Here is a 144,179-nt window from a genome sequence, read left to right as displayed (position 1 = left end):
TGGTGGAAGAGTGGGGTAACATCTCACAGCAAGAACTGGCAAATCTGGTGCAGTCGTTGAGGAGGAGATGCACTGCAGTACTTAATGCAGCTGGTGGCCACACCAGATACTGACTGTTACTTTTGATTTTGACCCCCCTTTGTTCAGGGACATATTATTCCATTTCTGTTAGTCACATGTCTGTGGAACTTGTTCAGTTTATGTCTCAGTTGTTGAATCTTGTTATGTTCATAGAAATATTTTCACTTAAGTTTGCTGAAAATAAATGCAGTTGACAGTGAGAGGACATTTCTTTTTTATATTAACGTGCAGTCGAATACATGATTTTTTATATATATTTCCAGACTGAGGTTGCAATAATACTCTGAAATTGTGAAAATTGTGAAAATGTCAATTTAGTGTATGAGCTCTTTGATATTCCTGCCTGTTTTGGTGGGATGAAGTTTTCGTGTCACGCCCTGACCTTAGTTATCTTTGTTTTCTTTATTATTTTGCTTAGGTCAGGGTGTGCCGAGGGTGGTTTGTTTCGTTTTTGTACTGTCTAGTGGTTTTTGTATGTCTAGCGGTTTTTGTAAGTCTAGGTGTTTATATGTCTATGGTTGCCTGGATTGGTTCTCAATCAGAGGCAGCTGTTTATCATTGTCTCTGATTGGGGACCATATTTAGGTAGCCATATTCCTTGGGTAGTTTGTGGGGATGTTATTCTATGTTAAGTTGCCTGTCTGCACGACGCAAATTAGCATCACGGTTTGTTGTTGTGATAGTTTGTTCAGTGTTCTTTCTTAAATTAAATAAGTATGTACACTTACCCAGCTGCGCTTTGGTCTCCTCTATACAATGACCGTGACATTTCGCCTGCCTAAATCACCAGGCGGGAAAATTAGTTAACAGACCATTAAGAAAGAGCTCCATACCTCTGTGCAAATAACAGCTAGTTTTCCGTTTTCCCCATTCCCAGACAGTCATAACAGTTTTAGCTTGAGTAGTATGTCCATGCTACGAAGCTATTTTTGTTAATTTTTTTACCTTTTTAATTTAAAACAATCACCGTAAGGTACTTAATTGTTACCCAGAAATAATTTGATATTGAGATTAAAATGGCGGCATTGGACCTTCAAAAGAATGTAGCCTAACTGAGGTTCCCCAGAGAGCTGTTTAAGTGGTTGATTGAACATTGGTGGCTGATGTTATTGATTTCACAGTCTTCATGTCAATGAGCTGTCTGAGAGTGCCCGTTGTGACGACTGGCACTGACCTCCTGGCTGGTACATTCAACAGTTGGGCACATTTTAGGAAGTCATACTATTAGCAGAGACTACTCAATTCTTGTCAACCCAGTGGAGACACATGCTCGTCATGTCCCAGTCCCATGCCAGGACAAGGTCTGTCTCCTCCCAGCCAATTATTCTTCCAAACCTCACCATCTTCACTACCCATCTGCAAAAGTATTTTTTGTTGCCGCAGGTCGGGGAAGCGACCACCTGTCACCTTGATAGACGTTAACAAGCTTCGGATCTCAGAGCGGTGGAAGGGAAGTTCTGTAGAAGCAGACAAACGGATGACACCCAGGGGTGTCTGGGTACGTCTGTCACATGGGTTGTAGCTGTTATCGCTAAGATGATTTTTAAAAAAAAACTGTTTTAAGTGAGAAGTAGGCATTGGTTTGAAGCCAAAAAAGAAAGGAAATTCACATGAGCACAACAATGCCAACTACACTCATGCTCTACCAAGGTTTTCCAGCACACAGTGTTGACCTATTACAGTAGCCATGTTGGTCTATTGTATTTCAAATAATGTGTAGGCAGGTTCCTTACGATTCAAACCTTCTCAAACGGCCTAATTCATAATCTTAGAGGAGGTGCTCCCACAACAATGTGATTTGTACTGCATTCAAGATAAAGTATTGGATTATCCTAAAACATTATCCTATTACACTACCCTTTCAAGCATTTTTATTATTAAATGAATGCAAGCTTTGCGTTTATACCTACAAGACCGTCAGGCTTGATTGATTGAGCAGTTTTGTCTTCTAGTAATGTTGATAAAAGTCACCTTCTCCTAGAGAGATTTACACGGTTAACAAAACATCACACCAGGGTAAGTCTACACGAAACACAGACCTTATTTTATGTGTTTCTAAAATCCCCTATGTGAAAAACTAATGGTGGAAAAATGATTGGAACCATTTCCCTGTTTGACCGCTAGGTTTGATGGGTATTATAACTCATACTGTGGTACTCAATTGGCTGTGACAGTCTTACATTGTAAAATATGACTCAATACCCATTGAAAGCAAAGTAAGAGTTTTACGTCATTGGCTTTTGAAGGTCGTATAACTCAGCCATAGAGACTAAACAAAGATATCCCCATGTGCGCTAGAGCCGGGTCTTTCTTGTGCCTTTTACAGCTTTTTTCTAGCCTAAAGCTAGTTATAAATCCTATACATTTAAATAATTCTGGTTTGGGGGGACATAAGCCCCCTCCTCTAGAACCATGCACTGGAGTTATTGAAAAATATCAAACATATGGTAAGGTTGTTCTTTGGCACTGTTGATCAGCACACACATGTATTAAAATGTAAAAAACGACAGGAGAAGGTGCATACTGGAATTTATTATGGATGTTAGAAGCTGGTGGGTTTTTCCAAGCATGCATTTGCACACTGCAGTCAGTGCACAATCAAGGCGCTATTTACATGTAACATTAGCTAGTAATTTGTTTTCTCAGCAGATTGAGTTGTGTCCTGTCCAACAGTGAAATGTGGCTAGTAATTACCGAGCGAGTATTTGGCCTATTTTGATATATTTATTTATGTTTTAATTATGGACAACCCGTGTTGAGCTAAACTGAGTGAACTCAACTGTGAATGGCCCTGGCAAACCAAAAATAAAAGCATGACGGGAAGACAGTTTGGATTTGGCTTCACTCCAATCGCATCGAGAGAGCATATGTTATTGACAGAAACTCATTGTGCTTCTTGTTGTGTTGTCCTACGGTGTCTAGCTGGCTAGCTAAAATGGGCCCTTTCCTAAATTAGCCATGGATCCGATGGACTTCTGGTTTTACTTAATTCTCAGTACTGGCCAATGATTATAAAGGTGATTCTGATCCAACCATAAATTAATACATTGTGCCCCTGGACTGAGAGGATGGAAGTTGAATATGTAGCTAAATATAGAAGGCAAATGTTAACTAACTAACATTGCCCATGAAAGGAAGTTAGGCTAACGAGCAAGCATTTTAGCCAGGTAGCCTAGGACAACAAAAATGAAAGCGTGTACTGTATGACAGAGTGATAGACTGTTGCGTCAACATGAGAGGAGGATGGCGTTGGCGTTTCTCTACAAGTAGGGTGAGTCAACATGTTTTTTACTTGCACTCACACATGTTTTTGTTATCTTTTTTTGTCACTGTAATAGACTAAGCATAGGTGAGTTGATGTTGACATTTTGAAGTTGAAATGGTGTTGGAATAGTGGAGGCAGCTCCTGTTTTCTTTGCGACTTGCATTGTTCTAAATCAATAGTTGTTTAGAGGTCCAAAAATGTCAGAAACTTTAACTTGCTTGACAATGCTGTAGGTCATTTAACTGTTTTGTTACATGCAATATGCTTTGTGGACTTCACCAGCCAGAGGTTGCTCTGTTTTTGTGATGAAACAAAGGTGTGGTTGAATTTATTCTGCCACTGTGTCTTCTTATTGTCTCAGCCTCAGGCCTATACATCACAGTCGCCAGGCATGAACAGTTTATAGAGCAAACAACGTTTTTCTCACAACACATAGATTGTAATATGGCTTTTTTTCTGGCTTGGCTTCCCCAAGGAGAGAGAGACGATTAATCAGGGCAGGCAGGTCTATATCTTGGTAATCTGTATCTCGCAATGTCTTGTCTAGCAATACCTCGTAAATTCACCAAAGTATGTTAAAATATAGATTGGGCTATGAATGAGTATGTTTAAGCTAATCTTCATAGTGGCAATGAATAGAAGTTGAATGAGACCAAATGTGGAATATAAGGTATTGTGCTTATAGCTTATTTAAATGATGTTGATGTCCTAGGTCAGGGCTCTCCGACCCTACTCCTGGAGAGCTACCTTCCTGTATGTTTTTGCTCCGATCCCAGTTGTAACTAACTTGATTCAGCATGTCAACCATCTAATTATTGAATCAGATGCGCTAGATTAGGGTTGGAGTGAAAACCTACATGATGGTAGCTTTCCGCAAACAGGTTTGGAAAGCCTTGTTCTTGGCAATAGATCTCAAAACAGGGCATCCCCACTAAACTGCACTTTCTTATCCATGAACGCATCTCAAGTGCAAATAAGAATTACAAGGGGCAGTTTGGAAAAAGCTATCCTGTGTGAATTGTCATCTGGAGTAACAAAAATGCATAGGATAATAATTCCAAGACCATTGTCTCTAGTAATAGCCTACCTGTCCGAATAGGGCTATAATATAACATGGCAAAGAACAGGCTTATCAGCGTAGAGTGCGCAGCATCATCCCATGTCGAAACAAATCAAATGTATTTATATAGCCCTTCGTACATCAGCTGATTTCTCAAAGTGCTGTACAGAAACCCAGCCTAAAACCCCAAACAGCAAGCAGTGCAGGTGTAGAAGCACGGTGGCTAGGAAAAACTCTCTAGAAAGGCCAAAACCTAGGAATAAACCTAGCGAGGAACCAGGCTGAGGGGTGGCCAGTCCTCTTATGGCTGTGGCGGGTGGAGATTATAACAGAACACGGCCAAGATGTTCAAATGTTCATAAATGACCAATATGGTCAAATAATAATAATCACAGTAGTTGTCGAGGGTGCAGCAAGTCAGCACCTCAGGAGTAAATGTCAGTTGATCATTAAGAGTATCTCTACCACTCCTGCTGTCTCTAGAGAGTTGGTCCCAGCAGGTCTGGGACAGGTAGCACGTCCGGTGAACCGTCAAGACAGCAGAAATATTATAGTTCCTACACACCACCATATTAAAAGGCTAAGTTGATGAGCAAATGGGCGGTATCATGATCATGCCAGTCTTCTAGAAGGCACATTTTTTTTATTTTTCTCTTTCACCTTTATTTAACCAGGTAGGCCAGTTGAGAACAAGTTCTCATTTACAACTGTGACCTAGCCAAGATATAGCAAAGCAGTGCGACACAAACAACAACACAGAGTTACACATGGAATAAAGAAATGTACAGTCAATACAATAGAAAGAGTCTATATACAGTGTGTGCAAATGGCGTAAGGAGGTAGGCAATAAATAGGCCATGGTAGCGAAGTAATTACAATTTAGCAAATTAACACAGGATTGATAGATGTACAGATGATGATGTGCAAGTAGACATACAGGTGTGCAAAAGAGCAACAGAGTAAATAAAAACAATATGGGGATGAGGTAGGTAGTTGGATGAGCTATTTACAGATGGGCTGTGTACAGCTGCAGTGATCGGTAAGCTGCTCAGATATCTGATGTTTAAAGTTAGGGAAGGACATATAAGTCTCCAACTTCAGCAATTTTTGCAATTCATTCCACTCATTGGCAGCAGAGAACTGGAAGGAAAGGCGGCCAAAGCAGGTGTTGGCTTTGGGGATGACCAGTGAGATATACCCTCTGGAGCGCGTGCTGCGGGTGGGTGTTGTTATCGTGACCAGTGAGCTGAGATAAGGTGGAGCTTTACCTAATAAAGACTTATATATGACCTGGAGCCAGTGGGTCTGGCAACGAATACGTAGCGAGGGCCAGCCGATGAGAGCATACAGGTCGCAGTGGTGGGTGGTATATGGGGCTTTGGTGACAAAAGCGATTGCACTGTGATAGACTGTATCCAGTTTGCTGTGTAGAGTGTTGGAGGCTATTTTGTAAATGACATTGCCGAAGTCGGGGATCGGTAGGATAGTCAGTTTTACGAGGGTATGTTTGGCAGCGTGAGTGAAGGAGGCTTTGTTGCGAAATAGGAAGCCTATTATAGATTTAATTTTGGATTGGAGTTGTTTAACATGAGTCTGGAAGGAGAGTTTACCGTCTTGCCAGACACCTAGGTATTTGTAGTTATCCACATATTCTAAGTCAGAACCGTCCAGAGTAGTGATGCTAGTGCGGGCGGGTGCGGGCAGCAATTGGTTGAAAAGCATGCATTTAGTTTTACTAATGTTTAAGAACAGTTGGAGGCCATGGAAGGAGTGTTGTATGGCATTGAAGTTCGTTTGGAGGTTTGTTAACAGTGTCCAAAGAAGGGCCAGATGTATACAGAATTGTGTCTTCTGTGAAGAGGTGGATCAAGGAATCACCCGCAGCAAGAGCGTCATCGTTGATATATACAGAGAAAAGAGTCAGCCCAAGAATTGAACCCTGTGGTACCCCCATAGAGACTGCCAGAGGTCCGGACAACAGGCTCTCTGATTTGACACACTGAACTCTATCTGAGAAGTAGTTGGTGAACCAGGCGAGGCAGTCATTTGAGGTACCAAGGCTGTTGAGTCTGCCGATAAGAATTCGGTGATTGACAGAGTCGAAAGCCTTGGCCAGGTCGATGAAGATGGCTGCACAGTACTGTCTTTTGTTGATGGCGGTTATGATATTGTTTAGTACCTTGAGATTGGCTGAGGTGCACCCGTGACCAGCTCGGAAACCGGATAGCACAGCGGAGAAGGTACGGTGGGATTCGAAATGGTCAGTGATCTGTTTGTTAACTTGGCTTTCGAAGACTTTAGAAAGGCAGGGCAGGATGGATATAGGTCTGTAACAGTTTGGGTCTAGATTGTCACCTCCTTTGAAGAGGGGGATGACCACGGCAACTTTACAATCTTTAGGAATCTCGGACGATAAGAAAGAGAGGTTGAACAGACTGGTAATAGGGGTTGAAACAAGGGCGGCGGATCATTTTATGAAGAGAGGGTCCAGATTGTCTCGCCCAGCTGATTTGTACATGTCCAGGTTTTGCAGCTCTTTCGAAACATCAGCTATATGGATTTGGGTGAAGGAGAAGCTGGGGAGGCTTGGGCAAGTAGCTGCGGGGGGTGCGGAGCTGTTGGCCGGGGTTGGGGTTGCCAAGAGGAAAGCATGGCCAGCCATAGAGAAATGCTTATTGAAATTTTCGATTATCATGGATTTATCGGTGGTGACAGTGTTTCCTATTCTCAGTGCTGTGGGCAGCTGGGAGGAGGTGCTCTTATTCTCCATGGACTTTACAGTGTCCCAAAACGTTTTGGAGTTAGAGCTACAGGATGCAAATTTATGTTTGAAAAAGCTAGCCTTTGCTTTCCTGACTGACTGCTTGTATTTTTTCCTGACTTCCCTGAAAAGTTGCATATCGCGGGGACTATTCAATGCTAGTGCAGTCCGCCACAGGATGTTTTTGTGCTGGTCGAGGGCAGTCAGATCTGGAGTGAACCAAGGGCTATATCTGTTCTTAGTTCTACATTTCTTGAAAGGGGCATGCTTATTTAAGATGGTGAGGAAATTACTTTAAAGAACGACCAGGCATCCTCTACTGATGGGATGAGTTCAATATCCTTCCAGGGTACCCGGGCCAGGTCGACTAGAAAGGCATGCTCGCAGAAGTGTTTTAGGGAGCGTTTGACAGTGATGAGGGGTAGTCGTTTGACTGCGGACCCAGAGCGGATGCAGGCAATGGGGCAGTGATCGCTGAGATCCTGATTGAAAAAAGCAGAGATATATTTGGAGGGCAAGCTGGTGAGGATAATATCTATGAGGGTGACCATGTTTACGGATTTAAGGTTGTACCTGGTGGGTTCATTTATAATTTGTGTGAGATCGAGGGCATCTAGCTTAGATTGTAGGACTGCCGAGGTTTTAAGCATATCCCAGCTTAGGTCACCTAACAGAACGAACTCTGAAGATAGATGGGGGTCAATCAATTCACATATGGTGTCCAGGGCACAGCTGGGAGCTGAGGGGGTCTATAACAGGCGGCAACAGTGAGAAACTTATTTCTGGAGAGATTCATTTTTTAAATTAGAATCTCGAACTGTTTGGGCATAGACCTGGAAAGTATGACATAACTTTGCAGGCTATCTCTGCAGTGGATTGTAACTCCTCCCCCTTCAGCAGTTCTATCTTGACAGAAAATGTTGTAGTTGGGGATGGAAATCTCAGAATTTTTGGTGGCCTTCCTAAGCCAGGATTCAGATATGGCAAGGACATCAGGGTTGGCGGAATGTGCTAAAGCAGTGAGTAAAACAAACTTAGGAAGGAGGCTTCTGATGTAAACATGCATGAAACCAAGGCTTTTACAGTTACAGACGTCAACAAATGAGAGCGCCTGGGGACACACAGGGCCTGGGTTAACCTCTACATCACCCGAGGAACAGAGGGGGAGTACGATGAGGGTACGGCTAAAGCCAACCAAAACTGGTCATCTAGTGCGTTGGGGACAGAGAATAAAAGGAGTAGATGGTAGGATTCAGGGCATAATGTACAGACAGAGGTATGGTAGGGTGTGGGTACAGTGGAGGAAACCTTGGCATTGAGTGACAGTAAGAGCGGTTGCATCTCTGGATGCACTAGTTATGCTGGGTGTGGAGACCGCACGTGTGCGAGGTGGGACAAAAGAGGTATCAGAGGCATGTTGAGTGGGACTCAGGGCTCTGCATTAAATTAAAACAATGATAACTATCTTAAACAACAGTATACAAGGCATATTGACATTAGAGAGAGATAAAAGCAAGGAGCAGCTAGCTAGCAGCGATGATCCGATGCAAAGGTCCAGAGCTTACGGCAAGATTCTGGTGGTGTAGTGGATTCTAGTCTTCTTTGTGAAGAGTCTGGGAAGCATCAGCTGTGTAGCCGAGTGAACATAGGGTCCACTGAGCAGGCCGGGAGATGGTCTGGCTCCAAGGCTAGCTTCGGGGCTGGGCCACTCGGTAGCAGCTAGCTAGCTGCGATGATCAGGAGTAATGGTCCAGGGCTTACGTCAGGAATCCGGTGTTGTAGTGGAGAAAAACAGTCCGGTATTATAGTATTATCAATGCTAAAAGCGGCTGAGGTCTGTGCTAAGGGTAAAAACCACTAGCAGTGGCTAACAATGACTAAGTAACTAGTAGCTAATTAGCTGGTTAGCCTCTTATGGCTAGCTTCTGATGGAGGTTCTGGCTATAGGGTCTAAAAATAGCAGATCCTTATCACATTGGGTGAGGCGGGTTGCCGGAAGCTATATTTAATTTAAAATGGAAAAAGAGATTGAAAATATATTGACATACTGTATATATACAAAAAATGACGGAACAAAACAGAATTTACACGTGAGAACGACAAACAACGTCTTCACTGCCACGCCATCTTGGTGTATTGCAGTCCTAGTCTTCCGAATCCGTTTCAGCGTATTTTGGGAGTCGAGCAAGAGTCGACTCCTTCAACTCCAGCCACAGGAGTCGGAGTCGAGCAAGAGTTGATTATTTTCGATTCCAACCACAGGAGACGGAGTCGGTGCACAACTAGCCTAGGTTTGGTCTCATATACAGTTAAAGTCGGAAGTGTACATACACCTTAGCCAAATACATTTAATCCTAGTAAAAATTCCCTGTCTTAGGTCTGTCAGGATCACTACTTTATTTTAAGAATGTGAATTGTCAGAATAATAGTAGAGAGAAAGATTTCTTTCAGCTTTGATTTCTTTCATCACATTCCCAGTGGTTCAGAAGTTTACATACACCCAATTAGTGTTTGGTAGCATTGCCTTTAAATTGTTTAACTTGGGTCAAACGTTTCGGGTAGCCTTCCACAAGCTTCCCACAATAAGTTGGGTGAATTTTGGCCCATTCCTCTTGACAGAACTGGTGTAACTGAGTCAGGTTTGTAGGCCTCCTTGCTCGCACACGCTTTTTCAGTTCTGTCCACACATTTTCTATGTGGTTGAAAAACAAGTTTTAATGACACCAACCTAAGTGTATGTAAACTTCCGACTTCAACTGTACTTCTCATAACTTGGGTAGCCTGGTGAAGCAGCAGTTGTGTTGTTGCCAAGCAACTACATTTCTTGAACTGATGTTAGAACTCTGAGCTACAGCTTAAAAAGATATTAGCGTTGTCAGAAATGCTACAAAAAGGTAGCACACTATTGGTTCTTTTTGACATGTGAGAGCGATTAAATTATAAATGTTTTCAAAACTGTTGTCCCTACAAACGTATTCAGTCAGAACGGTGGCAAGTCTAATGGTCACTCTACGGACACTTTATGGGGCAGTTGAGTTGTGCTGCCATCAGGGAAACTGCCAGGTGATTATGGAAGATGGGAATGGAACATGTAGCTACAATGAACATGGATGTTTGTTTTGTCTGACTGGTTTTTGGTGACAGTCCTTCACTTCTTGGTTATTTGGAGCCACAAAGGTGCAGACTAAAGGAATTATACTGTAAGTTGCAACAATTCAAGCGTCTGAACATGTCCCCCATCCCATTTGAGAATTTCGCCTATGATTTTGGCTGGCAGTTTTCTGGTGACTGTAGTTCCCTACTGTAATGAATGAATGAGTTCGATTTTATTTGTTAGTCTTACTGGGGTCTGACACATAATGAAAAAAACATTACAGACAAAATACTTTACGATTTACATACATTTAAAACATGAACATGTAGTGTGTTAGTGTGTGTGTGTATATGTGTGTTTGCATCTAGCAGTTACACATTAGTGATGCGAAGGTCAGCTGTTTCTTCACCCTCACCCGCCTGCAATAGCCAATAACCCATCTGCAACCGCCCAACTATATGTGATAAGGTGAAAATCTGAGGCCCGCACCCAACCCTAACCTGCAAATATAGAGCATTTGCTATGAGCTACAGTCTAATACTGCAGATCAATTTTTTTGACAGGTGGTGCAGGATTTATTTTTTCCTGATATAGATATGTTTCTGGTTATAATTACCAACATTTTGGTGGGCTGTTTGTTAGTCAACTTGGCTATACATGTAGCCATTAGACTGTATGTTGCCCTAGAAAACTAAATAAACCGTTGCTCAACAGAATAATGTAATAGAGCGATAGAATGAATGCTTCAATCTAGTTGACATCGGTAAAGTTCTCTGTCATCTTTCGCGGATCAAAGACGTTTAATGAATGAGGAGAAATTACAATAACGCAAAAAAAAAATTCTGTGCAAATGTGTACAAATTAAATTTGACAGGTTGTAAGCTGTGGAAACATCCATCATGTTTCTGATAAAATTTGATTTTGGCTTCGATGCACATATTATGTAGTTGAAATAATATGATGAAGACAGCACCTCTTCAGATTGCATCTGAGCATTGCATTCTCTCAAGATGCAGAAAGAAAGAAGTCAACATAGCCGGCACTGCTATCATCCATCCTCTTTAACCACTTCACCAAATCTTTTCCAAACATTACTTTTCTGTCTCTTCCTCCTCTTTATTTTCAACTCTCTTTTCACAGCTTTTGTCTTATTGAATTAAACTTCGACAATGTCATTTTTGCCTCTGTGGATTGAGGTTAACTTTTTCTTCCCGATCCCAAAAGCATTATTTGGTTTTCTGCCTGTTCCCAAAGGCATTATTTGGTTTTCTGCCTGTTCCCAAAAGCATTATTTGGTGATTGGATGTGTAGGCGCGCATACACTTAAGCCCTAAAGTTTAGGCTTATGCACAATACCAGATCACGTAAATAATGAAAGAAAAACTTCAAAGTAGCCTATATAAATTCCACAAGAACTATTCATTTATGGATTTTTTTGAGGTATTGATTCTCTTTATTCAACCCGCCAGCCACCCATCCACCCTTCAGCCTCACAATATTTAATTACTCTAAACCCGTCTGCCCCGCAGATATAACCACGGGGACTGCAGGTTATGAGTCAACCCGTGCATCACTATTACATATACATGTCAGTTCATACCAGAGGAGGCTGCTGATTGGAGAACGGCTCATAATAATGGATGAAATGGAGTCAATGGAATGGTGTCAATCATGTGGTTTCCAGTTGGTTGATACCATTTCATTGACTTCATTCCAGCCATTACTATGAGCTGTCCTCCCCTCAGCATGCAGCCTCCACTGGTAGACACACAAAAAGTAGGTCACAATGTCAATAGCACTCCACACTACCCTCATGCCCCCTCCACATCGACGGGCCTGTAGGGGAGTAGGTAGAGAGTTTCAAGTTCCTCTGTGTCCAAATCCCTAAGAACTTAAAAATGGTACACACACACACACACACACACACACACACACACACACACACACACACACACACACACACACACACACACACACACACACACACACACACACACACACACACACACACACACACACACACACACACACACACACACACACACACGTGAAGAAGGCGCGAAAGAAGATGGCGCCTCTTACCCCTCAGGACGTTGAAAATGTTTGGCATGTGCCATCAAATCCGCAAAAAGTTCTACAGCTGTACCATTGAGAGCATCTTGACTGGTGCATCACTGCTTGGTATGGCAACAGCACCACCCTCGATCGCATGTGTGGACAGCCCAGTACATCACTGGGGCCCGAGTTCCCTGCCATCCAGGACCTCTATATCACCACCCAAGCCATAGACTGTTCTCTCTGCTTCCGCATGGAAATTGGTCCCGGTGCATCAAGTCTGACACCAACAGGCTCCTGAACAGCTTCTATCCCCATGCCATAAGACTGCGAAATAGCTAACTAAATAGCTAACAAAGTGGATACACAGACTATCTGAGTTGACCTTTGTATTTTATTCAAATGTTTGCACTGTCTCTATGCACACTCACAAGGCCCTACACACACACACACTCCATCATTTGCTCACACACACATATTATGCATATACATTTATACTGACTCTACACACACTTACACCCAGTCACATACAATCATCATATAGGCTTTTGCTGCTCTGTTTATTATATAACTTGATGCCTAGTCACCTTACCCCAATACATATTGTCACTCTCTCTGTCACTCCAGTATCCCTGCACATTATAATTATGGTACTAGAACTGACTCTGTATATCCTATCCTTACTTACTTTATCGTGTTCTTCTTATTTCTTATTTTTATATCTTGTGTGTTTTTGTTCTACCTTGTTATTTTTAGTATTACATTGTTATTGACTACTGCATTGTTGTGGTTAAGCTACAGTAGCAAAAAAGGCATTTCACTGTTGTACTTGTATACGTGACATTAAATGTTGAAACATTGGGGAGAGGCATTGTGGTCAGCTAATTTCAGATTAAAATCCCTACAGATTTCAATTTAATTTCAATGGCATGCATTAGCATGGTTAGGAGAGCACTTCTATCATATAAAATGCAAGTGGGCTTGACAATTGTGTACACATTTAGAAAATGTGTTGGCTCTAGGTTGTGAGAATTTTAGGCCGCACACTGAGTTGCCACAAGTCAGGATGTTGCATTTACAGGTAACTGCCAAAATAATGGAAACACTTGACTAAATGAGGGATAGATACAATTATATGAAAGTAGGTGCTTCCACACATGGTTCCTGAGTTAATTAAGAAATTAACATCCCATCATGCTTAGGGTCATGAATAACAATGCTGGGCAGGCCAATATTTTGGCTAACATGGCTACGCCCCCATAGGTTGACAATGCCCTTATCCACAGGGCACGAGTAGTCACTGAATGGTTTGATGAGCATGAAAATAATGAAAACCATATGCCATGGTCATCTCAGTCACCAGATCTCAACCCAATTGAACACTTATGGGTGATTCTGGAGTGGTGCCTGAGACAGCGTTTTCCACCACCATCAACATGACACCAAATTATGGAATTATTGTGGAAGAAAGGAGTTGCATCCCTCCAATGGAGTTTCAGAAACTTGTAGAATCTATGCCAAGGTGAATTGAAGCTGTTCTGGCCCGTAGATGCCCAACACCCTATTAAGACACTCTGTTGGTGTTTCCTTTATTTGGGCAGTTATCTGTATTTGTGGTACAGCTAGTGAAAAAGGAAGTCAGCTTTCTGATCTTCGCTTTGAAAAATGATAGTGTTTCAATGCCCATTTAGAAAATACCTTAAACGACAATATTGCCCCCCCACCCGGGCTCAGATCCAAACCCTTAACCTTGCTAACAACGCTCCTTCCCCTCCGCAACGGCAACCAATCAAGCCAGAGGCAATGGGTAGAAAAGAGCAGACGTTCTGTGCTCTCCAACCAGGACCAAGTTAACTACACTGGCTTACAACAGTTGCTCTATTATCCATTTCTACATTTTGACTGAGAAGAAGATGAGGGTCATCAATATCGGTCTTCTGCTGGTTTGTGCAGGTAAATATATGGGTCTTCTTTTGTGAAATATGGGTGAAAAGTCAGGAAAATTACATATCAAAATCCAGCTTTAGGGTAAATCCATTTTAATTCAATACATGCTTGCCCATGGAAGAAGTGTTTAGAAAGTAACATTTTGGCCCCGAGTGCCAAAATATTCAGGAAACAAAAGGTGCTCAAAGTTGACCTATTTTGCATACCCCACCATACCATGAGACATCCATGTCTTCATCACTGGAAAAGATAAACAGTTGAGTTTGATGTAATTCAAAAGCTTACAAAGTGTTGTCAAACTACAGTATTTTATTATGTCTTGAATATTTGTTTTTATATAAAGAATTGTCATTTTGAAAACCGTTAACGTCAATTATCTAAAAACGCTTAAACTCCGATTTATTTTCATGTTCAAATATGTTGTAGCTTAGACTCTTTCTATTATCTGAGCTATTTGTGTTGTGACCACCATCGGTTGAGACACAACATGCTTCTGAATATACTATAGGTGTCCTTTCAATCCTAGAAAGTCATTCATAGAATGGATCTATCCCTTCAGACCACTGCAATTTAGATGGTAAACCATTGACATTTTAATTGAATTTTAAAAATGTTACTTCTAATTCCTACCACAAAGATGACCGCCGGTCCACCCCCCGCCTAATATCAATTTATATGGTCATGTCTATTCTGGTATCTTTTATGATTTCAATAGGTTTCCTATGGAGGATTGACAGTATAATTTGTAACAACAGATATTCCCATTCAAGTTAACATTCTCTGGTGTGGACCTCCAACCATCTTTGTGGTACCATTTGAACATTTCAATTTGATTCATATTTTAGTGCATTTATCAGCCAAAACATAATATCCACTGTATCCACAAGAGCATGATGTATCTCAACCGATGGCGGGCACAACACAACTACTTTAGATGATGTAAAATAGGGTCTGTGAACATGAAAAAAATAGAAGTTTACGCGTTTTAGATCATTCATATTAAAATATATATATATATATATATATATATATATTTATCCCCAGAAATGATAAAATATTTGACTGCCCTGTTTGTAAGCTTTTAAATTATATTAATCTCAACCATTGAATATTTCCCAGTGATGAAGACATGGATGTCTCATGGTACGGAGGGGGATGCAAAATGGGAGAACTTTGAGCACCTTTATCTCTTTAATGTTTGGGCATTCAGGTCTAAAAGGTCACTTCCTGAGCAATTCTACAATGGACAAATATGGAATTGTTCAAATCAAAAAGTGGTGCTGTCAAAAAGTGATTGAATCCCAATGGAGTGACCATTTAGCTGTTGTAATTCACTGCTTTGCAAAAATATATTAAAATGACAATGCTAATAGTCTTTTTGTGTGCGTGTGTGTGTGGGGGGGGGTAGCCTTTGCTCAGTCCTTCAAGTCTCAAGGTGGGGTGAGTCTGAGAGAGGAGGAGGACATGTGGGGGAACTACCTAATGGACAGAGATGACAACCATGCCGAGGTACTGTGGGGGACTTTTCATTGTATTGTATTAGTGAGTACCCCCAACAGCAAACATTTTATTTGTAGCCCCAGACAAAAACACCTGATTCAACTCATTGAGGGCTTGAAGACTAGTTAAGTTGAATCAGGTATGCTTGTCCAGGTCTACAAAATAATTTGTACTATTGGGGATACTCAAGGACTGTAGTTGTGAAACACTGCCCTACACAATACCCAGCTAGCACATTTGGTTTGTTGGAAGGTGTGGGAACGTATGTTTTTGGTTTAACATTGGATGTGGGAAAGAAGCCATATTTTTCCTGACCAGTAAAACAGAACATTGTCTGTTCTGTGAATGTTTATTTTTATGTTGCAGGGAGGTTCTAAGAACGTTTTATTCTGGTTCCTTTAATGTTTTTCTGGGAGGTTATATTAATGCTTTGAGAAGGGAAATTCTATGTAATTTTTTAACATTTTTAATAACTTCCTTAACTTTCACTAAATATTTCAATAAGACTTTTAATAACACTGCTAGCTTATTTCTTTGAACTCCAAGCACAGATAGGACACATGGAAATTCCTTATTCATTAATTATGCAAAAACATGTATTTTTTTTATTGTAACATAGCATCTCTTTCTATGGAATTAGTCCATTGAGCCACCAGGATGGATCTAGCATGCCATGTTTTGTTTAAACATTCATTGCTGAAAATGTTATTCTTTTAAAATAGACTCCATTTCAAAGGAAACAAGCACCCAATAAGATCAGGTGTGGCCAATTGGTGGGCACCTGAAAAAAATACAATCCTGTTCGTCACATGCGCTGAATACTTTACAGTGAAATGTTTACCTACAAGCCCATTCCCAACAGTGCAGAGTTCAAAAGTAACAGATATTTGCTGAATACAAAAGGAAATTGTAACTCAACAAAAACAATAACGAGGCTAGTTACAAGGTACTAAGTACCAGAACCAAGTCAATGTGCAGGGGTACGGGGTAGTTGAGGTAATATAGCATGTGCATGTGGGTAGGGGTAAAAGTGACTAGGCAATCAGGATATTTAATGAACAGAGCAGCAGCATTGTATGTGGGAGTGTGTCTGTGTGAGTGTCGTCAATATGCATGTGTTGTGTGTGTGTTTGAGCGTATGAGTGTTTTGGAGTGTCAGTGTAGTATGTGTGAGTGTGTAGATTGAGTCTAGTGAGTGTGCATAGAGCCAGTGCAAGGGAGTCAATTTAGATAAATAACAAAATAACAAAGGGGTTCAATTTAAATTGTGCGGGTAGCCATTTGATTAACTGTTCAGCAGTCTTATTGCCTGAGGGTAGAAGCTGTTTAGGTGCCTTTTGGAAAAAGACTTGGCACTCCGGTACTGCTTGCCGTGGGGTAGCATAATGAATAGTTTATGACTTGGATTGCTGCAGTCTTTCACAATTTTTAGGGCCTTCCTCTGACACCGCCTGGTAAAGAGGTCCTGGATGGCAGGGAGTTTGGCCTCAGTGAACATGCATAACAAGACAGAGGATAGAGAGAGTTTTGTTCATGCTGAGCATGGCATGTATGTTTTTATTAAATAACATTCTTAGAAAGTTCTCTGAATGTTAGTAAAGTTGATTTTTTTAAATGGTTTTCTAAACATTCTCTGAAAGATTTAAGAACATGACTAAATAGACCCATGAAAACAACTTTATGAAATGTTATGCTGAAGAACTGAAATTGCCACAGAAGAACCGTTTCTTAACTTTCTCTGAACTATTTTAGAACATTCATGATGTCAAACCAGTTGGAGAACGTTCCTAGAACATTACCAAAATGTAAATGTAACCATGTTTGAACTTTTAGGAAACCTTATGATAAAGTAACGAAATGCCAAGAAAATTCTTTTTTTGAGAAGTTCCTTAAAAACTTCTTGATGCACCCGTCCCGTTAGCAGGATCATTTTCGTCAACCACCGCTGAATTGCAGAGCGCCAAATTCAAATTAAATTACAAAAAATATTACATTTTCGTGATATCACAAGTGCAATATAGCAAAGCACAGCTTAGCTTGTTGTTAATCCACCTGGCGTGTCAGAGTTCAATAAAGCTTTTCGGCGAAAGCATACCAAGCGTTTATGTAAGGACATCTCTCTCAGTAGACAAAATATTACAAACAGCTAGCAGCCAAGTAGATTGGTCACGAAAGTCAGAAAAGCAATACATTAAATCGCTTACCTTTGATGATCTTCGAATGTTTGCACTCACGAGACTCCCAGTTACACAATAAATGTTCCTTTTGTTCCATAAAGATTATTTTTATATCCAAAATACCTCCGTTTGGTTGGCGCGTTATGTTCAGAAATCCACAGGCTCGAGCGGTCATGACATCGCAGACAAAAAATCAAAATAGTATGCGTAATGTTCGTAGAAACATTTCAAACGTTTTTTATAATAAATCCTCAGGTTGTTTTTACAATATATAATCGATAAAATATCAACCGGGACTGTAGCTTCGTCAATAGGAGAGAGAGAGAAAATGGCTGCTCCAAGCTGTTGCGCATACATAATGCTGCTGGCACCCAGCCATACAATGACGCGATGTGATCTTTCTCGCTCATTTTTCAAAATAAAAGCCTGAAACTATGTCTAAAGGCTGTCCACACCATGGGGAAGCCATAGGAAAGGGAATCTGGTTGATATTCCTTTAAATGGAGCGAAGGCTGGCTATGGAACATAGCATGACTTTCAAAATAGAAGCCACTTCCGGGTTGGATTTTCCTCAGGTTTTCGCCTGCAATATCAGTTCTGTTATACTCACAGACAATATTTTTTGACAGTTTTGGAATCTTCAGAGTGTTTTCTATCCTAATCTGACAATTATATGCATATTCTAGATTCTGGGCCTGAGAATTAGGCAGTTTAATTTGGGTACGTTTTTCATCCAAACATCAAAATACTGCCCCCTACACTCGAGGTTGTTCCAAAGCCAAAACACTGGGCACACACTGATTGAATCAATGTTGTAGCCATGTCATTCCAATGAAATTACGTTGAACCAACGTGGAATAGAAATCAATTTGACGTCTGTGGGAAGCAAATATCCTGCACCTTTCCCAGAAAGTTGTGGGAAGGTTGTTTGCAAAATAACCACAGGCCAATAACACTCTCACCAAGCTCTATGAAATATCTGGTTTTCAGAATGGTATGTGCTAGATGGGTAGCCTAAAGAAATTGCGGTTTGCATGTGGTAACATGAAGATGAAAAAAATCCCAACTCCTTGTAACCCATTGTATTGCCAAACATGTGAAGAGAGAAGAAACAGACTAGGCCTTGCGATGCTTGTTTTAATTAATCCCAAAGAAAGAAAGAAACGTACATCAAGGTTTATGTCATTATTTGGTGATACCATTTTGCCATGTCATATTTAAGTAAATACCTGGTCATTTTTGTTGCCTAAAATGTCTCCCTCTCCCTCAGATCAAAGCTGTCCTTCCAGGTACCTGCTTTGCGTGTAAGCGCATCATCAACAAGGTCAAGACCAAGCTGAATGGTGATAAGAGCAAGGTAATGATGACAGATTGCTCACCTTCCCTTTTACAATCACAGAATAATCTCACGTTAGGTTTTACACTCTCTAATAAATATCATACAAATATTAACTTTGTAGTTTTAACACACCAATCTCGTCACTGTGCAGTACATTATAGTAATAATAAAGCCTAGTCAGCGTCATATTGAAATGATTGAGAAACCACTTTATACAGCAACAGTTGAAGTCGGTTGACATGCACTTAGGATGGAGTCATTAAAACTTGCTTTTCAACCACTCCACAAATGTTTTGTTAACAAACTATAGTTTTGGCATGTCGGTTAGGAAATCTACTTTGTGCATGACACAAGTCATTTTTCCAACAATTGTTTACAGACAGATTATTTCACTTATAATTCACTGTATAACAATTTCAGTGGGTCAGAAATGTACATACACTAAGTTAACTGTGCCATGTAACAGCTTGGAAAAGTCTGGAAAATGAAGTCATGGCTTTAGAAGCTTCTGATAGGCTAATTGACATCATTTGAGTCAATTGAAGGTGTACCTGTGGATGTATTTCAAGGCCTACTTTCAAACTCAGAGCGTTCATCTGTACAAACAATAGTATGCAAGTATGAACACCATGGGACCATGCAGCCATCGTACCGCTCAGGAAGGAGATGCATTCTGTCTCCTAGAGATAAACGTACTTTGGTGCAAAAAGTGCAAATCAATCCCAGAACAACAGCAAAGGACCTTGTGAAGATGCTAGAGGAAACGGGTACAAAAGTATTTATAGCCACAGTACAACAAGTCCTATATTGACATAACCTGAAATGCCGCTCAGCAAGGAAGAAGCCACTGCTCCAAAACCGCCATAAAAAAGCCAGACTACGGTTTGCAACTGCACATGGGGACAACGATTGTACTTTTTGGAGAAATGTCCTCTCTAATGAAACAAAAATATAACTGTTTGGCCATAATGACCATTGTTATGTTTGGAGGAAAAAGGGGGAGACTTGCATGCCAAAGAACACCATCCCAACCGTGAAGCACGGGGGTGGCAGCAACATGTTGTGGGGTGCTTTGCTGCAGGAGGGACTGGTGCACTTCACAAAATAGATGACATAATGAGGATGGAAAATTATGTGGATATATTGAAGCAACATCTCAAGACCTCAGTCAGGAAGTTAAAGCTTGGTCACAAATTGGTCTTCCAAATGAACAATGACCCCAAGCATAAGTCCTGAGTTGTGGCAAAATGGCTTAAGGACAACAAAGTCAAGGTATTGGAGTGGCCATCACAAAGCCCTGACCTCAATCCTACAGAAAATGTGTGGGCAGAACTGAAAAAGCATGTGTGGGCAGAACTGAAAAAGCGTGTGCGAGCAAGGAGGCCTACAAACCTGACTCAGTTACACCAGCTGTGTCAGGAGGAATGGGCCAAAATTCACCCAACTTATTGTGGGTAGCTTGTGGAAGGCTACCCGAAATGTTTGACCTAAGTTAAACAATATATAGGCAATTCTACCAAATACTAATTGAGTGTATGTAAACTTCTGACCCACTGGGAATGTGATGAAAGAAATAAAAGCTGAAATAAATAATTCTCTCTACTATTATTCTGACATTTCACATTCTTAAAATAAAGTGTTGATCCTAACTGACCTAAAACAGGGAATTAACTAGGATTAAATGTCAGGAATTATGAAAAACTGAGTTAAAATGTAGGCTAAGGTGTATGTAATCTTCCGACTTCAACTGTATTTCTCTGCAATTCTCACAATGTTATGTAAGCAAGTTAATTTGTGTCACCAATGACACAAACTAACGCATTCTGTTTGTGATATAGCTCTATATTTTTACTTGCAGGATAACATCACTGCTATACTGGACTCTATTTGTCGCAGCTTGTTGAAGCTGAAAGGTGTCTGCAACAAACTGGTCAATAAATACAAAGAACAACTGATTGATGCACTTGCCAGTGATGTGGATGCAGGGAATACCTGTAAAAAATTGAAGCTATGCAAATGAGATACCATTTACCCATGACTGCCCTGGGCACAGGTCTGAGCATACATGTTCTGTCTGTTTTTTTTCAGATGAACACGCTGTCATAGCTTAGCTTTACATTATTTTCATACACAACTGTCTGGATGGAATGGCAGTCTTTAAAGTCACTTGCATTGCTACTGCAATTTCATTGAATTAAATACTGAAACTTATTCAAAACGGTCTCCTTAGTTTCACAATAAAACCCTTGCTATTTATGTATACTATCTCACTGGAATGCAGTCGAGAAAAAGGGTCTTGGTGACTCCCTTTTGGACACTTTACATTGGAAAAATCAACCTGTGAAATAGGGATCAATTCGTATTGTGGAAGATTCAAGTTATAGCTCGATTGAAATTTAAAGGCAATGTTCCCGCGTCCGTGGAGACTGCATTTATCAATAAACTATGCATATGTCGGCTCAATCAGAAATGACCTTCACATTTTAACATGGATCTTCCTCAATACTTCCGCGATACAGATTGAATCCAGCCCTCAACTGACAAATGGTATGTTCAGTGCTATCAGAATATCACTATAAATGTAACTGCAAGTAACACTGTAGTACATAACATTAGTAGCGGTAATTGCTAACGAGAAAGGGTTGTGGTAACTACTAATGATTTCAAGGGTGTTAGTAGTATATGCATAACATGTATTTTGCAACAACGCTGGCCTAAAACATTCAGTATCTTGTGACTGAGGTCCAGTTCTCCCATAATCAGGATTAGTCTTCTGCTGGTTTGTGCAGGTAAAGATGTGCCCAGTCTTTTTTGAGGTCAAATGTAAGGCATATACTTGGTAACTAAATAGGCCTAATGAAGTGTAACTAAATAGGCCTAATGGAATTAGCTGATGTAACATTAACTATATGTGGAAAAAAATGTCAAACGCTAATTAGATTGTTTGTTTTTTGGCCAGCCTTTGCTCAATCCTTTAATCTTCAAGGTTGGGGGTATCTGAAAGAGTAGGACGACACGTGGGGGGACTACATCATAGACAGAGATGACAACCATACCAAGGGAGAGTTGGAGACAAAAAAGAAAGAGAAACCCTGTGCACAGCAGTGCATTTAGATCCAGGTGCTGGGCGTCGGCAGGAACAACTAGTATTAAAAAACGAGCAAAAACTGCCAACTAGAGATGACAGGCGAGTGAAGCAACCGACGTTGACTTCAGTGCTTACAGTGGGGCAAAAAAGTATTTAGTCAGCCACCAATTGTGCAAGTTCTCCCACTTAAAAAGATGAGAGAGGCCTGTAATTTTCATCATAGGTACACTTCAACTATGACAGACAAAATGAGAAAAAAAATCCAGAAAATCACATTGTAGGATTTTTAATGAATTTATTTGCAAATTATGGTGGAAAATAAGTATTTGGTCACCTACAAACAAGCAAGATTTCTGGCTCTCACAGACCTGTAACTTCTTCTTTAAGAGGCCCCTCTGTCCTCCACTCGTTACCTGTATTAATGGCACCTGTTTGAACTTGTTATCAGTATAAAAGACACCTGTCCACAACCTCAAACAGTCACACTCCAAACTCCACTATGGCCAAGACCAAAGAGCTGTCAAAGGACACCAGAAACAAAATTGTAGACCTGCACCAGGCTGGGAAGACTGAATCTGCAATAGGTAAGCAGCTTGGTTTGAAGAAATCAACTGTGGGAACAATTATTAGGAAATGGAAGACGTACAAGACCACTGATAATCTCCCTCGATCTGGGGCTCCACGCAAGATCTCACCCCGTGGGGTCAAAATGATCACAAGAACGGTGAGCAAAAATCCCAGAACCACACGGGGGGGGGGCCTAGTGAATGACCTGCAGAGAGCTGGGACCAAAGTAACAAAGCCTACCATCAGTAACACACTACGCCGCCAGGGACTCAAATCTTGCAGTGCCAGATGTGCCCCCCTGCTTAAGCCAGTACATGTCCAGGCCCGTCTGAAGTTTGCTAGAGAGCAAGACTTACAGAAGACTTATGACTTGTGAAGACTTACAGAAAATGTTTGACCTCTGTCATTGCCAACAAAGGGTATATAATAAAGTATTGAGAAACTTTTGTTATTGACCAAATACTTATTTTCCACCATAATTTGCAAATAAATTCATAAAAAATCCTACAATGTGATTTTCTGGATTTTTTTTTCTAATTTTGTCTGTCATAGTTGAAGTGTACCTATGATGAAAATTACAGGCCTCTCTCATATTTTTAAGTGGGAGAACTTGCACAATTGGTGGCTGACTAACTACTTTTTTGCCCCACTGTATCTACATAATGCATAATATTAATATAACATAATATAAATGCCTGAGATCCCTCTGCAGCCTGTCATCAAAAGATACACCTTGTGTATTCTACTTGAATAACTCTCAACAATAAGTCACGACTGAGTTCCTAAAAAAAATACAGGTCTACTGGTTAAATAAAATGCTGTAAAGCCAAATGGGAAGGGTTGCAATTTTTGGGAGACTCAAATAAAAAATACAGTGGTTTATATAGTGTAATTTTTATGTATCTGCTTCTGAGAGGATTCTAGCTAGACTAGAGCATAACCACATGCATGTCTTAGTCTGGTTTCCCTCAAACTCATAGGTAAGACACAGCAGCTGTGGGAAGACACTGTGACCACTAATAGGTACTTGCTGCACTTTCTAGAAAGTATTTCAGTATGCATGCTGTGGCAAAGAAGGGGGTCGAGTGATAAGTGGCAGATATGTGAGAGCAGAACTAATAAACGGGCTCTGCCCGATCACTAAAATGGCCACCCCTGTCAGAACTACAGATCACAAAATGGCCGACCGCCAAAACTACAAGTCCCAGAAGCAAGGGGAACCCTCAGAAGGTGGAGCCGACTCACAGATAAAGGGTCAAGAAAAACCAGGAAAAAGAAGAGAGAGTGCTGGAAGGAGCTATGAACAATAGAGAAAGAGACTATAGAGATTGGCTGGATTTACCGTGTATGAGCTGGATTGTTTTGGATTTACCTGTTGGCGTTTGGACCTGGACCTACCGAGAACCCGATTCGTGTACCGAACCCTGCTATCCTTGACCTCGCCTACGGCCTGGGTGGACCAGGACGGAGAAACAAACACACAGGTACTGTCCTGTTCGAAAGAACTCTCCTTCTTGGGTGATTTGGTGACAGTTTACCACTTAGTTTGTGACAAACGCTCCTAACCTTGAAGAGGTTTGCCACAATGCATACTACATCTTTCAAACTGTGAAAACGTTTGTGCATGTTTTCAAAAATGTCCCAACCATAAGAGTGGTTAGCAGCCCTTTACACACATGGGTATGCTTAAATAGTTATCAAGGTGGCAGTAGCACCATCCACAAGTTGAACTAACAGAAACCATTTAGTAATTGCTTTTTAGAAATGGGAAATTACAATAACAGGTGATGAAATGAGTTATCCTAACCATAATTGGCTTGGCCCAATCTCTGAGTGATATAGTGATACACTGAGGTGACAACACTAATGTGTGACTAGGAACTTTCCCACAGTATCTTGACGCTCACCCAACACCCTCCTTTGTAGAAATATTAAACAGTGAGAAGAAGGCCAGTCAGTGGGTTAACTAAAAAGGAATGAAACCACAGTGTGAAGCTGTGTGTCTTTAGAAACTCACACCAAGTTGGGTGTGAAAAATGGTTTCATTTGCAAGACTCATGACGCTCCAGTGTTGGTGTTGGAGATACAGCGGCTGTGGGAAGAGACTAGGGGGAACTTGACAGAATGCAGCAATTTAATAATTTCTCAGCTTGACCATTTCTTCAGTCAGTCAGCAACTGTTGGGGGGTTGCATGGAAAAAAAATGGTACAGTATATTTGAGGTTCTTCAAGGTAGCTAGCTACCCTTTGCCTTGATGACAGCTTTTCACTCTTGACATTCTCTCAACCAGCTTCTTGAGGAAAACTTTTCCAACAGTCTTGAAAGAGTTCCCACACACACCCTGTAATAATTATACCTACATAATGCATTCAAAATATTGGTGCCGAGATCCCTCTGCAGCCTGTGTCACCAAAAGATGCCTCAAATATGAGGACCAAGGAGTGTAAATCATCTCAAGTACACATTGGAATCGAAGCGACACCAGTCTTTAAAGGTGTGAAAACTCAAGGAGTCTTCCTCACAGTGAAGGGGCAGTAGTGAGCAGGCACTTGGCATCCCTGGAGAGGAAGCAGCCCCCGGGCCTCCTCTGGCCCCAGATCTGCTGCAGCGCCTTGCAGTCCAGTTTGTTGAGCACCTGGGAGCACAGCCACAGGTCCTGGACCTGGTCTGACAAGTCGTCCAAACTAGAGCTGTCCCAGGGTCCGGCTACCTGACAACCTGAATAAAGAGAGAGAGGGGTAACAAATTAGGACTAAGAAAGAGACAGACTACTATAGGCCTACTGTACCTTGGAGGTTGAGATAGGTCAAAGGTCGCCGGTTGGAGAGGATGCTGTGGAGTCCCGCTGAGGTCACCGATGGGTTCCATGACAGGTCCACAGACACCATGGAGGGACAGAGAGGCAGACAACAGGACACACAGAACATACAGATCTCAGGACTGGACAGTCAGGTCACATGAACTAGAGGTAATGTACAGGGCAGACACTTTGAAAAAACCCAGGCAGCTCAACTAGCTAAATACAAAGTTAACAGTAAAGAGGCGACTCCGGGACATTGGCCTTCTAGGCAGAGTTGCAAAGAAAAAGCCATATCTCAGACTGGCCAATGAAAATAGAAGATTAAGATGGGCAAAAGAACACAGACACTGGACAGAGGAACTCTGCCTAGAAGGCCAACATCCCGGAGTCGCCTATTCATTGTTGACATTGAGACTGGTGTTTTGCGGGTACTATTTAATGAAGCTGCCAGTTGAGGACTTGTGAGGCGTCTGTTTCTCAAACTAGACACAAATGTACTTGTTCCCTTGCTCAGTTGTGCACTGGGCCTCCCACTCTTCTTTCTATTCTGGTTCGAGCCAGTTTGCACTGTTCTGTGAAGGGAGTAGTACACAGCGTTGTACGAGATCTTCAGTTTCTTGGCAATTTCATGCATGGAATAGTCTTCATTTCTCAGAACAAGAATAGACTGACGAGTTTCAGAACAAAGTTCTTTGTTTCTGGCCATTTTGAGCCTGTAATCGAACCCACAAATGCTGATGTTCCAGGTACTCAACTAGTCTAAAGAAGGCCAGTTTTATTCCTTCTTTAATCAGACAACAGTTTTCAGAATTGCTAACCTAATTGCAAGAGGGTTTTCTAATGATCAATTAGTCTTTTAAAATGATAAACTTGTATTAGCTAACACAACATGCCATTGGAACACAGGAGTGATGGTTGCTGATAATGGGCCTCTGTTCAACTATGTATATATTCAATTTTTTTTTTTAATCAGCCCGTTTCCAGCTACAACAGTCATTTACACTGTATTTCTGATCAATTTGATGTTATTTTAATGGACCAAAAATGTGCTTTTCTTTAAAAAACAAGGACTTTTCTAAGTGACCCCAAACTTTTGAACAGTAGTGTACGTTGAGAGAAACCACACACACCTGGGGAGGGTGGAAATGCTGCTGTCCATTTCCTGCCAGATTCAGGTGGGTCAGGGAGCAGTCATCCTGTGGAACACACAAAGGAACCAACGAGAACCATGTTCTCTGTGACTCCTTTTCCATTTTCAGCAAGGGACCAATCAAATCCCAGATCTCATGGTCTGCCCTTAACCAGGCAGTTAGACATAGTACTATCACCCAATATGTCAGTGTTGAGTTCTCAGTTTAAACATTACTAGTTGACATGAATCTTACTTACAGAGGAGCCATCACTACTATCAGGTATGAAGGTAAAACCCAGATGCAGACAATGCCGAATTAACAATGGTTTAATAATCCAACAGGGGCAGGCAATAGACAGGTCAAAGGCGGGCAGGGGTCAGTAAACCAGAGGAGGGGCAAAGGTACTGGACGGCAGGCTCAGGGTCAGGGTAGGCAGAGGTCAATAATCCAGAGGTGGGGCAAAGGTACTGGACGGCAGGCAGGCAGGCTCAGGGTAGGCAGGGGTCAATAATCCAGAGGTGGGGCAAAGGTACAGGACGGCAGGCAGGGTGGACCGCAAGTGGAGTGGTCAGGCAGGAAGGCTCAGAGTCAGGACAGGCAAGGGTCAAAACCAGGAGGGCGAGAAAAAGAGACTGGGAAAAGCAGGACATGAGACAAAACCATTGGTTGACTTGACAAACAAGACGAACTGGCAACAGACAAACAGAGAACACAGGTATAAAATACACAGGGGATAATGGAGACAATCACAAAGACAGGTGAAACAGATCAGGGTGTGACAACTACATTTGCTCCTCTAAATATCATCTTGCCATAGCTCCCCATTAAGTCAAATATACAATTAAGATACAACCATTGTATCCTAATTACCATATCAACACGTTTCTTAGCTTGAATACCAAAGGCAAAGTTGTGCAGCAGATAAGCGGATGACAAACTTCCTTTTCAAACTGTGAAATGTTTTCTCAACTTGCAAGGCGCCTGCCTGAGACCAGAAACGCAACCAATTGTTTCAACAAATTCTATTAAAAGCTCCTCACAATTTACTGATCCATTTCTTAGATTTGCAGTCTTTATCGTGTACCTTCCTGGACAAATTTCCTCTACTAAGTAAATACTTACTGTAGATCCTGTGATAGATTATGCATTTCTTTAGACAAACAATGCTTAATTAATGTGAAAGTACACTATAGAATAACTTTATTTGAATTTGTGTGTGTATGTGTCTGCATTTGTGTGTGTGTGTGTGTGTGTGTGTGTGTGTGTGTGTGTGTGTGTGTGTTTGAGATGTTTTGAAGGAGGGTGGTCAGCGGTTCCACAGCGGATGGCAGACAGATTGAGTTGAGTAAGACATTGGAGAGGCAGAGTCTTCAGGACCAGCTCAAAGCCCATAGAGCACAGGGCGTTATGGGACAGATTCACTGACTTCAGGTGCCCTGTTCCTGTAGGACAATGACATGATTCTGATTCTTAGGTCACATTTCAAGAACCACCTCATAAACAGATAGCAATGTATCCATGTGGAGTTGAAAACTGGTGTCCCCCAAGGTTCCATTCTGGCTCCTGTGCTTTTCACCATTTATATAAATGATCTAATGCTAATAATATTTGTATATCAGTTTAAAAAGGTTATCAATGAGCCTGTTTACCTGCCAGGGTACTGGCCAGTACAATGCAGTGTTGCTGTTTATCTGCAAAGGCGCTGGCCAGTATGAGGCTGTATGGCTACTGGTAGCAGGCTGTGAGGCTGCAGGCCGGCAGGGAGAGGCTGCCCAGTAGGGGGCAGGCTGACAGCAGGCCAAACAGGGTCCATCACCCAACAGGTTCACACTCGAGTCCAACTCCTCCAGACACTACGAGGGCATGGGCGGGGGAGAGTGGAGAGACAAGATTTTGTATAAAAGACGGCCTCAAATGTCAGAGTTAGACCATTTTACAACTACAAACACCTAGCCTGGCCTGTCCTGCACACTCACCGCTGCATGTCAGGCTACTGCAGAAAGCGGGGCGGTGCTGTTACCATCACTGAACAGAGGGTACTGAATCATGGGCCCCTACAAGCCCATACAGGGACATGGCACAGAGTCGTACCATACAATGTATGTATCATACAATGCCTTCAGAAAGTATTCACACCCTTTGAATTTATCCACATTTTATTGTGTTAAAAAATAGTTTAAAATATTTAAAATGTATTAAATTTGTATTTGATCACTGACCTACACACAATACCCCATAATGTAAAAATGAAAATCTGAAATGTCTTGAGTCAATGAGTATTTAATCCCTTTGCTATGGCCTAAATAAGTTAGTCCAGTAAAAATGTGCTTAACAAGTCACATAATAAGTTGCATGGACTAACTCTGTGTGAAATAATAGTGTTTAAAATGATTTTTGAATGACAACCTCCTCTCTGTACCCCACACAATTATACGTAAGGTCCCTCAGTCAAGCAGTGAATTTCAAACACAAATTCAACCACAAAGAAAAGGGATGTTTTCTAGTGCCTCGCAAAGAAGGGCACCTATTTGTAGATGGGTAAACATTCAAAAAGCAGACATTGAATATCCTTTTGAGCATGGTGAAGTTATTAATTACGCTTTGGATGGTGTATCAATGCAACCAGTCACTACAAAGACATAGGTTGTCCTTCCTAACTCAGTTCCCAGAGAGGAAGGAAACCGCTCAGGGACTTCATCATGAGGCCAATGGTGACTTTAAAACAGTTGCAGAGTTCAATGGCTATGATAGGAAAAAACTGAGGATGGATCAACAACATTGTAGTTACTCCACAAGACTAATTTACAGAGTGAAAAGAAGGAATCATGCATCCTAAATGCACTAAAGTAATATTGTAAAAAATGTGGCAAAGCAATTAAGTTTTTGTCCTGAATACAAATACAACACATTACTGGGCAATCCAAATACAACACATTACTGAGTGCCACTCATCATATTTTCAAGCACAGTGTTGGCTGCATTATTTTTGGGGTATGCTTGTAACAGTTTTCAGGATAAAAACAGAAATGGAATGGAGCTAGGCACAGGAAAAATCCTAGAGGAAAACCTGGTTCAGTCTGCTTTCCACCAGACACTGGGAGATAAATTGACCTTTCAATAACCTAATACAAAAGGTCAAATGGAGTTGCTTAACAAGAGACAGTAAATGTTCTTGAGTGGCTGAGTTAAAGTTTTGACTTAAATCTGCTTGAAAATCTATGGCAATACTTTTTTTAAAGAATAATGGGCAAATATTACACAATCCAGGTGTGCTCTTGGAGACTTACCCAGAAAGACTCACAGACATAATCGCCGCCAAAGGTGATGTATTGACTTAGGGTTGTGAATACTTTTGTAAATGAAATATTTCGGTATTTAATTTTCAATAAATTAGCAAAAATCTCTAAAAACATGTCTTCACTTTGTCATTACGGGGCACTGTGTGTAGACGGATCAGATTTTTTATATCTTTAATCGATTTTGAATTCAGGCTGAAACAAAACAAAATGTGGAATAAGTCAAGGGGTATGAATACTTTCTGAAGGCACTGTATGTCTGTGTTTCTCATAAAGGTTGTATTGGTGGGTGCAGATGCTTCCGAAACAACATTCAGGGATGCAAAAACACAAAGGCCTGACTTTCATAACTTTGCTTTCAAGAGAGTATTTCACCAACAAATAATACCAACTACTGGAAAAATGACAAGTTTATACAAACTCACTAAGTAAATACACATTACCTATATTAAGTAACCTGGAAACAGTTTGAGGATTCCCTTCCAAGGCATTCGCTGCCTCCTTAAGCCAGAAATAGTTCCTAAAAATAATTTTGATCCAAAACTCTGTGATCAATGTGTTGTTTAGACATCTCTGTGGCAGGAAATATAGCAGGGTGGGAGCAGCTGTGGTCAGTAGATATGTGTGTGTCCACATACTCACCCACTGCCAGGCTGTGACAGACCTTCTTGTATTGCTCAGGAACAGGGGCGAGGTCCCAAGAACACACCTCAGCCAGGACCTGCAGTGAACATCATCACCACCGTCAAAATTACCATCACCAGTTTCACTTAAGGTAGAAGTTGCCCCTAGTGGGCCTCCTGAGTGGCACAGTGGTCTAAGGCATCGCAGTGATAGCTGTGCCACTCGAGATTCTGGGTTTGTGTAAAGGCTCTGTTACAGCCGGCCGTGACCAGGAGACCCATGGGGTGGCGCACAATTGGCCCAGCGTCGTCCGGGTAAAGGGGAGGGTTTGTCCTTGTTCCATCGAGCACTAGCGACTCCTGTTGGCGGACCGTGCACAGTGCAAGCTGCCACGGTCGCCAGGTGTAATGGTGTTTCACAGCGCCCAATTTCTGCAGTGAAATGCGAGGCAGGAGGCCATAGGCCTGGTAGTAACGCTGGGCCGCCTGCTCACACACAAACACACACACCCTTATTATAGAAGCCAGAGTTGAATCTCAAACAAGGCCAAAAGGGCCCTCATGTGGCTGACATTTCACTTTAAACATTCACTCTCTTTCACACATACATGCAAGAAGACACAAATACACTAACCTACAGTGGGGAGAACAAGTGCTAATAAAATGCTAATTAATTACTTAAAAATCATACAATGTGATTTTCTGGATGTTTGTTTTAGATTCTGTCTCTCACAGTTGAAGTGTACCTATTCTAAAAATGACAGACCTCTACATGCTTTGTAAGTAGGAAAACCTGCAAAATCGGCAGTGTATCAAATACTTGTTCTCCCCACTGTATGTGGTACTGGGATCAGACACACGTTATCCTGAACCCTGACCCGCATTCTGATTGCAGGCATTGACATAGGCATTGGGGCAGCCACTATCTGGTGTGGGACCTCAAGTTGAGAGGCAGAGGAATGTATTTTAGAAACCATAGAAACAGAGCTACTAGAACAGAAACCCCCATTCAAGTCAATGACCTGTGATGGGGGAACCAGTCTAGTAATTATATTTCTATGTTCGAAACCATTAACTCCCCAGTCGTTCACATACACTACATATCCAGTGATGCAAAATACAAAATGGCTCATGGCACCTAAAGTACAAATCCTGCCCACCTGGCACTCCAGGCTGACTAAAGCAAATGCTCAACGTATTTTAAAGATTTGAAAAGGTATTTGAACCCAGGTCGGCTCTCAGGCGATCTATCTGACCTGCTGAATGCTGTGGTGGGTCTGGGGTGGTGTGGAAGGTCGGGGGTCATCGCGTCGGCTACTGTGGGGCTCTATGACCTGCTGCTCTCTCTGTAAAGCTGGGTGATATGGACAAAATTATAATATCATGGTACTTTATTCAATTTTGACAGTTAGATTTTTTTTTTTAAATAATAAAAGTTCTAAATATGCATTATGGGTATTGCATTACCATAGGATGGTAACAAATATATTCTAAGTGGTTTTAATATGCTTTCTCCATTCTGGTTGCTTTATACTGTTAAACCAAACTTCAACCAAAAATAATAGGAAGACAGAACTTTGTATTGATCAGTCTCCATCAGTTAGTACATTAGTCAAATGCCATTCAAGACACAGGGACATTACATGGCAAACAAAACAGAAACTTAGAACCCCTAAAAGTCCAAGCTAACATATGGAATTGTTTTAAGATGGTCATACCATGGATCATTTGTCTATTTGATTTAGAATTTTAATTTGTAAACACTTTTTTGTTTACTACATGTGTTATTTCATAGTTTTGATATCGTCACTATTATTTACCATGACTGGTACTGTATGTTATATTCAAAACTTCCAATATATCCTCACCTTCGTGGAAATTATGTCAGAGTAATATACAGATGAAGTCAGAAGTTGACATACACCTTAGCCGACTACATTTAAATTCAGTTTTTCACAATTCCTGACATTTAATCCAAGTAAAAATTCCCTGTCTTAGGTCAGTTAGGATAACCACTTTATTTTAAGAATGTGAAATGTCAGAATAATCGTGAGAATGATTTATTTCAGCTTTTATTTCTTTCATCACATTCCCAGTGGGTCAGAAGTTTACATACACTCAATTAGTATTTGGTAGAATTGCCTATAAATTGTTTAACTTAGGTCAAACATTTCGGGTAGCCTTCCACAAGCTACCCACAATAAGTTGGGTGAATTTTGGCCCATTCCTCCTGACACAGCTGGTGTAACTGAGTCCGGTTTGTAGGCCTCCTTGCTCGCAAAAGTTTTTTCCAGTTCTGCCCACACATTTTCTATAGGATTGAGGTCAGGGCTTTGTGATGGCCACTCCAATACCTTGACTTTGTTGTCCTTAAGCCATTTTGCCTCAACTCAGGACTTATGTTTGGGGTCATTGTTCATTTGGAAGACCAATTTGTGACCAAGCTTTAACTTCCTGACTGAGGTCTTGAGATGTTGCTTCAATATATCCACATCATTTTCCATCCTCATTATGTCATCTATTTTGTGAAGTGCACCAGTCCCTCCTGCAGCAAAGCACCCCACAACATGTTGCTGCCACCCCCGTGCTTCACGGTTGGGATGGTGTTCTTCGGCATGCAAGTCTCCCCCTTTTTCCTCCAAACATAATAATGGTCATTATGGCTAAACAGTTCTATTTTTGTTTCATCAGACCAGAGGACATTTCTCCAAAAAGTACAAACTTTGTCCCCATGTGCAGTTGCAAACCATAGTCTGGCAGTTTGGGCGCAGTGGCTTCTTCCTTGCTGAGCGGCCTTTCAGGTTATGTCAATATAGGACTCGTTTTACTGTGGATATAGATGCTTTGTATCGGTTTCCTACAGCATCTTCACAAGGTCCTTTGCTGTTGTTCTGGGATTGATTTGCACTTTTTGCACCAAAGTACGTTTATCTCTAGGAGACAGAATGCATCTCCTTCCCGAGCGGTATGACGGCTGTGTGGTCCCATGCTGTTTATTCTTGTGTACTATTGTTTGTACAGATGAACGTGGTACATTCAGGCATTTTGAAATTTTTGCCAAGGATGAACCAGACTTGTGGAGGTCTACAATTTTTTTTCTCAGGTCTTGGCTGATTTCTTTAGATTTTCCCATGATGTCAAGCAAAGAGGCACTGAGTTTGAAGGTAGGCCTTGAAATACATCCACAGGTACACCTCCAATTGACTCAAATTATGTCCATTTGCATTTCAGAAGCTTCTAAAGCCATGACATCATTTTCTGGAATTTCCCAAGCTGTTTAAAGGCACAGTCAACTTAGTGTATGTAAACTTTGACCCACTGAAATGTTGATACAGTGAATTATAAGTGAAATAATCTGTCTGTGTGCAATTGTTGGAAAAATAACTTGTGTCATGCACAAAGTAGATGTCCTAACCGTCTTGCCAAAACTATAGTTTGTTAACAAGATATTTGTGGAGTGGTTGAATAGCGAGGTTTTAATGTCTCCAACCTAAGTGTATGTAAACTTCCGACTTCAACTGCATATGCCTATTATTTGAATATCCGACCGTATTCTGTCCCCTAGCAACGTGCTTTTAATTTTTGGTGCCAACGAGAATGAAATAAGAAAGTACTCAAGACGACAAGCTTCATTGAGCCTTCACTAGGTCTGGATATTTAATAGACCAATAAGAAAGAGTTCCACACGTCACGGCCAATAACAGGTAGTTTTACATTTTCCCCTCAGACCACTCCCAGACAGTCCTAGAAAAATTATTGATTGAGAAATTGCTCTTTGCTAAGAAGCTATTTTTGTTTCTTTTTGAACATTTTAATGTAAAACAATCACAGGTAAGGTACTTAATTGTTAACCAGAAATGATTTGATATTGAGATAAAAACGGCTTCATACTATCCCAACCCTGCACACCTGGCACTGCAGGCAGGCTAAAGCAAATGCTCAAAGTATTGAACATTTTTAAATAGTATTTGAACCCAGGTCAGCTCTCATTTGATCTATCTGACCTGCTGAGTGCTGTGGTGGTTCTGGGGCGCCATGGAAGGTCGGGGGTCGTCGTCAGTCTTCCTCAGAGAGAAACCCCTACTGGAGGACAACGACACTGCAGAACGAGAGATAAAAAACAAAGGTTGTGGTTCCACTGGCTAATAATGCCCCTTATAGTTCATAGTTAGTTAATTTTCAAGTGACATTCAAGACTCCCAAGGACACTACATGGCAAGCAAAACGGAGACTTAAGTCACTCAGCAAAATGATAAGAGAAAGAAAGAAGGAAATTAAAGGGAGGAACTTCTTGGGCTCTTGTTGTTAGCTTCCATATGGGTTCTATAGGGAATTACAGGGAGGGCTGTGTGTATGTGTGTGTCATCAATGCAGCTGCTACACACCTCTGCTAACCATCTCAGTCTTAGTTGAGTGAGACGGGCATTGGCACTTGGCAGAGGGTGCCACAGCATATCTGGTTTCAGGAACAGAAGAGCTTGTTTCCTGACTGTGGGTACATTCTGTGGATTGGGGGCTGCAGGTAGGCGTGGGCAGACAGCCGGCAGAGGGCTGACAGAGCTATCCAAGTCACTGTGGTCAGAGGAGCTGCTTTCATCCTGAGGAAGACAAACAGAGAGACAGAGACAGAGCAGACAGATTATTTGTCAATAGGTACAGTGCCTCACTTCTAAAACTGCCTCACAACAACTGACTGTTTATGACTTCAACAAGGAATAAAACACCTCCAGACCTGCTGCTCTTGTCTTAGTACATACTGACAGATTATATTAGTCTGAAAGTGTTGTGTCATTTAAAATTGGTTTGATTTGAAACCAATTATATTCATCTCATTCCTACAACCCCAAAGAGGATGGAGTCCTCTGTGTCTGTGGCGTTGTGGGGGCCGCGCTGTGCCATTAGAGTGCCTCTGTGTGGGGTGCGGTGATACTGCAATCTCCTGGGGGCTCCTGGTTCTGGGCTGGCCGTTGGTGGATAGATAGTGCCCTCCAGTGGGGATCAGAGGCTCAGAGTTCTTTGAATAAAATAACTGACTGTCCTGCAGAGCGTCGAAAGGCATGGGAGCATTAACATTAACTACACAGTAGAATAGTTAATGTTCTTACAGCATTATTAGAGATGCATTATTTTCTGAAAATTAAGCTGATTAAAGGCCTCACAGTGTGTGAGTGAGATGACTCCACATATACTTGTTATAAACATCAGTAAAACTAAATGTGACACATTGAATATACAGCAGTGTTGGGGTCAATTCTATTTTAATTCCAGTCAATTCAGGAAGTACATTGAAATTTAAATGATCTTCAATGCTTTACACTGTGGAGAATTTGGAACTTGGTTAACTTTCTGAATTGACTGGAATTAAATGGATTTGACCCCAACCCTGATTTACAAGCCTCATATATTCCACCCACATTCATTATATACACCATTTTGCACTGTTCTAGTCTTCTTGTGTTGTAGGCCTACACTGAGCAGAAGAAGTATGTTAATTAAGTAGCTCTCTGTCGCCCTGGAGGTCCATACATCTGTAGTAAGCACAACACAGGGTACATCGGCCATTCCTTGATAACTTGATAACTTGATCTATGGATTGCTTATATAGCGCAGGAACTAACTACCTGTTTGCTGAAACGGGTGAGAGGGAAGTTCATAGCGTAGCTTGAGCACGTGCTGAAACCTCCTCTTCACTACCCTGTGAGAATGCTCACATATCCGCGGCTATAAACACCTATTGCCCAGTCTGAATCAGCTGCGAAGCGCTGCTTGAATGCAGAAGGGAGACAAAGTTGTGTTTATTGTTTCTTTGTGTTTCAGTCTTGCTCCGGTGGTATGAACACAGGTGATTTTGGTGTAAATCTGTCAACATGTTTAAGGTGTTGGCAGCTGCATTGGCTATTCTTGTTGAGCAGTGGAGACATAATGTATCCACAACTCTCTGTCCATCACTGTTGTAAACTACTGGGAAGACTAAATATTCCCTAACTGGAGATTTTAAATGACAATGGAGGACCCACCTGGTTTATCGTCCACACCACCCGCCATCATACAGAACTGGTTCCCGCCTGCGCCTCACAAAAGGACAGTTTGAAATGTGCCAATTAAGATTACAATATGCACATAGGCTCTAGATATTTTACCGGAATAGACGGAAATGTTTTTTTTTCAGCTCAGATTTCATCAAGAAGGCATTTATTGTTGAATCTTTGTATGTGTTCATTCTGGTTAGTGAGGAATGTTTGGTAAGAATACGTGTATTATTACACTCGGGCTGTGGCGATCTGGTAATACTCCTATTCGTGATCGGATCCATTTTATCACACTTGATACTCGTAAATGGATTTACTTGTGATCGGAACAATCTAGAAGTATGCTTTAATTGCCTGTAAAGCCTATTCCTATCACTCAGAGCGCATTGGTTGGTATGTTCATTCACACACACTGTTCAAAGGTAAACTACCCCGACTGATGAAAATGCACATGATTTACTTACTAAGTGATTTGGACCATGATTTACCTATCACGGACCAAACACACCAACACAGATGTAAAGAGGGCACGATAATGCCTCTTCCCCCTCAGGAGGCTGAAAATATTTGGCATGGGCCCTCAGATCCTCAAAAAGTGCCAAAGCTGCCCCATTGAAAGCCTCTTGAATGGCTGCATCACTGCTTGGTATGGAAACTACTCAGCACCCAACCGCAAGGCACTACAGAGGGTAGTGCGTATGGCCCAGTACATCACTGGGCCCAGCTCCCTGCCATCCAGGACCTCTATACCAGGCAGTGTCAGAGTAAGGCTCTAAAAATTGTTAAAGACTCTAGCCACCCAAGTCATAGACTGTTCTCTTTGCTACCGAATGGTAAGTGGTACCGGAGAGCCAAGTCTGGGACCAAAGGCTCCTGAACAGTTTCTACCCTCAAGCCATAAGACTACTGAACGGTTAATCAAATGGCTACCCAGATTACATGCAGTGCTGGAAAAAGCTGAGTTTTGAGTCTCATAGCAAAAGGTCTGAATACTTATGTAAATAAGTTATTTCTGTTTGTAATATTTTATACATTTGTAAAAATGTCTAAACTTATTTTCACTTTGTCATTATGGGGTACTGTGTGTAGATTGCTGAGGATAAAAAAACGAACATTTTAGAATAAGGCTTTAAGGTACCAAATGTGTAAAAAATGAGTCTGAATACATTCCGAAGGCAGTGTACAAACATTTAAATCGAGTCTCCCACAAACAGCAAAACTTTGCAACCTCCATTTGGCTTTACTGCATTTATTTGGTCATTAAACTTGTTACTACATAGCTGATACATTTGAAAGTTAACTCTCATTATCAGCAGACTACAGATAAGGAGAGGCGTTGTGGTCAGGTGAAATCAGATTCAAATCCCTGCAGCATTCCACTTAATTTCAATATCATACATTAGCATGGTTAGGAGAGCACTTCTATCATATAAAATGTAAATGGGCTTGTCAATTGTGTACACATTTAGAAAATGTGTTGGCTCTAGGTTGTGAACGTTTTAGGCCGCACACTGAGTTGCCACAAGTCAGGATGTAGCATTTACATATAACTGCCAAAATAATGGAAACACTTGAGTAGATGAGAGATTCAAGTATATTGAAAGCAGGTGCTTCCACACATGGTTCCTGAGTTAATTAAGCAACTAACATCCCTTCATGCTTAGGGTCATGTATAACAATGCTGGGCAGGCCATTTTTTTAGGCTAACATGGCTACGCCCCCATAGGATGTCAATGCCCCTATCCACAGGGCACAAGTGGTCACTGAATGGTTTGATGAGCATGAAAATTATGTAAACCATATGCCATGGTCATCTCAGTCACCAGATCTCAACACAATTGAACACTTATGGGTGATTCTGGAGTGGTGCCTGAGACAGCGTTTTCCACCACCATCAACATGACACCAAATTATGGAATTATTGTGGAAGAAAGGAGTTGCATCCCTCCAGTGATGTTTCAGAAACCTGTAGAATCTATGCCAAGGTGAATTGAAGCTGTTCTGGCCCGTAGATGCCCAACACCCTATTAAGACACTCTGTTGGTGTTTCCTTTATTTGGGCAGTTATCTGTATTTGTGGTACAGCTAGTGAAAAAGGAAGTCAGCTTTCTGATCTTCGCTTTGAAGAATGATAGTGTTTCAATGGCCATTTATAAAATACCTTAAACGACAATATTGCCCCCCCCTCCCTCCCGGGCTCAGATCCAAACCCTTAACCTTGCCAACCACGCTCCTTCCCCTCCGCAACGGCAACCAATCAAGCCAGAGGCAATGGGTAGAAAAGAGCAGACGTTCTGTGCTCTCCAACCAGGACCAAGTTAACTACACTGTCTTACAACAGTTGCTTTATTATCCATTTCTACCTTTTGACTGAGAAGAAGATGAGGGTCATCAATATCGGTCTTCTGCTGGTTTGTGCAGGTAAATATATGGGTCATATTGAAATCCAGCTTTAGGGTAAGTCCATTTAAATTCAATACATGTTTGCCCATGGAAGAACTGGTCAGAAATTACATTTTTAACCTGATTAACATTCAGGAGACAAAAGGTGCTCAAAGTTGAATAATTTTGCATACCCCACCATACCATGAGACATCCATGTCTTCATCACTGGAAAAGATAAACAGTTGAGTTTGATATCATTTAAATGCTTACAAGTGTTGTCAATCTACAGTATTTTATTATGTCTTGAATATTTTTCTTTTATAAAGAATTGTCATTTTGAAAACTGTTAACATGACAATGGTTAATCAAATCTCCCCATTTCTGCCCATTTTTTTGCTCAGTTTTGCAGACCTTCTCATACAGCTGCAACTGTATATGCATTCGTAAATCTAGACCTTTCTTGAGTTGGGCTCTGGGTTGGTGCAACTGTTCAGAATCTGAGTCTATGGTTGTTGTGGGGGAGGGGTTGAGTGTGTATGAGTGTGTGTGTGTGTGTGGCTGTGTATCCCATAACTGTTGCGAGGGAGTAAAATATGTTCGGGACAATATAGGATGAATCACAATAATTGTTTGCTAAAATAATAAACACTTGCCATAATGTAATTTTGGTAAATGGCGAGACTGGTGAGAGTTAAAAATCTTTTGCATAAACTGTCTACATTACTACATATACAGTATAAATGGCTAATTATGGAAAATGAGAAACAGGATTTTTAAAGTATATATTTTTTAATGGCTATATATAATACAAATCGAGGTAAGGGCGATGGAAATGCATATGACAGTTGATCTGCTTCTGTTTTGTGGGTGGCACTGGGTGCTCTTTTCGAAGGATGGGTCCCAGTCTCTCGGGTCCATGGGATCCTGGGGGCCTTTTGGCGGTCTGCCGGGCATTGGGATGACAACCCAACTCGGGATGAGGAGGGCTTTTAGTGGGTGGAATAGTGGGGACCAATTGGAGGTTTACTCAGTAGCAATGCAAATATCAAATATCATCAGCTTTAGACATTCAATCGTCATGTTATATTTTAATGGTACGTTTACAAACCTTATATTATGATAAATAGAATAGAAACTTGTGTTTCATTATGGTAATTGGTGAAATAAGTATAGCCAGTTATAATTGTAATGTTTATATGGCAGATCATAAGAAAGATAATAAGAAAAGACTATCAGTATTTACCTGGCTAAAAGGAAGGTATATAATATCTATTGTTTACAGGAAACTCATTCAACAATTTTAGATGAAGTTTTGTGGAAAAAGGACTGGGGGGGAAATATATTTTTCCCATGGGCAAAGAAATTCATAAGGGGTGGTGATATTAATTAACAGTAATTTTGATCTAATTGTGCTAATTGTCCAAACACATCATCAAGGTAGATGCATTATTTTAAATATGTTTTTGGACAATAAACAAATGTGGCTTATTAACCTATACGGTCCAAATAATGATGATCCAAGCTTCTTTGAATATATATATAAGAATGTATCAACTCTACAAGCAACACTAGACTCATATTATTATGGTGGGAGCTTTTAATACGGTTTTAAATACCTCTATGGACCGTAAAGGAAATCACATTACAAACTATCACCCTCAGGCACTTCAGGAAATCATGAATGTCATGGATATATTGGAATTAGTGGATATATGACCTAGAGAGATATACATGGCGGAGGCTTAATCAAGCTAGTCTTCTTGATTACTTTCTTATGTCATTCTCTCTGGCACCAAAACTTTAAAAAGTGTTGATAGGGGACAGAATGCGGTCGGATAATCACATAATTGGCATATATATAAAACTCTTACAGAATTTCCATGTGGCGAGGATTTAGAAATTGAATCAAAGCCAACTGGATGATAACTTGTTTTAAACTAGGACAGAATTTATAACTAACTTTTTCCGATATACCATAGGTACAGCAGATTCCCTTATTGTATGGGGCACTTTTAAATGTGCCTTTAGACACCATGCAATTCAGCACTCATCTATAAAAAGAAAGCAATTTTGGTCAAAAGAGTCCATATTAACAAAGGAAACTGAAGGACTAACAGTACAGTTAAATAGCAATAAAACTGTACCATAGAGAGACAGAATACGTTAGAGGAAAAACAAAATGAAATGGTGGAACTTATTCAAGAAAGATCCAGTGTAATATATTATAAAATAAAGCGAAATGGATGGAATATCGGAAAAATGCACCAAATTATTTTTCAATCTTCAACAGAAATGCCACCAATTTTTTTTTTACTGGAGTAAAACAAGGTTATCCATTATCGGCATATATATTTATTATTGCCATTGAAATATTAGGTGTTAAAATTAGATCCAACAATAATATTAAAGGGATTAGAAATCCGTGGTTTAAAAAAAAGGTGTCATTGTACGCTGATGATTCATGTTTTCTTTCAAAACCACAATTTGAATCCCTGCACAGCCGCAGAGGATCTAGATACTTTTTCTGAACTCTCTGGATTAAAACCAAATTATGAGAAATTATGAGAAATTATTTTTGACATTACCGTGTAGTTTACCAATAAAATGGTCTGACGGGGATGTGGACATACTCAGTATATTTCTCCGGATATAAAGAAATGATCTCAATCCAATCAGTAAGATCTTGCTACCATGGAAATGAAAATACCCGTGGAAAAATCACCCTGATGAATTATTTAGTCATATCACACTATTTGTTTATGGTTTTGCCTACACCTAGTGACTTGCTTTCTAAATGATATGAAGAATAAATAAATAAATATAAATAAAAGGGCCGATTTATATAACGAATATGAATTCGGAGGGCAGAAATGATTTAATATTAAAGCATTTGCCTTGTCACTAAAGGCATCAGTCATACAAAAGTTATACTTAAATCCAAAATTGTTCTCTAGTAAATTAGTAAGAATGTCTCACCCCGTGTTGGGGTGGCAGGTAGCTTAGTGTTTAGAGCTTTAGGCCAGTAACTGAAAGGTTGCTCGATCAAATCCCTGAGCTGACAAGGTAAAAATCTGTTGTTCTGCCCCTGAATAAGGCAGTTAACCCACACAACAGTGGGTTAACTGTTAACCCGCCGTCATTGTAAAGAAGAATTTGTTCTTAACTGACATGCTTAGTTAAATTAAATGTTCTTTATTCAGATTACAACTGCTCACTTTTGGTTATTTGAAAACGAAATCATCTCCAAAATCTTGTTATTTTTTAAACAAGCCTTTGAAATTTGGTTGCAAATTCATTTTAATCCACCTGAAATGACAGAACAAATAATACAACAAATATTGTGGTTAAACTGAAATATACTAATTGATAAAAAAAACATTGTTTTTAATAATTAAAAAAAAAGTTATAATCTTTGTAAATTATATCATAAATAGGACTGGTGGAGTTGTCACACATGTAGCTAACATAGACATACGGAAATGTCTTCTCTACCCAAAATTACAACCAACTAATTGCAGCATTATCACAACAATGGAGGCAAAAGTAAGAAACTTGGTCCTTAAATACCAAAAAATGGTTAAAGAAAATTGTGATAAATAAAAATACATATCAATTTCATTGAAGGACCAAAATAATTGACAGCTGTGCCATATAAGTTGCAAAATAGTTGGGAAGAGATTTTTCGATGTACTGATTCAATGGCACATGGTTTATGAACTGAAACGCAAAACAACGCCGGATTCAAAACTTCAAAATGTTCAATTAAAATGTCTATACAAAATTCTTGCAACCAATAGAATGTTATATACATGGGGGATACAATCTTCCCAGCTCTGTAGATATTGCTGCGAGGAAAGCAGAAGCATTATATAATTTATAATGGTACTGTCCAAATGTAGCTTGTTTTTGGTCACAGGTCCAGGAATGGCTGAAGAATTGAGGAATAGCAACATTTACCTAGTACTAATGCTGCAGATAGCAATACTGGGTTATTTTAAAAGTCATAGTCAATCGACCAAAAATATAATAATTATTTTATCATAATCATTTTTTACATCTTTAATTTACAAACTGTAGAAGCTATGAGAATAGAAAGGTTCAGTACTTTTGTGAAACATCACAGCACAATTGACAATATATATGCCAAATAGAAATCCAGGGAATTTTTACTTGGATTAAATGTCAGGAATTGTGAAAAACTGAGTTTAAAAGTATTTGGTTAAGGTGTATGTAAACTTCCGCCAAATACATTTAAACTCAGTTTTTCACAATTTAATTTTTAAAACTTGGGTCAAACATTTTGGGTATCCTTCCACAATCTTCCCACAATAAGTTGCGTAAATTTTGGCCCATTCCTCCTGACAGAGCTGGTGTAACCGAGTCAGTTTGTTAGGCCTCCTTGCTCGCACACACTTTTTCAGTTCTGCCCACACATTTTATGGGATTGAGGTCAAGGCTTTGTGATGGCCACTCCAATACCTTGACTTTGTTGTCCTTAACTTCATTTTGCTACAACTTTGGAAGAATGCTTGGGGTCATTGTCCATTAGGAAGACCCATTTGTGACCAAGCTTTAACTTCCTGACCGATGTCTTGAAATGTTGCTTCAATATAGCCACATAATTTTCCTACCTCATTATGCCATCTATTTTGATAAGTGCAACAGGCCCTCCTACAGCAAAGCGACCCCACAACATGATGCTGCCACCCCTGTGCTTCACGGTTGGGATGGTGTTCATCAGCTTGCAATCATCCCCCTTTTTCCTCCAAACATAACGATGGTCATTATGGCCAAACAATTCTATTTTTATTTCATCAGACCAGGGGACATTTCTCCAAAAAGTACGATCTTTGTCCCCATGTGCAGTTGCAAACCGTAGTCTGGCTTTTTTATGGCGCCTTTCAGGTTATGTCGATATAGGTCTCGTTTTACTGTGGATATATATGCTTTTGTAACTGTTTCCTTCAGCATCTTCACAAGGTCCTTTGCTGTTGTTCTGGGATTGATTTGCACTTTTCGCACCAAAGTACGTTCATCTCTAGGAGACAAAAGGCGTCTCCTTCCTGAGCGGTGTGGCGGCTGCGTCGTCCCATGGTGTTTATACTTGCGTACTATTGGTTGTACAGATGAATGTGGTACCTTCAGGCATTTGGTAATTGCTCCCAAGGATGAATCAGACTTGTGGAGGTCTACAATTTCCTTGAGGTCTTGGCTAATTTCTTTTAATTTTCAAATGATGTCAAGCAGAGGCACTGAGTTTGAAGGTTGACCTTGAAATACACCCACAGGTACACCTCCATTTGACTCAAATGAAGTCAATTAGCCTATCAGAAGCTTCTGAAGCCATGATATAATTTTCTGGAATTTTCCAAGCTGTTTAAAAGGCACATTCAACTTAGTGTATGTAAACTTCTGACCCACTGGAATTGTGATGCAGTGAATTATAAGTTAAATAATCTGTCTGTACACAATTGGTGGAACAATTAATTGCGTCATGCACAAAGTAGATGTCCTAACCGACTTTCCTAAACTATAGTTTGTTAACAAGAAATTTATGGAGTGGTTGAAAAACGAGTTTTAATGATTCCAACCTAAGTTTATGTAAACTTCAGACTTCAACTGTATATAGATATATATATATATATATATTTACCCCAAAAATATATGGGGGATTGAAAATTATGCAGACGATTACATTGATGGAAGCAACAATCTGCAATATTAAGGCTGATCCACCCCCTTACTTCACGTTCTATTTTATTTAAAAAAAATAATGCATCTAAAAACGATTCAACTCCGATTTTTTTTTAAGCTTAAACCCTATTTCAAATCTGAGCTTTTTGTGTTGTTTCCGCCATCGGTTGAGACAACATGAGTGTCATTTCAAATCATAGAAAAAAATAATTAATAGATGGTACCTATCCCTTCAAGACCACTGCAACTTAGATGGTAAATCATTTACATTTTAAATTAATAGTACATTTTACTTCTAATTACTCCCACAAAGATGACCCACCCGCTGCCAAATGTCAATTTAAATGGTCATGTCTATTCTGGTATCTTATGATTTCAATAGGTTTCCTATCGAGGATTGACAGTATAATCTTTAACAGATATTCCCATTCAAGTCAACATTCTCTGATGTGAATCTAATGGTTGGAGGTCCACACATTTTAGTACATTTATCAGCCAAAACATGATATCCACCCTGTCTTCAAGAGCATGTTGTGTCTCAATCGATGGCGAGCACAACACAACTTAGATGATGATGTAGAATAGGGTCTAAACTACAACATCTGTCAACATGAAAAAAATAGAAATGTTCACGTTTTTAGATCATTGATTTATTTTAAACCTTTTTCCCCCCAGAAATGATAAAATATTTGACAACCCCGTTTGTAAGCTTTTAAATTATATTAATCTCAGCCATTGAATATTTCCCAGTGATGAAGACATGGATGTCTCAGTATGGTGGGTTATGCAAAATATGTAAACATTGAACACCTTTATCTCTTTAATATCTTGGCATTCAGGTCTAAAATGTCACTTTCTGAGCACTCCTACAATGGTCATATATGAACGGAATCATTCAAATCGAAAGGGGTGCTGTCAAAAAGTGATTGAATCCAAATGGATTGACCATTTACCTATTGTAAAGATGTTACCGTTTTTGTCATAAAATGACAATGCTAATAGAATCTTTTTTTTGTAGCCTTTGCTCAGTCCTTCAAGTCTCAAGGTGGGGGGAATCTGAAAGAGGAGGAGGACATGTGGGGGGCCTACCTAATGGACAGAGATGACAACCATGCCGAGGTAGTGTTGGAGACTTTTCATTGTATTGTATTAGTGAGTACTGCCCCGGACAAAAACACCTGATTCAGTTTGATAACTAGTTAATAAGTTGAATCTGGTATGCTTGTCCGGGTCTACCAAATAATTTGTACTGTTGGGGATACTCATGGACTCTAGTTGAGAAACACTGGCCAACACAATACCCAGCTAGCACATTTGGTTCCTTGGAAGGTGTGGGAACGTATGTTTTTGGTTTAACATTGGCTGTGGGAAAGAAGATATATTTTTTCTGACCAGTAAAACTGGACACTTTTGTTTTACATTCTAAGAACAGAAAGGAACATTTTGTCTGTTCTGGGAACGTTTATTTTTAGGTTGCAGAGAGGTTCTGAGAACGTTTTATTTTGGTTCCTTTAATACTTTTCTGGGAGGTTATATTAATGCTTTGAGAAGGGAAATTATAGGTTATTTTGAGGTTTTTGAATAACTTCCACTAAATGTTTCAATAAGACTTTTAATAACACTGCTAGCTTATTTCTTGGAACTCCAAGCACAGATAGGACACATGGAAATTCCTTATTCATTAATTATGCAAAAACATGTATTTTGTATTGTAATACGGAATTAGTCCACTGAGCCACCAGAATAAAACTAGCATGCCATTTCAAAGGAAACAAGCACTCATTAAGATCAGGTGTGGTCAATTAGTGGGCACGGCCAACACAACTTTACAGTGAAATGCTTACTTACATGCCCACTCTCAATAGTGTAGAGTTAAAAAAGTAACACACATATTTGCTAAATAAAAAAATAATTTGTAACTCAATAAAAACAATAATGAGGCTATTTACAAGGAGCACCAGTACCAAGTCAATGTGCAGGGGTATGAGGCAGTTGAGGAAATGTAGTATGTACATGTGGGTAGGGGTAAAAGTGTCTAGGCAATCAAGATCTATAATAAACAGAATAGCAGCAGTGTATGTGGGAGTGTGTCTATGTGTGAGTGTCGTCAATATGTATGTGGTGTGTGTGTGTGTGAGCGTATGAGTGTGTTGGAGTGTCAGTGTAGTATGTGTGAGTGTGTAGATTGAGTCTAGTGAGTGTGCATAGAGCCAGTGCAAGGAAGTCAATTTAGATCAAGAAACAAATAACAAAGGGGTTAAATTTAAATTGTGCGGGTAGCCATTTGATTAACTGTTCAGCAGTCTTATTGCCTGAGGGTAGAAGCTGTTTAGGTGCCTTTTGGACAAAGACTTGGCACTCCGGTACTGCTTGCCGTGGGGTAGCATAGAGAATAGTTTGACCCTGGTGGCTGCAGTCTTTCACAATTTTTAGGGCCTTTCTCTGACACCTCCTGATATAGAGGTCCTGGATGGCAGGGAATTTGTCCCCAGTGAACATACTTCAAACTTCTTATGGCTTGGGCAGTATTTCGACGTCTGGATGAGAAGCGTGCCCAAAGTAAACTGCCTGTTAATCAGGCCCAGAAGCTAGGACATGCATATAATTGGTAGATTTGGATAGAAAACACTCTAAAGTTTAATGTCTATGATTATAAGAGAACTGATATGGCAGGTGAAAACCTGAGGAAAATCCATCCAGGATATGGGATTTTTTTGATGTGGGTATTTTCAATTGAAAGCCTATACAGTATCTAATGGGTTAGGATCCAGATTGCAGTTCCTATGGCTTCCACTAGATGTCAACAGTCTTTAGACCTTGTTTCAGGCTTGTCGTCTGAAAAATGAAGAAGAATGAGACCTTTTGTCAGTGGACTGAGGAAGAATTCAGAGCTGGTTTGCGCTCGTGACCGATTACGCGCCCTTCGTTGTCTTTCCTTTCTATTGAATACGCTTTTGTCCGGTTGAAATATTATCGATTATTTAGACAATTGACAACCTGAGGATTAATTGTAAACATTGTTTGACATGTTTCGACGAACTTTACCGGTACTATTAGGATGAATTCGTCTGCATGACCGCCTTGTAGCGTGTGGATTAATGAACAAAACGCGCCAACAAAACTGAGTTTTTGGGATACAAAGAGGGACTTTATCGAACAAAACAAACATTATAGTGTGGCTGGGACTCTTGTGACTGCAACCATATGAAGATCTTCAATGGTAAGTGATTAATTTTAGAGCTGTCCGCAGATAATCGCATGTTATGCTTTCGCCGTAAAGCTTTATTGAAATCTGACAATGCGGCTGGATTAAACCTCTCTGGGATAGGGGGGACGCTTTTGTCCCACGTCGCCAATTTCCAGGTAAAATGCAGAGCGACAAATTCAAATAAAATTATATAAAAATCTAACTTTCATTAAATCACACATGTAAGATACCAAATTAAAGCTACACTCGTTGTGAATCCAGCCAACATGTCAGATTTCAAAAAGGCTTTTCGGCAAAAGCATAAGATGCTATTATCTGATGATAGCACAACAGTAAAAGAGTAGCATATTTTAACCCTGCAGGCGCAACACAAAACGCAGAAATAAAATGTAAATCATTCCTTACCTTTGACAAGCTTCTTTTGTTGGCACTCCAATATGTCCCATAAACATCACAAATGGTCCTTTTGTTTGATTAATTCCATCCATATATATCCAAAATGTCCATTTATTTGGCACGATTGATCCAGAAAAAAAGAGCTTCCAATTTGAGCAACGTCACTACAAAATATCTCAAAAGTTACCTGTAAACTTTGCCAAAACATTTCAAACTACTTTTGTAATACAACTTTAGGTATTTCTAACTTCTTGGATATAGGGTGCGCTATTTAAATTTTTGGATGAAAAACGTTCCCATTTTAAACAAGATATTTTGTCACGAAAAGATGCTCGACTATGCATATAATTGACAGCTTTGGTAGGAAAACACTCTGACGTTTCCAAAACTGCAAAGATATTGTCTGTGAGTGCCACAGAACTGATATTACAGAAAAAACCCAGATAAAAATCCAATCAAGAAGTGCCGCATTTTTTGAAACCGCCTCATGCCAATGACTCCTTATATGGCTGTGAATGGGCCACGAATGAGCTTAGGCTTTCTGTCGCTTCCCCAAGGTGTCGACAGCATTGTGACGTATTTGTAGGCATATCATTGGAAGATTCACCATAAGAGACTACATCTACCAGGTGGTCGCTTGGTGTCCTCCGTCGCAATTATTGCGTAATCCAATCTCCAGCTGCAGTATTTTTCCGTTTGCTTCTGATGAGAAGCCAACTGCCATCACTGATAGATTATCGAATAGATATGTGAAAAACACCTTGAGGATTGATTCTAAACAATGTTTGCCATGTTTCTGTCGATATTATGGAGCTAATTTGGAAAAAAGTTTGGCGTTGTAAGTGACTGCATTTTCCGGTCTTTTTCTTAGCCAAACGTGATGAACAAAACGGAGCTATTTCGTCTACACAAATAATCTTTTTGGAAAAAATGAACATTTGCTATCTAACTAAGCGTCTCGTCATTGAAAACATCCGAAGTTCTTCAAAGGTAAATGATTTTATTTTAATGCTTTTCTTGTTTTTGTGAAAATGTTGCCTGCTGAATGCTAGGCTAGGCTATCACAAATGCTTGTGTAGCTTTGGTTGAAAAGCATATTTTGAAAATCTGAGATGACAGTGTTGTTAATAACTTCTTGAGTGTAGGGGGCAGGATTTTCGTTTTTGGCAAAAAACGTACCCATTTGGAAACGGCCTATTTCTCAGGCCAAGAAACAGTTTCCAAAACTGTCAAATAATTGTCTGTGAGTATAACAGAACTGATATTGCAGGCGAAAACCTGAGGAAAATCAAACCAGGAAGTGGCTTCTATTTTGAAAGCTCCATGTTCCATAACCTGTCTTCGCTCCATTTAAAGGGATATCAACCAGATTCCTTTCCCTATGGCTTCCTCAAGGTGTCAACAGTCTTTAGACATAGTTTCAGGCTTTTATTTTGAAAAATTAGCGAAAGATATCACGTCAGTGGATAGCTGGGTGTTCGCAGAGTTTTGCTCTTGCAACAGAGTGGGGCAGCCATTGTCTCTCCCTCTCCTATTGAAAAAGCGACAGTCCCGGTTAATATATTATTGATTATATATTTTAAAAACAACCTCAGGATTGTTTATAAAAAACATTTGACATGTTTCTGTGGACATTACGGATACTATGTGGAATTTTCATCTGCGATGTCGTGACCGCTCAAGCCTGTGGATTTCTGAACATTAACGCGCCAAACAAATGGAGGTATTTTGGATATAAAAATAATCTTTATGGAACAAAAGGAACATTTATTGTGTAACTGGGAGTCTCGTGAGTGAAAACATCCGAAGATCATCAAAGGTAAGCGATTTAATCTATTGCTTTTCTGACTTTCGTGACCAATCTACTTGGCTGCTAGGTGTTTGTAATATTTGTCTACTGAGAGAGATGTTCTTACATAAACGCTTGTTATGCTTTCACCGAAAAGCTGTATTGAAATCTGACACGCCAGGTGGATTAACAACACGCTAAGCTGTGTTTTGCTATATTGCTATATTATTGATTTCATGAACATTTAGAAATTTTATTTGAATTTGGCGCACTGAAATTCAGCGGGTGTTGATGAAAATGATCCCGCTAATGGGATGGGTGCGTCAAGAAGTTAACTCTATCCTGTTTTGTTCATGCTGAGAACGGAATGTCTATGTTTTTAAATAGCATTCTTTGTTCAAGTTGTGTCTATGGTTTTCTTAACTTTCTCAGAAAGATTTGAGAACATGAATGAATAGAACCATGAAAACAACTTAATGCTTAAGTACAGAAATTCCCACAGAACAACGTTGCTTCTGAACATTCGTGGAACAATTTGAGAACATGACTTTAAATAGAACCATGAGGAAACATTATGCTAAAGTAATGAAATTCCCACAGAAGTACGGTGTTTCTTAACATTCACTGAACTATTTGAGAACATTCCCGATGTCAAAACAGTTGAACGTTCAGAGAACATTACCAAAATGTAAATGTAACCATGTTTGAACTTTTAGGAAAGCTTATATTAAAGTAATTTTATAAAATTGTTTCATGTGAAGTTCCTTAAATGTGCTGAGAATGTACCAAAGCCAACCCACTGGGCACACACATTTTGAATCAACGATGTATCCATGTCATTTCAAATGAAATTACGCTGAACCAATGTGGAATAGACATCAATTTGACGTCTGTGGGAAGCAACTTTCCCAGAAAGTTACGGGAAGTTTGTTTGCAAAATAACCATAGGTCAACAACGCTCTCACCAAGCTCTAAGACACGTGGTTCTCAGAACGGTATGTGCTAGCTGGGAAGCCTAAAGAAATTGGGGTTTGCATGAGGTTGCATGAAAAAGCACCAGTGCCAGTCTGTTTGTGTTACCATCCCAACTCCTTGTCACCCATTGTCATGCCAAACATGTGAAGAGAGCAGAAACAGACTAAGCCCAGTGGTGATTGTTTTAATTAATCCCAAAGAAAGAAAGAAACATTAATCTAGGTTAATGTCATTATTTGGCAATACCATTTTGCCATGTCATATTTAAGTAAATACCTGATCATTTTTGTAACCTAAAATGTCTCCATCTCCCTCAGATCAAAGCTGTCCTTCCAGGTACCTGCTTTGCGTGTAAGCGCATCATCAACAAGGTCAAGGCCCAGCTGGATGGTGATAATAACAAGGTAATGATGACAGATTGCTCACCTTCCATTTTACAGTCACAGAACAAACTCACGTTAGCTTTACACTCTTTAATAAATATAATGCAAATACACTTTTTAGTTGTAGTGTTGATGGATTCTGGGTGCTAACGTCTAAACTTGGGATAGGGTTAATTTTCAGGTATCCTATTGAACTATTGAGTGCTTAGATTTAGAGGGTCTACACCAGAAGTTAATGGTTATCTGTAGGAGGAAGGTATATGGTGTGTGCAATTAAGCTTGGAATGTGCTGAGTGCAGGGAAAACGATCACGTGAGGGGAGAGGGGAGATAGCCATGGATTAGTGATGAAGGGGGTCGAGGTATGTCTGGTCACGTTAAGAGAAAAAAAGTTTATTGCCCGTATCACTTAGTTTCCTGCCTAGAAATATTCACCTTTATTTAACCAGGTAGGCCAGTTGAGAACAAGTTCTCATTTACAACTGCTACCTGGCCAAGATATAACAAAGTAGTGCGACACAAATAACACAGAGTTACACATGGGATAAACAAACTTACAGTCAATAACAAAACAGAAAAGTCTATATACAGTGTGGGCAAATGTAGTAAGATTAGGGAGGTAAGGCAATAAATAGACTTTAGTGGCGAAATAATTACAATTTAGCAATTAAACACTGGAGTGATAGATGTGCAAGTAGAAATACTGGGGTGTAAAGGCGCAAAACAAATATATGGGGATGAGTTAGTTGGGTGGGCTATTTACAGATGGGCCATGTAAAGGTATAATGATCGGTAAGCTGCTCTGACAGCTGATGCTTAAAGTTAGTGAGGGAGATATAAGTCTCCAGCTTCGGTGATTTTTGCAATTAGTTTCAGTCATTGGCAGCAGAGAACTGGAAGGAAAGGCGGCCAAAGGAGGAGATGGCTTTGGGGGTAACCAGTGAAATATACCTGCTGGAACGTGTGCTACGGGTGGGTGCTGCTATGGTGACCAGTGAGCTGAGATCAGGCGTGGCTTTACCTAGAGCATACAGGTCGCAGTGGTGGGTAGTATATGGGGCTTTGGTGACAAAACGGAATGCACTGTGATAGACTACATCCAATTTGGTGAGTAGAGTGTCGGAGTGTAATGGTTTTCTTCCTGTGAAGGAGAGGCGGACCAAAATGCAGCGTGGTTATTTATAAACATCTTTAATGAAAGATGAAAACGTGAACACTATACAAAATAAGAAAACGTGGAAAAACCAAAACAGTCCTAACTGGTGCAAAACACAGAGACAGGAACAATCACCCACAAAATACCCAAAGAATATGGCTGCCTAAATATGGTTCCCAATCAAAGACAACGATAAACACCTGCCTCTGATTGAGAACCACTCCAGGCAACCATAGACTTACCTAGAACACTCAACTGAACACAACTCCATAGACTACAAAACCCCTAAACAAAACAAGATACATAAATCACCCATGTCACACCCTGGCCTAACCAACATAATAAAGAAAACACAGAATACTAAGGCCAGGGCGTGACACGGAGGCTATTTTGTAAAGGACATAGCCAAAGTCAAGGATCGGTAGGATAGTTCGTTTTACGATGGTATGTTTGGCAGCATGAGTGAAGGAAGCCAATTCTAGATTTAATTTTGGATTGGAGATGCTTAATGTGAGTCTGGAAGGAGAGTTTACAGTCGAACCAGACACCTAGGTATTTGTAGGTGTCCACATATTCTAAGTCAGAACCGTCCAGAGTAGTGACGCTAGAAGGGCGGGCTGGTGAGGGCAGCGATCGGTTGAAGAGCATGCATTTAGTTTTAATTGCATTTAAGAGCAGTTGGAGGCCATGGAAGGAGTGTTGTATAGCATTGAAGCTCGTCTGGAGGTTTGTTAACACAGTGTCAAAAGAATGGCCAGAAGTATACAGAATGGTGTTGAGGTGGATCAGAGAATCACCAGCAGCGACATCATTGATGTATACAGAGAAAAGAGTCAGCCCGAGAATTGAACCCTGTGGCACCCCCATAGATTGCCAGAGGTCCGGACAACAGGCTCTCCGATTTGACACACTGAACTCTGAGAAGTAGTTTGTGAACCAGGCAAGGCAGTCATTTGAGAAACCAAGGCTGTTGAGTCTGCCGATAAGAATGCGGTGATTGACAGAGTAGAAAGCCTTGGCCAGTCCGATGAATACGGCTGCACAGTATTGTGTTTTATCGATGGTGGTTATGATATCGTTTAGGACCTTGACAGTGGCTGAGGTGCACCCATGACTAGCTCGGAAACCAGATGGCATAGCGGAGAAGGTACGGTGGGATTCGAAATTGTCTGGAATCTGTTTGTTAACTTGGCTTTCGAAGACTTTAGAAAGGCAGGGTAGGATAGATATAGGTCTGTAACTGTTTGGGTCTAGAGTGTCACCGCCTTTGAAGAGGGGGATGACCGCGGCAGCTTTTCAGTATTTAGGGATCTCAGACGAAACGAAAGAGAGGTTGAACAGGCTAGTAATAGGGGTTGCAACAATTACAGTGGATCGTTTTAGAAAGAGAGGATCCAGATTGTCTAGCCTGGCTGATTTGTAGGGGTCCAGATTTTGTCAGCTTTCATAACATCAGCTATCTGGATTTGGGTGAAGGACAAATGGGGGAGGCTTGGGCAAGTTGCTGTGGGGGGGTGCAGGGCTGTTGACCGGGGTAGGGGTAGCCAGGTGGAAAGCATGGCCAGCCGTAGAAAAATGCTTATTGAAATTCTCAATTATCATGGATTTATCGGTGGTGACAGTGTTTCCTAGCCTCAGTGCAGTGGGCAGCTGGGAGGAGGTGCTCTTATTCTCCATGGACTTTACAGTGTCCCAGAACTTGTTGGAGTTTGTGCTATAGGATGCACATTTCTGTTTGAAAAAGCTAGCCTTTGCTGTCCTAACTGCAAAGGCTGTTTATTGGTTCCTATTTCCCTAAAAAGTTGCATATCACGGGGGCTATTCGATGCTATTGCAGTACGCCACAGGATGTTTTTGTGCTGGTCAAGGCCAGTCAGGTCTGGAGTGAACCAAGGGCTACTATATCTGTTCTTTGTTCTATTTTTTTTAATGGGGCATGCTTGTTTAAGATGGCGAGGAAAGCACTTTTAAAGAATAACCAGGCATCCACTACTGACGGAATGAGGTCAATATCCTTCCAGGATACCTGGGCTAGGTCGATTAGAAAGGCCTGCTTGATGAAATTGTTTTAGGTAGCGTTTGACAATGATGAGGGGTGGTCGTTTGACCGCGGATCCATTACGGATGCAGGCAATGAGGCAGTGATCGCTGAGATCCTGGCTGAAGACAGCAGAGGTGTATTTAGAGGGCATGTTGGTCAGGATGATATCTATGAGGGTGCCCGTGTTTACGGATTTAGGGTTGTACCTGGTAGGCTTCATGATAATTTGTGTGAGTTTCAGGGCATCTAGTTTATATTGTAGGACGGCCGGGGTGTTAAGCATGTCTCAGTTAGGTCACCTAACAGTACGAGCTCTGAAGATAGATGTGTGGCAATCAATTCCATATGGTGTCCAGGGCACAGCTGGGGGCTGAAGGTGGTCTATAACAAGCGGCAACGGTGAGAGAGTTGTTTCTGGAAAGGTGGATTTTTAAAAGTAGAAACTCAAACTGTTTGGACATAGACCGGGATAGCATGACAGAACTCTGCAGGCTAACTCCACCCCCTTTGGAAGTTCTATCTTGGCGAACATTTTTGTAGTTGGGGATGGACATTTCTGAATTTTTGGTGGCCTTCCTAAGCCAGGATTCAGACACTGCTAAAGCAGTGAATAAAACAAATTTAGGGAGGAGGCTTCTGATGTTCACATGCATGAAACCAAGGCTTTTACGGTTACAGAAGTCAACAAATGATAGCACCTGGGGAATGGGAGTTGAACTTTGGGCTACAGGGCCTGAATTAACCTCTACATCACCAGAGGAACAGTAGAATAAGTGTAGCTTTATTTAACTAGGCAAGTCAGTTAAGAACACATTCTTATTTTCAATTATGGCCTAGGAACAGTGGGTTAACTGCCTATTCAGTGGCAGATTTGTACCTTGTCAGCTCAGGGATTTGAACTATGCAACCTTCCAGTTACTAGTCCAACACTCTAACCACTAGGCTACCCTGCCTCCCCGGTATGGCTACAGGCTATAAGAACTGGTCGTCTAGTGCGTTGAGAACAGAGAATAAAATGAGCAGATTTCTGGACATGGTAGAATAGATTCAAGACATAATGTACAGACAAGAGTATGGTAGGATGTGGATACAGTGGAGGTAAACCTAGGTGTTGAGTGACGATGAGAGAGGTTTCGTCTCTGGAGGGACAAGTTAAAGCATGTGAGGTCTCCACGTGTGTGGGGTGGGACGAAATTGCTATCTAAAGCATTTTGAGCGGGACTGAGGCCTCTACAATGAAATAAAACAGTAAAAACTAGCCAAGACAGCAGTAGACAAGGAATATTGACATTAGAGAGAGGCATAAAGAAATCACAGGTGTTGATCAGGAGAGCTAAGGCAACAACGGGTAAATGGAGATGAATGGGCAGAGTGGGTAAGTTAGGTACATGCAGGACCTGGGTTCGAGGCTGGGGCCGACAGTGAAACAAAAGTAGGTACTGTGTTATTGAAACAGTCCCGGGGGCATCAGCTGTGTACCCGAGTGATCATAGGGTCAAAAGAGCAGCAATAGGTGAGTCAAGGTGCTGTTCGGTAGTCACTACTATGCTAGGCGAGCACTGGACACAGCATTTAGAAAAACTAGCATGCTGACGCTAGTAAATGTTTTTTCGGCAACATCGTAACATAATAGCTTGTTGAGAACACATCGGGCGATCATGTAGGCAGTCCAGTCGTGATGGATTGACTGGGCTCCATGTTGACAATAAAGGGTTCAGGCAAAGGAGGTATTGTAGCCCTAGCATTAGCTTTTATATATATATATATATATATACATACATACATATCAGCTAATGCTAGGGCTACAATACCTCCTTTGATATACCTCCTTTTGATATACCTCCTTTATTTATATATATATATATATATCATTTTTTTTATTACCTTAATTTAACTAGGCAAGTAAGTTAAGAACAAATTCTTATTTTCAATGATGGCCTAGCTTGAGGCTAGCTCAAGGCTAGCTGGTGCTTGCTTCGGGACAGAGGTGTTAGCTAACAGTAGCCACTCATTAGCAGCTAGCAAGCTGCAATGATCCGGAGTAATGATCCGGTGTAATGATCCAGAGCGGCAGGAATCCGATGATATGATGTAGAGAAGCAGTCCGAAATGCTCTGGGTTGATATCGCGCTGTGCAGACTGGCAGGTGTTGTCCGAGAGAAGACTGGCTGATGACGGGGAAAAAAGGCGAGGACCGCTAGCCGTGGCTAACAAAGACTAGTAGCAAGTTAGCTGGCTAGCTCCTGATGGAAGTTTTAGCTATGAGGTATAAAAATAGCAGATCCGTACCACACTGGGTGAGGCGTGTTGCAGGAAAGTATATTTAGTTTGTAGATAGAAAGTGAGATTAAGATATATACGAAAAAGACTGGCTATTTACATGGGATACGACACGGGATAAGACAAAGACAGATACACACGTCCAACTGCAGCGCCACCTTAGATTCAATAAAGATGCAAATGTTTAGCGAGAAGGAGGGAGACTCCACCCAAAGTCGGGTACATATACCACAACTATTTTAAACATGTCTTTGTCTAGTGCAACTGTATTGACCCTCTGGGAAGAATAAACTTGGTTTGAGCTGTCATAGTGTCCGTTGAGTTTTTACTCTGAAAATGTGAAGCTAACAATGTAAACACAAGTCTCATCAATATACAGTATTTTATAGCCATAATAAATCCTAGTCAGGTTCATATTGAAATGATTGAAAAACCCCTTTATACTGCTATATCTCTGCAATTCTCACAATGTTATGTAAGCAAATTCATTTGTGTCACCAATGACATAAAAAAATATATTCTGTAAGTGATCTATATCTCTATATTTTTACTTGCAGGATAACATATCTGCTAAACTGGACTCTATTTGTGGCAGCATGGGGATACTCAAAGCCATCTGCAAGAAGCTTGTCAATAAATACAAAGAAAAACTGATTGACGAACTTGTCAATGATGAGGACGCAAAGGATGCCTGTAAGAAATTGAAGCTATGCAAATAAAATACCATTTACCCATGATTGCCCTGGGCACACGTTTCTTTCAGAACACGCTGTCATAGCTTACCGTAACATTATTTTCATACACAACTGTCTGGATGGAATGGCAGTCTTTAAAGTCACTTATTAACATTGCTAAAGACTGACATTCCATCCAGACAGAAGAGGACTGGCCACCCATCAGAGCCTGGTTCCTCTCTAGGTTTCTTCCCAGGTTCCTGCCTTTCTAGAGTTTTTCCTAGCCACCATGCTTCTACATCTGCATTGCTTGCTGTTTGGGGTTTTTGGCTGGGTTTCTGTATAGCACTTTGTGACATCGGGTGGTGTAAAACAGGCTTCATAAATATATTTGATTGATTGATTACAACTGCAATTTGTATTGAATTAAATACTGAAGGTTATTCAAAACGGTCTCCTTCATTTCACTATAAAACCCTTGCTATTAATGTATACTATCTCCCTGGAATGCATTCTAAAATGAGGGGCTTGGTCTCACCCTTTTGGATATTTTACATTGGAAAAATCATCCTGTGAATTAGGGCTCAATTTGATTGTATCGTGGAAGATCCAAGTTATAGCTCGAATTAAATTTAAAGGCAAAATGACATTCATTTTTACCTTTATTTAACTAGGCAAGTCAGTTAAGAACAAATTCTTATTTCAATGATGGCCTAGGAACAGTGGGTTAACTGCCTTGTTCAGGGGCAGAATGACAGATTTATACCTTGTCAGCTTGGGGATTTGATCTTGCAGCCTTTAGGTTACTAGTCCAACGCTCTAACCACTAGGCTACGCTGCTGCCCCCACCCTGCATTTTAACACAGATCTTCCGCAATACAGATCAAATTCCCCCCTCAACTGACAAAGGTATTTTCACTACTTTCAGAGTACCACTATAAATGTAAACACAAGTCACGCTGTAGTACATAACGTTAGTCGTGATAACTGCTAACGATAAAGGGTTGTGCTAATGATTTCAAGGGTGTAAGTGGTCCATGTCTAAAATGTATTTTGTGACAACACTGGCCCAAAACATTCAGTATCTTGTGACTGAGGAGAATATGAGGACCACCTCTCTTATCATCAGTATTGGTCTTCTTCTGGTTTGTGCAGGTAAATATGTGGACCTTCTTTTGTGAGGTAAAATGTAAGGCATATACTGTAGATAGCAACTAAATAGGCCCAATGAAATGTAACTAAATAGGTCTTGTCATGACTTGCCCTCCTGGATGGAGATCAAAGGTTCTGGCTAACCAAAGGTTTCAAGACCCCCCTTCTCCTGGGGGAGTTGGCCGGTTTTATGGCGGCAGTGAAAACCTTGCAGGAACTGTCTCTCCCACTCTGCAGAAATGGAAGTTAAAAATCCCTTTGTTACAGAGAGAGGTTTTGCAGTACTGTAACATCAAAAGGTTAGACATTAAAAAAATATTTCTCACGTAAATAATGAGGGTCAGGAGGGACTTAAAGAACAATCATGTCAAATCAGTTGTTGTTTTGTGATCTTATTAGGGACGGTACAACCAGATAACGGTAACTCTACAAATGTATACGTCCAAGTTATCAGATTTACAGCTACATTTTGTGGAACATATATGATTTAATATGAAACTATTTGTGAGAAGATTAAATATGATTTTTGCCTTCTAAATGAAACTGGCTCTCATGAGGACCGCCAGAAGAAAGGAAGACCCAGAGTTACCTCTGCTGCAGAGGATAAGTTCATTAGAGTTACAAGCCTTAGAAATGACATCCCAAATAAATGCTTCCGAGTTCAAGTAACAGACACATTTTAACATCAACTGTTCAGAGGAGACTGCGTAAATCAGGCCTTCATGGTCAAATTACTGCAAAGCAGTGGTGTAAAGTACTTCTTAAATATTTTGGGGAGGTATCTGTAATTTACTTTCTTAATTATATTTTTGGCAACTTTTACTTCACTACATCCGAAAGAAAATAAATACTTTTTACTCCATATACATTTTCCCTGACACCCAAAGTACTCGTTACATTTTAACAGGAAAATTGTCCAATTCACACACTCGTCAAGAGAACATCTCTGGTCATCCCTACTGCATCTGATCTGGCAAACTCACTAAACACAAATGCTTCATTTGTAAATTATGTCTGAGTGTTGGACTGTGCCCTTGGCTATCCGTCGATATAAAAAAATATTGAAAAAATTGTGCAGTCTGGTTTGCTTAATATAAGGAATTTGAAATTATTTATACTTTTGATACTTAACTCTTGGGGCTGGGTGTCCCGCTAGCGGGATTGAAGCCGACAACATCCGGTGAAATTGGAGGGTGCGCAATTCAAATAAATAGTCATAATATTAAACATTCATGAACATACAAGTGTCTTATATCATTTAAAATCTTAACTTCTTGTTAATCCAACTGCGTTTTCAGGCTTTACGGCGAAAGCATACCATGCGATTACCTGAGGATAGCGCCCCACATCAACATCACAAATAACGATAAAATAAATCACTTACCTTTGAACATCTTCCTCTGTTTGCAATCCCAAGGGTCCCAGCTACAACATGAATGGTCGTTTTGTTCAAAAAAATCATTCTTTATATCCCAAAAGGTCTGTTTAGTTGGCGCCATTGATTTCACTAATCCACTCATTCAACATGTAGACAAAGGAGTCCAAAAAGCTACCGGTAAACTTGATCCAAACAAGTCAAACAACGTTTCTAATCAATCCTCAGGTCGTCTAAAATGTAAATAAACTATAATATTTCACATGGAAAGTACTATGTTCTATAGGAGAGGAAAATTCGTAAGCACGCGCCTTCTCCCTCGCACGCTGAAAGACTGATTTGGTCCATGTGCTCTCCCAACAGAAACTCCAAATACTTGTTCATTTTTTCAAAAAAGAAGCCTGAAACCTTGAAAAAAGACTGACATCTAGTGGAAGCCATAGGAATTGCAATTTGGGTAACGGACATAAGGGTTTCCAATAGAGGTCGACCGATCATGATTTTCAACGCCAATACCGATTATTGGAGGACCAAAAAAGCTGATACCGATTGTTCTGTTACTGTTACTCAGTAGCAGGTTGAATATTCTAATAGGAAGTTGCAGAAATGTGTACACTTTCTGCTAGTTCATAACATTTTGACCATAGCATACTATTACCATGCGCTTTTCCGGCTGTACTTCCACTACTTCCTGGTCATCAAGGTCAACCTCTTGGCATTGCCCATGGATTTCCCAAACTGTGAAGAAAAATGTATACGTCACTCAAGTGATGGGTACTTCACTTGTATGGTTCTGAAACCAAAGGTGAACTTGGAGATGATTTAGGCCTCCCACCCACAGTTCCCCTTGCACCCTATCCCAATGTATGTCCTGAATATATAGTAGTTACTACTTGAGTTAATAAATAAAATCTCACCTGAACAAGCCAGCAGACTGAAGGCAAGGAGGACCAGAGATATCTTCATGATTTGTGCTGGTAGAGATGTGAAGAGTAAAAGTCATGTTGGGGTCTGGTAAAGTGACTTAGGAATCAGACAAGCCCCTTTTTATATAGAAGCCCCTTTAGCCACAGCTCCCTGTACAAACCCCACCTACGATCTATTGATAGTACATCTCACATTAACCAGAAGACACAAACCTTACAAGTCAACCGGATATTACGTGGAAGGACAACATTTTCTTGTGGTTTAGACCAACAGTACATACTGATGAAGAGTAATCTTCATAATCACCTTTTTCCATCTCGACACAGTCTGATTTTCATTGTAATTGAATATTAGTCAATTACCGATTAAGAAATGTGTTCTGTGTTGGAAAGAGCAGGTGTTCTTAATTTTTTGTATAATCAGTGTATGTTTCCAGCAGAATACACCACACTGACATATGGATTAAAACTTGTTCAGCTAGTTTACAAGTGATACATTTAGGGCTATATTTACTAAGCTAACATATGGAGTTGTTTTAAGATAGTAAAAACATGGACCATTTAGCTATTTTAATTTGTATTTTAAGACACCTGTAGGTATATATATATAAGAAATTGACTAATTAAAAAGGCAGACTAACTAAACAGAGCACAGAGATATATACACACAAAATCTTTCCCTCAGCCATTACATGCGGAAATTGACTCTTAAGGGTTTAATAAAGAAATCACACCACATTCCATATGGATAAAAACTTGAGGCAATCCATTCCAGTGATACTGACAATAAGTCAAACACCACTGAGGATGATTGTATTAATTAACACAAGTTTTTGGGGGGAGAAATGAACAAGACCAGAAAAGCTTAAATGATGCTTTCAGTAAGCTTCAAATAAATACAAAATGTAATGTAAAGCTAAGATATTGCAGAATATTCCTCAAATAAACAGTAAACCATATGTAGCCAATGACGATCATTATTGAATTTGGTAATATGGTTATTGTACGTTTGTTTTATATCTTGGCTAATCAAATTTCGCTACATGGATTAAAAAGTACAGTGAATTCTAATCTAAGTGAAAGTAAAGAAGGATCAGTCCCTCCAGGATTCCGTGATTCCACACATTATGCGAGGAACTGTAATTTGACCAATCACCACACAATTTTTGCTAGCTAAAGATTGTAACACCAGATAATTTCTCCCAATCAATGAGAGAAGATTTCAAAAATACAAGATGGCGGTGTACACCTTGTTGGATTCATTCATGGAGCAGAACATAGATTTGGATAGGGGGTCGGGCATAGCAAGTTATGAGACCAGGCATTTTCTTTTGTTCTCTCTCTTACATCCAGAACAAGTGTGTTACTTAACTGTTAAATCAGAGATACAACTCAGCCACTGCTCACACCAAGTTGGGGGGCAACATTGTTTCACATACAAAAACTTAGAAAGTATAGTGCATTCGTTAAGTATTCAGACCCTTTGACTTTTTCCACATTGTTACATTACTCTCACGGCTGTTGAAGGATGAGGACCAAGGTGCAGCGTAGTGGGCGTACATTATCTTTATTTTAAGCAAAATGACGCCAAACAAAACAATAAACACTACAACAACATACCGTGAAGCTCACAAGCAAAGTGCTCTAAACAGAGACAACCTCCCACACACACACAGGTGGGAAAAGGGTACCTAAGTATGGTTCCCAATCAGAGACAACGATAGACAGCTGTCCCTGATTGAGAACCATACCCGGCCAAACACAAAGAAATAGAAAACATAGAACACAAAACGTAAAATGCCCACCCCAACTCACTCCCTGACCGAATCAAAACAGAGACATAAAAAAGATCTAAGGTCAGGGCGTGACAGTACCCCACCCCCCCAAAGGTGCAGACTCCGGCCGCAAAACCTAAACCTATAGGGGAGGGTCTGGGTGGGCATCTATCCGTGGTGGCAGCTTTGGTGAGGGACTTGGACCCCGGTCCACCTCAGGCTTGGCCCACTTAGGTAGTGCCTCTCGAGCGGGGACCATCGCCCCCGACCCCGGACTGGGCACCCTCGCCGCCGGCCCCGGACTGGAGGGAGACTCTGGCAGCTCCGGACAGGAGGGAGACCCTGGCACAGGACTTACCAGGCCTTCTCTAGCCCGGCACGTGCGGGGAGCTGGAACAGGCCGCACTGGGTTCTACTGGCGAACTGGGGAAACCTTGCTTAGAGCCGGCGCAGGATATCCTGGCCCAAGGAGACGCACTGGAGGTCTGGAGAGCAGGGCTGGCACAATCCGTCCTGGCTGGATCCTCACCCTAGCCCGGCAGATGCGGGGAGCAGGGATGTAGCTCACCGGGCTAAGAACGCACACAGGAGATACCGTGTGCTCTACTGCATAACACGGTGCCTGACCAGTACGACGCCCGCCACGGTAAGCACAGGGAGTTGGCTCAGGTCTCCAACTTGACTCTGTCACACTCCCCGTGTGCCCCCCAAACATTTTTGGGTTGGGGCTGCCTCTCGGGCTTCCTTGCCAGCCGTGTTCCCTCGTAATGTTGCCACTCAGCCTTAGCTGCCTCTAGTTCCTCCTGTGGATGGCGATACTCCCCAGCCTGCCTCCAGGGTCCCTTGCCATCCAAGATCTCATCCCATGTCCAGGAGTCCATTACACCACGCTGCTTGGTCCTTTGGTGGTTGGGAGGTTCTCTCACGGCTGTTGAAGGATGAGGACCATGGTGCAAGCGTGGTGAGCGTACATTTTCTTTATTTTAAGCAAAATGTCACCAAACAAAACAATAAACACTTCATTAAAAAAAATGCAGGAGTGGCTTCAGGACAAGTCTCTGAATGTCCTTGAGTGGCCCAGCCCAGAGCTTGAGAGGATCTGCAGAGAAGAATAGGAGAAACTCCCCAAATACAGGTGTGCGCCGAGCTTGTAGCGTCATACCCAAGACTCAAGGCTGTAATCGCTGCCAAAGAAGCTGAATACTTATGTAAATTTTTTTTTACAAATTTTTAAATTAAATTTATGCATTTGCAAAAAAAAAATCCTAAAACCTGTTTTTGCTTAATTATTATGTGGTAAACGTCTGACAAAAATGAGTTATTAAATTTTAGAATAAGGCTGTAACATAAAAATGTGGAGAAAGTGAAGGGGTCTGAATACTTTCCAAATGAACTGTATAACCGCACCCACAAAGACACACTGAAGTAGATATATCTGCATAATGCATAATATTAATATAACATAATATAATATAAATGCCTGAGATCACTCTGCAACCTGTCATCAAAAGATACACCTTGTGAATTCCACTTTTCTAACTCTCAACAAATCAAATCAAATCTTATTGGTCACATATACATGGTTAGCAGATGTTAATACGAGTGTAGCGAAATGCTTGTGATTCTAGTTCCGACCGTGCAGTAATATCTAACAAGTAATCTAACAATTTCACAACAACTACCTTATACAACAGTAGGACCATGATTGAGGTCTTAAGAGTACAGGTCTACTAGTCAAATAAAATACAAAAATGCTGTAAAGCCAACTGGGAAGGGTTGCAGTTTTAGGAAGACTCAAATTAAACATACATAGGTTTATGTAGTGTAATGTTTATATATCTGCTTCTGAGAGGATTCTAGCTAGACTTGAGTATAACCACATGCATGTCTTAGTCTGGCTTGCCTCAAACCAAAAGGTTAGACACAGCAGCTGTGGGTAGAGACTACATGTCCAATGATTTGCTCATGCTGCACTCTCTGTAAAGTATTTCAGTATGAACGCATGCATCATGATTCAAACTGTGAAAAGGTTTGTACATGTTTAAAAAAAAATGTCCCCAACCGTAATAGTGTGGTTAGCAGCACAATGGGTATGCTTAAATAATTAACAAGGTCACAGTAGCACCATCCACAAGTTGCACTAACAGAAACCATTTAGTAATTGCTTTTTAGAAATTGGAAATTGCAATAAATGGTGATGAAATTAGTTATCCTAACCATAATTGGCTTGGCCCAATCTCTGAGTGATATAGTGATACATTAAGGTGATAACACTGATGTGCGACTAGGAACTTTACCACAGTATCTTGAAGCTCACCCAACACCCTCCTTTGTAGAAATATTAAACAGTGAGAAGAAGGCCTGTCAGGAAACCAAAGTGTGAAGCTGTGTTTATTTAAAACTCACAACCAGTTGGGTGTGAACATTGTTTCACTGGCAAGACTCATGATGCTCCACCCCCAGTGTTGTGTCAGAGATACAGTGGCTGTGGGAAGAGACTAGGGGGAACATGACAGATCAAAGCGATTTAATCATTTCTCAGCTTGACCATTTCTTCAGTCAATCAGCAAATGTTGGGAGGTTGCATGGACGTTCAGATAGGTCAAAAGTCACTGGGTGGAGAGGAGGCTGTGGAGTCCCGCTGAGGTCCCTGCCTGTTTCTCTCACAGGTCCACATACACCACGGAGAGACAGACAGGCCAACACCTGGACAGCAGGACACACTGAACTTACAGAGCTCAGTACTGGACAGTCAGGTCACACGATCCAGAGGTAGTGTACAGGGCAGACACTTGGAAAAGACCCAGGCAGCTAAATATAGAAGGACAAGGGTGATATACATTGAGAGAAACCACAAACACACACCTGGCGAGGGTGGCCACTCTGCCGTCCATCAGTTGATTTCCTGCAAGACTCAGGTGGGTCAGGGAGCAGTCATCCTGTGGAACACACAAAGAACCAATCAGAACCATGTTCTCTGTGACTCCTTTTCCATTTTCAGCAAGGGACCAATCAAATCCCAGATATCATGGTATGCCCTTGACCAGGCTGTTGGTACTATGTCTATCACCCAATATGTCAGTGTTGAGTTCAGCCTCCAGCTTAAACATTACTAGTTGACATGAATCCTACTTACAGGGGGACCATCACTACATTTGTTCCTCTATTGAAGACCATCTTGCCATAGCTCTCCATTAAGTCAAATGGTGTACACACTTTAATATACAACCAATGTATTCTAACTACTATATCAGCACATGCTTCTTAGCTTGAATACCAAAGGCAAAGTTGTGCAGCAGATAAGTATATGACATACTTCCTTTTCAACATGAGGTGCCTGCCTCAGATCTGTGGTTTAGGTTTACTGGTTAGCAGACCACAGAAAACAGGCGCTTTTTGTCACCTGCCTACACACAATACCCCATAATGTAAAAATTAAATAAGACCATCATGCCATAGCTCTCCATTATGTCAAATGGTGTACACACTTTAATATACAACCATTGTATCCTACCATATCAGCACATGCTTCTTAGCTTGAATACCAAAGGCAAAGTTGTGCAGCAGATAAGTGTATGACAAACTTCCTTTTCAACCTTTGAAATGTTTTCACAACTTGCAAGGCGCCTGCCTCAACCTAAACTACGGGTCTTACTGGTTAGCAGACCACAGATAACAAACACTTTACAGAGAAACAAAAGTTCCATTACCAGAAACCCAACCAGTTATTTCGACAAATTCTGTTGAAAGCTTCTTTATGATTTTACTGATTTATTTATTGTATTTGCAGTCTTCATCATGTCCCTTCCTGAACAAATTTCCTCAACTAAGTAAATATTTACTGATGAGACTGAAGGTTTATGCAGTTATTTAGACAAACAATGTTTAATTCATGTGAAAGTACACAATATAATATTATTTTATTTTAATTTGTGTGTGTGTGTGCATTCGTATTTGTGCATTTGTACGTGTGTGTGTGTGTGTGTGTGTTCATCTGGGAAAGGAGTACTAACGTCAGATGTTTTGAAGGAGGGTGGTCAGCGGTTCCACAGCGGATGGCAGACAGATCGAGTTGAGTGAGACATTGGAGAGGCAGAGTCTTCAGGACCAGCTCAAAGCCCATAGAGCACAGGGCATTATGGGACAGATTCACCAACTTCAGGTGCCCTGTTCCTGTAGGACGATGATATGGCTGATTCTTAGGTCACATTTCAAGAACCACCTCACAAACAGATAGCAATGTATCCATGTGGATAGCAATGTATCCATTCTGTCTCCTATGCTTTTCACCATTTATATAAATGTTCTAATGCTAATAATATGTGTCATATCAATGTAAAAAGGGTATCAATGAACCTGTTTACCTGCCAGTGTGCTGGCCAGTAAGAGGCGGTGTTGCTTTATTCCTGCGAAGGCGCTGGCCCGTAGGAGGCTGTGTAGCTACAAGCAGCAGGGTTTGAAGATGCAGGCCAGCAGGGGGAAGCTGGCCATTAGGGGGCAGGCTGACAGCAGGCAGGACAGGGTCCGTCACCCAGCGGGTTCACACTCCAGTCCAACTTCTCCAGACACTACGAGGGCGGGAGCGGGGGAGAGACAAGATTTTGTGTAAAAGACAGCCTCATATGTCAGACCATTTTCCAACCACAAACACCTAGCCTGGCCTGTCCTGCACACCCACTGCTGCCTGTCAGGCTACTGCAGAAAGTTTGGCGGGGCTGTGACCATCACTGAACAGAGGGTACTGAATCGAGTGCCCCATACGGGGACATAGCACAGAGACTTACAAGTCAGTATCATACAATGCCTTCAGAAAGTATTCACACCCTTTGACTTTTTCCACATTTTGTTGTGTTACATCCTGAATTTAAAATTAAATAAATTGAGCTTTTTGTCACTGGCCTACACACAATAATCAATACCCCATCTAAAAATGAAAATCTGAAATGTCTTGAGTCAATATGTATTTAACCCCTTTGTTATGGCAAGCCTAAATAAGTCCAGGATAAAAATGTGCTTAAAACCTCTTGAAGCAAGGGGGCACTATTTTTATGTTTGGAAAAATAACATTCCCAAAGTTAACGGCCTTTTTCTCAGGACCAGATGCTAGAATATGCATATATTTGACAGCTTAGGATAGAAAACACTCTAAAGTTTCCAAAACTGTCAATATATTGTCTGTGAGTATAACAGAACTGATATTGCAGGCGAAACCCTGAGGAAAATCAAAGCAGGAAGCTGTTTCTATTTTGAAAACTCCATGTTCCATAGCCTGCCATTGCTCCATTTAAAGGGATATCAAACAGATTCCTTTTCCTATCGCTTCCTCAAGGTGTCACCAGTCTTCAGACATAGCTTCAGGCTTTTATTTTGAAAGATGAGCCAGAACGATAACCTTGCTTCAAGTGGTCACATGAGTTTTGCTCACGCAACAGAATTTGGACAGCTATTGTTTTTCCCTCTCCTACTGTGAAAGACATTTGCGGTTGATATATTATCGATTATATATTTTAAAAACAACCTAAGGATTGATTATTAAAAACGTTTGATATGTTTCTGTGGACATTATGGATATTATTTGGAATTTTTGTCTGCGTTGTCGTGACGGCTCTTTCCTGTGGATTTCTGAACATAACGCGACAAACAAACAGAGGTATTTGGATATAAAAATTATCTTTATGGAACAAAAGGAAAAAAATGTGTGTAACTGGGAGTCTCGTGAGTAAAACATCCAAAGATCATCAAAGGTAAACGATTAATTTGATTGCTTTTCTGATTTTCGTGACCTAGCTACTTAATGCTTAGTGTACATAATGTTTTTCTATGCTATGAATAAACTTACACCAACGCTTGGATTGCTTTCGCTGTAAAGCATCATTTCAAAATCTGAGACGACAGGTGGATTAACAAAAGGCTAAGCTGTGTTTTGCAATATTGCACTTGTGATTTCATGAATATGAATATTTTTTAGTAATATTATTTGACTGTGGCGCTATGCTCAAAAATCGGTATTTTTGGACACCGATTTGGCCGATTTCTTCTTTATTTTTTTTATATATATTTTTTTACACCTTTATTTAACTAGGCAAGTCAGTTAAGAACACGTTCTTATTTTCAATGACGGCTTAGGAATGGTGGGTTAACTGCCTTGTTCAGGGGCAGAACGACAGCTCGGGGATTCAATCTTGCAACCTTACAGTTAACTAGTCCAACGCTCTAACCACCTGCCTCTCATTGCACTCCACGAGGAGCAAACCTGTTACGTGAATGCAGTAAGAAGCCAAGGTAAGTTGCTAGCTAGCATTAAACTTCTTATAAAAAACAATCAATCAATCATAATCACTAGTCAACTACACATGGTTTATGATATTACTAGTTTATCTAGCGTGTCCTGCGTTACATATAATCAATGCGGTGCGCATTCGCGGAAAAAGACTGTCGTTGCTCGCTCTGAGACTTGGAGTAGTTGTTCCCCTTGCTCTGCATGGGTAACGCTGCTTCGAGGATGGCTGTTGTCGATGTGTTCCTCGTTCGAGCCCAGGTAGGAGCGAGGAGAGGGACGGAAGCTATACTGTTACACTGGCAATACTAAAGTGCCTATAAGAACATCCAATAGTCAAAGGTATATGGAATACAAATGGTATAGAGATAAATAGTCCTATAAATACTAACTACAACCTAAAACCTCTTACCTTGGAATATTGAAGTCTCATGTTAAACGGAACCACCAGCTTTCATATGTTCTCATGTTCTGAGCAAGGAACTTAAACGTTAGCTTTTTTATATGGCACATATTGCACTTTTACTTTCTTCTCCAACACTTTGTTTTTGCATTATTTAAACCAAATTGAACATGTTTCATTATTTATTTGAGGCTAAATGGATTTTTATTGATGTATTATATTATGTTAAAATAAGTGTTAATTCAGTTGTTGTAATTGTCATTATTACAAATAACAAACAAAAAAATTGACCGATTAATCTGTATCGGCTTTTTTTGGCCCTCCAATAATCAGTATCGGTATCGGCGTTGAAAAATCATAATCGATCGACCTCTAGCATGTATGTACAGTCAGTGTGGGGACGACATCCTCGATACACTTATTGATAAAGCCAGTGACTGATGTGGTGTACTCCTCAATGCCATCGGAAGAATCGCAGAACATATTCCAGTCTGTGCTAGCAAAACAGTCCTGTAGTTTAGCATCTCCTTCATCTGACCACTTTTTTATAGACCGAGTCACTGGTGCTTCCTGTTTTTTCATTTTTTCATGTAAGCAGGAATCAGGAGGATATAATTATGGTCAGATTTGCCAAATGGAGTGTTGCGCATTTAAAATGCTGATAGATATTAGGTAAAACTGATTTAAGTTTCCCATGCATTAAAGTCCCCAGCCACTAGGAGCGACACCTCTGGGTGAGTGGTTTCCTATTTGCTTATTTCCTTATACAGCTGACCGAGTAAGGTCTTAGTGCCAGCATCCGTCTGTGGTGGTAAATAAACAGTCATGAATAAAATAGATAAAAACTCTCTTGGCAAAGAGTGAGGTCTGCAGCTTATCATGAGATACTCTACTTCAGGCAAGCAAAATCTAGAGACTTCCTTAGATTTCATGCACCAGCTGTTGTTTACAAATATACACAGACATCCTCCCTTGTCTGACCAAAGTGTGCCATTTTATCTAGTTGGTACAGGGTATTTCCCGCCAGTTTAATGTTTTCCATGTCGTCATTCAACCACGATTCGGTGAAACACAAAATATTACAGTTTTTTATATCCTGTTGATAGGAGATTTGTAATCGTACATCATCTAATTTATTGTCCAATGAATACAATATATATTTATTTGATATTTTGCTAAGTAGCCACCATTTGCCTTGATGACAGCTTTGCACACTCTTGGCATTCTCTCAACCATCATCATGAGGTAGTTACCTGGAAAGGATATCAATTAACTGGTGTGCCTTGTTAAAAGTTCATTTGTGGAATTTCTTTCCTTCTTAATGCGTTTGAGCCAATCAGTTGTGTTGTGACAAGATTAGGGGTGGTATACAGAAGTTAGCCCTAGCTGGTAAAAGACCAAGAACAGCTCTAATAACCAAAGAGAAATGAAAGTCCCTCATTGCTTTAAGACATGAAGGTCAGTCAATCCGGAAAATGTTAAGAACTTCAAGTGCAGTCGCAAAACTATACAACAAAGGCTATACAACAAAAAAAGTATATCTCTATCTTAAACAGACAGATTTGAATAGGGATTATTTTATTATGTTAATTAGTTTGAAGCCCAGTGCAGTTAAAATCTTGATTTTTCTATATTTTAAATATATTTCCACACTATGATTTGGAATAATACTGTGAAATTGTGAAAAGTAGGCGTGCCGCAGCCTCTCTCGCTTCAGGAACAGAAGAGATTGTTTCCTGACCGGTGGCAGTTCCTATGGAGTGGGGGCTGCTGGGAAATGTAGGCGAGATGGTGCCGACGTAGGTAAGATGGTGCCGACAGGGAGGGTAGCCTCGCTTCTAGTCCTTAGGAAAATATGCAGTATTTTGTTTTTTAATGTGCTATTTCTTACATTGTTAGCACAGAAAATCTTAAGTGTTATTACATACTATTGAAGAACTATTGAATATCAGAGCGACGTCAACTTACCAACATTACACCCAGTAATACGACTTTCCCGAAACAGATCCTTTGTTCACACCACCACCCAGGGCATTTGATCTGATCCCAGAGGCCGACCCAAAACAACAACGCCGCAGAAGAGGTATACCGAGTGTCCTCCTGGTCAGACTTCGGAGGTGTGCACACCACCCACCTCTTTTGAGTATATTACTCGCCAATTTCCAGTCTCTAGATAACAAGGTAGATGAAATTAGGGCAAGGGTTGCTTTCCAGAGAGACATCAGCGATTGTAACATACTCTGTTTCAATGAAACATGGCTCTCTCTGGATTTGTTGTCCGAGTTGGTACAGTCACTGGGATTCTTTATGTGTCGCGCAGACAGAAATCTCTCTGGGAAGAAGAAGGGCGGGGTTATATGCTTCATGATTAACGACATATTATCCGGTGCCGACAGAGATGGCGGCCTCGCTTTGCGTTCCTAGGAAACTATGCTGTATTATGTTTTTTTTAACGTGTTATATCTTACATTGGTACCCCAGGTAATCTTAGGTTTAATTACATACAGTCGGAAGGAACTAAAGGATTTAAGAGCAACGTCAACTCACCATCATTACGACCAGGAATTACGACTTTCCCGAAGTGGATCCTCTGTTTTGCCCACCACCCAGGACAATGGATCGGATCCTAGTCGGCGAACCAAAACAACGACTCCGTAAAAGAGGCAGACGAAGCGGTCTTCTGGACAGGCTCCGGAGACGGGAACATCGCGCACCGCTCCGGAGTATACTACTCGCCAATGTCCAGTCTCTTGACAATAAGGTTGATGAAATCCGAGCAAGGGTAGCATTCCAGAGAGACATAAGAGACTGTAACGTTCTTTGCTTCACGGAAACATGGCTCACTCGAGACAAGCTGTGGGAGTCGGTACAGCCAGCTGGTTTCTTCAAGCATCACGCCGACAGAAACAAGCATCTTTCTGGTAAGAAGAGGGGCGGGGGGGGTGTGCTTTATAATTAACGAGACATGGTGTGATCATAACAACATATAGGAACTCAAGTCCTTCTGTTCTCCTGATTTAGAATTCCTCACAATCAAATGTCGACCACATTATCTACCAAGAGAATTCTCTTCGATTATAATCACAGCCGCATATATTCCCCCCCAAGCAGACACATCGATGGCCCTGAATGAACTTTATTTGACACTATGTAAACTGGAAACCACATATCCTGAGGCTGCATTCATTGTAGCTGGAGATTTTTACAAGTAAATCTGAAAACAAGACTCCCTAAATTCTATCATATCGATTGTGCTACCAGGGCTGGTAAAACCCTGGATCATTGTTATTCTAACTTCCGCAACGCATATAAGGCCCTCCCCCGTCCTCCTTTCGGAAAAGCTGACCACGACTCCATTTTGTTGCTCCCTGCCTATAGACAGAAACTAAAACAGGAAGCCCCCCCGCTGAGGTCTGTTCAACGCTGGACCGAACAATCTGCTTCAAGATTGCTTCGATCACGTGGACTGGGATATGTTCCGCATTGCGTCAAACAACAACATTGACGAATACGCTAATTCGGTGTGCGAGTTCATTAGCAAGTGCATCGGCGATGTCGTACCCAAAGCAACTATTAAAACATTCCCAAACCAGAAATTGATGGCAGCATTTGGGCAAAACTGAAAGTGCGAACCACTGCTTTTAACCAGGGCAAGGTGACCGGAAACATGACCAAATACAAACAGTGTAGCTATTCCCTTCACAAGAGGAATCAAACAAGCTAAGCGTCAGTATAGAGACAAAGTAGAGTCGCAATTCAACGGCTCAGACACAAGAGGTATGTGGCAGGGTCTACAGTCAATCACGGATTACAAAAAGAAAACCAGCCCCGTCGAGGACCAGGATGTCTTGCTCCCAGACAGACTTTGCTCGCTTTGAGGACAATACAGTGCCACTGACATGGCCCGCTACCAAAATCTGCAGACCCTCCTTCACTGCAGCTGATGTGATTAACCCTCGCAAGGCTGCAGGCCCAGACGGCATCCATAGCCGCATCCTCAGAGCATGCGCAGAACAGCTGGCTTGTGTGTTTATGGACATATTCAATCTCTCCCTTTCCCAGTCTGCTGTCCCCACATGCTTCAAGATGGCCACCATTATTGTTCCTGTACCCAAGAAGACAAAGATAACTGAACTAAATGATTATCGCCCTGTAGCACTCACTTCAGTCATCATGAAGTGCTTTGAGAGTAGTCAAGGATCATATCACCTCCACCTTACCTGCCACCCTAGACCCACTTCAATTTGCATACAGCCCCCAATAGGTCTACAGACGATGCAATCGCCATCACACTGCTCACTGCACACTGCCCTATCCCATCTGGACAAGAGGATTACCTATGTAAGAATGCTGTTCATTGACTACAGCTCAGTATTCAACACCATAGTACCCTCCAAGCTCATCATTAAGCTCATCATCAAGCTTGAGGCCCTGGGTCTCAACCCAGCCCTGTGCAATTGAATCCTGGACTTCCTGACGGGCCACCCCCAGGTGGGGAAGGTAGGAAACAACATCTCTACTTTGCTGATCCTCAACACTCGGGCCCCACAAGGGTGCATGCTCAGACCCCTCCTGTACTCCTTGTTCACCCATGACTGCGTGGCCATGCGCTCCTCCAACTCAATCATCAAGTTTGCAGACAACACAACAGTAGTGTGCTTGATTACCAACAATGACGAGACAGCCTACTGGGAGTTGAGGGCACTCGGAGAAAGGTGTCAGGTTAACAACTTCTCCCTCAATGTCAATAAAACAAAGGAGATGATTGTGGACTTCAGGAAACAGCAGAGGAAGCACGCCCCTATCCCCATCGACGGGACAGCAGTGGAGAAGGTGGAAAGTTCCTCGGCTTACACATCACGGACAAACTGAAATGGTCAACTCACACAGACAGTGTGGTGAAGATGGTGCAACAGCAGGAGGCTGAAGAAATTTAGCTTGTCACCTAAAACTCTCACAATCTTTTACAGATGCACAATTGTGAGCATCCTGTTGGGCTGTATCACCGCCTGGTACAACAACTGCAACGCCCACAAATGCAAGGATCTCCAGAGGGTGGTGCGGTCTGCACAACGCATCACAGGGGGCAAACTATCTGCCCTCCAGGACACCGACAGCACCCGATGTCACAGGAAGGCCAAAAAGATCATCAAGGACAACAACCACTGCCTGTTCACCTCGCTATCATCCAGAAGGCGAGGTCAGTACAGGTGCCATCAAAGCTGGGGCCGAGAGACTGAAAAACAGCTTCTATCTCAAGGTCATCAGACTGTTAAACAGACATCACTAACACAGAGAGGCTGCTACCTACATGCAGACTGAAATCATTGGCCACTTTAATAAATGGATCACTAGTCACTTTAATAATGTCACTTTAATAATGTTTACATATCTTGCATTACTCATCTCATATGTATATACTGCATTTTATGCCATCTATTGCATGTTGCCTTTGCCGCTCGGTCATCGCTCATCGATATATTTGTATGTATATGTTCTTATTCCATCCCTTTCCTTAGATTTGTGTATTAGGTAGTTTTTGTGGAATTGTTAGATTACTTGTTAGATATTATTGCAAAACTAGAAGCACAAGCATTTTGCTACACTCGCAATAAGCTGCTAACCATGTGTATGTGACCAATAAAATTTTATTTGTTCATTACTTCAACAAGGAGTAAATCACATCCAGACCTGCTTCTCTTGTCTTAGTACTTTCTCACAGATTCTGTTATAGTCTGAAAGTGTTGAGTCATTGAGAATTGGTTTGATTTTAAACCAATTATATTAATCTCATTCCCAATGTTGTAATTCAACTAGTACCCCAAAGATGATGGAGGCCTCTGTCCCTCTGTGTCTGTGGCGTTGTGGGAGCCGCGCTGTGCCATTAGAGAGCCTCAGTGTGAGATGAGGTGCTACTGCAATCTCCTGGTGGATAAATACCGCCCTCCGGTGGGGTTCAGACGCTCTGAGTTCTCTGTATGAAAGAGCTGACTGTCCGGCAGAGCGGTGAAGGACCCATGAGCAGCACTGAAATGGAGTGTAGAAACATTAACTACACAGTAGAATAGTTAATGTCCTTACAGCAACAGAAGTATATTGTGGCAGATGCATTTTTTTCTGGAAATTAAGCTGATTAAAGACCTCACAAAAGGTGTGTGAGTGAGATGATGTATCCACATGTACCAAATATAAACATCAGTAAAGCTAAATGTGACACATTGAATATACAGCAGGGTTGGGGTCAATTCCATTTTAATTCCAGTTAATTCAGGAAGTACATTGAAATTCCAATTATCTTCAATACTTTTTAATGTGGGGAATTTGGAATTTGGTTAACTTTCTGAATTGACTGGAATTTAAATGGTTTGAACCCCAACCGTGATATACAGGCCTCATATATTCCACCCAGTTTCATTATATTCCACCCACCTTCATTATATACACCATTTTGCACTGTTCTAGTCTTCTTGTGTTGTAGGCCTACACTGAGCAGAAGAAGTATGTTAATTAAGTACCTCTCTGTAGCCCTGGAGGTCCATATATCTGTAGTAAGCACAACACAGGGTACATTGGCCATTCCTTGATAACTTGATCTGTGGATTGCTTATATAGCGCAGGTACTAACTACCTTTTTGCTGAAAGAGGTGAGAAAGGGAAGTTCGTAACCTGGCTTGAGCACGTGCTGAACTAGTTCCCGCCTACGCCTCACAAAAGGACAGTTTGAAATGTGCCAATTCAAGGCACGCTTTGATGACTTCACTGTTGGCAGAGAACTGCTGCTGCTCCTCCAAAACCCCTTATTGGTCACAAATGTGACAAAGTTGTCAGATCTTCAGATGGGTAGATGAAATGGAGTTGATTGAGCTGCAAAAAAATGTGTCTTTGAAGGAGCAGGCTGGTGATTGTGACCCTGTTACTTTCTGGGGAAAGATGGTGCCTACAGCTGATGTCCCTGTTCTCAAGATACTGGCACTATACACATACTGGCTCCACATACTGCTGTGAATCATCCTTCTCCACAATTAACTTTATTTTAAAAAACTCTGGTCACTCTGAGCCTTGCCCTTGCATCAATGAGAAACATTTTTGAGAAACATTTGAACAGTAGTGTATATATATTTGCTCTATCGCCATTCATTTAGAATAGTTGAGTATCTGGAGCATCAGCATTTGTGGGTTTGATTACAGGCTCAAAATGGCCAGAAACAAAGAACTTTCTTCTGAAACTCATCAGTCTATTATTGTTCTGAATTAAGGCTATTCCATGCGAGAAATTGCCATGAAACTGAAGATCTCGTTGAACACTGTGTACTACTCCCTTCACAGAACAGCGCAAACTGGCTCTAAACAGAATAGAAAGAGGAGTGGGAGGCCCCGGTGCACGACTGAGCAAAAGGACAGGTACATTAGTGTCAAGTTTGAGTAACAGACACCTCACAAGTCCTCAACTGGCAGCTTCATTAAATAGTACCTCCAAAACACCAGTCTCAATGTCAACACTGAAGAGGCAACTCCGGGATGCTGGCCTTCTAGGCAGAGTTCCTCTGTCCAGTGTCTTTCCTCTTTTGCCCATATCAGATATGTCTATGTCCTGGGAAATGTTCTTGTTACTTACACCCTCATGCTAATCACATTAGCCAATGTTAGCTCAACCATCTCGTGGGGGGGACACTGATCCGGGAGAGGTTTTAACTCATACTCATATTTGGAGAAAAAACTTCAAAAACCCAGTCTCAAACAAAAAAAAAGAATCCGAAAGGTACAGAACAGCAGGCAGGCTCAGGGCAGGCAGAATGGTCAAAAACCATGAGAACTAGAAAACAGGAACTGACGAGAAACAGGAGTATGGGAAAAAACGCTGGTAGGCTCAACAAGACAAGATGAACTGGCAACAGACAATCAGAAAACACAGGTATAAATGCACAAGGGATAATGGGGAAAATGGGTGACACCTGGAGGGGGGTGGAGACAGTACAGGTGAATCAGATCAGGGTGTGACAACTCCAGCCGATGCTTGGCATTGTGCATGGTAATCTTAGGTTTGTGTGAGGCTGCAGGCCATGGAAACCCATTTCATGAAGCTCCCGACAAACAATTATTATGCTAACGTTGTTTCCAGAGGCAGTTTAAAGCAGGGACTCCATGGCAACAACATCACATGCGATAACGTTTTTACTTCGCACAAGCTGGGACAGGAGTTCCTAAAGAGGAAGCTGACGATGGTAGGAACAGTACGAAAAAACAAGCCAGAGCTCCAACCTCAGTTGTTGAATACACGGAACAGGCCAATCAATTCCTCCCTAATGTCCTACGTGCCAAAAAAAAAGGCAAAAATGTGGTACTCATGAATACGATGCACAGAGATGGGATAATCTGTGGCCAGGAACATAAAAAAACAGAAATCTAAATACACTGCTCAAAAAAATAAAAGGGAACAATTAAACAACACAATGTAACTACAAGTCAATCACACTTATGTGAAATCAAACTGTCCACTTAGGAAGCAACACTGATTGACAATAAATTTCACATGCTGTTGTGCAAATGGAATAGACAACAGGTGGAAATTATAGGAAATTAGCAAGACACCCCCAATAAAGGAGTGGTTCTGCAGGTGGGGACCTAAGACCACTTCTCAGTTCCTATGCTTCCTGGCTGATGTTTTGGTCACTTTTGAATGCTGGCGGTGCTTTCACTCTAGTGGTAGCATGAGACGGAGTCTACAACCCACACAGGTGGCTCAGGTAGTGCAGCTCATCCAGGATGGCACATCAATGCGAGCTATGGCAAGAAGGTTTGCTGTGTCTGTCAGTGTAGTGTCCAGAGCATGGAGGCGCTACCAGAAGACAGGCCAGTACATCAGGAGACGTGGAGGAGGCCGTAGGAGGGCAACAACCCAGCAGCAGGACCGCTACCTCCGCCTTTGTGCAACGAGGAGCAGGAGGAGCACTGCCAGAGCCCTGCAAAATACTCTCCAGCAGGCCACAAATGTGCATGTGTCTGCTCAAACGGTCAGAAACAGACTCCATGAGGGTGGTATGAGGGCCGACGTCCACAGGTGGGGGTTGTGCTTACAGCTAAACACAGTGCAGGACGTTTGGCATTTGCCAGAGAACACAAAGATTGGCAAATTCGCCACTGGCGCCCTGTGCTCTTCACAGATGAAAGCAGGTTCACACTGAGCACGTGACAGACGTGACAGTCTGGAGACGCCGTGGAGAACGTTCTGCTGCCTGCAACATCCTCCAGTGTGGGGTGGCATTTCTTTGGGGGGCCACACAGCCCTCCATGTGCTCGCCAGAGGTAGCCTGACTGCCATTAGGTACCGAGATGAGATCCTCAGACCCCTTGTGAGACCATATGCTGGTGCGGTTGGCCCTGGGTTCCTCCTAATGCAAAACAATGCTAGACCTCATGTGGCTGGAGTGTGTCACCAGTTCCTGCAAGAGGAAGGCATTGATGCTATGGACTGGCCCGCCCGTTCCCCAGACCTGAATCCAATTGAGCACATCTGGGACATCATGTCTCGCTCCATCTACCAACGCCACGTTGCACCACAGACTGTCCAGGAGTCATCAGACCATCCGCCACCTCATCAGGAGCATGCCCAGGCGTTGTAGGGAGGTCATACAGGCACGTGGAGGCCACACACACTACTGAGCCTCATTTTGACTTGTTTTAAGGACATTACATCAAAGTTGGATCAGCCTGTAGTGTGGTTTTCCAATTTTGAGTGTGACTCCAAATCCAGACCTCCATGGGTTGATACATTTGATTTCCATTGATAATTTGTGTGTGATTCTGTTGTCAGCACATTCAACTATGTAAAAAAAAAAGTATTTAATATGAATTTTTCATTCATTCAGATCTAGGATGTGTTATTTTAGTGTTCCCTTTATTTTTTGAGCAGTACCACAAAAGGAGGAGTGGATAATTTTGACAAGCTGGTGACTTGCTACAACTGCAAAAGAAGAACCCTATGCTGGTCACTTGTGATATTCTTCAACATCTTGGACATCTTGGCATACAATGTGTTTGTCATTTGGATGTCGTTGAACCCAGATTGGAATAGAGAGAAGCTCCAGAGAAGACACCTCTTTCTCAAGGAGCTGGGCAAGGCGTAGGCAAGACCTTAAATCAAGAGGCAGCATTATATACCAAGGACCCCAGCTTCTGCAGCAATCATGAGGAAGATTCAGGAGGAGGATGCTGATGCCCCTTCCATCTGAACCACAGAACCAACAACTTCTGGAAGTAAGTGTGATGTTGTTCCATGTGTGTGTGTGTCTGACTCTCCTACCTTGACCTGCTGTAACTATATTTGTGAGTGAGTAAAATTCAGGAACTAAGTTTTCATCATTCTAGATTTCAGCCGGTAGCAACAAGAAGGGCTGCGATGTGTGTGGGCCCAAGTAGGACAGGAAGACACAATACACATGCATCAAGTGCAATAAATACATTTGCAACATGCACACAGTAAAACTCTGTCCCTCATGGTGTGTAGACCAGCCTTCATTTGTTTTCAATGGGGCTCATTTATAATTTACATAAAATACTGTATGTAAAACGTGTCCTTCCAGTTTGTTCAGTTCCAAGCAATAAACATCAGTGATAAACCTTTTTTATTCAAGATAAACATGATTAATTCCACCCATGTCTTGACTATAAATTATTTTGTTGACAAAAATAAATTTAAAAAAAAGTGCTTTTACTGATAAATGTGATCTAGCAGAGGTAAATGGCACATTTTAACCATGTATGCGGTCTATATTGCTTGTAATTGTTATAAGTCAACATCTAAGTACTAATTATTTTTACATAAATTGTTATGGCTGTATTGTTTTAAAAACCCAATAATGTTGTGGGTCCATCAGCCCGCGAAGATTGGGTGAATAACAAAAACATGATCATACAGGAGTTAATTATCTGAAATAAAATAATGGGGGGGGTATTTTCCATACAATCCATTACGTACAATTGCACTAAACATGATTTGAATAATGCAAGATGTTAAATCCCAGCAGTCTTTAAAATTACATTCAGGAGCAAAAAGGTGTATTTGTTTTTAATTCCTAAAAAAAAAAAAAAATTGGAATATAACATTGAATAACAATAACTTAACTAATTAATTCAGTGTAACATTGATGTGGCAACGCTTTTACGCTATTACACGGTCCAAATGTGTACATACAATAGTGTAGTTCACAAATAAAGCTATCCCAGGTAAAATTGGAGCACAACTCATGAGCCCACCTCCTATACTGAGACCTCAGACCTAATCCAGTCCTCACTGAAATAGGGGGAGAGATGTCAATGGAAAAGCTCTCTCTTAAAAACATAGCTAGCTATCTAGCTATATATATATAACATAAAATGCTGTGTAAAATAGCTAAAAGGCTATGAAGTCAAATTAACTGTAAAGCTGTCAGTCACTAGTGGAAACATTTACAACTGCAATTAAGTTACGATATCGATTGAATGTATTTGACCCCAGGTGGCTAGTTACACCCAAGTACCCAATGTGTGTTCTCATTGAAATAGAGTAGGCTGCCTAAATGGGCAGAGAATCAGTTTAATATGAAATTAACTTAAATATGATTAGACTGTAGTTTACTAGTGTTTGTAAATAAATATTGATAATGGAAAAAAGTGGAAGGCGCTCAACCAACGTGAGTTGAAATACAAGAAAAAACTAATTATTGAAAAGGAAAAAAGGCACAACGCACACATAGGTTAGGCTACTAAGGTGAGCGAACGTTGCGCCTTTTCATTATCAATAAATATTGATTACCCATTTATTTGTCTGCCTGCAAATCATGCTCCTAAAAGGTATATTGTATAGGCCTATACAAAACGTTGCAAGTGTCGCTATCATCATTCTTGCTGCTTCCAGGAGCACTGCCAGAGCCCTGCAAAATGACCTCCAGCAGGCCACAAATGTGCATGTGTCTGCTCAAACGGTCAGAAACAGACTCCATGAGGGTGGTATGAGGGCCTGACGTCCACAGGTGGGGGGGGGTTGTGCTTACAGCCCAACACCGTGCAGGACGCTTGGCATTTGCTAGAGAACACCAAGATTGGCAAATTCGCCACTGGCGCCCTGTGCTCTTCACAGATGAAAGCAGGTTCACACTGAGCACGTGACAGACGTGACAGTCTGGAGACGCCATGGAGAACGTTCTGCTGCCTGCAACATCCTCCAGCATGACCGGTTTGGTGGTGGGTCAGTCATGGTGTGGGGTGGCATTTCTTTGGGGGGCCGCACAGCCCTCCATGTGCTCGCCAGAGGTAGCCTGACTGCAATTAGGTTTCCCGAGATGAGATCCTCAGACCCCTTGTGAGACCATATTCTGGTGCGGTTGGCCCTGGGTTCCTCCTAATGCAAGACAATGCTAGACCTCATGTGGCTGGAGTGTGTCAGCAGTTCCTGCAAGAGGAAGGCATTGATGCTATGGACTGGCCCGCCAGTAAATAGCCCACCCATTTTCACCTACCTCATCCCCATACTGTTTTTATTTATTTACTTGCTCTTTTGCACACCAATATCTCTACCTGTACATGACCATCTGATCATTTATCACTCCAGTGTTAATCTGCAAAATTGTAATTATTCGCCTACCTCCTCATGCCTTTTGCACACATTGTATATAGACTCCCCCCTTTGTTTTCTACTGTGTTATTGACTTGTTAATTGTTTATTCCATGTGTAACTCTGTGTTGTCTGCTCACACTGCTATGCTTTATCTTGGCCAGGTCGCAGTTGCAAATGAGAACTTGTTCTCAACTGGCCTACCTGGTTAAATAAAAAAATTTTTTTACAAAAATTCCCCAGACCTGAATCCAATTGAGCACATCTGGGACATCATGTCTCGCTCCATCCACCAACGCCACGTTGCACCAGACTGTCCAGGAGTTGGCGGATGCTTTAGTCCAGGTCTGGGAGGAGATCCCTGAGGAGACCATCCGCCACCTCATCAGGAGCATGCCCAGGCGTTGTAGGGAGGTCATACAGGCACGTGGAGGCCACACACACTACTGAGCCTCATTTTGACTTGTTTTAAGGACATTACATCAAAGTTGGATCAGCCTGTAGTGTGGTTTTCCACTTTAATTTTGAGTGTGACTCCAAATCCAGACCTCCATGGGTTGATCAATTTGATTTCCATTGATAATTTGTGTGTGATTTTGTTGTCAGCACATTCAAATATGTAAAGAAAAAAGTATTTAATAAGAATATTTCATTCATTCAGATCTAGGATGTGTTGTTTTAGTATTTTTTTGAGCAGTGTATATAAAACGCAACATGTAAAGTGTTTGTCACGTTTCATGAGTTGAAATAAAACATCTCAGACATTTTCCATATGCACCAAAAGCTTATTTCTCTCAATGTTTTTGTATACATTTCATTACATCCCTGTTAGTGAGCATTTCTCATTTGCCAAGATATGCCACACCTGTTAGAAGGATATATTATCAAGAAGCTGAATAAACAGAACAATCATTATACAGGTGAACCTTGTGCTGGGGACAATAACCAGCCAATATAAAATGTGCAGTTTTGTCACACAACAATGCCACACATCTCAAGTTGAGGGAGTGTGCAATTGGCATGCTGACTGCAGGAATGTCCACCAAAGCGGTTAATTTCTCTACCATAAACTGCATCTAACATCGTTTTAGAGAATTTAGCAGTGCGTCCAACCGGCCTCACAACCGCAAACCACTTGTAATCATACCAGCCCAGCATCTCCACATCCAGCTTCTTCATCAGCGGGATATTCTGAGACCAGCCACCCGGACAGCTGATGAAACTGAGGAGTATTTATTTTTGTAATAAAACCTTTTTATGGGACAAAACATATTCTAATGGTGGGCCTATGCCCTCCTAGGCCCACCCATGGTTGCATCCCTCCCCAGTCATGTGCAATCCATAGATTAGGGCCTAATTTATTTATTTTAATTGACTGATTTCCTTCTATGAACTGTAACTCAGTAAAATCTTTTAAAATTGTTGCATTTTCCCTTTATATTTTCATATTCTGATTTTTCAGGTAGCTGCAGCACCCTCAGCACCCCTACTTCCCGCTGCTATGGCAGAGGCTGTGTTTGTTTTGGTTCTAGGAAGCTGTTGTGTCCGTCATAACGTTAAACAATCAATTCATTGCAGTCATTCTTGCACCATGCGATCAATTATTAGTTCTAAACATATATGTACAAAATACATGATCATTATCTATTTACCTGCGCGCATGTGATAGACAGTTTGTGGTCGGAGCAAGTCTCTGGAGCCGCTGCGTCGGAAGAGCGTGTATTTTAAGCACTAGCATGTCAAACGATGATTAAAATGAACGAGTCACTCAGAAAAACGAATCATGTCTGTCGTTTCAGTAATCAGAGTAGTTCAAAAATAACGAATCGTTCGCGAAGTGCACATCACTATCATACAATGGCATTAACCAAGCAGACGATCTCCCACACAAACAAGGTAATTACCACATGCCTTAACTGTGTCTTGGAAGTGTAGCCTTAACAGCAAACCTCACCGTCGCTTGAACGTCTACATCAGATGGGATTCAGCTCATGGCATGCAGGCAACTTTCTCTTTCGCTAGGGCTCTTCCGCTTCAACCAACCAGAAGCTGCTGCGTCATTTCTAGTTTGCGATAACCTTTAATTAAAATAAATAATAAAAATCCCTTTCCACCCTGTTAGTTTGTTGTATTTCTCCTACAAGGACACCACATTCAGGATGTGTCCAAATGTATTGAAATCAGGTTAATTTTGAATGTTGAAAATACTTATTTTTAATAAAAGTTGAAAATAAGTGCTTCGCAGTCCAGTTTGGCTCAGTTGGTGGAGCATGGCACTTGCTAGGGTTGTGGGTTTGATTCCCACAAGGGACCAGTATGAAAATGTATGCACTCACTACTCTGGATAAGAGTGTCTGCTAAATGATGTAAATTTAGACATCTATGTTTGGGCCAAATCAAGGCTGGTCCAGACTGGACAAAATCTGAACCAAACATTGACACTGATGATTGGTTCAGCCTTGGTCTGGACCAGAAACCAATGTCTGTGGATCTGGAAATCCCCCCCCCGCAAAAAAAAAAAAAAACCATGCTAACTGAGGTGTTGCCTGAAATTACACTTTGTAAAACTTCCCCAAAAACACAAATAGGACCCAAAAAATTATTTTAAAAGAATGTTCTTACTGGGGTGTAGCCTACCATTTTGCCAGCAATGGAATTGTATAATTGCCCATCCATCTGGTAGGCCCACCATTTGCAGGCCATTGAATTGGCTTTATTAGTCATGATTCCTTTGACTAATCAATTTGGCTATGTAAGCTCTGAATATCAGCTACCGAACTTCATGATTTGTCACAAGCCTTTTTGCAATGTGTTTACAGTGAGAAATGCAGAAGTATTTAATTTTTTCGCTGTGATCAGCTTGTCAAAAATTGATTGATACAAATTGATGAAACCACTGATCTTGACAATGGGGTTAAACTCCTGGACAACCATTGTGATTGTCCATTCCATATTGCCCATTTTACTTTGACCTGTCCTGTTTTTAGGATAAGTTGTCTGTTCTGCAACTGAGTACTGTAAAAATACATTATTGTTCAACGCAATTTGTGAAAGGTGTGGAAATAGCTTTTCATCATTAATTGATTGCATGGAGTATTTCTAGAATTCATATTTCTATAAATTGTTCAGACGAAAACCCTTGCTGGATGTCATTTAAAGTAACTGTACAGTGAAAATATATTCTCAAACTCAAATAATGTTGTTCACTCATCCTGTACTCATATTTGTAGCAAAAGCATAAATTGGAGAGAAAAAAAACCCATCTCAAACTAGTATCTCAAACACACCATTTAAAAAATGCTTGCTTTTTCCTCATAGAACATGATGTCATCTCCCTGAGCAGGATGAGCTGGCCAATCAGTGGTCTACTAGCATAAGTATTTGTAATGACCGGTATACACCCACACCATTCGGTTGTTGAGGTACGCCCACACCCTTCAAAGAAAAGCTGCTTTTTAATATACTTAATTGCCATTTATTGGAAGGAAAATTATTTAACTCATATTGTAATTTAGTATAAGTAATATTTCACAGAAATCTTGAAACACTGGACAGTTACTTTAAGCCACCGACCAAATAATGAAGATTATTTACCCCAAACTGAGATTCTGAATAAAAAAGATAGCTAAAATGCCAACATGAGTGCCATCATAAAAATTATAAAAAAATACAATTATATGTTAGTCAGTAAAAATATTAATTGGATACATTTTCAGAGTTATATTAGAGGTGTCAAAGAAGGAGTTGTACTCTCTATCGATTGAGGTTTAAATTTTGCCTGTCCAAAAAGTTCACACAAACATACATTAAACATTTTGAAGAGTTCCTCTGTCCAGTGTCTGTGTTCTTTTGCTCATCTTTATCTTTTCTTTTTATTGGCCAGTCTGAGATATGGATTTTTCTTTGCAACTCTGCCTAGAAGGCCAGCATCCTGTCGCCTCTTCACTGTTGACGTTGAGACTGGTGTTTTGTGGGTACTATTTAATGAAGCTGCCAGTTGAGGACTTGTGAGGCGTCTGTTTCTCAAACTAGACACTCTAATGTACTTGTCCTCTTGCTCAGTTGTACACCAGAGCCTCCCACTCTTATTTCTATTCTGGTTAGAGCCAGATTGCTCTGTTCTGTGAAGGGAGCAGTACAAAGTGTTGTGCGAGATCTTCAGTTTCTTGGCAATTTCTCGACATGGAATAGCCTTCATTTCTCAGAACAAGAATATACTGATGAGTTTCAGAAGAAAGTTCTTTGTTTCTGGCCATTTTGAGCCTGTAACTGAACCCACAAATGCTGATGCTCCAGACACTCAACAAGTCTAAAGAAGGACAGTTTTATTGCTTCTTTAATCAGAACAACGGTTTTCAGCTATACTAACATAATTTAAAAAGGGTTTTCTAATGACCAATTAGCCTTTTAAAAAGATAAACTTGGATTAGCTAACACAACGTGCCGTTGGAACACAGGAGTGATCGTTGCTGATAATGGGCCTCTGTACACCCACAGTTGAGGTCGGATGTTTACATACACCTTAGCCAAGTACATTTAAACTCAGTCTTTCACAATTCCTGACATTTAATCCTAGTAAGAGATAATGATTTAGTTCAGCTTTTAATTATTTCATCACATTCCCAGTGGGTCAGAAGTTTACATACACTCAATTAGTATTTGGTAGCATTGCCTTTAAATTATTTAACTTGGGTCAATTGTTTCGGGTAGCCTTCCACAAGCTTCCCACAATAAATTGGGTGAATTTTGGCACAATCCTCCTGACAGGGCTGGTGTAACTGAGTCAGGTATGTAGGCCTCCTTGCTCACACACATTTTTTCAGTTCTGCCCACAAATGTTCTATAGGATTGAGGTCAGGGCTTTGTGATGGCCACTCCAATACCTTGAATTTGTTGTCCTTAAGCCATTTTGCCACACCTTTGGAAGTATGCTTGGGGTCATTGTCCATTTTGAAGACCCATTTGCGACCAAGCTTTAACATTCTGACTGAAGTCTTGAGATGTTGCTTCAATATATCCACATAATTTTCCTGCCTCATAATGCCATCTATATTGTGAAGTGCACCAGTCAAATCAAATCAAATTTTATTTGTCACATACACATGGTTAGCAGATGTTAATGCGAGTGTAGCGAAATGCTTGTGCTTCTAGGTCTGACAATGCAGTAATAACCAACAAGTAATCTAACTAACAATTCCAAAACTACTGTCTTATACACAGTGTAAGGGGATAAAGAATATGTACATAAGGATATATGAATGAGTGATGGTACAGAGCAGCATAGGCAAGATACAGTAGATGGTATCGAGTACAGTATATACATATGAGATGAGTATGTAAACAAAGTGGCATAGTTAAAGTGGCTAGTGATACATGTATTACATAAGGATGCAGTCGATGATATAGAGTACAGTATATACGTATGCATATGAGATGAATAATGTAGGGTAAGTAACATTATATAAGGTATCATTGTTTAAAGTGGCTAGTGATATATTTACATCATTTCCCATCAATTCCCATTATTAAAGTGGCTGGAGTTGAGTCAGTGTCAGTGTCAGTGTGTTGGCAGCAGCCACTCAATGTTAGTGGTGGCTGTTTAACAGTCTGATGGCCTTGAGATAGAAGCTGTTTTTCAGTCTCTCGGTCCCAGCTTTGATGCACCTGTACTGACCTCGCCTTCTGGATGATAGCGGGGTGAACAGGCAGTGGCTCAGGTGGTTGATGTCCTTGATGATCTTTATGGCCTTCCTGTAACATCGGGTGGTGTAGGTGTCCTGGAAGGCAGGTAGTTTGCCCCCGGTTTGCCCCCGGTGATGCGTTATGCAGACCTCACTACCCTCTGGAGAGCCTTACGGTTGAGGGCGGAGCAGTTGCCGTACCAGGCGGTGATACAGCCCGCCAGGATGCTCTCGATTGTGCATCTGTAGAAGTTTGTGAGTGCTTTTGGTGACAAGCCGAATTTCTTCAGCCTCCTGAGGTTGAAGAGGCGCTGCTGCGCCTTCTTCACGATGCTGTCTGTGTGAGTGGACCAATTCAGTTTGTCTGTGATGTGTATGCCGAGGAACTTAAAACTTGCTACCCTCTCCACTACTGTTCCATCGATGTGGATAGGGGGGTGTTCCCTCTGCTGTTTCCTGAAGTCCACAATCATCTCCTTAGTTTTGTTGACGTTGAGTGTGAGGTTATTTTCCTGACACCACACTCCGAGGGCCCTCACCTCCTCCCTGTAGGCCATCTCGTCGTTGTTGGTAATCAAGCCTACCACTGTTGTGTCGTCCGCAAACTTAATGATTGAGTTGGAGGCGTGCGTGGCCACGCAGTCGTGGGTGAACAGGGAGTACAGGAGAGGGCTCAGAACGCACCCTTGTGGGGCCCCAGTGTTCAGTCCCTCCTGCAGCAAAACTTCCCCACAACATGATGCTACCACCCCCGTGCTTCACGGTTGGGATGGTGTTCTTCGGCTTGCAAGCCTCCCCCTTTTTTCTCCAAACATAGTGATGATCATTATGGCCAAACAGTTCTATTTTTATTTCATCAGACCAGAGGACATCTCTCAAAAAAGCACAATCTTTGTCCCCATGTGTAGTTGCAAACCGTAGTCTGGATTTTTTTATTGCGGTTTTGGAGCAGTGGCTTCTTCCTTGCTGAGCGGCGTTTCAGATTATGTCGATATATGACTCGTTTTACTCTTGATATAGATACTTTTGTACCTGTTTCCTCCAGCACCTTCACAAGGTCCTTTGCTGTTGTTCTGGGATTGATTGGCACTTTTCGCAACAAAGTATGTTCATCTCCAGGAGACAGAACACGTCTCCTTCCTGAGATGTATGACGGCTGCGTGGTCCCATGGTGTTTATACTTGCGTACTATTGTTTGTACAGAAGAACGTGGTACCTTCAGGCATTTGGAAATTGCTCCCAAGGATGAACCAGACTTCTGGAGGTCTACAATTTATTTTCTGAGGTCTTGGCTGATTTCATTTGATTTTCCCATGATGTCAAGCAAAGAGGCACTGAGTTTGAAGTTAGGCCTTGAAATACATCCACAGGTACACCTCCAATCGACTCACATTATGTCAATTAGCCTATCAGAAGCTTCTAAAGCCATGACATAATTTTCTGGAATTTTCCAAGCTGTTTAAAGGCACAGTCAACTTCGTGTATGTAAACTTCTGACCCACTGGAATTGTGATAGAGTGAATTATTGTCACACCCTGACCATAGTTTGCTTTGTATGTTTTGGTTGGTCAGGGTGTGAGCTGAGTGGGCATTCTATGTTACATGTCTAGTTTGTCTAGTTCTATGTATGGCCTGATATGGTTCTCAATCAGAGGCAGGTGTTCGTCATTGTCTCTGATTGGGAACCATATTTAGGTAGCCTGTTTGGTGTTGGGTTTTTGTCGGGGGGTTGTCCTTGTTCCTGTGTACTTTGCACCAGTATTAGGCTGTTTCGGTTTTCGTGTTACGTTTATTGGTTTTTGTATTTTGATTCGTGTTTTTTACTTTGTTTCATTAAACATGGATCGCAATAGCCACGCCGCATTTTGGTCTGACTCTCTTTCACCTAAGGAAAACCGTTACAATTATAAGTGAAATAATCTGTCTGTAATCAATTTTTGGAAAAATTACTTGTGTCATGCACAAAGTTGATATCCTAACCAACTTGCCAAAACTATAGTTTGTTAACAAGAAATTTGTGGAGTGGTTGTAAAACGGGTTTTAATGACTCCAACCTAAGTGTATGTAATCTACCGACCTCAACTGTATGTAGATACAACACAAAAAAACACACAAAAAAATCAGCCGTTTACAGCTACACAAGTCAATTACAACATTAACAATGTCTACACATTATACATCCGGCGCCGACAGAGATGGCCACCTCGCTTCGCGTTTTCAGGAAACTATGCAGTATTTTGTTTTTTTAATGTATTATTTCTTACATTGTTACCCCAGGAAATATTAAGTTTTATCACATACAGCCGAGGGGAACTTTTGGATAAAAGAGCAACGTGAACTTACCAACATTATGACCAGGAATACGACTTTCTCGAAGCGGATCGTCTGTTTGGACCACCACCCAGGACAATGGATCGGATCCCAGCCGGCGACCCAAAACAACAGTGCCGCTGGAGGGGCAGAAGAAGCGGTCTTCTGGTCAGGCTCCATAGACGGGCACATCGCGCACCGTTCCCGAGTTAACTACTCGCCAACGTCCAGTCTCTTGACAACAAGGTAGACGAAATCCCAGCAAGGGTTGCCTTCCAGAGAGCCATCAGAGATTGTAATGTTCTTTGTTTCACGGAAACGTGACTCACTCGAGACAAGCATTCTGAGTCGGTACAGCCAGCTGGTTTCTTCACACATCACGCCGACAGAAACAAACATCTCTCTGGTAAGAAGAAGGGAGGGGGGTATGCCTTATGATTAACGAGACGTGGTGTGATCATAACAACATACAGGAACTCAAGTCCTTCTGTTCACCTGTTTTAGAATTCCTTACAATCAAATGTCGACCGCATTATCTACAAAGAGAATTCTCTTAGATTATAATCACAGCCGTATATATCCCCCCCAAGCAGACACATCGATGGCACTGAATGAACTTCATTGGACTCTATGTAAACTGTAAACTACATATCCTGAGGCTGCATTCATTGTAGCTGGGGCTTTTAATGAGTTTTTCTTCTTCTTTGGGATAGGGTTGGCGGATCGCGTCCACAATTTAGGTGCATACATCCCCACCTACTGTACTGGAGAGTGAGGCCAGTCACGGCCTACCTACATTAACATCTGATAATACAGAATTGGGGAAAAGGAAAATTAACCCTGCCTACTATTAGTCCTCACTAAAAAAACACCACCCCATTCCACTATTTAACCCTATCTAATCCTACTCCAGGCCAACCGTCTGGGAGGGCAGAACACTACCACTCAACACCCCCTGCAAATCTTCTGCAGTAAAACCTTGCAATCCCAAGTACTTCTCTGCAGCTGCCACCATAACCTCTATTTTCTGTGACTTGTGTTCCATTTCTGCAGTACAGATGTCAACCACGGCTATGAATGCTAAGAAAGCCACCTTACTGAAGCACATATTCCCATCCCTCTCTATTGGTCTCTGCCTACTCACAGGAATCCTCATAGGATCCTTCACCCTGTACCCATCTTCCTCTAGCCCTCTCTTCACTGCTTCAGCATACGACAGCATATGAATCTGTACTACTGATCCTGGAAACCTCAACGTGCCTTTCTCTCACCAGACACCTCTGATCTCAGCCCCATGGGCACCCCCACAGTTTACACACACAACGTTCTTCACCGATACTACACGTTCCATCTAGGAATCTCCCTCCTACACACTGCTGCAACATGACCATAAACTTGGCACCTAAAACACATTAGTATTTTAGGAACACAAGCTCTCACGGGATAACTAATACATCCTAACGTCACCTTGTTGGGCAACGACATCAACACTCAACAGGACAGACAATGTCTTCTCTGTTTCACCACGCTGCATCACACCAAACAGCTGGTGTCACAGACACCAGGAATCTTCCATTTAATCTGATCCCCCTCAACACCTAATCCCACCCTGTTATCACTCCTTTAATCAATGAGATGGACTAGCTGCCAGAATTAGTCTGCTGGCGGTGCATTCATTACTCGGATTCTATTGAAAAACGTTTTGCAATGGAAACCATTTACTCCAAATGGATAACGTTTTGCAACGAAAACGGTAGGTTCTATTGGACAGATGCAGGTAGGTCCCTTCCCATTTCATTCCATTTCATCTGTTTCCTTCCATTTGGTTCATATAGTAAAAGCTAAACGTTTTATTTTGCAAAACGTTTTGAAACAGACCAAAGGTTTCAATGTACTTCCTGAATTGACTTGAATTAAACTATAATTGATCCCAACCCTGCCGTATATTCAATGTGTCAAATTTAGTTTCACTGATGTTTATCCCTAGTAAATGTGGCGAGTGGGTAATCTGACTCTACTATTAGTCCTATTAGCCAACTTACAATCATTGGATAACAAAATAGATGAGCCACGATCATGAATACCCTACCAACGGGACATTAAAAACTATAGTATCTTATGTTTCACCGAGTCGCGGCTGAACGACGACATGGATAACATACAGCTGGCGGGTTTTACGCTGCATCGGCAAGATAGAACAGCTGCCTCTGGTAAGACAAGGGGTGGTGGTCTGTTTATATTTGTAGACAACAGCTGGTGCACAAAATCTAATAAAATCACAATCTAATAAATCTAATATTAAGTCTCAAGGTTTTGCTCACCTGAGGTAGAGTATCTCATGAAAAGCAGTAGGCTATTTACCAAGAGAGTTTTCATCTATATTTTTTGTAGTTGTCTATTTACCACCACAAACCGATGCTGGCACTAAGACCGCACTCAATGAGCTGTATATGGCTATAAGCAAACCGGAAAACGCTCATTCAAAGGCTCATAGTAGCTGAGGACTTTAATGCAGGGAAACTTAAATCAGTTTTACCTCATTTCAACCAGCATGTTAAATGTGATAATGAGCACAAAAAAACCTTGCTTACGCAGGTTCTAAGAAGCCCATTTATAACTTGAACGGACCTGTGATCTTTGAATCTCAAATTAATTTAAAATTAGCGGCATCTGAATGTGCCTTAAAATCAGTGATTTCCCATTACAGGATGCTGGCACAAATTAGTGTTTAATCAGGAATAACCATGGACCAAAAGAGAAAAGCAAACTTTTTGGAGACGCGATCATTTGTGACAGGATGCGGCTGAATGATGGCTATGATATACCTGACCTGTCACTTATTTCCCTCTGGAATATCCCAGTAGTGAGGAATCCCAGAGTGGACAGTACTTGGACAGATACGGGTATGGTATGATTACAGCGTGTCTTCCTTTCCAGATTAGGGGCTAAATCCGCGCACAAATCTAACGGAACATTTCTTGGGAAACGATAGCGATGTATAAACCATAGATCATCATGCGCAAAAAAAGTAATTCCGGTCTCTGAAAACTCTCTCTCTTCTAAAATAACGGTTTACAATGTCTTCCAATAACGCAAGAACAGCCATGGTTACTTTTTTCTAATTTGACACACTACTTATAGAACATCGCATCCTGTTTCTAATTCAGACACCTTGCGTCTGGCAATTAATTCCTCACACCTTTAATTGATAATTCATAACAAATTGTTCATTAAGTTATTGCAAAATTCACCACAGACTTGGAAGTATATGTATCCCAAACTGCAATACCCCTATATAACCAGTAGGAAAATCACTTACGCCAAGTCTAGACTTTACTTAGAGATAAGATAATTTCCTCGTTAAAGTAAGGTTTTATAAATAACTACTTGTACGTGGTTTTCTGCGTAAGTCATATTTAAGATATAAATTGATTAAGTTAATTTTATAAATTAGGCCCCAGGTACTTATATATGTGGCCAATCTATCAACAGATCCCCATTTATCTTCGTAGGGGGTAGTGGAGTTTTGTTTGTTCTGAAATCAATTTCCAGCTCTTTTCTTTTCTCAACAAGAAGGTTATCTGCGCACCAATGGACAAATATAGCTGTTTCTATGTCAACCTTGAAGAGAGGCTTGGTCTGGGTGGAGGAAACCCACAATAGAGGTGTGTAGCAGCTGCACTGATGACACACACACACCCTGTCTTACCCTGTAATTCCCTGTAGAACCCATATGGAAGCGAACAATAAAAGGAACCCAAGCACATCTACCCTTTCATTTCCTTCTTTCTTTCTCTTATAACATTATGCTGAGTGAAGTTTCTGTTTTGCTTGCCTTGTAGTGTCCTTGGGAGTCTTGAATGTCACTTGAAAATGAGTCACTAATGTTTAATGAACTATAAGGGACATTCGTTGCCAATGGAACTACAACCTATGTTTTTTCTCTCTCGTTCTGCAGTGTCGTTGTCCTCCAGTAAGGGATTCTCTCTGAGGAAGACTGACGACAACCCCCAACCTTCCAAGTCACCCCAGACCCACCACAGCACTCAGCAGGTCAGAGACACAGAGTAAGAGCTGACCTGACTCAAATACTATTTGAGCATTTGCTTCAGCCTGCCTACAGTGCCAGGCAGATAGGGTTTGCACTTGTGGACCTATTGGTACCATTGCAAAAGGCAACCTCAATCAAGTACAGCAAATACAGAATAGGCTAATACGGGAACATCAGTCGTCAAGATTCTGTCTTCATTCATACTTAGACGTTGATGAATGTTAAGGATGAAAGTATGGAGATGAAGAGATATTAAGGTCCTAAAGAGGTAAACAAACAGTCAAAGATATGTCTTGGACTCTGGCGCAAGAGGGATGATGACACCCAATTGGAATTTTCCACCAAAGTCAATTTAGAGCTCTCTTGTATTTTGCATCATTGGATAGGCAGTTTATGTGAACGAATGGGTATTGAATGGTTTCTAACATAGAAATATAATGACTAGACTGGTTTACCCATCACAGATCATGAACTTGAATTGGGATTTAGGAACTATTTCTGTTATAGCGATGAGACCAGGGCGCAGCGTGATGTGAATACATCTTCTATTTTAATGAAACGAAGAACACTTCAACAAACTTACAAAAACAACGTGACGCTATATAGAATAAGTGCAGACACAGGTAACTAATACATAGACAATCACCCATGAATTACCCAAGGAATATGGCTGCCTAAATATGGTTCCCAATCAGAGACAATGATAAACAGCTGCCTCCAAGGCAACCATAGACATACAAAACACCTAGACAAGTAAACAACCCTATAAACATACAAAAACCCTAGACAGGACAAAAACACAACAAACCACCCCTTGTCACACCCTGACCTAACCAAAATAATAAAGAAAACAAAGATAACTGAGGTCAGGACGTGACAATTTCTGGTATTTGAACACCTGAAGTGTATTGTTAATCCATGCAGTCTGTGAGTGTGTCCAGAGGAGAACAAGCATGTGGTTGGTCTGTGTGAGGTCAGGACGGCAGTACCTCTGTGTCAGTGTGTGGCCTCAGCCTGTCTCCCTATGTCTCTCTTCTCCTCCGCGCCCTCAAACTGCAGGCCAGACTAACCCAGCTGTCTGGCAATCGTTTCCATGACGACCTCTTCCCAGAGCTGGTCAACCCCACAATGCCCGGACTCCACCTCCTGAAAGTGTCCTCCAATCACATAATGTGGGAGGGTCTTAAGACGACAGTGAATGCCTTGGAAGGGCAGCACCCCTGGACGTTTCCCACATTTTGTTACTTTACAACCTTATTCTAAAATGGATTAAATAGTTCCCCCCCCCCCTCTATCTACAGACAATACCCCATAACAACAAAGCAACAACAGGTTTTTAGAAATTATTGCAAATGTATTGACAAAAAACAGAAAGAACTTATTAACAATAGTAATCAGACCCTTTGCTATGAGACTCAATTGAGCTCAGGTGCATCCTGTGTCCATTGATCAACCTTGAGATGTTTCTACAACTTGATTGGAGTCCTCCTGTTGTAAATTCAATTGTCTGGATATGATTTGGAAAGGCATACCTGTCTATATTAGGTCCCACAGTTGACAGTACATGTAACACTGCGGGAGCCTTGCCGAAGCTGGAGTAACTTACGGGCAGCCTCTCTCCCAGACAGTGGAGCATCGAAAACCTTCTTTACCTCTGCCACAAACTCCTCCAGACTGAAGCATTCAGCCAACTGTTGTTCCCATACTGCCATAGTCCAGGCGAGAGCCTTCCCGGACATCAGTGTGATGAGGTATGGTATCTTAGAGTGGTTCGAGAAGGGCTGCAGCTCAATGATGAGTGAACACTGAGCGAGAAACGCCCGACAGGTGCCCTGGCAACAGACAAACAGAGAACACAGGTATAAATAGACAGGGGATAATGTGGAAGATGGGCGGCACCTGGAAGGGTGTGGAGACAAGCACAAAGACTGGTGAAACAGATCAGGATGTGACAGATTTACTGTTTATTTGAGGAATATACTGCCATATCTGAGCTTTACATTTACATTCCTCTCCAAGTGGTTTTGGACAAGAAGGAATCACATTTTTAAATGTAATTGAAGCATTACATTATTTCAACTTTTCTGGTCTTGTTCATTTCTCAATAAAACCCCTTGTGTTAATTCATACAATTATCCTCAGTGGTGTTTGACTTATTGTCAGTATCACTGGAATGGCTTGTAACAAGAGGATGGAATGTGGTGTGATTTCTTAATTAAACTCCATAGAGTCAATGTCTGGAAAACAGCATTTTGAAATGGGTTTCCTTGGCCAGCAACCGCACACAAGCCTGAGATCACAATGCACAATGCCAAGCGTCGGCTGGAGTGGTGTGAATCTCACCGCCATTGGACTCTGAATCAGTGTAAATGCGTTCACTGGAGTTCACCACAAACACTAATATAACATTAGTTTTGATATAACGTTTGATTTGATTTACACTGAGCTTTCCAATATCTCAGATGCATTTCAGACACTTTTGATTAAGTTTGCTATGTATTTTTGTGTTAATCATGGCAGTAAAGGCAAATGTAATGCTTCAAATAATTTGTTCATTTTTATTTTTCATATACCTACAGGTTTCCTAAAATACAAATTAAAATAGTAATAACATGGACCATTTAGCTATCTTAAAACAACTCCATATGTTAGCTTAGTAGATCTAGCCCTAAATCTATCCCTTCCAAGCCAACTGAACTATTTTTGATCAATATGTCAATGTGGTGTATTCTGCTGGAAACATACGCTGAGTGTACTGCTCTTTCCATGACATACAGGACATGGCTTAATCTGTAACTGATGAATTACAATGATCAGACAGTGGAGAGATGGAAAAAGTATATACTGAAGGCCTAAAAGATGAAGTCTTTCCAAGTACCATCCTGTTGACTTGTAAGGTTTGTGTCTTGTGGTTAATGTGAGTTGTACTAGCAATATGTCTTAAAGGCTGACCACACCGCTCGCATCGCGTGAGCGAGCGTTGAAAAATAAATGTAGAAATCTGTTATTCAATTATTGCACCTACACTGCTGGCACGCGTCAACGAGCGTCTGCGTTGCCATGGGCTAAAATAGAACTCCTTTCTATTTCTGACGCAGATCGCGCTATAAATCCTGCCTCTCCCATCTCCTCAGTGGTTTATAGAAGCAGGTACCCACGTGCCATCTCCTCATTGGTTATACCCACGTGGGTGATTGAAAGACGAGCTGTGTTGACGGTCGGTGTAGTAATACTATGGAAGTTTAGATGCCAATCACCATATAAGTTCAAAGATGAAAAAGCCTGGAAGGAGGAGAGATGACTAGAAACGATTTGGTTGACCGTTTTATGTGTGGATTAATTGTTGGAGTAGAGGACCTTCTGCATTTCAGGTAAAATAATAACTCAATGTTTATATCCCAGGACAAATTACCTAGCAACAGCAAGCTAGCTAAATAGGATAAATTAGCTAGTAAGTGAAAGCTAATTAGCTAAATTGCCATAAATGTTTAATGCTTGTCGACCTGTTCCCAAATTAATGTAATTGGTTCAGAGTTTGTTTTGATATTTTAACCTGCGTGTCGTGATCGCGTTTGGTGTAGGGGGACAGAATAAATGTATGCACGATGGCGCACGTGCGCAGCCAGTTTGGGTTCCATGTTAGGTGGGTTTGTATAGGGGGCTGTGGAAAGAGGGGCTTCTATATATAAAGGGGCTTGTCTGATTCCTCAGTCACAGAACCAAACACGACTTTACTCTTCATCTCTCCCACCACAAATCATGAAGACACCTTTGGTCCTCCTTGCCCTCAGTCTGCTGGCTTGTTCAGGTGAGATTCTATTTATTAACTCAAGTATTAACTACTGTATATTCAGGACATACATTGGGATAGGGTGCAAGGGGAACTGTGGGTGGGAGGCCTAAATCAACTCCAAGTTCACCTTTGGTTTCAGAACCATACAAGTGAAGTACCCATCACTTGAGTGACGCATACATTTTTCTTTACAGTTTGGGAAATCCATGGGCAATGCCAAGAGGTTGACCTTTATGACCAGGAAGTAGTGGAAGCACAGCTGGAAAAGTGCATGGTAATATTATGCTATGGTCAAAATGTTATGAACTAGCAGAAAGTGTAGACATTTCTGCAACTTCTATAAGAAAATTCAACCTGCTACTGTGTAACAGAACTTAACCATAGACGTACATTACCGTTCAAAAGTTTGGGATTACTGAGAAATGTCCTTGTTTTTGAAAGAAAAGTAAATTGTTTGTCCATTAAAATAACAGCAAATGAATCAGAAATCAAATCTAATTTTATTTGTCACATACACATGGTTAGCAGATGTTAATGCGAGTGTAGCGAAATGCTTGTGCTTCTAGTTCCGACCATGCAGTAATATCTAACAAGTAATCTAACAATTTCACAACAACTACCTTATACACACAAGTGTAAAGGAATGAATAAGATTATGTACGTAAAATATATGGATGAGTGATGGCCGAACGGCATTGGCAAGATGCAGTAGATGGTTTAGAGTACAGTATATACATTTGAGATGAGTAATGTAGGGTATGTAAACATTATATAAAGTGACATAGTTTAAAGTGACTAGTGATGCATTTATTACATCCAATTTTTAATTATTAAAGTGGCTAGAGATTGAGTCAGTATGTTGGCAGCAGCCACTCAATGTCAGTGATGGATGTTTAACAGTCTAATGGCCTTGAGATAAAAGCTGTTTCTCAGACTCTCGGTCCCAGCTTTGATGCACCTGTACTGACCTCGCCTTCTGGATGGTAGCGGGGTGAACAGGCAGTGGCTCGGGTGGTTGTTGTCCTTGATGATCTTTTTGGCCTTCCTGTGACATCAGGTGGTGTAGGTGTCCCGGAGAGCAGGTAGTTTGCCCCCGGTGATGCGTTGTGCAGACCTCACTACCCTCTGGAGAGCCTTACGGTTGTGGGCGGAGCAGTTGCCGTACCAGGCGGTGATACAGCCCAACAGGATGCTCTCGATTGTGCATCTGTAAAAGTTTGTGAGTGTTTTTGGTGACAAGCCGAATTTCTTCAGCCTCCTGAGGTTATAAGTACAAAGAGTCGTTCAAAGAGAATGAATGGTTCGTGTAGTTCTCATCACTATCAGACAGATAATAAAATTTACCCAGCAGCCAATCCCCCACACCCACACAAATATGGTAATTATCTTATGCCTTAACTATGTCTTTTGTGTGTATCACCTTGTGACTAAATCATCTTGGATGTTTGCATCAGATGGGATTCAACTCATAGCAGGCAGCCAAGCAAGCATCTCTCTCGCTCTAGCTCCCTTCCGCTTCAACTAACCAGAAGTTGCGGGTCATACCTTGTTTAATAAAAGCCTTTCATAAAAAAGACAAAAATGAATTCTGCCCTGTTAGTTTGTTGTAATTATCCATTTCAGAAAACAACCTCTTACTACAAGGACACCACATTCAGGAAGTGTCATCATTTCTTTGGTGGGGAAAGAAATGTTGCAAAGCTAAATAAATATAAACTATTGTTCCATGTTTCATGTTGTTGGTCTGTATGTCCCACTTATATTTCCACCCTGTTTGGCTAAATTATAGAGAAGATTAACAAAATGTCAGTATTCACCATTATGTTAGCTCAGTCTTGCTCATTTGCCAAGCTACTATATGACTAATTAGGCTCCAAATGTCCACACTTTTACAAATATGCAACAGGTTTGAAAATTAATGTACGTTCCTGAGCTTGACCAATATGTCCTTTTTCTGATAGAATAGAAAAAAAGATGTACTTTTCCTCAAAAAAGTTATGAGGAAATAATTTATAGGAATGACCCAGCTGGCAATCAGCTGTTTTATAACACTACAGGTTGAGAGCCAGATTGAAGCAAAGCTTCCTGGAGTCTGCTGGAGATGTAAGTGGGTCCTGAGGAAGGTGACGAACATGATGCCTAAACACAGAGGACAAACAGCATGACATCTGACGCCCACACCATTCTGTTGTTGGGTACGCCCACACCACTCACAGAAAAGTTGCTTTTTAACATACTTAATTAAAACATTTAGGAAGGAAAACTATTTCATTCATATTGTTCTTCATTATAAGTCATATTTCATAGAAATCTGGAAACACTGGACAGATACGTTTTGGAATAGTTACTTTAAGCCATCTACCAAACAATCAATACTTTTTCTTCAGAAAACTAAGATTCTAAATAAAAAAGTTAGCCAAAATGTGTTCCTAGACAATGTAATTAAATGCTTTATCATAAAGAATATTACGATATGTTCATACATAAAAGTTCTAGTTAGATACATTTCTAGAGTTATGTTAGACGTGTCAAAGAAGAGTTGGAGTTGTATTCTCTGTCAATTGAGGTTTATTTTTTGCCCAAACAAAAAAGATCACACAAACATTTTCAACCTTTTGGACTAAAATTGCAAAATTTTTACATTTGTACGTGATACAAAAAAAGAGTGCAATTTAAAATTGACACATACATTATTATAATCATTTGATCCAGAAAGCTGTGGTATATTTAAGCAATAAGGCTCGAGGGGGTGTGGTATATGGCAAATATACCACGGCTAAGGGCTGTTCTTAAGCACGACGCAACACAGAGTGCCTGGATACAGCCCTAGCCATGGTATATTGCCTATATATCACAAACCCCAGAGGTGCCTTATTGCTATTATAAAGTGGTTACCAACGTAATTAGAGCAGTAAAGAATTTTTTTTGTCATACGCGTGGGATACGGTCTGATATTCCACGGCTGTCAGCCAATCAGCATTCATGGCTCGAACCACCCAGTTCATAAGAGACAGTATACCACGGGTATGACGCAAAACAACTGACTTACTTTTCTAATTACAATGGTAACCTGTTTATAATATCAACAAGGCAACTCGGGGGTTTGTGTTATAGGGCCGTTACACCACAGCTAAGGGCTGTATCCAGGCACTCTGCAGGCACTCTGGCCTTATTGCTTAATTATAAGACATGTTCCCAAAACATTATTTCAGAACATAATCATTCCAACTTCATCATCCATTTATACGTTTGTGTTGTGACTAGTTTGAAAAAGAAAGAGCAAGAGGCTGGCAGCATAGCATTGTCATGACACCTGAACATCATCTTCTCACTTTGGAATCTGGATACTGGCTGCTTGGTCAGTAGCTCAGGTCCAAAACTTCCTTTGGTCTAAAGACACATAAAAAGACTACATCAGTGGAAGATCGGAAGACATAACCGAAGATTGGAAGACATAACATTTTCATATGAATTAATACATTTGACTCTATACTGTTTCAATTAACAAGCACGGGTGATCATCGCAATACTCGTTAGTTGTCTGAACAGTGACTAAAGAGTATGTCGAATGGTTTCTTGTACTCACTTGCAGGCCTTAATGTTAACACAGATGGTCCTCACATCATCACTTGTGCTAAGCTCCTCAATCAGCACCCACAAGTGTTTTTTCACCAGGCCTTTACACCCAGATTTTAGGAAGCCAATATTATCGCAAACGGACAATAGCGTCTGCTTTAGCTCCTCCTGTTGACAAGGAATCATCATCAACAACAGTTGACATTTTCAGAGAAATATCACTATAATAGAAAATAGTGCAATTTTATTAAAGGACACTCTTATCAATTGTAATGCTATGGTAGCTACCTGGCTAGAGGAAGTGGAGATTGATTTCTTCACTTTGTTCAGTGCCCACTTACACACCCAGCAGGTCCCCTTTAGCTGTTGCTCCTTTAGAAACCACAAACAGACAAGGACAAAACACACTTAAAAAAAATATAACCACCCCCCAAATTATTATTATGAATTAAATTATGGTGTGATGTATTCAGTGTTATGGTTTAAGTACATTTGAATATGTAATGTGAGATTACCATGCGCTTTTCCGGCTTTGCTTCCAGTACTTCCTGGTCATCAAGGTCAACCTCTTGGCATTGCCCATGGATTTCCCAAACTGCAAAGACAAAATGACACAACAGTCACTCAAGTGATGGGTACTTCACTTGTACTGTACTGAAACCAAAGGTGAACTTGGAGTTGATTTAGGCCCCCTGCCCACAGTTCCCCTTGCACCCTGACCCAATGTATGTGCTGCATATACAGTAGTTACTATTTGAGTTAAATAAAATCTCACCTGAACAAGCCAGCAGACTGAGGGCAAGGAGGACCAGAGATGTCTTCATGATTTGTGGTGGTGGAGATGTGAAGAGTAAAGTCGTGTTGGGGTTTGGTAAAGTGACTTAGGAATCAGACAAGCCCCTTTATATATAGAGGCCCCTCTATCCACAGCCCCCTGTACAAACCCCACCTACAGTTCAATCTATTGATAGTACAATTAACATAAACCACAAGACACAAACCTTACAAGTCAACAGGATGTTACTGTTTAGACCTACAGTACATATTGATGCGGAGCAATTTTCATAGTCACCTTTTTCCGTCTCTCCACTCTCTGATCTTCATTTTAATTAATCAATTACAGATCAAGCCATGTACTGTATGTCATGGAAAGAGCAGGTATTCTTAATGTTTTGTACACTCAGTGTATGTTTCCAGCAGAATACACCACACTGACATATTGATTAAAATGTGTTCAGCTAGCTTAGAAGTGATACATTTAGGGCTACTAAGCTAAGATATGAAGTTAAGATAGTAATACAATTGACCATTTAGCTATTTTAATTTGTATTTTAGCAAACCTGCAGGTATATGATTTTTTTGTTTGTTTACAAATTACTTGATTAAGCATTACATTTGACCTTACTGCTATAGAAACCCATTGTATAACAGAAAATTCATAGCAAAATAAATCAACATGAGGTATGTTTTGAAGTATCTTAAATGCATCTGAGAGTTATAGGAAAGCTCAAGGTAAATCAAATGATATATGAAAACAAATGTTATGTTAGTGTTTGTGCTTAACTCTGCTTCAGAGTCCAATGGCGGCGAGCTTTACACCACTCCAGCCGACGCTTGGCATAGTACATTTGGATTTTATGCTTGTGTGTGGCTGCTGGCCAAGAAAAACCATTTCAAAATGATGTTTTTCGGACATTGACTCTAGGGGGCTTAATTAAGAAATCACACCACATTCCATCCTCTTGTTGCAAGCCGTTACAGTGACACTGTAAATAAGTCAAGCAACACTGAGGATGATTGTTTTAATTAACACAAGGGTTATTATTGAGAAATGAACAAGACCAGAAAAGTTTAAATAATCCTTTCAGTAATATTTCAATTACATTTAAGAATTTGATTCCTCCTATTCCTAAACCAGTTGGATAGAAATGTAATGTAAAGAAGATATGGCAGTATATTCCTCAAATAAACAGTAAACCATGTGTATCCTTTATGTAGCCAATGACGATCATTATTGAATTTGGTAATATGGTTATTGTACATTTGTTTTATATCTTGGCTAATTAAATTTCCCTACATGGATTAAAAAGTAGCGTGTATTCTAATTGAAAGTAAGATTGAATGTAAAGATCAGTCCCGCCAGGATTCTGCGATTCCACATATTATGCAATTACGTAATTTGACCAATCACCACACTATTTTCGCTAGCTACAGATTGTAACACCATATAATTTGTCTCAATCAATGAGAGAAGTTTTGAAAAAGACAAGATGGCGGTGTACACCAGTGGAGGCTCCTCAGAGGAGGAAGGGGAGGACCATCCTCTTCATTGAAATGTCATAATAACAATAGTGTAACATAAAAACTCAGTAAAACAGTATAAAACTATACTAAATATATTCATATGTTACCAAATAATTGATTAAAACACACTGTTTTGCAATTAAGTTTTATGGTAACTTCAACAGCACTCTCTGGTGTAGCACCATGGTTTAGCCGGAGGACAGCTAGCTTCCATTTTCCTCTGGCTACAATGCCTTCAATACAAAACCTAGGAGGTTTTTAGGCCTCACCCACTTCCATAGACCTACATGGTAATTATGACCACTTCCGGAGGACGTCCTCCAACCAATCAAAGCTTTTGCAGTATGAACTGACATGTTGTCCATCCAATCATAGGATTAGGATCAGATAATTAACCTAGTGTGTTGTATTGGGGTTGTGCCGTAGAGTATTATGGGGGGGGGTAGATATTGGATATAAATTAAGAGTGAAAAGTGTTTGTTGAGCATTTTTAGGATATTATTCCATTCAAATGAGTTTCTTCAAATTACAGGAGACGGAAGTGGTAGATTATAAATTGTTTTCTTGGTTTTAGAACTGCTCAATGAATCCCCTCATGCACCCGTAGTTTTGGGGGTTTTATGGCTCCAGAGGCACAATCCTCTAATCAACTGGGCTACTGGTTCTATCATGGGCTACTGGTTCTATCATGGGCCCGTTCTGCCACGCCATTGTCTGAAGTAGGCACAACCTGCCCCGGGATGTCTTCCTGCGGGCTTGGGAGAGGCCTCGGATCTCTTGGCCATTTACGCGGAGTACTAGGAACTCCGGGAGGTTTTCAAAGAGGCCCGCGCTACATCTCTCCATCTGCATCTACCTTTTGACTGCACTCTCGACCTTCTACCAGGAACTACATTGCCTCGGGGGCGTCTTTATTCCCTGTCGGGTCCGGAGACCAAGACCATGGAAAGTACATTGAGGAATCTCTTGCTGCCGGGCATATTCATCCTTCTGCCTCCCCCGCCGGCGCAGGGTTCTTCTTTGTGTTGAAAAAGGACAAATCTCTGCGGCCGTGTATCGACTACTGGGGCCTTAATGAGATAACAGTTACAAAACATTACCCTCTACCACTCATCTCCTCAGTTTTCGAGCCTCTCCAGGCGACAATCTTCTCAATGTTGGAGCTTTGGGAACGCCTACCATCTGGTTCGGATATGGGAAGGAGATGAATGGAAGACAGCTTTTAACACGGCTAGCGGGCACTATGCGTACCTTGTTATGTCATTTGGACTGACCAATGCTCCCGCAGTGCTCCAGGCCCTGGTCAACAATGTGCTTCATGACATGTTGAACTGGTTTGTGTTTGTCTACCTTTACGACATCCTTGTTTTTTCCCGGTTAGCTCAAGAACATGTCCTTCACGTCCAACATGTCCTTCAGCATCTCCTGGAGAACCAGCTTTTTGTTAGCTCAATGATACATTGTACATTGTATGCAAACTGATATGTGACACGTATTAATGCTCTGCCCCACCTGCCCTGAATGACAGGTCACCACTGCTCCTGAGACATGTGTTTGGGGTTTAAAAAATATTGTTATTTATCTTTTATTGTAGGTTTTATTTTACATTACAGTCAATTGGTACAGTAGGTGAAAAACATAGTCGCGGCAGGAAGATAAAAATGGCAAGGTCACACCCCCACACGTCATAGCATTGAAAATCCCAGAATGTCCTCTCAAAGGTACAGTGGCTTGTATGGCCTCGGAGATACGGACCAAGAACTGATGTCTTTTAGAGAGGACAAAAATGAAATACTAGGAGGATATCAGCACATGCTTCTTAGCTTGAATACCAAAGGCAAAGTAGTGCAGCAGATAAGTGGATGACATACTCTACTTTCCTTTCAACCTGTGAATTGTTTTCACAGCTTCCAAGGCACCTGCCTCAGACCCGTGGTTTAGGTTTACTGGTTAGCAAACCACAGATCACAATGACTTTACAGAGAAGCCAGAGTCATCACCAGAAACAGAACCAGTTGTTTTAAAAATGAAAAATGACATTGTATAAAGTTAATCTAAGTAAATAAAATGAGCTATAATAAATTACCGGGAAAGAAAGTTGAGGATGCCCTTCCAAGGCATTCACTGCCGTCTTAAAAATGTATTTTAATTTACAGATATACTTATTATAATTGCAGTCTTTATTGTATACCTTCCTGGACACATTTCCTCTACTAAGTATCTACCTAGAAACTGATAGTTAGCCAAACAACCCACGTAAAAAAGACTACAGCTTACTATAGAATACTACCGTACTTTCCACAGAAAAGCATCACTTCTGAGTAATGCAACAGCGCAGACAACACCTTCGCAAAATAAAAATATATATTACTGTCAAACCCTGATCAGTTTCACCTGTTATTGTCTCCACCCCCTTCAAGTGTCGCTTGTTTTCCCCAGTGTATTTATCCCTGTGTTTTCTGTCTCTCTGTGCCATTTCGTCTTGTATGTTCCAAGTCAACCAGTGTTTTTTCCCGCCTTTGCTATTCTCTTTTATCTAGTCCTCCCGGTTTTGACCCTTGCCTGTTCTGGACTCTGTACCCGCCTGCCTGACCATTCTGCCTGCCTTGACCACGAGCCTGTCTGCCACTCTGTACCTCCTGGACTCTGATATGGTTTTGACCATTTACCTGTCCACGACCATTCTCTTGCCTACTCCTTTTGGATGAATAAACATTGTAGACTCCAATCATCTGCCTCCTGTGTCTGCATCTGGGTCTCGCCTTGTGTCATGGAAATTACAATTGTAACATCAAAACTGATTCTAGGCCCATTAAAGGGAAACCATAAAGAGGCAGATAAAGAACAATCAAAGTTTATTAAAGCTTAGATGATTACAGTAGGTTAGCTTGTTTGAAAGATAAATAACACACATTAACAAGAGTACACCAAAATGACTTAAATCTGTTACTTCCTCGAGATAGTTTTTAAAAATAAAACAGTGCTTTCACAGAGATTCAGATGACCAAGATCACAAGAGGACCAAAAATAATGACTAACAATACTGTATTTCTGATGGTAGAAAATAAATAACAGTTAACCACTGCATTTACATAAGCAATAGATTTTTAGAAATACAAATTACTACTTGAAGACACCTTTATTGGAGGGTGCTGCCAATAAGCTGCCTGGATCTCAAACCAGCAAAGCTTATCGAAACAAACCAACTGAAAACAAAAAGGACATCAATTGCAGTGATTTTACATAATGAACATCTTGAATATTGTCAAATGAATAAACTCATTGGATGGGTCAAACTCAACACGTAGCATTCAGAAAAAAATGACCACACCCCAAACATTTCTTCCAGAAAGCATGGTCAGGTGAGGTTTATGGTGATGCCCATCTACAGTGGGACTTAAAGATCAGGCAGAGACAGAGATGCAGTTCAGTTTGAGACTTTCAGTGGTGGAAAAAGAACCCAATATTTGTACTTGAGTAAAAGTAAAGATACTGTAATATAAGTGAAAGTCACCCAGTAAAATACTACTTAAGTAAAAGTCTAAAAGAATTTGGTTTTAAATATACTTAAGTATCAAAAGTGAACGTATAATAATTTCAAATGTGTTATATTAAGCAAACCAGATGGCATATATTAAGCACATCAGTGTAAAACTGCTGGATTGGTTAATGATTGTCTGACAAATACAGTAAAAAATGTCTGCCTTTAAAATGTATTCAACTTGTCTGAAAATAAATTACTTGAGTTGAACTTTTGATGGATAAGAACGTTACTGCCACATATTATTCAGAATTGACATGGATTTCAGACAATATTTCTCAAATTACACAGACCACTAGAAGACAGCCTCACACACCAATCAGACCTATTTCCAACCACAAACACCTAGCCTGGCCTGTCGCACACCCACTGCTCCCTGCAGAAAGAGGGGGTGGTGCTGTGACCATCACTGAACAGAGGATACAAGGCCATATAGGGCCATAGCACAGCCAGAGTCTTAAAAGTCAGTTTCATATGTCAGTGTTTCCCACGGTGTTTGTCTTGGTGGGGTGCAGATACTTCTGAAACAACATTCATATATATGCATGTTTCTGGTTATAAACCATACCCTTCTTGAAACGGAGCACATGTGAACGTGTGTAATAACTCCACCTGTAAAGAGCTCATCATTCACCTTTTATAGTGAAAATAATGCCCCTATTTTGCTGTATACTTTGGAAGTATTGGAATTAGGACAAGGAAGTTTCTAAAGAATATATATGGTGAGCTTGATCAAATGTCTCTGGAGGTGTTGGCAGAATGTTTTTAACTTTTCCAGTGACATTTGCTGTAGGGCCTGTCTCTGGTGGGTCAGTTTCTTAAAGAAAGAAATCAATAGCAAATTGTCGAAAACCTGTAAATAGATCACTTGAATTCAATAATATTTAGCGTTTACTTTTTCCCAAACCTAAATATAATGAATGCACTGTCAGTCTACTCCACCCCAAAAATGTACATTTATAGTAGGCCCACTTACAGCGGTAGCCTACACACTTCAATGCCAAATATCAACTGTCTGTTCATCTGTTCAACTCTACTGTATATTAAATCTGTGCTGCCTTTCGGATACATAGAGCAAAATACTTAATAGCAGCCTGATTAAATGAGAGATGCACATGGTCATTTGTTGCAGGCTAAAGCTACTTTGGGAATATGAACCCATCATGGCCAGAAAAGGTTTGAATCCCTGATCCGGCAAGGTGGAAAAGTCTGCAGTTCACTGACTAGGTATCCCCTACTTGCTTGCTTGCAATGCAATAACCTTCTGTGCATACGCATGGTCTAAAGCTTGCTGGAATAAAAGCACATTATCACTACAAGTTCAGTTTTTTATAAATGCCAATTTCTGTGTAAAACAAATGTTTTGGGGTATGTTTTGTGCGAACTATAAATGAGACCCCAGACTTTCATAGCATCACTTGCTGTCCAGCTGAGAGTATTTCCCCAGCAAACAATATCAACTACTCAAAAAATGACAATAACTTTATACAAATTTAACTCAAAAAATGACACTGACTTTATACAAATTTAACAAAGTAAATACAAATGACCTATAATAAATAACCGGGAAAGAAAGTTGAGGATGCCCTTCCAAGGCATTCACTGTCGTCTTAAGACACTCCCACATACACTCCCACTTTCAGGAGGTGGAGTCCGGGCATTGTAGGGGCGTCCAGCTCTGGGAAGAGGTCGTCGTGGAGATGATTGCCAGACAGCTGGGTTAGTCTAGCTTGCAGTTTGAGGGTGAGGAGGAGAAGAGAGACGGAGGAGTGAGACAGGCTGAGGCCACACATTAACACAGAGCGACTGACGTCCTGACCTCACACAGACCAACAACATGCTTGTTCTCCTCTGGACACACATCACATCACACACACACAGACACACTCACAAACTGCATGGATTAACAATGCACTTCAGGTGTTCAAATGCCAGAAATAGTTCCTAAATCCGAATTCAAGTTCATGATTTGTGATGGGTAAACCAGTCTAGTCATTATATTTCTATGTCAGAAACCATTCAATACCTATTCGTTCACATAAACTGCCTATCCAATGATGCAAAATACAAGTGGAAAATTCCAATTGGGTGTCATCATCACTCTTGCACCAAAGTCCAAGACATATCTTTGACTGTTTGTTTACCTCTTTAGGACCTTAATATCACCATCTCCATACTTTCATCCCTAACATTCATCAACGTCTACGTATGAATCAAGACAGAATCTTGATGACTGATGTTCCGGTATTAGCTGATTCTGTATCTGCTGTACTTGATTGAGGTTGTCTTTTGCAATGGTATCAATAGGTCCAGAAGTGCAACACTGCCCACCTGGCACTTTCGGCAGGCTGAAGCAAATGCTCAAATAGTATTTGAGTCAGGTCAGCTCTTACTCTGTGTCTCTGACCTGCTGAGTGCTGTGGCGGGTCTGGGGTGACTTGGAAGGTTGGATGTCGTTGTCAGTTGTCCTCAGAGAGAATCCCCTACTGGAGGACAACGACACTGCAGAACGAGAGACAAAAAACATAGGTTTTGGTCAATTTTTATCTTAAATATTACTTACGCAGAAAACCACGTACAAGTAGTTATTTATAAAGTGGAAATGATTTTATCTCTAAGTAAAGTCTAGACTTGACGTAAGTGATTGTCCTACTGGTTATATAGGGGTATTGCAGTTTGGAACGCATATACTTCCAAGTCTGTGGTGAACTTTGCACTAACTTAATGAACAATTTGTTAGGAATTATCAATTAAAGGTGTGAGGAATTATTTGCCAGACGCAAGGTGTCTGAATTAGAAACAGGATGCGATGTTCTATAAGTAGTGTGTCAAATTAGAAAAAAGTAACCATGGCTGTTCTTGCGTTATTGGAAGACATTGTAAACCGTGATTTTAGAAGAGAGAGAGTTTTCAGAGACCGGAATTACTTTTTTGCGCATGATGATCTATGGTTTATAAATCGCTGTCGTCTCCCTTGAAATGTTCCGTTAGATTTGTGCGCGGATTTAGCCCCTAATCTGGAAAGGAAGACACGCTGTAATCATACCATACCCGTATCTGTCCAAGTACTGTCCACTCTGGGATTCCTCACTACTGGGATATTCCAGAGGGAAATAAGTGACAGGTCAGGTATATCATAGCCATCATTCAGCCTGTCACAAATGATCGCGTCTCCAAAAAGTTTGCTTTTCTCTTTTGGTCCATGGTTATTCCTGACTAAACACTCATTTGTGCTAGCATCCTGTAATGGGAAATCACTGATTTTAAGGCACGTTCAGGTGCCGTTAATTTTAAGTTAATTTGAGATTTATAGATCACAAGTCCGTAAGTTATAAATGGGCTTCTTAGAACCTGCGTAAGCAAGGTTTTTTGTGTTCATTATCACATTTAACGTGCTGGTTGAAATTAGGTAAAAAGGATTTAAGTTTCCCTGCATTAAAGTCCTCAGCTACTATGAGCCTTTGGATGAGCGTTTTCCAGATTGCTTATAGCCATATACAGCTCATTGGGTGCGGTCTTAGTGCCAGCATCGGTTTGTGATGGTAAATAGAGAACTAGAAAAAAATATAGATGAAAACTCTCTTGATAAATAGCCTACTGCTTTTCATGAGATACTCTACCTCAGGTGAGCAAAACCTTGAGACTTCCTTAATATTAGATTTTGTGCACCAGCTGTTGTCTACAAATATAAACAGACCACCACCCCTTGTCTTACCAGAGGCAGCTGTTCTATCTTGCCGATGCAGCGTAAAACCCGCCAGCTGTATGTTATCCATGTCGTCGTTCAGCCACGACTCCGTGAAACATAAGATACTATAGTTTTTAATGTCCCGTTGGTAGGGTATTCATGATCGTGGCTCATCTATTTTGTTATCCAATGATTGTACGTTGGCTAATAGGACTAATAGTAGAGGCAGATTACCCACTTGCCACATTTACTAGGTATAAACATCAGTGAAACTAAATTTGACACATTGAATATACGGCAGGGTTGGGATCAATTATATTTTAATTCCAGTCAATTCAGGAAGTACATTGAAACCTTTGGTCTGTTTCAAAACGTTTTGCAAATTAAAACGTTTAGCTTTTACTATATGAACCAAATGGAAGGAAACAGATGAAATGGAATGAAACGGGAAGGGACCTACCTGCATCTGTCCAATAGAACCTACCGTTTTCGTTGCAAAACGTTATCCATTTGGAGTAAATGGTTTCCATTGCAAAACGTTTTTCAACAGAATCCGAGAACTGAATACACCCCTAGCAGACTAATTCTGGCAGCTAGTCCAACTCATTCATTAAAGGAGTGATAAAAGGGGTGGGATTAGGTGTTGAGGGGGATCAGATTAAATGGAAGGTTCCTGGTGTCTGTGACACCAGCTGTTTGGTGTGATGCAGCGTGGTGAAACAGAGAAGACATTGTCTGTCCTGTTGAGTTTTGATGCAGAGTCTTTGAGAACAGAAGTTAGGATTGTCAGGATTTGGCCAGGGTTGTTCCGGTTTTGGTCACTAGATGCCCCCATTGTGCTTTTTGACCCTTTTGTCTTCCCTTGTTCCCAGTTATTATTTGCACCTGCGCCTCGTTTCCCTTGATTGTATTTAAACCCTTAGTTTTCCTCAGTTCTTTGCTCTGTGTTTGTATGTTAGGTTTTGTTCTTGTTTATTTTTTATTATTCTTTTGAGGTTTGTTTTTTCCCTGCTGTTCTTACCACTTTGTGGATTTTCCTTGTCTCTTGGAGGTTATACATTTTTTCTCTTGGAATTACTTTTGACGTTGTGGATTTATATTTTTGCCTGAAGATCTTTTCCTTTTTTCTTTATTAAATCACCGTCTCTAGTACTGCTGTGTCTGCCTCATCTTCTGGGTTCTGCCAGCTATTAGTGGCTCAGTTTACTAAGAGACTGTTTCTCACACCGGAGACCCGAGTTCATAACTGGGTCCTGATAGAAACACAGAGCCAACAAAATGAACCCAGAGGCAGCCAGTACCCAGGACATTTTTTCCATGCTGTCCCACCACGAGGGGACTTTCCAACGCCACGAAGCTGCTCTGGGTCAGCAAGAGTTCTTAATGGCTAGACATTCTCGACTTCTGTCGGAGATGCTGACTTCCATAAAGCAGATATCTGATCGACTTTCCCCGGCAACCGCTCCTGCCCCAGTACATCAGATTCAAGTGCCCGTGGCAGTTAACCCCCTGGCTGAACCTTGTCTGCCGCCTCCCCAACGGTTCTCAGGTGATCCAAGTGCTTGTAAGGTTTTTTTTACCCAATGTTCTCTCTCCTTCGAGCTGCAACCCTCGTCGTTTCCCACCGACCGGTCCAAGATCGCATATATCATCACCCTGCTGTCAGAAAAAGCCCTAGCCTGGGCTACTGCTGTGTGTGATGCCCAAAGTCCCTGCTGTGCCAGCTACTCTACCTTTGCTGAAGAATTCAAGCGAGTATTTCAAGGTCCTACCAGCGGCCCTGACTCAGCCAAACAGCTCCTGACTCTCCGCCAAGGTCGGCGCAGCGTGACGGACTATGCCATCCAGTTCCGCACGGTGGCAGCAGCGAGTAGCTGGAACGATAAGGCGCTCACAGTGTGCTTTTTGAAGGGTCTTTCCGACACCATCCAAGATGAACTGGCCACTCGGGAACCACCGGGTTCGAGTCCCTGATCAAGTTGGCCTTGCGCATAGACCAGCGTCTGAGAGAGAGAGAACTCAACCGTAGACCTCTCATCCTAGCTCCTATCGGTCCCAGCTCCGAGTCTCCACCTTTATCCTCGCTGGCTCCACCGGAACCCATGCAGATTGGACGCATCTCCCAGGCTGAGAGAGACCGCCAGATGAGGGAGCGATGCTGTCTATATTGCGGCAAACCGGGCCATTTCCGCTCCACGTGTCCCGGGCTCCAGGGAAACGCACTGTCCCGTGCAGGCCTGGGAGCACTGTAACGGGAAACATAACCTCCTCCCATCCATCCAACTCCCACCTGTTCATTCCAGTCACCCTTTCCTGGGACAACCACGAGCTTCCCCTTCAAGCCTTGGTAGACTCTGGAGCCGCAGGTAACTTCATGGATGGTGTCTGGGCGAAGGAGAATGGTGTTCCCTCTGAACCTCTAAGTGACCCCATGAGGGTTACTACATTGGATGGAAGCCCTTTGGGATCTGGACTTGTCACTCGTGTCACTACCTCCTTGCGACTTTCAGTTTCCCAACACCCAGGAGGTGATGAACTATCATCTGATCTCCTGTTCCGAGTTCCCTCTCGTCCTTGGATACTCCCTTGGCTTCACAGCCATAACCCTCACATCGACTGGTCTGTGGGCACTATCAAGCAGTGGGGTCCTACGTGCCAAGCCACTTGTATCTTCCCGAGTTCCCGGAGTTCTCCTCCCAAGTCTCTAGAATCCATCGACCTGTCCCGAGTTCCCGAGTGTTACCATGACCTCAAACCGGTATTTAGCAAACAGAGGGCCACCATGCTACCACCCCATAGACCTTACGATTGCCCCATCGACCTGTTTCCGGGCACCTGCCCCCCCAGGGGTCGGATCTTTTCCCTATCTCCTCCCGAACGAGCTGCTATGGATACCTACATCAAGGACGCTCTGGCAGCAGGCCTCATGCGTCCATCCACCTCGCCGGCGGGAGCAGGGTTTTTCTTTGTGGCCAAAAAAGACGGTGGATTACGTCCTTGCATCGACTACTGGGGACTCAATGCCATAACCGTCCGTAACCGCTACACCTTATGGCCACAGCTGCTCCAGGAAGCAGTTGTCTTCACTAAGCTTGACCTGCGGAACGCATACCATCTTGTGTGGATCAGACCCGGTGACGAGTGGAAGACCGCTTTCAACACGCCTACTGGTGAACTACGAATACTTGGTGATGCCCTTCGGCCTGACCAACGCCCCGGCTGTGTTCCAAGCGCTCATAAACGATGTGCTTAGGGATATGCTTAACATATTCGTGTTCGTTTACTTGGATGACATCCTCATCTTTTCGAGCTCCCTTCAAGAACACACAAAGCATGGCAGACAAGTACTCAAACGCCTCCTAGACAACCATTTCTACGTTAAGCCGGAAAAATGTGAATTCCATTCATCCCGAGTACAATTCCTGGGATTTGTAATGGAACCCGGTCGAGTCCAAATGGACTCCAGGAAGGTAGGGGCGGTAGCGGATTGACCCACCCACAAGTCTGTTAAGGAAGTTCAGCGTTTCCTGGGCTTCACAAACTTTTACCGCAAGTTCATCAAGAACTTCAGCTTGGTGGCAGTGAGAAGAAGGCCAGTCAGTGTGTTAAGAACAAGGAAATCACAGTGTGAAGCTGTGTGTCTTCAGAAGCTCACACCAACTTGGGGGAGAACATTGTTTCACTTGCAAGACTCATGACACTCTACCTCGAGAGATGACTACTATAGGCCTACTGTACCTTGGAGGTTGAGATAGGTCAAAGGTCGCTAGGTGGAGAGGAGGCTTTGGAGTACCACCTAGATCACCGCCAGGTTCCCGGACAGGTTCACAGACACCATGGAGGGACAGACAGGCAGACACCTGGACAGGTCACACCCCCACACGTCATAGTGTCCCCATGATGTCTTTTAGATTAAACGAAAATGAAATACTAGGAGGATATCAGCACATGCTTCTTGGCTTGAATACCAAAGGCAAAGTAGTGCAGCAGATAAGTGGATGACATACTCTAATTTCCTTTCAACCTGTGAATTGTTTTCACAGCTTCCAAGGCACCTGCCTCAGACCCGTGGTTTAGGTTTACTGGTTAGCAAACCACAGATCACAATGACTTTACAGAGAAACCAGAGTCATCACCAGAAACAGAACCAATTGTTTTAAAAATTCTGTTAAAAATGTCTTGATTTATGGATATATTTATTATAATTGCAGTCTTTATTGTATACCTTCCTTGACAAATATCCTCTACTAAGTATCTACCTAGACACTGATAGTTTGTGCGGTTCTTTAGCCAAACAACCCACATAAAAAATAGTTTACTATAATATACTACCGTACTTACTAAGGAATTCTATTTTAAACTGTAGAATCCTATACTCCACACTGTAGCTCAATCGTGTATTTCTTATTATATAATTTTGTACCAATCAAATCAAATTTTATTGGTCGCAAACACATAGCAGATGTTATTGTGGGTGTTGCGAAATGCTTGTGTTCCTAGCTCCAACAGCTCAGTCATATCTAGCAATTCTCAACAATGCACATCAATCTGAAAGTATACTGGATTATTCTATACTACACACTGTAGTATCCCTCGATCATGTAGTGCTTACTATAATATTTTGTAGTACACTATACTATACCTCGATTATATAGTGCTTACTTTATAACTTTTAGGTCGATTGGACAGCTAGCTAGCTTTCCTGCTAGCTTTGTCGATGCTGTTTTGATTTGAACGTGCTGTCCTTGGGGAGATCATGACGGGGATTTCCTCGGACGTTCCCCCTTCGATCATGTAGTGCTCACTATAGAATTGTGTAGAATACTATACTGCACACTGTCCTATTGTCTAAATACTGTAGTATTACTATATTTATATTCTCTTGTATTCACTGTAGTGTTTTTGCGAACATGACATTAGTATTCTGTTGTATTTACTGTTTTTTTACTTATTTTGTACATAATGTTGCCGCTACTGTCTCTTATGACCGAAAATAACTTCTAGACATCAGGCCTGCGATTACTTACCACCGACTAGCACAATCCTTTTTTTCAGTTCACAACTCTGACGAGTCCAACGGAAGGACATACTGCTTCCTTGGGAACAGGCCCCGATCCCTGTGATCTGCAGTAAAGAAGAGGTGGAGAAAGAGGGGCCGAAGGGCGGGCTGCCTTCTGAGAATTTGTAGGCGATTGAATAAACCACCACTTCCCTTCATTCTCCTAGTGTAGCGTGGTTCGTTCTGTGTTGTGTACTTTAAATTAGGACAATGCCACAACTGGAGGTCTGCTGGTTGAATTATTTTTTTATTTGCTCTGCACACGAAGAGACAACACACAATATGTTAGCCCTTGGCGCAGTCATAGCTCTCAGGCACCTTGCTATGCCGAAGGTCAGGCAAAAGAGAGCGTCAAAAGGAAATAACAGGTGCTGCGTGCACACATTCAGTGCACAACAGCACACTATACAATACAAGTAAGATGATACAGAACATAATTCGGACAAAATAAAAGACATACCTGCACACGAAGAAACAACACACAATATGCTAGCCCTTGGCGCAGTCATAGCTCTCAGGCACCTGTGCAAGCACATGGACACCTGTGCAAGCTCACTCAAACACTGTCCTAAGTTGTCATGCCCTGACCTTAGAGAGCCTTTTTATGTCTCTATTTGGTTTTGTCAGGGTGTGATTTGGGTGGGCATTCTATGTTCTGTTTTCTATGTTTTTGTATTTCTATGTTTTGGCCAGGTATGGTTCTCAATCAGGGACAGCTGTCATCATTGTCTTTGATTGTGAATCATACTTAGGCAGCCTTTTTCCCCTTTGTCATTGTGGGAAGTTGTCTTTGTTAGGGGCACTATAGCCCTTGTAAGCTTCTCGTCGTTTTTGTTATTTCTTGTTTTGTTGGCGACATTTTACTAAATAAAAGAAAATGTACGCTCACCACGCTGCACCTTGGTCTTCCTTGAACGACAGTCGTGACAGAACTTCCCACCACAAACGGACCAAGCAGCGTGGTGAGGAGGAGCAGCGCTTTCTGGAGGAATGGACATGGGAGGAGATATTGGAGGGCAAGGGACCCTGGGCACAGGCTGGTGAATATGGCCGTCCTAAGGAGGAACTGGAAGCAGCTAAAACAGAGTGGCGAAGCTACGAGGAGTTAGCACAGCGGAGCAGGCACGAGAGGCAGCCCCCCCAAAAAAAATTGTTGGGGGGGTGTACCCATCAATTCGAGGTTGAACTTAGTATCGTTCACTGAAATTGTTAATATACTGCAAAATTCACCTGGTCTTCCATGTCTTTCTGACCCTTCTGGTACCCGTGTCATCATCTGATCCTGTGAAGACATGCGAAGACATGATGAGCAGTGTTTTGTGACTGCACTAGAGGGCTGTATTCCCACGGGTGCCTGCAGGACCTGCGGGTTCCAACAGAGATCATTGCAGCACGGTAGGCACTGGGAATAAACCGTAGTTCATTTTTTTCTGTGAAGTTAAACAGCAGTTACCTTTCCAGCTACATCAGTCAACTAAATAATAGCCCGTTTCTGCTCTACTTGCTTTTACAACTTGGTGAAAGAATGCAACACATACACACTGAACTACAGTATGCTCAACTCTACCGTGCTGGTCTAGCCATTCTTCCAGAACCTTTGCTTTCACATAGCCTATCAGCCCACTCTTTGATGTCCGTGGGGTCCTCATTCAAGCAGGCTAAAACTGTGTGGGGAACATGACCCTCCCATCCCCACTGAAAGTTGTGCCCCTGCTTAGCAGCACTTCAAACAAATGGGTATGCTTAATTAAATAGTTAACAAGGTGTCAGTAGCACCATCCACAAATTGCACTAACAGAAATCATTTAGTAATTGCTTTTTATAAATTGGAAATTACTATAACAGGTGACGAAATTAGTTACCCTAAACATAATTGCCTTGGCCCAATCTCTGAGTGATAAAGTGATACACTGAGGTGACAACACTAATGTGTGACTAGGAACTTTCCCACAGTATCTTGAAGCCCACCCAACACCCTCCTTTGTGGAAATATTAAACAGTGAGAAGAAGGTCAGTCAGTGTGTTAAGAACAAGGAAACCACAGTGTGAAGCTGTGTGTCTTCAGAAGCTCACACCAACTTGGGGGAGAACATTGTTTCACTTGCAAGACTCATGACACTCTACCTCGAGAGATGACTACTATAGGCCTACTGTGCCTTGGAGGTTGAGATAGGTCAAAGGTCGCTAGGTGGAGAGGAGGCTTTGGAGTACCACCTAGGTCACCGCCAGGTTCCCGGACAAGTTCACAGACACCATGGAGGGACAGACAGGCAGACACCTGGACAGCAGGACACACAGAACTTACAGATCTCAGTCAGGTCACATGATCTAGAGGTAGAGTACAGGATAGACACTTTGAAAAGACCCAGAAAGCTCAAATAGCTAAATATAGAAGAACAAGGGTTGATATTATTTTTTTTAACTAGGCAAGTCAGTTAAGATCAAATTCTTATTTACAATGAAGGCCTAGCAACAGTGAATTAACTGCCTTGTTCAGGGGCAGAACAACAGATATTTACCTTGTCAGCTTGGTTATTCAATCTAGAAACCTTTCGGTTACTGGCCGAACGCTCTAACCAATAGGCTACCTGCCGCCCCAGGGTTGATACACATTGAGAGAAACCACAAACACACACGCCACGCTGCCGTCCGCCATTTCTTTCCAGGCTCAGGTGGGTCAGGAAGCAGTCATACATACTGTGGAACACACAAAGGACCAATCAGGACCATGATTTCTGTCCCTCCTCCATTTTCAGCAAGGGACCAAACAAATCCCAGATCTCATGGTATTCCTTTAACCAGGCAGTTAATACTGTCTATCAAAATAAAAATATATATTACAATTGCAACATCTAAATGGATTATAGGCCCATTAAAGGGAAAAAATAAAGAGGCAGATAAAAAACAATCAAAGTTTATTAAAACTTAGAGGATTACAGTAGGTTAGCTTGTTTCAGAGAAATAACACACATTAACAAGAGTACACCAAAATTACTTCAATCTGTTTATTCCACTAGATAAAAGAGACAGAAATAAAAGATGAAATACAACAGTGCTTTCATAAAGATACAGGTGACCAAGATCACGAGAGGACCAAAAATAATGACAAACAATACTGTATTTCTGATGGTAGAAAATAAATAACAGTTAACCACTACATTTACATAAGCAATATTTAAAAAAAAAATGCAAATTACTACTTGAAGACACCTTTATTGGAAGGAGCTGCCAAATAAACTGCCTGGATCTCAAACCAGCAAAGCTTATCGAAACAAACCAACTGAAAACAAAAAGGACATCATTGCAGTGGTTTTACATAATGAACATCTTGAATATGGTCACAAACTCACTGATGGGTTAAACTCAACATGTAGCATTGAGAACAAAATGACCACATCCCAAACATTTCTTCCAGAAAGCATGGTCAGATGAGGTTTATGGTGATGCCCATCTACTGTGGGACTTTAGTTAAAGATCAGGCAGAGACAGAGATACAGTTCAGTTTAAGAGACTTTCAGTGGTGGAAAAAGAACCCAATATTTGTACTTGAGTAAAAGTAAAGATACTGTAATGAGGTGCGTACTGGCGGCAGAGAAGTCAGGCGCTAGAGAGCGAAAACTGAATTACAATGGTGTCGTTTATTAAACATAAACCACCATCAACAGAACAATACATGAAATGGGTCAAACAAAACCCGGTAATCACCAGCATACCGTGCACAAGCACTACACGAAACAATTACAGACAAGGACATGGAGGGGAACAGAGGGTTAAATACACAACATGTAATGGATGGAATAGGAACCAGGTGTGATGGAAGACAAGATAAAACCAATGGAAAATGAGAAGTGGATCGGCGATGGCTAAAAGGTCCGTGACGTCGACCGCTGAACGCCGCCCGAACAAGGAGAGGGACCAACTTCGACGGAAGTCGTGACAGATACCTTAATAGAAAATGACTCAAGTAAAAGCAAAAGTCACCCAGTAAAATACTACTTGAGTAAAAGTCTAAAAGTATTTGGTTTAAAATATACTTAAGTACCAAAGTAAAAGTAAAATTATAAATCATTTCAAATGTGTTATTTTAAGCAAACCAGATGGCATATATTAAGAAACTTTTTGAACTTTTGACAGATAGGAATGTTACTGTCATATATTATTCTGAATTTACATGGATTTCAGACAATATTTCTACACAGACCACTAGAAGACAGCCTCACAAGACAGTCAGATCTTTTTCCAACCACAAACACCTAGCCTGGCCTGTCGCACACCCACTGCTGTCTGTCAGGCTATTGCAGAAAGATGGGGTGGTGCTGTGACCATCACTGAACAGAGGATACAAGGCCATATAGGGACATAGCCAGAGTCTTACAAGTCAGAATCTTATGTCAGTGTTTCCCACAGTGTTTGTCCTGTTGGGGTGCCGATGCTTCTGAAACAACATTCATATATATGCATGTTTCCGGTTATAAACCAGAACCTTCTTGAAACGGTGCACACGTGAACGCGCGTAATAACTCCACCTGTAAAAAGCTCATCATTCACCTTTTATGGTGAAAATAATGCCCTTATTGGCTGAATGCTTTGGAAGTATTGGAATTAGGACAAGGAAGTGTCTAAAGAATATATATGGTGAGCTTGATCAAATGTCTCTGGAGGTGTTGGCAGAATGTTGCAATCTTTTCCAGTGACATTTGCTGTAGGGCCTGTCTCTGGTGGGTCAGTTTCTTAAAGAAAAAATCAATAGCAAATTGTTGTAAACCTGTAAATAGATAATTTGAATTCAATAATATTTAGTAGGTACTTTTTCCTGAACCTAAATATAATGCACTGTCTGTCTACTCCACCCCAAAAATGTACATTTATAGTAGGCCCACTTACAGTGGTAGCCTACACACTTCAATGCAAAATATCAACTGTCTGTTCATCTGTTCAACTCTACTGTATATTAAAACCCCGCTGCGTTTCAGATGCATAGAGCAAAATACTTGAAATAATAGCCTATTAAATGATTAAATGAGAGATGCACATGGTAATTTGTAGTAGGCTAAAGCTACTTTGGGAATATGAACCTAACATCTCCAGAAAAGGTTTGAATCACCAAGCGGGTAAGGTGGAAAAGTCTGGCACTCTGCATTTGAGCAAGGCAGTAAACCCACCAAAAAACAACATTGATGAATACGCTGATTTGGTGAGCGAGTTTATTAGCAAGTGCATTGGCGATGTCATACCCACAGCAACTATTAAAACATTCCCAAACCAGAAACCGTGGATTGATGGCAGCATTTGTGTGAAACTGAAAGCGCAAACCACTGCTTTTAACCAGGGCAAGGTGAACTGAAACATGACCGAATACAAACAGTGTAGCTATTTCCTCCGCAAGGCAATCAAACAAGCTAAGTGTCAGTATAGAGACAAAGTAGTGTCGCAATTCAACGGCTCAGACACGAGGTATGTGGCAGGGACTACAGTCAATCACAGATTTACAAAAAGAAAACCAGCCCCGTCGTGGACCAGGATGTCTTGCTCCGAGACAGACTAAACAACTTCTTTGCTCATTTTGAGGACAATACAGTGCCACTGACACGGGCCCGCTACCAAAACCTGCGGACTCTCCTTCACTGGAGCCAAGGTGAGTAAAACATTTAAACGTGTTAACCCTCGCAAGGCTGCCGGCCCAGAAGGCATCCCCAGCCGCGTCATTAGAACATGTGCAGCCCAGCTGGCTGGTGTGTTTACAGACATATTCAATCAATCCTTATCCCAGTCTGCTGTTTCCACATCCTTCAAGAGAGCCACCATAGTTCCTGTTACCAATTAAGCTAAGGTAACTGAGCTAAACGACCCCGCCCTCAGGTCGTGAGGATAGGTAACAACATCTCCACCCCACTGATCCTCAACACTGGTGCGCTCTGAGCCCTCTCCTGTACTCCCTGTTCACCCACGACTGCGTGGCCATGCACGCCTCCAACTCAATCATCAAGTTGGCAGACGAAACTACAGTGGTAGGCTTGATTACCAACAACGACGAGACGGCCTACAGGGAGGAGGTGAGGGCCCTCGGAGTGTGGTGTCAGGAAAATAACCTCACACTCAAAGTCAACAAAACAAAGGAGATGATCGTGAACTTCAGGAAACAGCAGAGGGAGCACCACCCTGTCCACATCGAAGGGACAGTAGTGGAGAGGGTAGTAAGTTTTAAGTTCCTCTGCGTACACATCACGGACAAACTGAATTGGTCCACCCACACAGACAGCATGGTGAAGAAGGCGCAGCAGCGCCTCTTCAACCTCAGGAGGCTGAAGAAATTTGGCTTGTCACCAAAAGCACTCACAAACTTTTACAGATGCACAATCGAGAGCATCCTGTCGGGCTGTATCACCGCCTGGTACCACAACTGCTCCGCCCACAACCGTAAGGCTCTCCAGAGGGTAGTGAGGTCTGCACAACGCATCACCGGAGCAAACTACCTGCCCTCCAGGACACCTACCCCACCTGATGTCACAGGAAGGCCATAAAGATCATCAAGGACAACAACCACCCGAGCCACTGCCTGTTCACCCCGCTATCATCCAGAAGGCGAGGTCAATACAGGTGCATCAAATCAGGGACCGAGAGACTGAAAAACAGCTTCTATCTCAAGGCCATCAGACTGTTAAACAGCCACCACTAACATTGAGTGGCTGCTGCCAACATACTGACTCAACTCTAGCCACTTTAATATTGGAAAAATTGATGTAATAAATGTATCACTAGCCACTTTAAACAATGCCACTTAATATAATGTTTACATACCCTAAATTACTAATTTCATACGTATATACTGTACTCGATACCATCTACTGCATCTTCTTGCCTATGCCGTTCTGTACCATCACTCATTCATATATCTTTATGTACATATTCTTCATCCCTTTACACTTGTGTGTGTAAGGTAGTTGTTGTGAAATTGTTAGGTTAGATTACTTGTTGGTTATTACTGCATTGTCAGAACTAGAAGCACAAGCATTTCGCTACACTCGCATTAACATCTGCTAACCATGTGTATGTGACAAATACATTTAGATTTGGAACAACTACTCCTCCGGCACCGCAAACTAGGAATGACTGGACAGCTTCTGGATGGTTGAAACGGAAGAGCGCTAGAGCGAAAGAGAAAGTTGCCTGCATGCCATGAGTTGAATCCCATCTGATGCAGACGTTCCAGCGACGGTGAGATTTACTGTTAAGGCTACACACCAAGACACAGTTAAGGCATGTGATATTTTCCTTGTTTGTGTGGGAGATCGTCTGCTGGGTTAATTCCATTATCTGTCTGATAGTGATGTGCAGCCTTGTGAGGGTTAACACGTTTCAATGACTTATATAAGATCTCATTGTGAGATCTCATCACTCAGTGTCATTGTGCTCGAATCTTGAGAAAAAGCTGTTTAGCTCCTCTGTCATCCTGCCCCCTACTGGGCAGCCTCTCTCTGCATTCTCACAGCCCCGCTGCCTGTAGCAACACCGCCTCCTACTGGCCAGAAACCTGGCAGGTAAACAGCACCACTGCCTCTTACTGGCCAGTGACCTGGCAAGCGAACAGGCTCATTAATACCTTTTTTAACTGATATGACAAATATTATTAGCATCAGATCATTTATATAAATGGTGCAATTACAGGAGCCAGAATGGAACCTTGGGGGACACCAATTTTCAACTCTATGTGGATACATTAAGATCTGTTTGTGATGTGGTCTAAGAATCAGAATAATCTCATCGTCCTACAGGTACAGAACACCTGTCCCTTAATGCCCTGGGCTTTTATATAGTGTCCACACTAGAACAACCAGGTTCTCACAAACACACATGTACACATGCGCACACACAATTGCACACACATACATGCACAAATTAAAATAAAGTTATTCTATAGAGTACTCTGAAATTTAATCAAGCATTGTCTAAAAAAAACTGTCCAGGAAGGTCCATGATAAAGACAACAAATACAAGAAAGAGATCAGTAAATGATGAGAAGCTTTTAACAGATATTGTTGAAACAATTGGTTGAGTATCTGGTAATGAGACTCTTGTTTCCCCGTAAAGCGCTTGTTATCTATGGTCTGCTAACCCGTAAACCTAAACCACAGGTCTGAGACAGGCGCCTTGCAAACTGAAAACATTTCACTGGTTGAAAAGGAAGCATGTCATCCACTTATCTGCTATAAAACTTTGCCTTTGGTATTCAACCCAAGAAGCATGTGCTGATATGGTAGTTAGGATACAATGGTTGTATCTTAAAGTCTGTACACCATTTGATTTAATGGAGCACTATGGCAAGATGTGTGTTTTTGTAAGTGTTCAATGGAGAGAAAAAAATATTAAGTGAACATAATACTCATTATTTTTGGACTGCTTTTTACCATTGGGCTTTTTTCCATGCAACCTCCTAACAATTGCTGACTGACTGAATATATGGTCAAGCTGAGAAATGATTAAATCACTCCATTTTGTCATGTTCCCCCTATTCTCTTCCCACAGCCGCTGTATCTCTTCCCCCTAGTTCCCCCCTCCCAAAAACATGCCAGCTTATGTCCCCCCTTCACCTCTAAAACAAATGTTTTAGCAGCCACTGCTGCCAACAACACTATTATGGGAGGGGACATTTTTGAAAACACGCACAAACCTTTTCACAGTTAGAAAGATGTAGTATGCTTTCATTCTGAAATACAGTGGCTTGCGAAAGTATTTACCCCCTTGGCATTTTTCCTATTTTGTTGCCTTAGAATCTGGAATTAAAAGAGATTGTTGAGGGGTTTGTATGATTTGATTTACACAACATGCCTACCACTTTGAAGATGCAAAATATTTTTTGTGTGTGAGACAAACAAGAAATACAAGAAAACAGAACTTGAGTGTGCATGACTATTCACCCCCCTCCCCCAGTCAGTACTTTGTAGAGCCACCTTTTGCAGAAATTACAGCTGCAAGTCTCTTGGGGTATGTCTCTATAACCTTGGCACATCATGCCACTGGGATTGTTGCCCATTCTTCAAGGAAAAACTGCTCCAGCTCCTTCAAGTTGGATGGGTTCCGCTGGTGTACAGCAATCCTCATCCTACCACAGATTTGCAATTGGATTGAGGTCTGGCCTTTGACTAGCCCATTCCAAGACATTTAAATGTTTCCCCTTAAACCACTTGTGTTGCTTTAGCAGTATGCTTAGGGTCATTGTCCTGCTGGAAGGTGAACCTCCATCCCAGTCTCACATCTCTAGAAGACTGAAACAGGTTTCCCTCAAGAATGTCCCTATATTTAGCGCCATCCATCATTCCTTCAATTCTGACCAGTTTCCCAGTCCCTGCTGTTGAAAAACATCCCCACAGCATGATGCATGGGATGGTATTCTCAGGGTGATTAGAGTTGTTGGGTTTGCGCCAGACATACCATTTTCCTTGATGTCCAAAATGCTCAATTTTAGTCTCATCTGACCAGAGTACCTTCTTCCATATGTTTGGGGAGTCTCCCACATGCCTTTTGGCGAACACCAAACGTGTTTGCTTATTTTTTTCTTTAAGCAATGGTGTTTTTCTGGCCACTCTTCCGTAAAGCCCAGCTCTGTGGAGTGTACAGCTTAAAGTGGTACTATGGACAGATACTCCAATCTCTGCTGTGGAGCTTTGCAGTCCTTCAGGGTTTTCTTTGGTCTCATTGTTGCCTCTCTGATTAATGCCCTCCTTGCCTGGTCTGTGAGTTTTGGTGGGCGGCCCTCTCTTGGCAGGTTTGTTGTAGTGCCATATTCTTTCAATTTTTTAATAATGGATTTAATGATGCTCCATGGGATGTTAGAGTTTCTGATATTTTTTTATAACCCAACACTGATCTGTACTTCTCCACAACTTTGTTCCTGGCCTGTTTGGAGAGCTCCTTGGTCTTCGTGGTGCCGGGTGCTTGGTGGTACCCCTTGCTTAGTGGTGTTGCAGACTCTGGGGCCTTTCAGAACAGATGTATATTTACTGAGATCATGTGACAGATCATGTGACACTTAGATTGCACACAGGTGGACTTTATTGAACTAATTATGTGACTTCTGAAGGTAATTGGTTGTGCCAGATCTTATTTAGGGGCTTCATTGCAAAGGGGGTGAATAAATATGCACACGCCACTTTTCCATGTTTTATTTTTCAGAATTCTTTGAAACAAGTGTTGTTGTTTTTTTCCCTTCACCAATTTGGACTGTGTTGTGTATGTCCATTACATGAAATTCAAATAAAAATCCATTTAAATTACAGGTTGCAATGCAACAAATTAGGAAAAATGCCAAGGGGCTTTTGCAAGGCACTATACTTTATAGAAAGTGCAGCAAGTGCATGTCAGTGGTCACGTAGTCTCTTCCCACAGCTGCTGTGTCTAACCTATGAGTTTGAGGCCAGTCATACTAAGACATGCATGTGGTTGTGGTCTAGTCTAGCTAGAAGTTTCAAGTTTTCATGTCACATGCAGAAGTACAGTGAAATGACACACTTGCAAACCCAACAATGCAATAATCAATAGCAATGTATTCAGTAGAGGAACAGATGTAGTGATGGTCCCCCTGTAAGTAGGATTCATGTCAACTAGTAATGTTTAAGCTGGAGGCCAAGTTGAGAACTCAACACTGACATATTGGTTGATAGACATAAACTCAGCAAAAAAAGGAAAGTCCTCTCGCTGTCAACTTAATTTATTTTCATTAATCTAACATGTGTAAATATTTTCATTAACATAACAAGATTCACCAACAGACATGCACTGAACAAGTTCCACAGACATGTGACTAACAGAAATGGAATAATGGGTCCCTGAACAAAGGGGGCCAGCTGCATTAAGTACTGCAGTGCACTCCTCCACTTGGACTGCACCAGATTTGCCAGTTCTTGCTGTGAGATGTTACCCCACTCTTCCACCAAGGCACATGCAAGTTCCCTGACATTTCTGGGGGGAATGGCCTTAGCCCTCACCCTCAGATCCAACAGGTCCCAGACGTGCTCAATGGGATTGACATCCGGGCTCTTCGCTGGCCATGGCAGAACACTGACATTCACGCACAGAACAAGCAGTATGGCTGGTGGCATTGTCATGCTGGAGGGTCATGTCAGGATGAGCCTGCAGGAAGGGTACCACATGAGGGAGGAGGATGTCTTCCCTGTAACACACAGCATTGAGATTGCCTTTGGTATACAGGGAATACAGGAGAGGACTGAGGACACACCCTTGTGGCCCCCCATGATGAGGATCAGTGTTGAGGAGTTAATGTTGCCTATCTTCACCACCTCTGGGCAGCCTGTCAGGAAGTCCGTAACCCAGTTGCATAGTGAGGGGTTCAGACCCTGGACCGTGAGCTTTGTAATGAGCTCATAGGGCACTATGGTATGGAAGGCCGAGCTGTAGTCGATGAACATAATCCTCACATTCCTTTTGTCCAGGTGGGTAAGGGTAGTGTGCAGTGCAATGGTGATTGCGTCATCCGTGGATCTGACAGGTCGGTAGAGAATTGGAAATGGTTGTGTGTGTCGGGGAGTGAGGAGGTAATATGGTCTTTCCCTAGCCTCTCAAAGCGCTTCATGATGACGGAGGTGAGTGCTACTGATCGGTAGTCATTCAGTTCAGTTAATTTCCCTTTCTTGGGCACATATGGTGAAAGTGGACATCTTGAAGCAGATAGATGCCTGAGCTAGGGAGAGATTTTAAAAATGCCAGAGCTCAGAGCCAGCTGGTATGCACATGCTCTGAAGGCACGGCTAGAGAGTTCGTCTGGGCTGGCAGCCTTGTGAGGGTTAACATGTTTCAATGACTTACATGCGTCCTCAGGGTCATGGTGCTCGAATCTTGAGAAAAAGATAGCTCCTCTGTCATCCTGACCCTACTGGCCAGCCTTTCTCTGCATTCTTACAGCCTGCTGCCTGTAGCAACACCGCCTCATACTGACCAGCACCTTTGCAGGAAAACAGCAGCACTGCCCCTACTGGCCAGCAACCTGACAGGTAAACAGCAGCACTGCCTCCTACTGGCCAGTAACCTGGCAGGTAAACAGGCTCATTAATACCCTTTTTAACTGATATGACAAATATTATTAGCATCAGATCAATTTTCAACTCTATGTGGATACATTGAGATCTGTGAGGTGGTTCTTGAAATATTACCTAAGAATCAGAATCATCTCATTGTCCTACAGGCACAAGGCACCTGTCTCTTAATTCCCTGGGCTCTATGGGCTTTGAGCTGGTCCTGAAGACGCTTCTCCTCTGTCTCAACATGAGGTAGTGTCCTGATAATTATTATTTAAAAAAATGTATTTAACCTTTTTTAGCTAGGCAAGTCAGTTTAGAACAAATTCTTATTTACAATTATAGCCTAACCCTGCCAAACACTAACCCGGACGACGCTGGGCCAATTGTGTGCCGCCATATGGGACTCCCAATCACAGCCGGTTGTTAATACTGTGCCAGCTCTGGGTGATGACATCACAGGAGGGTAAAGGTCACTGTCAACACCCGTGTCCATTATAACCATGCTTCCATGAATAGTAATAATACTATACTGCAGTTAAGTACACCACCTATTCAGTATACTCATACTCACAATGGTGGACAGGTTTTCCAAAGCCGCCCAATTCATTCCCCTCCCCAAGCTACCTTTGGCCAAGGAGACGGCCCAGCTCATGGTGCAGCACGTCTTCCGGATCCATGGACTTCCGGTGGACATGGTTTCTGACCGTGGTCGTCCCGGTTCTGGAAGGCGTTTCTGCACACTCATTGGGTCGTTGGCCAGCCTGTCCTCCGGATTTCATCCCAAATCTAACGGCCAGTCGGCGCGTGCCAATCAGGACCAGGAGACGACTCTTCGGTGCCTTTTCTCGGCCAACCCCACCACATGGACCCAGTAACTCGTATGGGTGGAGTACACCCATCACACCCCTCCCTGCTCGGCCACTGGGCTCACACCCTTGGGCTTGTCGCCATTCCCCTCCAGGTGTCGCCCATTGGAGTGGTGTAAAGCTCTCCACCATTGGACTCTGGGGTAGTGTAAACGTGTTCTCCTTAGTTAACGACAAACACTACTGTAAAAAATGTTTGTCCCTGATATTGTCCAGAGCTCTTAGATGCATTTCAGAAACTTCAAAACATGCTTCCTTTTGATTTATTTGTCATATAATTTTGTTTTATATAATGGGTTTCTATAGCAGTAAGGGCAAAAGGAATGCTTCATCAAATAATAAAAACATAGTTGTTTTCATATGCGTACCTACAGGTGTCCTAAAATACAAATGGTTATTACTGTCTTAAAACAACTCCATATGTTATTTTAGTAGATCTAGCCCTAAATGTATCACTTGTAAGCTTGCTGAACAAGTTTTAATCAATATGTTAATGTGGTTTATTCTGCTGGAAACAAACTGTGTATACCAAAAATGAAATGTAAATGAAGTTCAGACAGTGGAGAGATGGAAAAAGGTGATTATGAAGATTACTCCTCATCAGTATGTACTGTTGGTCTAAACCACAAGAAATGATGAAGTTCTTCCAAGTAACATCCTGTTGACTTGTAAGGTTTGTGTCTTGTAGTTAATGTGAGTTGTACTATCAATAGATCGTAGGTGGGGTTTATACAGGGTGCTGTGGTTAGAGGGGCCTCTATATATAAAGGGGCTTGTCTGACTCCTAAGTCACTTTACCAAAACCCAACACAACTTTTAATCTTCACATCTCTACCACCACAAATCATGAAGACATCTCTGGTCTTCCTTGCCCTCAGACTGCTGGCTTGTTCAGGTGAGATTTTATTTGTTAACTCAAGTAGTAACTACTGTATATTCAGCACATACATTGGGTCAGGATGCAAGGGGAACTGTGGGTAGGGTGCCTAAATCAACTCCAAGTTCACAATTGGAGCGCCCATCACTTGAGTGACTGTTGTAACGTTTTTTCTTCACAGTTTGGGAAATGCATGGGCAATGCCAACAGGTTGACCTTGATGACCAGGAAGTAGTGGAAGCACAGCTGGAGAAGCGCATGGTAATAATATGCTATGGTCAAAATGTTATGAACCAGCAGAAAGTGTAGTCATTTCTGCAACTTCCCATTAGAAAACTCAACCTGCTACTGAGTAACAGAATTTAACCATAGATGTAAATATAACTAAAAACATACATTGACTGAAGAAACTATTGTCCAACCTGACTTTCACTCTCACATTACATATTCAAATGTAATGTGAGAGTACTTAAACCATAACACTCAATATATCACACCATAATTTCATTAATAATAATAAAAGGTGGGGGGGGGGTTGCTTAAATCTGTCTCGTTACACAAGTGTCTAATGTAAATGTATATATTTTTTGTATCCCAACCCCCTGAGACATCCACAGGGATTGGGGTCACGGCCATGATCGCCATTGTACAGAGCCCCTGAAGCAATTAGGGTTAAGTGCATTGCTCAAGTGCACAGTGCCAGATTATATAAACAATTTTACCATGTCATTTCTTGTCTGTTTGTGGTTTCCAAAGGAGCAACAGCTACAGGGAACCTGCTGGGTGTGTAAGTGGGCACTGAACAAAGTGAAGAAATCCATCTCCACTTCCTCTAGCCAGGTAGCTTCCATAGCATTACAATTAATAAGAGTGTCCTTTCATGAAATTGCACTATTAACTATTTACTGTGATATTTCTCTGAAAATGTCAACTGATGTTGATGATTTATTTTCAATAGGAGGAGATAAAGCAGAAGCTATTGTCCGTTTGCAATAAATTATCTGTCCCAAAATCTATGTGTAAAGGCCTGGTGAAAAAACACTTGCGGGTGCTGATTGAGGAGCTTAATGCAGGCCATGACGTGAGGACCATCTGTGTTAACATTAAGGCCTGCAAGTGAGTACAAGAAACCATTCGAAACGCTCTTTAGTAACTGTTCAGACGACTAAAGAGTATAGCAATGATCACTTGTGGTTGATAAATGCTATTGAATAGAATGTATTCATTGATATGAAAATATGGGGTTATGTCTTCCGATCTTCCACTTATGTAGTCTTTTTATGTGTCTTTAGACCAAAGGAAGTTTTGGACCTGAGCTACTGACCAAGCAGCCAGTATCCAGATTCCAAAGTGAGAAGATGGATGTTCAGGTGTCATGACAATGCTATGCTGCCAGCCTCTTGCTCTTTCTTTTTCAAACTGGTCACAACACAAACATATAAATGGATGATGAAGTTGGAATGATTATGTTCTGAAATAATGTTTTGGGAACATGTCTTATAATTAAGCAATAAGGCCAGAGGGGGTGTGGTACATGGCCAATTTACCATGGCTATGGGCTGTTCTTATGCACCATGCAACGCAGAGTGCCTGGATACAGCCCTTAGCTGTGGTTGAATGGCCCTATACCGGTGGTATATTGTCTCATACACCATGGCTTTCAGCCAATCAGCATCCAGGGCTCAAACGATCTAGTTTATAATAGTGTAGGTGTCTGTCTTAAACTGCAGTACATTTTGTATCATCTACAAAGGTATACATTTTGCTACTTTAGTCCCATAGAGGGAAATCATTCAATTGAAATCAATTCTTTAGGCCCTAATCTATGGATTTCACATGACTGGGCAGGGGTGCCATGGGTGGCCCTGGGAGGGCATAGGCCCACCCACTGGGGAGGCAGGCCCAGCCAATCAGTATACGTCATTCTTAAATTGCATTACATTTTGTATCATGTACAAATGTAAACCTTTTGCAGCTTTAGTCCCAAATGTCTAAAATGTTTAATGTTTGGCAAAAAATAATCCTCAATTGATAGAGAGTACAACTCCTTCTTTGACACCTCTAACATAACTCTATAAATATATCCAATTAGAATTTTTACTGATTAACGTGTAGTATAATTCTGGCTACCTTTTTTATTTAGAATTTCCGTTTTCTGTAAAGAATCTTGATTGCTTGGTATGTGGCTTAAAGTAATTCTCCAGTGTTTCCAGATTTCTATGAAATATGACTTATTATAATAAGTATGAATTATAATATGAGTTAAAAAGTTTTCCTTTCCAGATTTTTCAAATTAAGTCAGTTAAAAAGCAGCTTTTCTGTGAATGGTGTGGGCGTACCAAAACAGAAGAATGGGGTTGGCGTATACCAGTCATTACAAATATTAATGCGAGTGGACCGCAGATTAGCCAGCTCATCCTCTTCAAGGAGATGACATCATGTTCTCTGAGGAAATAGCAAGCATTTTTGAAAAGGTCTGTTTTAGATATAAGTTTGAGATGGGGTTTTTAAAAGTGTTTTTTTTCTCCAATTTATGCTTCTGCTACAAATACGGATATAGGATGAGTCAACAATTATTTTGGTATGAGTTGATCGAATATGATCTTTTCACTATACAGTTACTTTAAAAATGACATCCAGCAATGGCTTTCGTCTGAATCATTTTATAGAGTTATGAATTACAGAGTTACACCAACCAATCAATTCAATCAAACATGACATTGCTACTACAGTACCATGCCTCTGATGAAAAGCTATTTCCACACCTTTCACAAATTACATTAAGCAATCATGTATTTTGACAGTACTCACTTGCAAAGCTTAATTCTAGCAAAAAAAACAATCTGTAGTTGAAAAAGTCTTCAGTCAGCAGCATCAAACTGATCAATTTATGCACAAACTTTTTTTGCACAATGACTGGAGAAAGTCGATTCGATCACAGATTCGATCGCAGGCCTCCAGCTGTTAGATATCTTTCTGTAGAGTAGAAACCCATTAAATATTGTAAACCTTGAGACATTATGAAGGCTCATACATTCTTATAACCAGTGTTAAACCTGCAGACCTTTTTACCACACATTTCAACAGCCTTGAGAGCTAACACATATTGGTTACAAGCCCTGCATCATGTAGGATCCATGTAAAGTAGAATGATGTCATATGTCATGCTGTTTGTCACCTTAATTGTCTTCTGTGTTTAGGAATCATGTTCTTCACCTTCCTCAGGACCCACTTAGCAGACTCTAGAAAGCTTTTCTTCAACCTGGCTCTCAACATTTTAAGCCAGCTGATTGCCAGTTTGGTCATTCCTGTATTTTGGTTCTTATAATTTCTTGAGGAAAGATTATAACATTTTTTTTTAAATGTGTGTTCTATCAGAAAAGAGACATTGGTCAAGCTCAGGCACATTGGTACATTTTCAACCTGTTATATGCATGCTCTAACAGGATGGAAGCTAACATGGCAATGTGGCAATGTGAAGCCTAAATTAGCCATAGCGAGTGAGCAAGACTGAGCTAACATAATGGTGAACACTGACATTTAGTTAATGTTCTCTATAATTTAGCCTAACAGGGTGGAAATGTATGTGTAGGACATACAGACTAACAACATGGAACAATAGACACAACTCAGTGTTTATATTTATTTAGCTTTGCACCATTGTTTTCCAACCAAAGAAATTATGACAATTCCTGAATGTGGAGTCGTTGGAGGAAGTGGTTGTTTTCTGAAATGGAGAATTACAACAAACTAACATTATGGAAAAAGTTTTTTATTTTATTTTTTAAATTAACAAACGAGGGAGGTTGACCGTGATGACCAGCAAGTAGTGGAAACACAACCGGAAAAGCACATGGTAATAGTATGCTACGGTCAAAATGTTATGAACTAGCAAAAAGTGTAGACATTTCTGCAATGTCCTATTGGAATACTCAACCTGCTACTGCGTAGCAGAACTTAACCATAGATATAAATATAACTAAAGACATACATTGACTGAAGAAACTATTGTCCCACCTGACTTTCACATTACATATTCAAATGTCCTTAAACCATAACACTGAATACATCACACCATAATTTAATTAATAATAGTAATTTGGGCTGGTGGTGCTTATATTTGTCTTAAGACAGCCCAGCAGAGGGGTTGGGTTAAATGCAGAAGACACATTTCGGTTGAAATCATTTGGTTGTACAACAGACTAGGTATTTGTGTGCTTGCAATGCAATAACCTTCAACAACCTACTTGCGGGAAGCTAAGCACATTCTTACGACAAGTTCAGTTTTGTATGAATGCCAACTTTTGCGTGAAAATTAGAGCACAAATGTTTTGGGGTAAATTTTGAACGTACGCAATGTTTATAAATGAGGCCCTAGACTTTCATAGCTTCACTTATTCCAGCTGAAACTATTTCCCCAGCAAATAAGATCAACTACTCAAAAAGTTACACAAAGTTTATACAAACTAAGTATATACAAATGATCTCTTAAGGAAAGCTGGTTGAGGATGCCCTTCCAAGGTGTTTGTTGTCTTCTTTACGACCCTCCCACATGATGTGGTTCGAGGACACTTCCAGGAGGCGGAGCCGGTGCACAGCTCTGGGAAGAGGTTGTCTTGGAGACAGTTGCCAGACAGCTGAGTGAGTCTGACTTGCAGTTTGGGGGAGAGGGAGGAGGGGGTCAGGCTGAGACCACACACTGACACGAAGGGACTGCCGTCCTGCACCTCAAACAGACGAAACACATGCTTGTTCTCCTCTGGACACACGACACACATCACACACAGAAACACACATAGAAGTACTGTGTTCTGCTGGACTGGCCATTGATGAATGAGTTCTCTGTGTAGAGCCCCACAGTGGAGGTGTCATAATACCCATAAAACCTAGCGGTCAAACAGTGAAATGGTTCCAATAGTTTTTCAACCATTCATTTTTTTCCATAGGGGATTTTAGGAAGAATAAAAATAAGGGCTGTGTTTTGTGTAAGCTTACCCCGGTGTGACGTTTTGATAAAAATGTAAATCTCTCTTAGACAAGATAACATTCATTAATATGTTAAGCTCCATTTACGCTCAGATTCAAAAATGCTAATTTGCATCAAAGTAGACATCATGTAAAACTACAAATCCCTACAAGCTCCTGCACATCATCTCTAGCTGACACCTTTGCTAACAGGTATTGTGTCAATTTAAAATTGTGTTAATTTAGAATTTGCAGACAGTTCACAGAATTGTCCAATTAAAGAAATGTATCCAATTGATGAATTACTACATTTCACTAACATTAGCTAGTCAATCCAGAGATCCATACCTTTGCCTCATTTTGGCAGTCTCGTCCAGATCATCATGGCATGAATGGTTCTTTATGATAGCCACATTGGCAGCTAATTAGTATTTCATTTTTTGGGGGTAAGTAAAGACAGGGGCTAAATACAGGAGAATATATTGATAAGTCACCTTGTCCTGGAGATATTTACACGGTTATGAAAGTGTCAAGCCAGGGTAAGCCTACATAAAACACAGCCCTTATTTTATGTGTTTCTAAAATTCCCTATAGGAAAAATGAATGGTGGAAAAAACAATTGGAACAAATACCCTGTTTGACCACTAGGTTTTATGGGTATTATAACTCTGTGGTACTCTATCAAACAGCTGGCTGTCCTGCAGAGCTTCAAAGGGTGCAGAGTAGAGTAGAAACATTTAAAGAAATGTAGAACAGTTAATGTCATTACAGTAACAGACATTTACTTGGAAATTAATCTGATTTTAACCTGAAAAACAGTGTGTGAGTGAGATGATGTATCCACATGTACCAGGTTTAAACATCAGTGAAACTAAATTTGACACATTGAATATACAGCCGGGTTGGGATCAATTCCATTTTAATTCCAGTCAATTCAGGAAGTACACTGAAATTCCAATTCCAAAAACCCTGCTATACAGGCCAAATATTATTGCTCTGGGATTTGCTCTTTGCTTTCTGTAGTTCTGTGGGGAAAGAGAGGGAAATATGTTGTGTATGATACGAGTGTGTGTACAAATGCCAATACGCTGAATGTCTTGCTATGATATTGTTTGGTCAACAACAACAGCAACCAGACAATCATAATAAAGAATGTTCTGGGGACTATTCATTAGTCGGTTTCCGTTACGTAACCTTTGGTCTGTTGCAAAACGTCCAGCTCATTCATTAAAGGAGTGATAACAGGGGTGGGATTAAGTGTTGAGGGGGATCAGATGAAATGGAAGATTCCTGGTGTCTGTGACGCCAGCCGTTTCGGTGTGATGCAGACCCGGTGGAGAGTGTGGTGAAACGGAGAAGGCATTGTCTGTCCTGCTGAGTTTTGATGCAGACTCTTTGCCCACCAAGGTGAAGTTAGGATGTGTTAGTTATCCTGTGGGAGCTATTGTTCCTAAAATACTCATGTGTTTTAGGTGCCAAGTTTATGGTCATGTTGCAGCAGGAGGGAGATGTGTAGGAGGGAGATTCCTAGATGGAACGTGTAGTATCGGTGAAGAACGTTGTGTGTGTAAACTGTGGGGGTGCCCATGGGGCTGAGATCAGAGGTGTCTGGTGAGAGAAAGGCAGGTTGAGGTTTCCAGGGTCAGTAGTACAGATTCATATGTTGTCGTATGCTGAAGCAGTGAAGAGAGGGCTAGAGGAAGATGGGTACAGGGTGAAGGATCCTATGAGGATTCCTGTGAGTAGCCAGAGACCAATAGAGAGGGATGGGAATAATATGTGCTTCAGTAAGGTGGGTTTCTTAGCATTCATATCCGTGGTTGACATCTGTACTGGAGAAATAGAATGCAAGTCACAGAAAAAAGAGGTTGTGGTGGCAGTTGCAGTTGCAGAGACGTAATTGGGATTGCAAGGTTTTACTGCAGAGGATTTGCAGGGGGTAGTGTTCTGTCCTGCCAGACCTTTGGCCTGGAGTAGGATTAGAAAGGGTTAAATAGTGGAATGTTTTTTTGTGTGTGAAGGCTAATAGTGTAGGGTATTTTCCTTTTTCCCAATTCTGTATTATCGGAAGTTAATGTAGGTAGGCCGTGACTGGCTTCACTCTCCAGTACAGTAGGTGGGGATGCATGCACCTAAATTGTGGACGTGATCCGCCAACCCAATCCCAAAGAACAAGAAGAACTCATTCATTGCGAGATCGAAGTAAGTGAACAACTTACGTTTTATCTCCCGGGCAGCGCTCATCTTGTCCCGTCAAAGTGTAGGCAGACCTGACAACCAAAAATAAATTGAAGATCTGCAAGCTAGCTATCTTTGACTGTAGCCTGGCTAACGATGAAGTGATTGTGAAGACACTAGTTAGCCAGCTAACGTTTTTCTTGTCTGTCTGCTGTTAGACTTTACCTTCTAGCTACCTCATTATACTGTTTCTACACTTCATCTTATTCTTGGTCGTGATCCATAGTTCCCATATTATCCGATTATTAAAATTGAACCAGTTCTGCAGCTAAAATAACTTGTTATCCTCTCCATAACTTTCCATAAAGCCCAGCCAATGTTTACACCAATGACTGCTTTGGACGTTGTTTAATTGCTGATGACCTGGCGCTTGAACGTGACGTAAAAGTCCAAGCACATTGAGGAGTCCTTGGTAAGGGAAAATATGAACACCCAATGTAAAGTGTTGGTCCCGTGTTTCATGAGCTGAAAAAAAATACTGACAAAATCGTATTTCTCTCAAAATATGTGGACACATTTGTTTACATCCCTGTTAGTGACCATTTATCCTTTGCCAATATAATACATCCAACTGGTGTGGCATATCAAGAAACTGATTAAAGAGAATGATCATTACACAGGTGCACCTTGTGCTGGGGACAAAAAAATGCCACTCTAAAATGTACAGTTTTGTCACAAAACAATGCCACAGTAGTCTCAAGTTTTGAGGGTGCATGCAATTTCTGACTGCAGGAATGTCCACCTGAGCTGTTGCCAGAGCATTGAATGTTAATGTCTCTACCATATGCCGCCTCCAAAGTTGTTTTACAGAATTTGGCACCACTGGCCTCACAACCATGGACCACATGTAACCACGCCAGCCCAGGACCTCCACACCCGGCTTCTTCACCTGCGGGATCTTCTTAGACCAGCCACCGGACATCTGATGAAATTGTGGGTTTGCACAACTGAATAATTTCTGCACAAACTGTCAGAAACCGTCTCAGGGAAGCTCATCTGCATGCTTGTCGTCCTCTCCAGGGTCTCGACCTGACTGCAGTTCGGCGTTGTAATTGACTTTAGTGGGCAAATGCTCACCTTCGATTGCCACTTGCACGCTGGAGAAGTGTGCTCTTCAGGAATGAATCCCGGTTCCAACTGTACCGGGCAGATAGCGTTTTGCTGATGTCAACATTGTGAACAGAGTGCCCCATGGTGGCGGTGGGATTATGGTATTCAGCAGGCATAAACTACGGATAACAAATAAAATTGCATTTTATCGACTGCAATTTCAATACACAGAGATACCGTGACGAAATCTTAAGGCCCATTGTCGTGCCATTCAAACGCTTCCATCACCTCATGTTTCAGCATGATAATGCATGGCGCCATGTCGCAAGGATCTGTCCACAATTCCTGGAAGTCGACATGTCACCCATTGAGCATGTTTGGGATGTGTGTACTACACGCAACGTGTACTACAGTGTGTTTCAGTTCCCTCCAATATCCAGCAACTTTGCACAGCCATTGAAGAGGAGTGGGACAACATTCCACAGGCCGTAATCAACAGCCTGATCAACTCTATGCGAAGGAGATGTGTCGTGCTGCATGAGACAAATGGTGATCACATCAGAAATTGACTGGTTTTCTGATCCAAGTGCCTATCTTTTTTTTTTTTACAGTGTTTGTGACCAACAGGTGCATATCTGTATTCCCAGCCTTGTGAAATTCATAGATTAGGGCCTAATGAATTTACTTAAATTGACTGATTTCCTTATATGAACAATAACTCAGTAAAATTGTTGAAATTGGTCTGATTATTTTCAGTCTTCAGATAACATTCTAATGTTATATTGATAATTTACAGTAGCAGCGGGGGCTGGTGGGATGAACTATAGGAGGACAGGCTCATTGTAATGGCTGGAATAGAGTAAATGCAACAGTATCATATACATCAAAGATATGGAAACCACATTTTTGACTCCGTCCCATTAATTTTATTCCAGCCATTACAATGACCCCGTCCTCCTATAGATCCTCCCACCAGCTTCCACTGTACAGTAGGCAGTCATCATATGTTGGGATCAGTCAGAGTAATGAGCTATGTGATTGTTTTGCTATTGCTGTCCGTTCTCTTCAAATAGGTCGCCAAGAATACAACAAAATATCAAACATAAAATATGCCTAATATTACTTACACCAATACTCAAATTGACCTCCCATGGAACTATCCCAAATTCATGATCTTTCAAACATTCAAGATTACTTTATTTACAAGGCTGGATTGATGTGCTGTTGATTATCAACAACAACACAGAAAGAACGCGGTCTTTATAAAAGAATGGATGACATCAGCGTAGGCTAGTATACTCTCTATATGATTCATTCATATTATCAAGGCTACTATTTGTTGAAATGGGTTAATCCTATCTAATAGTGACCAATCTCTTTGTGTATGTAGGCTAATCCCACATATCTATGTTTGTGAAACTCAGGTTGAAGCCGTATTTTAGCAGCCCTTGAAGATGTCTCAGCAAAATAGCACTGATAGGCACACAGCTGAGGGACTTCATAGTCTTCCACATCAGGGACTCTGTGTCTGATTGTGAACCAGATCCTGTATCTATCTCCCACCATTGACCTCCCAAACGATCACGCTGCATCATTATGAGAATTGGTATGGGCGGTACAGAGCAGAGTAGAGCAACAGGGCAGAGCGAATGAGCCACATCCGCCACTGGAGGGATCAAATCTGTGCCATCTGATGCTCAGGGATTTATAGGTTTAGTCAAAATTGCTTTTGCCCACTGTGGAGATTAAGCACCGTGGGATGTTTGTTGGTCAGGCCAGAGCTGCTGCTTCTTCCCCGGCCCCGATGCTGTTCTGCTGAAGACAATGTCCCAGGACCCACGAAGAGAGGTTTTAGCCCTGGTAGGGTGTGGAATTTGACTGGAGTTTGAGTGGTCTACTGGGGTATGTGCACCATGCAGGTGGATACTGTGTTGGTGCTGTTCTGCGTCTGCCTCATGGGGGTTTCTGGGAGATCAGCTCATCAAAGAGGTGACAAGCTGGAGACCTACAAACAGAGCAGGTAAATGCAAATTCCATCCTAGGATCTATACATAACATAGACTGGATGTATGGCATTGAATTTATCCTTTGATTGACATTTTATATCTAGACATGGGTTAAAATGTGAATCTGTATTGGTGATGGTAATGTTCTGTTGTCCTCACCTGTTCTGCTCCCCCACCAGGTGATTTCAGACTTATTCAGAAAGGGGATTTAGAGAGGGGGCCTATATTCCAGTATCTAATAATGTTCTATTGTTGGATGTTGTGGCTGTTGCTCCATGGGTGGCTGGACTGGATGTGGCGCTATTGGATGGAATGAATATCATTCTGATCAGTTTATGAAACATATTTATGGAGCCTAAACTCAACCTAGCCTGGTCCTATCTGTTTTTGACATGTCAGCAACCACAGGAGGTGGCAAGACCGCACAAACAGACCTGGGACCAGGCTAGGGTCAACCAATACTTTGAAGTGCATACAGTTAACAACATATAGAACAAATTATGTGGAACTGATAGATTAAGTGGCAATGAGGCATACCGTATATTACATACAGTATGTTACAGATGAATGGAAAATCTACTACAATGGTTGCTTTTAACCTCTACAGGATCAATGTCTCCATACCGGGACGGTTGCGCTAATGTGAATAGCAGCAAACTTTCCAGGACATAGACATGTCTTATATGGGCAGAAGGCTTAAATTCTTTTTAATTTTACTGCACGGTCCAATTTACAGTAGCAATTACAGTGGAATAACATGCTATTGTTTGAGGAGATTGCACAACAACACAACACTTTTATCATGGCAATTGGTTTGATACATTCACCTCTGAAGGTAAATAATGTACTACATTCAAATCAAAATCAAATCAAATCCAATTTTATTTGTCACATACACATGGTTAGCAGATGTTAATGCGAGTGTAGCGAAATGCTTGTGCTTCTAGTTCCGACAATGCAGTAATAACCAACAAGTAATCTAGCTAACAATTCCAAAACTACTACCTTATAGACACAAGTGTAAGGGGATAAAGAATATGTACATAAAGATATATGAATGAGTGATGGTACAGAGCGGCGTAGGCAATATACAGTAGATGGTATCGAGTACAGTATATACATATGAGATGAGTATGTAAACAAAGTGGCATAGTTAAAGTGGCTAGTGATACATGTATTACATAAAGATGCAGTAGATGATATAGAGTACAGTATATACGTATACATATGAGATGAATAATGTAGAGTATGTAAACATTATATTAGGTAGCATTGTTTAAAGTGGTTAGTGATATATTTTACATAATTTCCCATCAATTCCCATTATTAAAGTGGCTGGAGTTGAGTTAGTGTGTTGGCAGCAGCCACTCAATGTTAGTGGTGGCTGTTTAACAGTCTGATGGCCTTGAGATAGAAGCTGTTTTTCAGTCTCTCGTTCCCAGCTTTGATGCACCTGTACTGACCTCGCCTTCTGGATGATAGCGGGGTGAACAGGCAGTGGCTCGGGTGGTTGTTGTCCTTGATGATCTTTATGGCCTTCCTGTGACATCGGGTGGTGTAGGTGTCCTGGAGGGCAGGTAGTTTGCCCCCGGTGATGCGTTGTGCAGACCTCACTACCCTCTGGAGAGCCTTACGGTTGTGGGCGGAGCAGTTGCTCTACCAGGCGGTGACACAGCCTGACAGGATGCTCTCGATTGTGCATCTGTAGAAGTTTGTGAGTGCTTTTGGTGACAAGCCAAATTTCTTCAGCCTCCTGAGGTTGAAGAGGCGCTGCTGCACCTTCTTCACGATCCTGTCTGTGTGGGTGGACCAATTCAGTTTGTCTGTGATGTGTACGCCGAGGAACTTAGAACTACTACCCTCTCCACTACTGTTCAATCAATGTGGATAGGGGGGTGTTCCCTCTGCTGTTTCCATTCAGTAATCTTGCTCTGATTTGTCATCCTGAGGGTCCCAGAGATAAAATGTAGCATAGTTTTGTTTGATAAAATCTATTTTTATATTCAAATGTAGGAACTGGGTTCTCCAGTTTGAACCCCTGCTGTCTCTGGCTCCCCACCCACCCCGCCCGGCCATCTAGATGTGTGATAGTTTGTGTATAAGCTAATGATCCATCATGTAGGACATTCCTGGGAATGTGTAGACGTTTTGTATGTTCTCTATAGTTATGTACTTGAAAATTTATAAATTGACCAATTCGACACATTTGGGCAGACTTGATACAAAATACTGTCCAGTATTGCCATGCTTCACTGGATCAATCTGAAACTTTGCACACACACTGCTTCCATCTAGTGGCCAAAATCAAAATTGCGCCTGAACTGCAATAATACATTATGGCCTTTCTCTTGCATTTCAAAGATGAAAATACAAAAAAGCGCATGTTTTTTTCTTTGTGTTATCTTCTACCAGATCTTATGTGTTATATTCTCCTACATTCATTTAAAATTTTCACAAGTTTCAAAGTGTTTCCTCTCAAATGGTATCAATAATATGCATATCCTTGAGCTACAGGCACTTAGATTTGAGTATGTCATTTTAGAATTAAACATTGTCTCTGATTTTCAAGCAAATTTAAGTCTGGACTGAGACTTGAACACTCAACACCTGTTGGAACACCATTCTGGTGTGTCTTTGGCATTAACATTTGTTGCATTGTGTTGCTGAAAAATAAACCTCTATCCAATGGGTTAGGTTTTGAGAAGTCTGAGGTGGGTTTACCTTTAACTAAAACATGTAATAAAAATAAAATATTGTGTTAAGATATTCAATCACAATTATATTTTCAAGGAAAATTAAAAGTCCTTTATTTCAAAGTTACACATATCGTTGTAGATCACCACTTTTTCTCTCATGTAGATTGGAAATGTTATGGTCATGAACAGATGCCACACATTTTGTAACATTGGAACACAGTACATTGCTGTGAGTGAAACCAAAATGTTAGCGACACATAACTTGAAACAGGCCCCATAAACATATAGGGCGACGGGCTTGAACATATGTTTATTTTCTCTCTTCAAAAAACAACAGGAGAACACAGTACATCAAAGCAGTATCAGACAGTCGTAGCTTAACACTGATGGAAAACTAAACCCGACTTCTCACCCCACAGTTGTTTCTCTAAAGTTCATATGAAAAGCATTCTCTGTCCTCTTGAATGGCATGAAAATAACAACAACAGTCAGTAGTACAATCAGCTTCTGAGGAACGCAACGTTTGGTTATGACTGGACTGCTGTGAATCCAGTCATGGAACTGGAGCAAACCGATATCCGGACAGAGCCATTCAAAAAATAATTGAGTTTAAATTGGCACCAGTGAACTGCGATGCACTTTCAACTGAGCTCTTCCTTGTTATGTGCACTTAACAGGAGTTGATTAATGACCCTGTTGTTGACTCTGTTAGGCCAGAAAAGGCAGACAACTGTATAGCAACAGCAAAGCTATAGGAAGCCCCAAGGCAATGTTCTGCAGATAGACACACACACACACACACATGCATACACACACAGACAGACTTTTCTAGACTCTGGCCCTTGGAGGGGATTGGAGAGACATTTGTGCCAAGCGGATTATCAACCAGCTGCTGGGGAGGACAGAGAGGAATATCACCCATTACCCATCAGCCCACACCGGTTAGCGCCCAGCAGCGCTCTCTCTTGCTCTCTGTCTGATTGTCACGGTAGATAATATTGCTGTCTGCTGTTCTCCTCTCTCCATGCACGCCTGTGGGGCACTGTCACAGCATGCACTCACCCGCAGGCCACCCATTAATCCAGTTGAGGGTTTTTAGGGGAAAATCTATTTTTTAAATTATTTTTTATGTTTCTGCCGTGACCTGGATAAC

The 144,179-nt window shown here is 41.3% G+C and overlaps 5 protein-coding genes and 1 long non-coding RNA gene across 6 annotated transcripts in view; 4 read left to right on the top strand and 2 right to left on the bottom strand.

Moving 5' to 3' along the window:
- The first annotated feature begins 14,095 nt into the window (after nucleotides 1-14,095).
- LOC112262048 (saposin-C) lies at nucleotides 14,096-21,490 on the top strand. The gene is made up of 4 exons (XM_024437719.2): nucleotides 14,096-14,269; nucleotides 15,672-15,772; nucleotides 19,211-19,297; nucleotides 21,138-21,490. The coding sequence occupies exons 1-4, from the start codon at nucleotides 14,230-14,232 to the stop codon at nucleotides 21,297-21,299; spliced, it is 390 nt and encodes a 129-aa protein (XP_024293487.1). The 5' UTR covers nucleotides 14,096-14,229; the 3' UTR covers nucleotides 21,300-21,490.
- A 5,816-nt stretch (nucleotides 21,491-27,306) lies between these two features.
- On the bottom strand, nucleotides 27,307-84,353 carry LOC112262047. The gene is made up of 11 exons (XR_006084584.1): nucleotides 84,248-84,353; nucleotides 67,389-67,592; nucleotides 67,038-67,197; nucleotides 65,890-65,963; nucleotides 61,241-61,297; nucleotides 60,982-61,061; nucleotides 35,173-35,385; nucleotides 34,792-34,886; nucleotides 32,044-32,141; nucleotides 30,807-30,885; nucleotides 27,307-28,721 (listed from the first exon to the last, which is right to left on the bottom strand). It is a non-coding gene; the product is annotated as an uncharacterized LOC112262047 (long non-coding RNA).
- On the top strand, nucleotides 39,020-58,246 carry LOC112262045 (saposin-C). Its single transcript, XM_024437718.2, has 4 exons — nucleotides 39,020-39,237; nucleotides 45,914-46,014; nucleotides 51,581-51,667; nucleotides 57,680-58,246. The coding sequence occupies exons 1-4, from the start codon at nucleotides 39,198-39,200 to the stop codon at nucleotides 57,839-57,841; spliced, it is 390 nt and encodes a 129-aa protein (XP_024293486.1). The 5' UTR covers nucleotides 39,020-39,197; the 3' UTR covers nucleotides 57,842-58,246.
- A 16,335-nt stretch (nucleotides 84,354-100,688) lies between the features above and the next one.
- Nucleotides 100,689-102,565, bottom strand: LOC112262341 (antimicrobial peptide NK-lysin-like). Its single transcript, XM_024438013.2, has 5 exons — nucleotides 102,480-102,565; nucleotides 102,220-102,299; nucleotides 101,993-102,076; nucleotides 101,715-101,872; nucleotides 100,689-101,518 (listed from the first exon to the last, which is right to left on the bottom strand). The coding sequence occupies exons 1-5, from the start codon at nucleotides 102,526-102,528 to the stop codon at nucleotides 101,488-101,490; spliced, it is 402 nt and encodes a 133-aa protein (XP_024293781.1). The 5' UTR covers nucleotides 102,529-102,565; the 3' UTR covers nucleotides 100,689-101,487.
- Nucleotides 102,566-129,991: 27,426 nt separating this feature from the next.
- On the top strand, nucleotides 129,992-134,057 carry LOC112262340 (antimicrobial peptide NK-lysin-like). The gene is made up of 5 exons (XM_042330593.1): nucleotides 129,992-130,089; nucleotides 130,253-130,332; nucleotides 130,828-130,911; nucleotides 131,030-131,187; nucleotides 131,364-134,057. The coding sequence occupies exons 1-5, from the start codon at nucleotides 130,041-130,043 to the stop codon at nucleotides 131,392-131,394; spliced, it is 402 nt and encodes a 133-aa protein (XP_042186527.1). The 5' UTR covers nucleotides 129,992-130,040; the 3' UTR covers nucleotides 131,395-134,057.
- A 5,949-nt stretch (nucleotides 134,058-140,006) lies between these two features.
- LOC112262044 (gamma-aminobutyric acid receptor subunit rho-1-like) overlaps nucleotides 140,007-144,179 on the top strand; it is a 24,567-nt gene continuing 20,394 nt past the window's right edge. Inside the window, exon 1 of the mRNA XM_024437717.2 lies at nucleotides 140,007-140,344. Within this exon, the coding sequence (XP_024293485.1) occupies nucleotides 140,229-140,344 (116 nt within the window). The 5' untranslated portion in view covers nucleotides 140,007-140,228. The remainder of the gene's footprint in view (nucleotides 140,345-144,179) is intronic.

Source organism: Oncorhynchus tshawytscha, linkage group LG11 (assembly GCF_018296145.1).
Source record: "Oncorhynchus tshawytscha isolate Ot180627B linkage group LG11, Otsh_v2.0, whole genome shotgun sequence".
NCBI lineage: Eukaryota > Metazoa > Chordata > Actinopteri > Salmoniformes > Salmonidae > Oncorhynchus > Oncorhynchus tshawytscha.
The sequence above is the reverse complement of the archived record's forward strand: the minus strand, read 5'-3'. Positions and strand labels throughout refer to the sequence as shown.

Excerpts from the sequence above, each read along its gene's own strand:
- LOC112262048 (XM_024437719.2), top strand. The coding sequence starts at position 14,230 with ATGAGGGTCATCAATATCGGTCTTCTGCTGGTTTGTGCAG. Across the intron at positions 15,773-19,210 it reads GAGATGACAACCATGCCGAG|ATCAAAGCTGTCCTTCCAGG; the intron begins GTACTGTGGGGG and ends CCTCTCCCTCAG. Across the intron at positions 19,298-21,137 it reads TGAATGGTGATAAGAGCAAG|GATAACATCACTGCTATACT; the intron begins GTAATGATGACA and ends TTTTACTTGCAG.
- LOC112262340 (XM_042330593.1), top strand. The coding sequence starts at position 130,041 with ATGAAGACATCTCTGGTCTTCCTTGCCCTCAGACTGCTGGCTTGTTCA. Across the intron at positions 130,090-130,252 it reads CAGACTGCTGGCTTGTTCAG|TTTGGGAAATGCATGGGCAA; the intron begins GTGAGATTTTAT and ends TTTTCTTCACAG. Across the intron at positions 130,333-130,827 it reads CACAGCTGGAGAAGCGCATG|GAGCAACAGCTACAGGGAAC; the intron begins GTAATAATATGC and ends TGGTTTCCAAAG.
- LOC112262341 (XM_024438013.2), bottom strand. The coding sequence starts at position 102,528 with ATGAAGACATCTCTGGTCCTCCTTGCCCTCAGTCTGCTGGCTTGTTCA. Across the intron at positions 102,300-102,479 it reads CAGTCTGCTGGCTTGTTCAG|TTTGGGAAATCCATGGGCAA; the intron begins GTGAGATTTTAT and ends TTGTCTTTGCAG. Across the intron at positions 101,873-101,992 it reads TCTCCACTTCCTCTAGCCAG|GAGGAGCTAAAGCAGACGCT; the intron begins GTAGCTACCATA and ends CCTTGTCAACAG.
- LOC112262045 (XM_024437718.2), top strand. The coding sequence starts at position 39,198 with ATGAGGGTCATCAATATCGGTCTTCTGCTGGTTTGTGCAG. Across the intron at positions 39,238-45,913 it reads TCTTCTGCTGGTTTGTGCAG|CCTTTGCTCAGTCCTTCAAG; the intron begins GTAAATATATGG and ends TTTTTTTTGTAG. Across the intron at positions 46,015-51,580 it reads GAGATGACAACCATGCCGAG|ATCAAAGCTGTCCTTCCAGG; the intron begins GTAGTGTTGGAG and ends CATCTCCCTCAG.